This window comes from Columba livia, chromosome 3 (genome assembly GCF_036013475.1).
Source record: "Columba livia isolate bColLiv1 breed racing homer chromosome 3, bColLiv1.pat.W.v2, whole genome shotgun sequence".
NCBI classification, from domain to species: Eukaryota; Metazoa; Chordata; class Aves; order Columbiformes; family Columbidae; genus Columba; species Columba livia.
Window position 1 is genome coordinate 56501435 of NC_088604.1, and position 121896 is coordinate 56623330.

The 121896-nt window shown below is 39.7% G+C and overlaps 2 protein-coding genes across 4 annotated transcripts; one reads left to right on the plus strand and one right to left on the minus strand.

Moving 5' to 3' along the window:
- Positions 1 to 8810: 8810 nt before the first annotated feature.
- On the plus strand, positions 8811 to 23287 carry C3H6orf58 (chromosome 3 C6orf58 homolog). The gene is given in 7 exon segments (XM_005507420.4): positions 8811 to 9138; positions 13460 to 13546; positions 18057 to 18241; positions 19421 to 19554; positions 19997 to 20235; positions 22838 to 22941; positions 22943 to 23287. Coding segments are annotated over 7 exon segments (1095 nt in total). The 5' UTR covers positions 8811 to 8816; the 3' UTR covers positions 22967 to 23287.
- A 3300-nt stretch (positions 23288 to 26587) lies between these two features.
- On the minus strand, positions 26588 to 113211 carry THEMIS (thymocyte selection associated). Of its 3 annotated transcripts, XM_065056882.1 has the most exons (7): positions 113002 to 113211; positions 97810 to 97968; positions 89407 to 89865; positions 85406 to 86448; positions 46721 to 46874; positions 37059 to 37212; positions 26588 to 32663 (listed from the first exon to the last, which is right to left on the minus strand). In XM_065056882.1, exons 1-7 carry the CDS (start codon positions 113090 to 113092, stop codon positions 32654 to 32656), a joined length of 2070 nt encoding a protein of 689 aa, XP_064912954.1. In that variant the 5' UTR covers positions 113093 to 113211; the 3' UTR covers positions 26588 to 32653. The 3 variants fall into 3 exon arrangements, with proteins under 3 accessions (XP_064912954.1, XP_064912956.1, XP_064912955.1); XM_065056884.1 differs by lacking the exon at positions 97810 to 97968; XM_065056883.1 differs by lacking the exon at positions 37059 to 37212.
- Positions 113212 to 121896: the final 8685 nt, after the last annotated feature.

Below are 121896 nucleotides of genomic sequence, written 5' to 3' on the forward strand. Positions count from 1 at the left end.
AAGATCTAACTAAATTTCACAGAAATTTAAAGCATAATTGAAGCCTATGTGTCCTCAGCAATTACCTTTTCAACTAGTTTGATTCAGGCCATTCACATAACAGTGACCTGCACCAGTGATGTGAAATGAGTACAGATGTATGACAGCAGAGTTATTTCCATGACTGCACATTAGCGCATAGGCAGTTTCCCCTGACCAGGGAGTTCTGGAAACCACATAGACTGATACCTCCCTGGGTTAAGAGTAGCTGCTAATCTGCTTCCTAGACAGTAAAATTTGGGCTTCTCCCCTTCAGTTTTTCTTCATGATGAAAAACTCATGACAGGGACTTGTCTGTATTTACAGCAATAACCATCTTGATACTCAGATTCACTGGCTGGTTGAACAGTGACACAAAGATGCAAAATATGTAAAAGATATCACACATACTAAGGTCATAGAGATCAGAGCAGCTATTTCTTATAGGAAAGATAGAAGTCAGAATGACTCCAAAGCCTTTTTCTGAGCCATAGACTTTTTTTTTTTTTTTGTGCACTATCAAAATACCTGGCAGTACAAGTTTCATCTGGATCAAAATCAAGCTGATTTAGTCCAAGTATGGCATTAATATTTATGCCAGTTTAAGGCATTATCCTGACTGCAGGAAAAGAACTGATACCTGATCCAGTATAAAAACTGCTGAGCAAAGTTCCTTTTTTTACCAGTATTTGAAATAACCTTTGTTGTTAAAGGTGTTTTAAAAATCATTCTGTAGTACATTGCCACAATTTTTTAGGTCTGGCATAAGGAGCCCTCAAATCAGATATACCCATCTGTCAACAATTGCTGACTAGGAGAGGAATGTAGATTTTTTTACTTAAGTGCTACAATTTGGCTTTTGTGCATATTTGCATTTTCAGTTATGTATGAAAGCAACAGAGATTTTAAAGTTATATAGCAGCATCTAGTGGTCCTATACAAAATTACAGTCTCACCATCCTTTTTCAGATTACCTGGCACCAGTGCTGACTCCAAAGGAAAATGTGAGGTAAAGTCCTTATTTCCAGCTGTCAGCCTGTGGACTCTAACAACAACAAAATAGAGCATTGGGTTTGAAGTTGTGTTATGCCCACACTGTTAGGGTTCACAGTTGTGGAACAAGAATGTCAAATATCTTAAGTTTTTTTGCAGATGAGGTTAAGCCAGAGAATATTGGTGTGCGATTCTCATATAAGGATGGTGAAAGCCCAAGATCAAAGCCTGATGTACTCACTCAGATTTGATAAAATAAACCACAATACTTTACTTTTAAATTACTTGTACAGAGGCAGAGAATCAGAACAAGAATACAAATATTCTGGCTCCAAAGCCGAGCTTTTAAAATTAGATTAAATAGAACAAAAAGCAGCAAAATCCAGGACAAAGTCACAGACTTCAGAAGCGTGCCTTCTGCTTGGCTGTTTACATTCACTGTTCTGGAGGATTTCTGTCTTCTGCCTCCTTCTTGAAAGCTTAAGATTTCAAGATTTTAAGATTGGCTTTGCTTCACAGTGTGCTATGTTAATATGTGTAAATTAGCCCATAACAAAGTCTATGTAAAGGCAAAAAAGTTACCTCTGGTCTTTCATTGAAATGTAAGCTGTAGTGTAAGATTTTCATATACCTGTGTCAATGACACTCCTAGTCATCTGTGACAGGTCTCATCACTCTCCAGGAAAGGCAACCTTTACTCCTAGGGAGAAGAGCAGCTTCTTTCACCACCCAAATGGCAGAAAGAACTCACATCATAGACCCCCAGCCTATTCTGCTGGATGGGTTCCCATGGTCTGCCATTCAGTGTGGGTAAGCACCATGTTGTGACTTCCTTACAAAGACCACAGAGCATGACCCAAATGATGGTGCAGGCAAGGAGAGGATGAATGCAGGTTATATTGGAAATCAAGGTGGCAACAGGACAGAGAGCTGTATGGGTAGCTGAGAGAGGCATACATTTTTTCATCAGACTATTATCTTCCTGATAAGAATAAAATATTGCAATTAAAAATAACTGGAGCTGTGTAAGGTTATGTGCCACATTAATTTGAAGAAATGGCTCTTTGGAGGAAGCCAGGAATATTTGGGAATCTGGACATTTTTTCCAGTGAGATCACAGAGTTCTCAGAGGTTCTTGTTTGGTGGTAATTCCTGAGGACTAAAATTAATTCCTTTCAAACCCACTTAAACCAAAATAACTCTTTCTCTTTCATTCTTTTGCTAATCCAAAGCCTATTTTTTTTTGCGACATGGGACAATGGACTAGAAAACACTGTTCCCCAACAGCTACCTGGTTATGCGCTGCAGGGTTTTCATTGTGGGTCCAACCTTGGGGGCCTTTGTGGCACTTAGTCATGATTATGTTTGCTGTGTAATATCAGGAGATATCTGTCAGCTACAGGAAATGTATTCCACATTAGTCTTTTTGCATTGGACACTTGTATTATGGCACTGATATTAGTGTGTACAAAATCATGTCATGTGAGAAATCTCAGAAGCAAGGTCCTCGGGTGGATCCAGGTATTGGAGTTTGGGGTGTGATCTAAAAAGAAATAAAAGTGAAGTAAAACAAAAGCATGAAAAACAGGCAAGAGAAATATTTATAATGTTTTTCAGAAAAATATATATTTTTTTAAAATGTGCTTTCTGCCATCTCTTGACTTAGTGACGTGACATCTCTCCATATATTATCATTAGGTCTCGTTTCAAAATCATGCTAGCAATGTTGTACAAGTGTCTGTCAATACACAGTAATTTCTCTCTTTTAATATCTGTCCATGGATATGTTTGCTCCTTACATACCTTTCCTAATTCTAGAGTACCATGATTATGTTTCAGAAATAACTGATTTGATGTAGGAAGTATATGTTAAATATGCATCTTAATTTAATCAAATAGATTTGGAATTTGTTTCTAGCAAGTTATTCACACTTCTCTAAACAAGACTGGAATATGTTTATCTTGAAAAACACCCTTATTCCCTCTGTCATTGCAAATGAAACAGTAGAACCAAATTGCTGTGTTGTATACCAACACAGAATATCAATTAGAAACAAGAGTGTTATTCTGTCCCATGACAGAAGCAAAACTAGGCAATAAATGTAAGGATGATTTATACCTCCTGTCTTTTTATTTTACCACATTTCTTTCAAGCTGTCTTGTACTAAAGTTTATTTGTCCTGCTTACACAATAAAGCTAAGTATATTTCTTTGAGAAACATTTTTGTAAGCTCTCCTTCCTTTCTTGCAAGGAAGCTTCTCCCCTCTCCCTCCCTTTTATTTTTTTAGTCTAAGGAAAATGGCTGCAACTGGAAGAAGATGGATCACAGTGCTCTGAAAATTTTCTCTGCAGTCTCTGAGTTTCAAGAGGTGAAAATATCTCCTGATTTAAATTTCTGAATTAATTGTTTACTCCTTCCAAATGGCAAAAAAAAAGCTGGTTTGGTCCAAGTTTCTAATTGATACTGTCATTTTACATACTTCACATCAGTTAATCTGGGCGCTAGCATCTGGCTACATATTTGCAGCTTTGGATGTTTGTGCTTTTCTTTTAATGAAACTTTGCCATTATGCTGATTTTTTCTAATTAGTTATTCCCACTTATTCTCATTTTCATCTAATTAAAATGCCATGCTAAAAATATAAGTGAAGATTCAGTTAATTTGTCTTATAACTGGGTGCATAATTAATGAAAGATTGGAAAAAAAAGCCAACTCACAATGTGATTCTCTTTCTTCTTTTTCTGCAGTTTGCTCTTTCCCGAGTGTTATACAAACAAATAGCCAAAAGATTTCCTTGCATTTACAAGCAAACTTGTAGCTGTATTTGAGTGACTATTTCTGAGACAAAATTGACGTAATTACATTAAAAATTTACTGTCATCTTTCTACATCAGACAATTGCTCTCAGGAATATATCTTATCTATTTTTGTTTCACCAGATTTTAAATACATGTTTCAACGAGTGGGGTCTTTGTGTGGTCAGCCTCAAAGGAATAGATTCCATCATGTTATGAAAATAAGGCTGATGTCTTCTAAGACAAGTGTTGAAGAGGTGATGATGAAGACCATATATCTGTAGATAGTAAGAACTTCAGATACCTAACTCCATGATCAGTTTGACCTTCACCTCTGAGCTGAAGATAACAAAAAAGACGTGAAGGTTGTGATACCATCTGAAGTAACTCATAAGGTAAATACACCTCCATAATATCATTGTGGAAATGAAAAATACATGTTAATTCAAATTTCCCTGTTTTGGGTCTGATAGAGGGGAGTTTGTTTGTTTGTTTGTTTGATTGATTGATATACATTAACATTGGTACTGCAAGCAAGCCTGCTCAGTAAATTTGAGTATTGCCTGTACTCCTCCTCTGGAGCACTCCGATCTGAGACCAAAGAGTACATCTGGGACAGCATCACGTACCCATTACACATCTTGTTTGTAGGCTCGACCTGAAATTAGTATTTTTACCTTCCTGGAAGTTCATCTTCTTTTAATGTTAGTAATTGGAACTCTGGAAATATTAGATATACACTTGGCTCTGTAGCCATTTATCGAGCCAGTTGTTCACCCAGCCAGACTAATGTAAAAATGACTGCGTCATCTGGGAAAGAAAAGTTGCATATAGTAAATATCCCACCACAGCTATGAATCTGGTATTTCCTAAAATATAAGTGTTTGGATTTGATTTGGATCATTATTCATTATCAGTTTATTGAAATTTAATTTTTGGTTCTGTGTTACTCTGTATGCCCAATTCAGTAGATAGCTTCTATTAAAAAGAAGAGGGAAGAGAAGGGAAGGGAAGGGAAGGGAAGGGAAGGGAAGGGAAGGGAAGGGAAGGGAAGGGAAGGGAAGGGAAGGGAAGGGAAGGGAAGGGAAGGGAAGGGAAGGGAAGGGAAGGGAAGGGAAGGGAAGGGAAGGGAAGGGAAGGGAAGGGAAGGGAAGGGAAGGGAAGGGAAGGGAAGGGAATATTTTATTGTGGCCATTCTTCATCAACAGGAATTATCAGCACATTTTAAAGCATGAATTGTCAGGACCTGTCACACAGGTTACTCCTCCTGGTGAGGCAAGGCCATCAGATAACATGGGAAGGCCTTTACTCACAACCACACTTAAGAGAAGTAAAGTAGCAATTTAAAATCCCTTTTATAGCCCTGTCATGGGGTTTTGCTGGCAGACATGGAGCCAGAGAGATCCTCCCTGTCAAATATCAAAGGCCTGTGACAAAAAGGAAGTCCATTCAAAGCAATAGCTGTAGACCATAGCAACAGAGGTTGGTAACCAACCTAAGTATGTTCACTGCTACAAGTTTTTCCAGTGAAATACATGAAAAATAGCTTTAGCTACAGTGTTGTCTTGCTTTTCCTGGAATGGCTTGCAGTCAAGCAGCACTACCAGTCACTGGTGGAAGTGCCAGGGCATGAAAAAGGTGTGACAGATGACAGGGAGGCTTAGCCAGACCAGTATCCCATCTAAATGAAAATTCATTCTTTTTCCTGTTAGGACATTTGCCTTAAATGAAAGTGGGTGAACCCTTTCTTTCAGTGTTTTTTCATGTGACTGAAAGATAGTGACATCTCCAGGTTACCTGAAGGTTTTCTTACCTGCAATGTTCTCCATCAGTTCTGAATTCATTCCAGTGAGGATACCAATGCCTCTTCTTCACTGGTTTGACAGTTCCTTCCTTGCTGTCTCTCATCAGGACTAAGGAACTTTAAGTTTTGATAGCTTTGGGACCAAACATGAGCCACCATTTCTTCTTATAGTCACCTCAATTTATATGATTTAGTGTCAATGCTTATCAACACATCTGCAGTTATCTTGAATCGAACTCTGCAGCCCAGGTAAAAACTACAGTCTTTTCTCTTGCAACTTGATAACAATTACATATCAGACCTAAGTTTACCATCTATCAGTATCTATAAGCTTTTCCAGGTCTTGCTTATCTTTCAATGTCTGTAACAGCACAGCCGTACTGAGTAACGTGCTGAGTACTTACTAAGAGAGTGGTGAATAAAACAGTGATGCTGACATTACTAATAGTCTTCTTTAATCTTCCACTTTTTTAAAATGCTGACATCCCCAAAGGGATGTTATGACTCAAGACCCAACACCGACACCACTCAAGTCCAGTTGACATCCCATGGGCAACAAGCCAACAGGACTGGATTTCAAGGTGGAAATGCCAGCACAGAGATTTCTCAAAGGAAAGCTGTTGTCTTTAAAGTCTTAGAAAAACTTTAACATCTTCTTTGCCCCCACAGACAAGCAGGAAAGTGGTGTACGGTCTATAAAATTCATTATAATAATTTGCAGAAAGAATATTTTTATTATATGAATTTTTGAAAAATATTTTTGACTCTTTAACTGTTAACTGGGTTGTTGAAGACCTTTTAAATCATAATGAGGCAAAAGCTTCGAACTCCAAAAGGTGAAGGAAATCAGCAGTCTGTCTAGTAGGTATGTTCTTGTTTTACATTACCTAACATTTAGTATACGGCACAAAGCTCTTTTTATTTTTTTTTAAACGAATACCTCAAAACCTGATATAAGGCAGGCATCATGTTATTAATTTATCTTAACACTTACTTACAAGTGTTTTGCGAGAGAATATTTTTGCATCCAGACTAGTAATTTCTATTTGTATGCCTGCTCAGTCTGTGATTAATCAGGTCTGCCTTTGTAGGTGGCAGAGAAGGAGGTCAGTTTTTTATGCACAATAAAGCTCCACACTAATGTGGAACCAGTCAATTTGCTACATTTAATCTGCCATGAGAATGCAAATATATGGTATCTCTGTGAAAAATTAAGGTGTTTATTCACAATCTCTTTAGTCACCTCAAGTGAAATCAGTCATGTAATACGAATGACTGGTGTCTCTCACTAGGAGAATTCAAACTCTCCTACTTGACTACAGAAAGGCAGAGAGAGTTTAAACTCTCAGATCAGGCATTTCTTAGAGTGATGGTAAAAATACCCACCTCGCCCCGCTACTAAATCCTTTGTGTTCCAACTAAGATTTCTGCCCTAGTATGATTATGCCTATCATACCCTTTATTTCATAGAATCAAAGGTTTCCTCCATTATCTTGTGCCCTAGCTAATGACTTTCAACATTCTTGCTTTTCATATGAGCCTCACTGCTCATTATCCCAATTAGAGCCTAACACATATATAAATATAAACAATACAGTTCTTGGCATTTATCCTCAGGATTCTTTTATAGAATGGTTTCTTTTAAGAAAAAAACAAGCATCTTTTAAAACATTTCTGAAATTGTTATATAAAAGTAGATAAAGTTTTTCTGTAATATTGATTTTATTTAATCTAAAAGTATTTTTTATGTCTTAAGCTAAACTTGTAATTTCAACTCCCTCTGCAATCAGTCAGGAGCAATACATCTCTTACAAGTGTGTTTTAAATGAGCTTCATTCTCAACATATCTGATTCTCTACTTTGGTTATCAAGGGAATCTTCATAGCCAGGTTAATGTTTAGATGTCCATGGTTATCTTAGATAAATCCCATCCATAGAAATGTAATGAAAGAGCAACTTGATTATTTGAAACCTCTGTGAGGCAGCATGGTTAGGAAAAGTGTTCTCAGATCTGTGCTAATCTCTGTTGAACAGCGAGTATCTTTCAAAAGCCTTTGGGCTTCTTTCTCATTAATGGAGCCAAAAATAAGAAGTGATCATTGAAAAATTATTCTATTTACTATGAAGTCTCCTTAATAAATAGAGAAGATGGGAAAAAATGAATTGAAATATACATTTCTTTTAAATTCATTATCAAAAGTTTGCAGCAGATTTTGACTTGCTTCATCCAGGATTTAAAGTACTTTAAACACACAAAGCCCAACCAAAACTCAAATAATTACTTCAGAGAAAATGGGCATTTGCAATTTTTCTCATGCAAAAGAAAGACTACAGAGATAAGAACTGATATGTTTGTTTGCTGTGTGCTCTTTTGTAACCATTGCTTATCTGAGAAAAAGCAGCTGAACGTTATCAGGTCCTAGAAATAGGTGAGTTGAAGGTAGCTGAACAGTTTCATTTTTGCTGGAGTGTAACTTAATCAGACACCAATTTTATCAGTAGAGGAATGTCCTTTGTGTTCCTTTTGGAGTCTACAATATCGTGGAGTAGGGGGCAATGGGTCTTTATAATGACCATTTCCACACAAGACAAACAAATACTTAAAATACAGCTAGCCAGCTCCTGCATGGCCTGCAACTGGGCAACCGGACGGCTGCAGGTCATTGTCCCAAGGCCAAATGACAAAGGTGCCAATGGCCGGACCTACTGTATGTCACTGCTACTCCTTGGTCAGTGCCTGAAGCCCTCCCCAGAGCACCTCAGCCCTGATCTAACCCTGCCCATGCCTGTTTTGAGGTGAGCTCTGTGGTATTGCTGTCCCGTCTTTACCTGAAGGAACTAGGCAGTGAAAGGGAATGGGACAGCTAGTAAGAAACATGGAGACAAAAATGATAATGGGACTGTATCATGAGTACTGTAGCACCTCAGCCTTTTGGAAGGTAGGAATACATCACAGGCAGTACAGATTTAGGCACTTTCTGGTCAAGTTGATCACCATTAAACACCTGGTGCTGCTCCCCAGATTCCACAGGGATGACAGAGCTTTACTCACGGCTTGCTAATCTGGTAATGCCACGTCAAGGTTGCTGGAAAGAGGGAAGGGAGATGGAGATGCCTGCATCTGAGTCACCCTTTTTTGCCCAGCCCTCACCTTTCATTATAAAAGCTCTGTAGCCACAAACACCTGGGTCACATACCTTCACAATGCTGCCCTACTTTAGCATATGTGCTCTTCTTATAGTCACTATTACCCTGAGCCCTGCGACTGCTGCACCATGGAATGAAAAACATGCTACCAGAGAATATGTCTATCCTCCTCTGTGGGAACTTGCCCCTGAAAATCTGTTGGATTTCCCAGTAAAGGGCAACAAAATTGTCATCAATGCTTGGAACTATCAAGAACGGCTGGGAATGTATAAGAACTTGCTAAAATCTTCAGCCAAATATTTTACTGCTTTTGGATCACAAAATATTGGCAATATTCTCTGGGGATTACCGTCGCAGCATGGGTGGCAGTTTCATACAGGTATGAGTTATGTCCTTAAGCTGGGTGAGCTAAGTGTTTACCAGACTTACTTTGGGCCATCTTTTCAAATGCTTCTGCCTTACAAGTCAGCAGAACTTCAGATGGTGTAAATTTTGACATACTGAGCTTAGCTGACAATTTGAAAAATAAATCCTGCATGAAGGGAACACTCTTTCCTTGTTGAGCAATAGCTATCAAACTTCCTAATAGGGAAAGGAATTGCTAAACACAGGACTGGGCAGAATGCAGAAGATCTGTGATTTAGATGGGCAATATTTCAGTTAGTCGAAAATCTTTGAAAAGATATTGCAAATTGCTCCAGTTTACAGAGGTAGATTTTAGGGCCTGCACTCTTCAGTGCTGTTCTTAAATTGTTAACTGATAAGAGTTTTTTTGGTTGTTAACGTTACAATCTTTTATTGGTGGCTTGAGCTTCACTTCTAATAAAGAAATTTGAAAGTCCAACTCTCCCTTTAAGAATTTGTTTCTGGTTTTGCCATTTTTGATCAGTTTAGAAGTAGCCTTGTTATTTTCAAAATATGATTTCTTTCAAAAATTAAAGTTTGTTGTGTTTGTTGAATGGTGGTGGTTGTGGTTTGGTTGTATCATTGTTTTGTTTTCTTGTTTGCATTTTTTTTTCCTATTTTTAATTATGTCCAATTTTTAATGGCTCATCCCCCAAAAGCTGGGTGTTACTGGGGGCAATTTCTCCTGTTTGCTTGTTGGCCATGCCAGGGAAGCAGACACAGAAACTGGTGTGAGGTTAAGGCTGCAATATCTCATCAAGGTCTTTATCAGAGAATGTGTTCTCCCACACACAGTTTCACACATAGCAGGCAATAAAGCTTTCTGTTCAAAGCTGGCATTGACTTGCCTTGTTCTAGCTACTAGGAGAAGTGGGAAGAAGGGAACCGTAGTCAGTGATGTTTGGAAAAACTTGTGCTTGGTGATAACCAGGCATAAGCAACTGCATCTGTCTGCCTGTTGTTTGTTTTATTGGTCACAATTTGTAGTTTGATGAGGTGGTGGTTTGGCTGAAGCTGTATGTTTGGAAGAAGACAGGGGTGCTGCAGCTGGTGATGAAAGCAGGCTGGCAGCATTTAGTCACACCTAACAGGGAACAAACTGCTAAGTCAAAACGAGAAAAAGGAAGAAAAGGAGGTAGAGTAAGAAAAATCCAAGCAGGCAACTAGCTCACAGACAGACATCAGCAAGAAGAACTTGGTTGGAGTTTAGGTAAGCTTTTTGCTCTTTCTGTTTTTTATGTACAGGGGAAAAGAAGAGAAGATGAGGGTTAGTGCAGCAGGAGAGTTGACTCAATGTATGTCAGAGGCAAAGATGCCTGAATGCAGAAGCTATGCTTAGATGTGACCTGCTGAAAATGATCCAGATATGTAGGGTGGCCTTATCTACAAAGCGAAGGTGTGCCTGTTTGCAGTGACAGCTCCCAAATACAGATGAGGGACACGGTGGATGAGAGAAAGATTTGCACCTGGTTGCACGGACTGATAAAGATCTACTGTCACCTGCCAAAGAGCCACAGGACTGGTCCTTAGACAAGAAGCTACATTTTTGAAACTACGTGATCAGAAGGTTGAAAAAATAGTAGAAAGACAAATATCACATGGCTGGGAAGTGTTTAACAGTAAAAAATGTGAGAAGCTGAAGGAGAAGTACGTAAGGTGGAAATAAAGATGTAATTTTGGTGTGTACATCAGTGAAGTTAGCAACTAGCTAAACCTAGTCCAGATAGGCAGCTGGGCTAGATTAGTGAGCAATGACTGAAGCACTTATGTATTGACATAATAAGCTTGAGCAAGCAAGAACAGGATTTGAGTTCATGATGCAGGACATTAGATCCTTGAAAATACTACAAAAATTTTGAATTAACAATTCTGTCTGGTCATGGAAGTTATGTTGCCAATAAAATATTTTTACAGGTGTGGGCCTGTATAAACCATAAAGAGCAAGTGAGGCTGCTACTTAATAACAGTGGTACAAAGATTTGCAATAATCTACTCGTGGACATAAAATGCGATCAATAGTTTCCCTGAATTTACAGTAGAGACAATATTGTAGAGATGGCATGGTTGATAATAATGGGATTGTGGAAATAGAAATTGTCTTGGGAGATGGAGCTAAACTGAGAGTGCTGCCTACTCAGATTGAAGAAACTGGATAGTCTATACCTCCACTTGGGAGAACTGGCATATAGAGGTACAAATGCAGGAGCAAGAACTTCAGGAAATATTCAGGTGTTATTGTATGTCTGAAAAGTAGGGTAGGTTATGCATACATTTAAGAAGAAAAAATGGGATAAGGTCACAAAAAGATCTATTTCTCTTATATCAGCAGTAGATAAGACATTAAAATAAGTATAGAGGAAATAATCTTTAGAGACCTGGAGCTGAACAGAAAAGGGGATAGAGCATAGCTTATGTGAATCAAAGGTAGATCGTGTTAGACTAACTCGATATTTTCTGTTGTGATAAAACTGATGTTTTACTGAAGTCCAGAAATGCATTTCCTCCTTTTGTAAAATCAAAGCTTTAAATGAAAGTTTTTAATGACACTTCACAGAAGAAGAATGAAAAGGGGAATTAAAAATCTGGTAACGGCACCCCTAAAGGAGAGTTTAATGACAAGTGTTGCTAAGGGAAGTTTACAGCTAAATGGAGATATGCTCAGAGTTATTCAATTATCATTCTTGTGAACAACTGGAGTTAGATTTTTCATTAACAGCCTTGCCACAAAAAATAACAGAAAAAACTTGCTGATGAGGTTGCACATAGTTTCTAATGACACACAGCTGGGAGACACTATCAATGCAGAGAGACAGATATAATAGTTTGGCTAGACCTGAAGACTGAAATAACAAGCATGTTAAGTGCAGGGAATAGAAGGGAATGGAGAACATGAACCTAGAGTTTAAACTTGGAAATGGAGTTAACGCTTCCAGCTCCAAGATATTTATACATATCCTGTAATTATCATCGATACTGCCCAGGACTCTCTATTTTCCCAAAACACTTAGACTAACAATCTGCAGTAAATCTCATGTGCAATTCTGCAACATTTTGTCTTCTGTTTCTTAATTTCATTTATGCTTCCCATTCATCTTCTTTACACACCAGTGAATTACTGCTGCCTATTTCTGATGACCTGTGTCAAAGTAGAATCTTGAAAAAATAAATATTTCTGTAAATATTTAAAAATATAATTTTTCATTTAAAAAAATACTATTGAACTGCAATCCTCACCACTGAAAATTCATGCTTTTAGTGCTCTGCTAGTGAAAGATACAGCCTTGAGCAGCCAGCATGCCCCAAAGTACAAGCTCTGTCCAGTCAGCTAGAGAGGTTAGGATAATCTATGCACATGGTTCATGGTCATCTCTTCTTCTCAAGTAAAACGTACCGGAAAATTTGGTTTGTTTTTTAAATGTAGTGAGGTTTGGTTCTAATCTGACAGAAATGACAATGTTGACATTCAGCTGACTTGTCAGAGAGTGAGTGCTCTGCATGGCACAATTTGGCAGCTTCTGGAATAGCTCCAGTCACTGAAACTGACTATATTAATTTCATGCCCTACACTTCAAGCAGATTTCCTGACTCACTACATGAGTACTTCTCACATGATGGACATGCACATTATGCTTTCAGGAATTAGGTTATTTCTCCACGTCATGTTCTTAAAATAAAATATGCCTTACATGCTGTTGCGAGTAATTGTGAAATGTCTTGCATGTTTGCTACGGCACAGATGCTTGAAAACTCTGCTAATCATATACAACAACGTTCACACACTTAGCTTCACAGTATGGCCATGTTTGTATGCATCATTAAACTGGGAGAGATTCTGTATCACACAACCCATTTAGGTGAGACAATTACTAGCACATTTAATTTGTGCTATTCTGGTCATTAAGGCGGTCTCCTACACTAGAAGCCCTGCATCTATTGAAAATGATGCATCAGCTATGCATGTATTTATGTCTGTATGTACATGTGTATTTATAACTCCATAAAAATATCACTGTGATGTCCTAATTTCAGACAGTTCCATAAATTCTCAGAATACATTTACAGTGAAGGTGAAATCGAACTCGAAAACACAATCAAATTACTATGCACTGTATAAAGTATCGACTGAGAAATTCAACTTCTCTAGGAACAGAAATTTGTGAAACAAAACAACAGTAATTGTTCTGCTTCTCTGAGCAAAATTCTGCATGCTTTAGCCCTATACATTTTTTTCCTCTCAGTGGGATTTCTTGTGTGAAAAAGATTGAGTATTCGGTGTATTATTTCATTTGATTCAGGCAGATTAGCAGATCCTTCCAGAGCAACTTCCTGTGGCTATGAAGATGGAGATCTCCTGTGCATATCTGTAAGAAGCTGGTGGTCCAGTAAGTATATGCCATTACACTATTCTTCTCCAAAATATGATTAATGTCCTAGAAGGCAATTTAGAATCATTCTTCCCTTAGACTTCTATATTACAAAGTAATTTCAGTGCTACATAATTGTCAATTGAAAACTTGCAGCAAAACACCTAAGTGTGAGTGAGAAAGTGAAAGCTAATTGGCTTTGATAACTTAGTTGAGGAAGGAAAAAAAAAATGCAGATTTGCAGCCTTAAAAAGGCTTACACTGAAAAAAAATGCATGTAACAGTGTGTGGGAAATATCATGATGGGTATCCATATTTGTAGATGTTTATAGAAATTATAGTTTTCAACTACTCCAGAGCAGATTTGTTCAGTTTAGATGCTAATACTTCAAAATAAAACTTAGTGTGGGAATGTCAAGGAGGACTCTTTGTGTTCCTTACATCACCCTCCGTAACACAAACCTGACAGGACCTCTTCTGCCTTCACTTGCACCTCCGTAACTACACTGTGGTCAGTAGGCTACATAGACTGAAACAAAGAGAGACTTTGTGCCCATGATATCCAAAGAACTACTTTATCTTCATTACACAGACATTTATCCAGCAGTCTTTCAAGTATTCAGCTAGGACTTAGTTAATACTTTGACCTAGTGTACATGAGCTACAAGGTAATTTCTGGTCACTTTAATATTGGCTTAAGAGTTCTAGTAGCTTTAAATTCTGTTCTTTTTTTTTTCATTATTCCAGTAAGTAGCAACAAACTAAAGACAGTGACAGAGAAGTGTAAAGGTCTGAATTTCCAGTGTCAATGTCCCTGACATTTTCAATGTTTTTCTCAGTATCTCTAAAAATACACATCCAAATATTTCAGTCTTCCCAAAACCAGAAACATCCAAAATTCCTGGTTGCTTTTGACAATTCAGGCCATTCATGTGTTGCCCTGTTGAACTGGAGGGATCAAGCTGATACACGGTGTCTCTCATTCTGAGAGACAGAATAAATTCATTTGTAAAAATGCACATCATAGGTGTAACAGGAGAATGGGTGTATCCATTATAGTTAAGCAAATACACATCACTGAAAGCAGTGTCATCTCAATGATGGTAGCATCAAATTTGGAAATACCACGTGTAACTCAGGGGTATCCATTTATTGTTGCACAAGGCATCCCAATGAATAACAGCAGAAATTGTTAATAACAGTTGAAATGAATAACAATCGAAATTGGAAGCAATAGAAAAAGCACTGATACTATAATGCTCCCTGTCTCAAGTGCGAGAACAAGTGTAGCTTATTTTCCTCTGTTATTTTTACAGCCAGTGTCTATATGGAAACAGACTCCTCAAGCAACAATGCATACCTAAATGTCCACAGAATTAATCTTACAAGGCAATTTTTTCCTGAGCTCATGAAAAAAACAAAAAACAAAAAACAAAAAAAAAAAAAACAAACAAACAAACAAAAAAAAACCTGTTAAATTTTCTCACTTCATTAATAAAAAATATTTAGTTAATTTGCCTACACAGGCTGAATAATTTATCCCAACCAGTCCGAACAGAATCCCTCTAACGATGTTCTTGTTTCTATTTTTCAAAAGATGAATGATTATTAAAAAAAAAAATAAATAACTGCCCCCCCAAGCCAAAACACCCTTTTCTCTGATCTGAGTCACAGTCAGTATTTTTAGAGACTTGGTTTTTTTTTGCAACTGCAAATCAAACTCTTTTTAAAAGTTTAATTTCTATTTTTAAAGACATGGAACTAACAGTTGAGTGGAAGAAAGACAAGTTCAACCATAAATTACAATCACTACTTGTATCTAAAGGCAAGAAAATTATCAAAATCTATTTTTTACTATTATTATTAAAAAAGAGGCAAAAGGCCTTGTAAGTCCTCCAGTTTAAATACTCTTTCCCTGTTGGGGAAGGGAAAGCCTCAAGTTCTCTTTCCTGTAGCACGTTTGCCCTCCATCACTTCTGTCCCTGGCTCACCCAGCTTCCCTGCTGTCCTGTCACAAGTTCCCCTTTCCACTAGACCTGCTGGCAGGTTTTGGTGAATATCTCTGCACCTTCACTGCCACACAACTGCTTTGTTGTAGAGGCCTTTTGAATGAAGCTTCTGGCTGTGAGCCAGCAATTAAATGTATCTACCTTCAAGTGAACAAAGGCGTATGCACAGAGTAAATTTAAAATGTTAATTTAGAGTAAAACCAAAGCCGCCTGTGATATTCACTCCAAATTCAGCTTCCTGTCTGTGTGGGTGGCCAGTGCTAGGGCCTCCATGGGAAGGCATTCCATGTAGTGTGAAGTAACAAGGGTCATAGCATAGCCCTGGGCAAACAGGCAACATTTCTGGAATAGAAACCACCACCTTTACTTCCTCGGTGTTTGCGTTCCTGTTCTTCAGTTGCTTCTAAACACTGCACGTTCGCTTGATACCAATTTTGTTGCATATAGAACACGTATAAACTTAACCTTGGCTTACCCTAGTGCAGCAGGAACATGCAAAAAGTCTTTCAGAGTGCACACAAATGTCTCTTACTATTCAGAGGATGTGAGTGGTTTCAGTTGGCCTTCAGGGCAGCCCTGTCTGGCACGAGTAGTCATATGAAGCCAGGAATGAGCTTAAATCAGAAAGTCAGGCTTAATATACCCCTAGGTGTATGAGACACTCCCTACTTATGAACTTCAGTCTTTTTTGCCTAGAATAATATTCAATATAGTCTTCTCCTGCATTGTTTTCTGCCCTCTGAGTTACCCAAGCAGGTACAAGAAGTAACACATGCCAGCCCACTTAAAAAAATAGAAGTACTTTCTGATGTGAAATCCAAGTATTCGCACTTCTCATGAAAATAGTGCACAAGAAGCCAGATTCAGCTTACCAATGACTTCCAGTGTGGCACTGTCTTCTCATCATCTCGAACTTTTCCTTTGCTCTGCTGATTGGCCACACCTTTCCTCCTGAATTCCCTGCCAGGTCCACATACAGGAGGTAGAACAACAGCTTCCCATAAGCAGGACTAGGATACAAGATAGGTGGTCAGGTTTGGAAGATGTTGGTCCTCACTGTTGGGACAGTGTACAAAATACCTAGGCAGTCCTGTGGCCCTGAGACCCAGCATGAGCAAATGAATTCTCAGCCCAATGGCTCAGGAGTCACCCACCCAGGAGTGAGAATAGCTGGTCTCCAGGCTCTTCTTCATTCAAAGTTATTTAATGTTATTTCTACAAAGAGGACACAATTAAGAGGAGAACCACAGAATCAGAGAATTGTTAGAGTTGGAAGGGACAGCTGGAGATCATCTAGTCCAACCCACCTGCTAAAGCAGGTTCATCTAGAACAGATGGCATAGAAATGTGTCCAGGCGGGTTTTGAATGTCTCCAGAGAAGGAGACTCCGCAATGCCTCTGGGCAGCCTGTTCCAGTGCTCCAGCACCCTCAAAGTAAAGAAGTTTCTCCTCATATTCAGATGGAACCTCCTATGCTTCAGTCTGTACCTGTTGCCCCTCATCCTATCGCTGGGCACCACTGAAAGGAGTCTGGTCCCATCCTCTTGACAACCACCCTGGAGATATTTATAAACATTGATGAGATCCCCTCTCAGCTTTCTCTTCTTCAGGCTGAAGAGACCCAGTTCTCTCTGTATCTCCTCATAAGAAAGGTGCTCTAGGCCCCTAATCATCTTTGTAGCTCTCCACTGGACTCCCTCCAGTAATTCATTATCCTTCTTAAACTGGGGAGCTCAGAACTGGACACAGTACTCCGGATGCAGCCTCACTGGGGCAGAGTAGAGAACTTATAATCCTCCTTTCAAATGAGGAATATAAAATAGCACTACGAGTACTCTTACTGGAGATGTGATCTGGCACAGGTGAGAACTAGACCTGGGGTTTCCTACATGCTGGGTCTGACTGCCTCAGCTTACAGATCAGATAAAAGGAAGCTGTCATCCTAAAATAAATCTAAACAAACAAACTGAGGGAATTTCCAAGCCGTCTTCAGTGAGCAAAATCTTTTTAAAAGGGAAATTATTATTTTCAAGTAAAATACGAAATCACCAGTATTTACCTTTTCCTTTCTTATATACCTATGGTGCATGGAAGAGTTGTTTGTTTCGGTTTGGTTTGTTCTGTTTTGCTTTGTTTTTAATGAAAACAATACTCATGGAGTACCCCTTAGTCTTTCTGTACTTAGTTTGCAACTAATATTTAAGAGGCCTTTCATGTCCTGTTCATGACAAACTATAAAGATCTAATTTTTTTCATTTGTTGTCCTTTCATGCAAAGCGTAGCACACTGTCAGCTCATGTAAAGATATTAAAGGAAAAAATATAAATGAATATTATGAATCATATCTAAATAAATACAGATATAATCACCATTGTGTTCCAGTTCGCATGCCCAGTTGCTGAACACAGTTATATCTGTGGCAATCTGAAACAGTTACACTTGGTATGGTTCATTTTTCTCTGTAGGAATATTTCATTTGCTTGTGGTTAACACCTCCCCCTTTTTAATTATTGTTACAGATATAAATTACTACCTGGCTGTCATACCCTTTCTGGCAGCAGTGGAGGCTGGCCTCTTTGGGCAGCTGCAGTACCAGATAGAAATATTGCCACCAGAGGAGCAAAGAGCTGATTTCTGTTACAGTGTTGCCGACTGCCGGTCTCAGGTTCCCAACCTCATGGATGAATGGAAGGCCTACTTTGAAGTAAATAATTTCACTTTGTTTTTCTTTTCTTCGTATTTTCTAGGAAACAATACCAGAATATTACCTTTACAAACTATTATTGCTGTTATTTGTAAGATTCAAAGAGCTTCGTTTCTTTTCAGTAACAGCTTGAAATAAAACAAGCAGGAAAAATGAAAAGCATAACATAAAGTGATTCAAAGATAAGAAGACCGATATTTTTGCAGGTTGTGGATTATTTTATTTTCTTTAAGATAATTCTGTATTTTGCAGACTGTTCCAAGAGACTGTTTTGCTAAAAGTTATATTTGTATTCTTCCTATACTGCTTATGTTAGCAAAGCAAAATAAGCACGCGAGATAGAACATTACCCTTGAGAAATGGCCTTGTGTTAGTTTCATAGGGTTCATTTTTCCTGTGACCATTTAAAAAACTGAAAATGCTGACATTTTATTCAGAAGGATACTTATTAATGCAAGCAGATATTATCTTTGCTCCTCATTCAGCTGTTCCCTAGTCCCAAAGTTGACAGTATTTGTTACTTCATAGGTGCAATAACTATTTTTATAGACTTCTATATTCAACATTTTTGTTGGTCGTCAAATAATTGAGAATGATCAGAAAATTTAAACCATAAGTCTCTCTTGGCAACTGTGAGTGAAGGTAGAGGTTTTAGGACAAGACTGGATTTGTTTTCTTAAGATTATTTTTCCCAAGCAGTATGTTTCAGAAGTTATTATAAAGGTTCTGCTCCCCAAATAGCCATAATGATAACCATTAAAGATAATTTTCTTATTTTCTGAAAATCTTCAGAAAATTGTGGCCAAAAGGTGTAAACAGGTTTTCAAGGAATCCAGCATGGAAGCTTCCATGGCACTCAAATACAAAAGTCCACTGAATTATTGTGACAGAATACCTAAACTATATGGATAAAACCCTCGCTCTGTTGAAGTCAAAGAACAGCAGCTCCTGCTAACTTCAGTGGGGATATGTATTCACTTTATAAATCTCTATTAATAAGCTTTTTCTCCCTATGTCAGACATTATGGTTTCTTACAAAGTAGCACATTCTAACTACTCAAAAGCAATTTCCCTTAGCTTGCAAACTTAACTGTTCTGTGAGATATGTAAGTCTGAAAAATTAATTGAATTCAAACCTCCCCCCTGTTTCTCTGCCTTTTTTCCTCTCTGTTGCTGTAGTATCTATTATCAACTGAACACAAAGCCGTGAGGCCTGCAACCTTCTCCTCCTTCCAACTGGATGATGCCCTTGGTCTCATGTGGAAGGCGCACACCACCTCCAATGCTTATGCGGTGCCCAAGTTCCAGGACAAGTATGGGGACAAGAGGGGTGGCCAAGAGGGGTCTTCCCATCTGCATGCCTCTTTGCAAAGACAGTATCCCAACAAAGTCTGCATGAGCTTTCTTACTTTAAGCGTCTCTTCTTTAGGTTCTGCTCTTCCTTCTGCTCTCTTGGAGCATTGGATGACCAGTGAGTGACAGCTGCCCAGGCTGTGATGGGCAGGCAGGCTGTGGGCTTAACATGAGATGCTGATTCCTTCCTAGGAGCCAGGGCCCAAGTCAGGAGCTGTGTTTGGGCAGAGGCAGCTATGCCAGGAGAAATTAGGTATTAAGTGCTGAAGGAGGCTTTAAGTCACTGTGGCACTAAGACCACTCAGGATGTTATATGGAACAAAACACATTTGGGATAAATGACAGACTAATGTGTTCTACAGGATTTCCATTACCTGTTACATTTATTTTTATCTTTTTCAGCTTAAAATATCTCTCTGTTCCAGAAGAAAATTTTGGTATAGACTGGGCTACCGGTGTAGATTTCATTGCAGCCACATACTTCTCTACAGATTTACCAACCGTGAATAGCTTCCAGGCTTTCCTGCCCCAGAGGATGCTCGTTGAAGGGGATGTCCCCCCATTCATTAGTGACTTCAGTCCACAGCAAAACAGAGTCCTGCTTTCACTGAAAGTTCTTTCCAAAGCAAATGAATTAACAGGTAGGAGCCTGACCTACAAATGTCTGTAGTCCATAGATATTCAATGTCTTCTTCTCTCTTTCTATACCTTTCACCATATGAACACAGGGATTTTTTATATTATATAGTATAAACACTTCCTAGAGAATAACAATAAAATAGTACACTTAAAACTGCAACCGTAAGTAAACAATACATCAGAGAGCAAATGCAGCAATGGGATAACACTGACAGTATGTGGTAAGGATTTCACATGAGACAAATGCATCATTTTTAGACCAAACTATCTTTTTTTCTTTTTCCCTCCTCCGTTTTTCACAGGAACTTTAAAAACACAACGACTAGTTTGTGTTTCACTAGTTATATCTGAAAGCATTAAAGCTGTAAAATTATTAAATTAGTTGCAGTCATTACAAAAAATGGGCAAATGATCATGAACGACAGTTTGTGTGTCCACAAGTGTTCCGGTTTTCAGTTTTGGTTTTGTCTCAATCTTCGGTCTAACAGAGAATATTCAGGCTGTTCCAGTAAAAAACTATCTGTCCCAGCAAAACTGTATTCTTAGGCAATGCGGGACTTTCACTAAAATAAGTTTTGCATCACCATCCAGCGGCGAGACAGAGAATTACAGTCCTCTGAGATTCCTGTTCCTTCATAGGTATTGCTGGGTTGTTCTTTGTGTTTTGCTTTGTGTTTTTTTGTTGTTGCTGTTGGTGTGTTTGTTGGTTTGGTTTGGTTTGTTTGTTTGTTGTCCTTTACAAAGGAAAGTTATTATAAATCTTTAATGAAAACACAATACACAAATACACTGTAAAACTAATATCCAGAGCTGTGGTATCTGTTTTGTGATCCTCTTTTTCTGTCCCTACATTTCAGTGAAAATTATCTCACTAGTTGTATTTGTGGCTGAAAAAAAAGTTCTGTAATGAAGCTATTCAGTGTTACAAAAGAGCATCTTCACATCACAGAGCGCTTCCCTCACACCTTCCACATAACATTATTCCTCGAATGCTGAACAAAGGTGTTAAAAGGTCTACCCTGTGCATGGTAGCCTGTGCCACAGGTCAAGGTTTCTCAATCTACCTCTTAGGGGAGAGGGGGGACACAGCAAGGAAAAGCACAATCAGTGGGGCAGCAAGGAGGGAGCAGAGCAACAGGACAGCAGAGCAGATGAGGGCATCACTGGAGGAAGAGAGAAAAAGAGGCATGGATGCTGAACACGGTAGGGGGAAGGAAAGAGAGGGATGAAGAAGTTTCATGCAGGTGCAGCCATAAAGAAGTCTGTAGCTGATATCCCTTGCTTTGCAGGTGGGCGATTTCCCTGATCCTGTTTTGACAGAATGAGCTTTGCATTCAGCTGAAAGTTAAATGCCAGATGACTCGAACTGGTGACTGCTTTGCAGATCGGAAAAGGAGCTTTAAACTAAATTTGACTTGGGCCTGGATTCACAGCCTCAGTGAGGACCTCAGTTTGCTACAAAACTCAGTTGACAAAATGTGCTGTGCTGTTTTTGTAGAGTTGGAATCCTCAGACTTTTAAGTACATCCTGTGAGATGTGGAGTCCTCTTTTGGTGCTGCAAACTTCAACAGCAGATAGAGTATCTCAGCACTTCTTAGGACAGGACAGTGTCCAATCCAGAGTGAGATCTGATTTCTTGATTCAGCATTTGATACTCTTTATTTTCCTCTGGCTGCCTCTGCCAGTCCAGCAAGGACATGTACTGGGGGAGGACTGCTGTGCTACCTGTAAAGCTTCTCAACACATGGGCAGTCAGAGCTTTACCTTTTATGCTCTGTGCCCCACTGATGTCCAAAGGCAAAACAGCAGATGCCTTGTTATTTGAGACTTTTCCTGCTGTCCTCACCTTTCCTGTAGTCCTCCTGGGCAAGAAGACTCTTTGCTGCCTTTTCCTCTTAACTCCTCATCTCCTCAGTACAATAATGTACAAATTGTTCTTCAGTGCTGCCGGTTCTATACAAAAGCATGTTTTGTAGGATAATAATCTCATTTTGGCTTTCTAGTAGACTTTTTTTCACCCCCAGATTTCTCCTGTGGACCCTTTATCCACCATAAAGATCAGCACTGGGAGGAATGGGGAGCAGGCAAGGACTATCCTGCTGGACTGGTCAGGCACACCTCTTAGAGAGCCACTGCTTATCACCTGGGTGAAAGCACCAGGATCATTTGATTCTTTAGCTTGAGACCTTAGCTGGCAAAAAGTGCAAATTATTGGCTGCTTTAGAGTGAAAACAGAGACATGTATGATTATAACTACCAGGCTACTGCTTCATAAGCCATGAAGCTATGTGCAATTGCAGACCAAGACCTTAACATGCATCTTCAATAATTTTGGCTTGCAACACTAACACTGGTGGCAAAAGAACAAGCCCCATTGTCTGTCAACACAAAGGATCCTGAGCTGAATGAATGCCTTGTGTCTCCCTACGCAGTTTTAGGCAATTATTGCCTCACTGGCACACTCCAGCTTTGTCTACATTTCACTGTCCACAGGAGAGTGGTGGATGTTTGTTGCCAGATGTTCACTTCATCCCTTGTGTGCTGCAAGCTGCGTGTGCTCCATGTTAATTTGACAATGATGTCATATTGTGTTTCTTTCCAAGGAGGATTGCTGTTGAAGCTCTGGGAAAAGTCTATGTCTACTGAAGCAGGAAGAGAAATGGGGAGAAAACTGATTGAAGGCTTGGTTTCAGGCCAGAAGTTTGACTTGGTGGGAATATATAATTATTTGAAAGGAGCAGATTTGAAAGCATCCAGTTTCTTGAGAAAAAGCAGTTCCGGTATTCTTTGATTTAATGTTTTAGCAGGTATGTGTCTGGTAATCTGGTTTTGGTAATGCCTTACATCAGAATTTCCTGAGTAGCCATGTGTACATCTCTCTCATATTGAATCAATATTTTTGTCTTTAATTTTCCTAATTAGCTCATTTGTTTAACTCAATTCCTTACAAATGAAAGGCCTCACAGAAAATCTTACTTTATTACTTTTTTTTTACTTCAAATATAATGTATCATGATTGGAGACAAAATTAAATAAAAGCAAATTATATTCTGTTTCAGATTGCTTTTTTTTCCCTGTATACAGGGATCCCACCAGATATGTTATTACTCAGATCCTTGACGGTCTAACAGATGATCATCAGAAACTTTTCTTTGAAGTTCTGATCCAGAACCAATGCCTCAGCTGTTTCCCAATAAAGTTGTTATTTTGCAGACCAGCTGCAATCAACTTTGAAGCTTTCAGGCTTTTCAGATTAAACAGTTGAGTACAGATGAATTCCCTTGGTATGCTGCTTTGCAACAAGTGCGTGCCTCATGTGGTACTGTGGAGCCAGTCCTGAGAAGTCCTGAAGCTTATTGTGTAGCAGCTCTTACATGACCAACAGAGATTTCTGGTATTTGGTTTATTTTACTTACCTCAAGAAAACATTGATCTATCTATTGATTTATGTGATTACAGAGTCTGTAAAGCCATAGGTTGCTTTTCCATTCCCCCATATCTAATCATTCTTGTTGCAGTGTGTCATGTGTTACATTTTATTTCTGAGGAAGAGATACATTCACACTGTTTGCACTCGAAGCACCTGGCACACTCAGAACCAAGTGGTGATCCCAGTCTTCTGTGTGATAATATCCCTTGGGAACTGATTATAATAACTTGACATGAAAGGTTGTGGGGAAGTGGGGCAGGGGTCCTGGAGGCAGACTGGGCCTGAAGTTTCTCAGGAAAACTGCTGACTTGGATCCTTCATCCTTATGAAAACTTCCCCAAGAGAGCAGTCATGGTTGGACTTGCTTTATGTGGTGGACAACAGAGGATGGAGATACAGCCAGTGCCTGCTGCACCTTGTCAGACGGTAGCTTGTACTACAATGTATTTAAACATGAAACAAGCCTTAGATTCATAAGTCAAAACAAGGGAAAGCAGCTTTGCTTTGCCACCATTTTAGGTTTGTCCCACAATTTTCATTGTACCTAGCATCTCAGTTGGTCCTATACCACTCCCTCAGAAGAAGAAAAGCATGTGCCACTCTCTTCTGCTGGAGCACATGGATGTACTTTGTTGTGCTCACATACTGCATTTCACTTGTAGCCATAGTAGTGATAGCCTTTCTGACACACCTGCAACAGTAAAAGGTTTTCTGCAGACATTAAAGGTGAGATTTGGACTTTGCCCCAGCAGCAAAGTGGCTGAGAAAAGCTCTGGCAGTCTCAGTAGCAGCTGAGCAAGAGCCCTTCCAGCAGGGACCCTCCATCAGGCTCATTCTGAGGCTGCCCTCAAGCCCTCGTTCCCTCCAAGGCCAGAGCACAGTGCTGGGGAGCAGGGAGCAGGTGTCCCCAGGCTGGCTGGACCTGTGCCAGGAGCCCAGCAGTGGCCTGAGAGGTGATGCAGCACCTAGCAGAGCTTCCCATGTGAGGTGGCCAGTGCATGTCTCTTTGTGGTGCTGGTCCAGCTACAGGCAGCCGGAAAAACATCAGCTCCTTGGGACTCTCCATGCCCCCTGAAATATGGGCAGGATACCAAGTAAATGAAGGAAAAGAAAATTATTTGTGTCTTTCCAGGCCACTTTGCCGGTTTGATTGGTCTTTTTTCCCCAAAGTTGCACAATATTTGCACTGCAAATTAAGAGATAATAATCAAGATGCTGAGCACTTAAACACTCTTTTGTCCTTTGATATCCCAGGACAAAGGTTTTAATTATTCATTGTCATTTTATGGATAAACTCTTAATGTACCATCATTAGCCAACAATTTTCAAAGGAAATACATTAATGAGGTCTAAGAAAATGTGGGAGTTTTTACCTTAATTACCTGGTTCACAGATCAGACTAATTAGGTTCCAACAGACTTTAGGTATAATCTAAAAGTAATTACCACAGCTGCCAGCTGTTAAAATATTAAGTTAATTGTGCTCCAGGAAAGTTTGGGGAAAAAAAGATGACCTTTTCTGTGATTAGCTTAAATTTAAGCCAACATGTGCTTTGAGAAACAAAAAGAGCAATTAATACAATAGGGAAAACAAACTTAAAAATTGCAAATGACTGTAATCGAGATATTTGTAACACATTTTCAAAAGCAAATATCACCTTACCTTAATTTATTATAACATTAGGCAATACTTCGGTAGTTTGAAAAAGAAACATCTTTCTCAATACAGCATCAAGCATTTATGTATTCTTTGTCCCAATCCAGCATGCCAGCCAGTCAAGCAAAGGCTATAGAATCTGGTCAGCAATTGCAATTTGGAGGTTGATGCATGTATAAAAGTTTTAACAAAACACAGGATGGTGGATTCTTACAAGTAGAGCAGATCCAGACATTTTGAAACAGAAAAGATGCATCCTGGTAAGAAAATATACGGGTATCAGAAACTAAGCAGAGAGAAAAGCATCAAGAGAAGGCAATACAGCTATGGTAGGATGTGTCTGGAGAAGGACGGGAGAGCACTGGAGGACGCTGCTTGCTACTTAGAGCCACTGAAAGCTGACAACGACCAAAGCAGAGCTATACCCAGCAAGGAGAACTCACAAAGCAGAAGGGATTTTCTTACTCAGCATTAATCTGGGGTTTTCAGCCCTGTTCTGATGCCTTTTACACACGTAATCTCTTTGCTGAGGTCTGCTTGGTATTAGGCAAGACCTGTTTCTGTTTGACAGAGGTGCTGTTAGAGAAAAGCACCAACACAGCTGGCTGCAGCTCCAGAAAGTCAGAAATTTAAACTTCTCTACATGCTTGCCAATAGTGAGCCTAATGGGACTGAAACAAACAATGTTTGGGAGAGGAGGAGGGAAGGTTAGACATAGATACAGGATTCAAAATACAACTTCAGAGAATAAGAATCCACCAGGAAAGAGCCTGAGCTTCCTCAGAGGTTGGGCACTAGTGCTGAACTCTGCTCCCCTCCCACAGCTCTGCAGGGCTGATGAGGAACCTTCCTCTTTTGAGTCTACTCTACTCACACCCAGGCTCATCCAGGCTCAATTTAGGCAGGTTAGCTCCTGATTTCTAAGAGATGCACAGTTTTCCATGCGTTTCCTACAAGAGCAGGATTTCTGAGGAATGGTCAGAAGTGAGGTCCTTTGTCCTTTTCTGCATGTTTGCAACTGGGAGCAAAGCCACTGCAAATTGGACCTGTGCTTTACCAAATATTCTCCTAAACTGTTCATAATACATGTATGTAAGGGCTGACCCCTTCAGTAGTCACCCTTTTTACTCCATCAGGGGGATGGCACCCTTCCTGTTCTCTAGGAAAAGTACATCTCTACAGAGCTGTCGGCAAGTATCAGCAGTCACTTTTTCAGCTTTTTCAGTTACTGAGACATAGAACTTCACAGGTAAAGAAATTATTAGCAAAAATGCAGAAAAACTTTTTTTTTTTTTTTTCCAAACAGGAATTGGACTCTTGGGTTTCCCCTTTCCTATGATTCCTAATCTGTGCAGAATTGGTTGGGCTCTCTTCCTTTCAAGCCTTTGTTCCCTAATCATAATAAAATGCTGTTTGATGGTGGGAAAAAGCACCCTCCTCTACACCTGTCAGGTGTGAAGGAAGGGCAAAGACATTCTTGCCCAGGACAGACTTCGACCTGGCAGCTAGACGGTTCTGCTGGAAAGTAGAAGATGTTGATTCGGACCCTCCCAGAAATAAACCAAAACTGAACCTAGTATAAATACTTTCATTGTTGGTACACAACATTTAAAAAGATCCACATTTCCTAAAAGTTAACTGTCCAGCTATGTTTCCAGACCAGGTCATGTTGCCTGACACTCCTCAGGAGGGTGTTGTGAGCTGTGGACTTCCAGTTCCTGCTATGGAAGGCAGTGAGATTCAAAGTGATAGCGTCTTTTTACAACATTTCCCTCATCCTAACCTTGGTAACTCCAGGAGGAGCATGTTGTCTATTTCTGATCCTATGCTGAGCCTTCATATACAGACTGCAAATAGCTGGCACCTGAAAAAGGTCTGAAATTTACTTCAGTTTAATTTTCAAAGAAAAATCCCAGCTTGATACCACCTCTCCCACTGCCATTTCATTTTTGCAGTGATGCTGGACATCAAATCACTTGCTGGGCTCTGTTCAATTTAAGTTTGAAGTGCTTACAGCCCATAGCCACAGAGGCATGTGGTCTCCTGACACTAGGATGTTTTTTATATGATTTAAGAATTTGAATTTGCTTGGAGATCTGAACCTAAGCTCTTTTTGGATCTGATCTTCCATACTACAGATGAGAAAAATGGACCATGAGGCACCGTAAGAACAACTTGCATGGCATGAAGTACAGAACTGGCCCAGGCAAGGAACTCTAGGAGAGTCCAAGGGCTGCAGATCTGTCAGACTACACCAGCTAGAAAAGTCTGTTCCAGCTGGGAAGCACAGACAGTCATTCAAAATGGGGCTCAGCAGGCAAGAAATGGAGGCAGAATCACTAAAGATTTGTTGCATTTATACCTACTTAAAATATGACCCAATTTATGTAACAAGGTTATCTAGAAAAAACTTGATAATTTTTTAACGTTTTTTAACTGATTCATGCCTAACCAAACTCCCAGGACAGAAAATACAATGAAATAAAGTCCTTAATGTCTCTCACTTCCTTCAGCAAACAATTTATAGCTGTGGAAAAGAGTGGCACAAACTAGGAAAGGACTGCAGCAGTTATGGTGTAGTATAAACCAGTCTTGCGGACTGGAGAAAAGCTTAATTTTAGAAAGTCTGTTTCCATCTCTCACGCAGTGTTATCCTCCAAAATACTAACAGATGTGATCACTAAATATAAGAAGAGCAGGCAACTGGATTAAGGCAAAAAAAGAAGATACTTTTTGCTGGCAACATCTCTGCAGCACCACGTGGATCTGAGCCCCACTCAGAACTTTCCTCTGCACTCTGAGGTCCAGGTGGACTATGTGGTCACTTGTGCTTTTGCAGAAACAAAAGCCTGTAACTTCCGAGGCTGCCCTAGGAAGAGCAAGGCAAGGTCTGCCACTTTCCAAGGCTGGCCTGAGCTGCTGGCTGCCACCAGTGCTGCACCCAGAGCCGCAGGAACAGTGTCACAGAGAGCACTGGGACAAGGCACTTGTACATACAGGCAGTTCTTAAATCCTGGTGGGATCAGGCCCTTGAGACATCATGTAGCGGTTTCCACGTGCTCTGAAATCTTAACTCACATGAGGAATTTAAAGTTATTTGAGAGCATAAAAATAACTGGACTGAGCCACTCATCCCAGTTCCCCCCTCTGGTGGTGGCCAGCAGCAGAGGACTGTGGCAAGAGCATCAACAACCAGGCAAAGGCTGGGCAATCCCTCCTGCCGCCCAGCCTGCAGGCAGCTGGCAGTCTGCACTTAGACCAGACGTTTTATCAGTCCTGGAGAAAGAGTCATAAAAGGCTACCTGAGGAAATCCAAAAACCCAAGAAAAGAGACAGGGAAAGCTCATCAAAGAGATGTATGATTGCAAAGCACAAGAACGTTCCCCGCACACAGCTGCATTAAAAAACAGGAGGGAGGAAAATTAAAAGAAAAAAAAAAAAAAGGCAACAACCTGCAACTAATACATGAAGTAGAAGCAAGAAAACTCTCTTCAGACTATCAGTTTTAAGGCAGTGTCAAGGAACCAAAAGTTAACACAATACAGACACATCAAAGTGAAAATATGTTAGGGGAACACATGGGCAGTCTTGAGGTAGGAAAAGTATAAATCATGTTAAGTGAATAGATAGGAAGAGATAGCAAGAATAAAGAGCAGCTTCTCTTTGGAAGAGTGTGGTAGATAAGCATTTGTTTGGCAGGTTGCATTTAAACAGAAGAGCTCTTGGCATTTAAAGAAGAATGCAGGGAGAAGATTCTTCTTATCTTCTCAAGCACAAAGACTGGATTTATAAAAAATGTGCATGTTTATCATTCAAACAGAAAATGCCATCTCACTAAGGGCTTATGCACACATGGAGTGCTGCAGAAACAGCTGCTGCTGAGCAGGCCTTCAGTGAGAACACACTGGAAATACTTCTTAGCATCAAAAAAGATAAGCCTTTAAGCTAACAAGTCTGTGCAAAAGCTTATGCCAATCTTTTCCAAAGCAAATATCTTATGATTTAAATACACTTGTATTCTCTTCAGGCATAGTGATCATGGTCTATGTTCAGCTGAAAATGGCTTTCCCCTCTTGAGTGCGTTCTTCTTGAGCAGTAATGTGTGGGAATGATAATGAGGTCCCTCAAGGACTGCTTTGTCAAACACCTATTAACAAAACATACAAAATCATTGTGGTCATCTGTACAGCATCAGGGAATCACAATACTTATTAGGTCTTAAACACTGAACATGAACCTTTTGCTGGGATTTTTCTTCATGCCTCCTCCCTTCTTTCTGCTTTCCCCAGCAAGACTGGATGCCCTTTCCTTGCAGCGCAGCAGCACAGCCTGTCTTCCATGCCAAGAACTGAATATGAATGCCACTGTCCCCCTGCATCATGTAAATTGAGCAGCCAAGCTAGTTCTCATTTCTGTCATGAGATACAATGTTGGCTTATATGTCTGAGGAAAAGATACTGGAGACATCTCTGCAACTAATATATTTACAAGGTTCGTAAAATCTGCCACCTCTACTCGAATAAAACTTATTGAACTCAATGAGGCTGAATACACAAGACAGATTGTTGCACATCATAAGGGTGGCAGAACTAAACTTTTGATGTGGCAGGACCTATGCGAAGAAGAAGAAATGCTTCTTTGGAAGTATTTTAAAGGGAAGAAGTTACAAAAAGAGCTGATAAGTCTAAGTTTTTTTCACGAACTAGATCCCAAATGCTTTTATAGAAAGTGTGAAAGAAGTTTAGGTTTGGTGGGAAAGCAACTGCATCCCACCCTGTTCACACCCATCCTAACACCCAGACCAACTAATGAGTACCCTGTTTTTCCTAGGCTCTCTCATCCTCTCCTTGTAAGTCAGATGCTCCAAGTCCTCAGTCATCTTCGTGGCCCTTTGTTGGACTTGCTCCAATATGTCCACGTCCTTCCTGTACTGGGGAGCCCAGAACAGGACACAGAAGTCCAGATGTGGCCTTGCCAGTACTGAGAAAAAGGGAAAGGTCACCTCGCCTGACCTACTGGCACTGCTCTGGCAATGTAGTCCAGGAGGCTGTTGGCTTTCCTTTGCTCCCTTCTAGCTGCAGAAGTCAGGCTTCTGGTACTTTAATGAAGGAAAACTGAGTTAGTAATGCATCTTTCAGACACCCAGCAGAGGATAGCATCACATTCAGCAGAAAGAAAAAGAAAAAAAAGGTCAGTAAAATACACAACAAATTCTTTTTATTCAAATACCAGATTGCATTTGCTGGCATAACAAACCAGGCCATTTTGAGTTGTTACAAAGAGAAATACAAAATTTTGTGAAAAAAACTTAAAATATATTTTAAATACACACAAGTGATATGTCAGCCAGTTACAAGTTTTGTACACACTCGCAATCCTCCATGTTAACTAGTGATTTGCAAAACTCTGTATGCTACATATGCATGAAATCAAGGTACTCTGAGCAATATTCTTAATATCTAATTTGTAACCAATTTTGATAGGAATGAACCTTTTTCTTGAATAAATTAATGTGAGACAATATTGAGAAATTCTAAATTATTTTGCATGAGTGAAAATTAATTATTCAGTAGAATTGTAATAGGCCAGTCTGAAGATACTATACTGTCTGTTTGAAAATACTTTTTCTTTAAAGTGTATTAAGGCATTTCTGTGAGCATTTGCTTTTTAACTCCCCAGTAGGACTGAAAATACAGTATGTCTAGGCTTTCTAAACATGTTTTCTTTCTCTACTCTGCTGTCTGGGATTTCTGGATATGCCACTCTGATCAAGCTGCTGCTAAGCCTCGAAACTCTTGGCACATCAACTGTGTATTTACACATTGGTTCTCAATAATTTGAGAGTCAAAGCACTGCCAGAGGGATGTGTACTTGCCCTAGATTTAACTCTTCTAGATACACAGCACTTGCTATGAAAGTGCTGCCCACTTATTCTTGCATGCCATAAACGATGGATATCGACTCACTCTGCCAAAATATGAGAATTAGATCCAGTGCCACCCAAAGATGTTAAACTCTACCTGTGCAGCTCATGTGATTGCACACAGCGATCCCAGACAGGAATACAACAGCTCTAATATCAGCACCAATTACATGCTCGCTGAGAAACCCACTGAGATGCTCATCTCTGTAAGCAGGGGCTCTCTCTGCCACTGCTCAGCACACACAGGGCAGGGGCAGGGCACAAAGGGAGGTCCCTCCTGGGCCAAGGAGCTCTTGTATGCTTTCAGATGCCACATTTGGGTCTTATTTTTCACTCTCAGAACTACAAAGTAAAAGGAAATTCTTCAAAGCAAACACTTGTGTTATTTTAAAAAGGAGTAGAGATTTTGCTGCTCTTTCCATTCCCACTCTCCAGTGGGGCAGTGTTGGTTATTCACACATGAAGCCTGGAGGCACCTGGGGCTGCCTCGTCTCCCACATGCTTGTGTGGGAACACAAGGTACCACAAGGTGCAAGTGAAGCTCTTTAGCACTGCTTTTTCAGACCTCTTAAAGAGGGTAGCACGTGCCTTTTTCTCAGTTGGGAGGGCTGGCACAAACACTGCTCTTTCATCTCCAACTTCCGTCCTTCCTTCCTGGCTGTGTTTCCAGCAAATTACTGAACACAATAGCAAAATATGCAACTCTTGTGTGAATCCAGATAATTTAAGCTGTGCAAGGAGCTATGGAGATGACAATGGTATCTAATTTAGGCACCCACTGGCTGTTCTGAGTAGCACTTCCCTCTGGGAGGAGTGGCGGTGTTTTCCAGGGTGAATTACTTACTGTACAACAGTACTACTTGTGTGATAAAGCATTGCTCATTGTCTGACAGATTGTCAGAATCTGGCTGTTTCTAATTTTGAGCCTTAACCTGAAGCACATGAAACTGGCTTAAGAAATGGATGTTCACCTCAGACAATGCTTCATTACCCTTTCTACCCTTCCCTTTTCCCAAAACCAAAGGAAACAACCATGCAGCTGTTTCAGTAAAGGATGTTCCTTTTGTATATGGCCTATAGTGGTTCATAAAATCAACTGGATTTTCAGGTACAATAAGAATGAAGGATTAGACTTGGTATAATTATCTGAATTAATTAATAAATACGTACAGAAGAACTTTATGTCTTCAAAGGGTCATGATACATTAGCTGGTTTGACTTCTTATTTAGGACAAGTGAGCAGTTTAGCCTCTCAGGGGATTATCATAGTTAAATTACAGCCTCATATGCTCTTCATGAGACAAGAAGGACACTTCCATGAGCTGCTTTTTCTTACAGTTGCGAACAATCTTCATGTGTGAAGGACACCGTATCTTGCTTGTTTCCAGTTAATTTCACAATTATTTTGCTTCAGATGTCTCTGAAAACAAATGAAACAAAATGACAGGGTAAAATAGGAAATCTTAACTTTTAGATTTGAAAATCACACTGACAGTGTAGGTGAACGAGCTCTTGAGTCAAATTAATGTCTGCGAGTTAGGGCTCATCTGTGCCATAAAATGGTTTGTCAGTGAAATTACACCAGCAATTCCAAGACTGCAGCAAAAATAAAGCTAATATATGACTCTGACACAGCTATGCCAGCAACTTTGCCTAAATGTGTGGAACTCATACCGGTAAATTTTTCTTTTACTGGTATTGCTTATATAGTTTACGGAAATGTTTGACCAATACAGGGCAAAAGTGCTCATTTAGTCAGTGTAAGATGTGGCTCCAGCAAAAGTTTTCCCAGTGTTTCTCCATTGTGATTACATCCATGATGCCTGTGTTATGTTGCTGGTCTAGCAAACATGGGAAAAGAGATATCTCCTCTTGCAGAGTCTTCCAACAGGTCATACCTGGGGGACCACAGGTGCAGGCCTGGAGGGAAGTTAATTAATAATTTAATTAATACTTAATGCTAATATGCCAGGGTGCTAAAATTTCACCAGTGCATTCTATTCCCAGGTCTGCCATGCTACAAAAACGCATGTTTGAATCTGCGCTCTGTGGTGATGGCAAGACCCATGCATGGAGGAAGAACATCTAAATAATCATGGTATTCTCTTAGTCCCCACTTTCCTTAGGGTCTCTGAAACTACAAGTGCTTTGGGACAGGCTGCTGGAAGTCCTGACTGTGTCAAAGCTAAGAACTGAATTACAGCTCTCAGAGCAGCAGACTGTTTGCTTCCTCTGGACTCTTCCTTCCTTCTGTAATCAGCTTTGATTGCATCCTGGAAAAAAGCTTCAGTTTGCATGTTAGGGAAAAGTGAAAATACCAGGCAAAAGAAAAATTAACTAACAATGAAACTTAGCAAAGCAGGTGATGCCCCCGCATCTGCATTGGAAACTACTTAAAAGGAGAGGGACTTCCAAAAGTGCTGGGAACATATTACTCTAGTAATGGATTTGGGTTCCTCAATTCAGTATCCCTGAGCCTGCAAAGTTTGACTCAGCCTTTCACCAGAGGTAAAGGGAGCTGCAGAAGAAACAGCTAACTTAAGAGTGTCATTGGTACGAAAGCTCCGGGTAAATGTTGTGGAAAAACATTACCAAAGGATTAATGAAACAGCTGTGGGGTCAGAAAGGCTGTTTTTCATTATAAATGAACTGTCTGTAGTCTTCTGTTATATAGGAACCTACATCTCAGCATGAGGTAAAAAAAAAATAAAAGTTTCACCTCAGTCTGTTTCATACAATTACTTTTTTTAAAAGTCAACACAAATAAAAAATAGAAGTACTTTGTTCAAACAAAACTGCGTCAACTTTTGAATTCATGACAAGAGGAAAACATAGCTGTGTCATTTTTCAATTCCCTGTTGCATTTCTCTCTCTTTTTTACTTTTCCTTTTTTTGGCTCCTACTTAACAAGCTCCCGGGCTTAGTCAGCTGAGGCCATTCCTTTTCCAGCACTCGTGCGACGTTCAAGTCCAGAAAGCAATGTCCTGAAACAGCTTGACACCAGTAGATGTTTCCAACTCTCCAGGTGGCTGGACCGTGTTGTTTCTGTCCTTATCCACCCATGAGGTTACAAGCAGTTGTCAGCACTGGAGACAGAAGCTGCCTTCTCTGGTTTTGTTGCTGGGTTTTAGTTGTTGTTGCTGCTTCTGCCTGCCTCCATCTCATTTTTGTTTGCAGGGACGTGGGATGGGACATTATAACAGCACCAGAGCTGCTCCAGTTCATTGCAATGAACTTTCTCTGTCCTCCTTTTTCTCAGACCCGAGAAAAAATGGTATTGACAACTTCTAAAAGACTGTCAGACTGAGGGCTTTCTTTTTAAAACAAAAACAAAACAACCCTCTCCAAAACCTGCTCACAGAAGTAAAAGGAAAGAAGCTTGTGTTGTTAGAATGAAAGCCACACATTTGAAATGGTTTCAGGGTTTCTTTCTGCTTTGTCTTGAATCTTTAATGAAAGGTTAAAATATGTTAATGGTGGTTGTTGCTATAGCAAGCTCAGGCATCTGTAGTCAAGTCCCTTGTTTAATTGCTTATTGTTCTGGAGTGATGAGGTCATGTTAACACCATTGACCCTCTGGCCACGTTTATTATATCAAAATTAACATAGCAATGACCTGAGGCAAGTCTCTGTTCTTTCTTTCTCTCTCCTGCTTAGAGTGAGGACTGGTTCTTTCTAGTATCACCCTGGCATGCTTTGGCCCTGACTGTGTTAAGATTTTTTGGGGGCACTGGTGAAACACTGCAAATAATAAATACTGATTTTCTCAAAATATACCTGACTGTTGAGGTTTGATTCCATATTTCATTAAAACCTTTTTTTTCCCCCCTAATGACTCTATTTTGAAGTAATTTGGATCAATAGATTTAATTTTGATAGATCCTCTATATCAAATAATTCAAACCTGATATTAATAAGTATCATAACGGTTATTTGCAGAAGGGACAATGGGTGGGAAATGGTTGACTGATGATGAGTTCTTGAAGTAGAACTAACATGATCGAATGCTAGGCATTTGGCACCAATACAAGAGACAACACATTTTGTGCATTATTTGCCTGTAAGTAAGCCTAGAATGGCTAATTTTGTTACTTTACTAGCCCTTTCAACTAGATGTGTAGCATACCTACTCAAAAGCTTCATCAGTCCTTTTACCTGACTAGAGGCTTTATAGGGCTTTTCCCCACTTTAAAGGTTAATTTTATACGCCCACGGCAAATCTTTATTTGTCAAAATGCTCAAAAGTGCAAGCACTGAAGCCTGATAGAAATTTTAAGTGTTAGATAAAAGCCATAATGGAGCATTTCTGATAGCTGGGGGGACATCAGTAGACAAAAGGAGCTATGTGCTTCTTGGTTGGCTAATGATTTCAGAAGGTGGATACTTCTGTCATCTGCAGAGGATGATAATTTATGGGATTGCTTCATAATCCAAGACAGACAGTGTTATCCTTGGAAGCGGCAAAGGTCCTTTCTTTTATATTTTGCTAGTGCCCTCAAAGAAGACAAACAACAAAGTGAAACCTTGCCTCTATTGACAGGGAGTTTAAATGGTAGGTGGATAAAAACGTAAAGAAGCTAGTGTCATAACAGCAAGTAGTATAATTAGAGAGTGATCCTCTGAGCTGACATTGCTTCTTGAAACTGTGCTTTTCCCTTAATGCCTTTAGTCAAAAGAGGGTTTCATTCTCTCTTTCTTGACTTCTTTAAGAGATAGAACAAGTCTCCATCCTCAGCAGTATGTGGACTGTGAAAGTAACGCATTATGTGAGATATACCCTATTTTGTTTCATTTTTCAGTCTTTCCTGTAACTTTGGAGTTTCTGTGGCTGTGAGCAGGGCAAGAGATAACCACATGGGTACTGCACACTGCCCTGGATGTCATGTTTCTAAGGAGTTTGAGTACTTCAGAAAAAAATAAGAACTTATTTCACATTCAGTATGCTGCTTAACTCGAATAGAAATGTTGCATACCATTTTCAAATAAATACATATTACATTTTGAAATAAAATATCACTTTATAATAAAACCATTTTTTTAATCTCTGAAACACAATATTTCAAGCTTTGCTGGGATATCAGGGGTTTCTCTTAACAAGAGAATCAACTCAGCCAAATCAAGTGAAGTCCATAGAAGGCTCACCCATGAGTGAAAATAAACTAGGACTACATAGTTTCATTCAGACCTAGAAAAAAAAGACCTCTAAACTGTATTTAGCTGGAAATGATGCTTGAAGCTTTTAGAAGCAAAGGCCAACTTCACTAACACTTTAAGTCTCTGCAGACTGCCAGAGCAAAACCTCAAAGATTTAGTGAAAACACAGATAATTCCTGAAAGCTTTTTAAGAGACAAACCTTAATGAGGCACAACAAGGCATCCACATCTAAAAAGAAGGAAAGGACTGCATTTAGAGTACAATGATTTGTTACAACAAACTGGCACAAATCAGAAAAATTAGACAGACTTTCCGAGACAAAGCCTTTCTCTGGGTTTCTGTGCGTTTTTGTTAGGATAACTGTTGTTCTAATTCAGGCTTTGCTTCCACCTGCAAACCTGGTCTTGCATGTGCACTTCTGTCACCAGAACAATCATAGGTGCCACTTTGACAAAGGTGACATCACCAAGAATGACAGAGGGTCACAGGCATCAGCTCAGAGGTGCCCTTCCCATGTTACTCACAGAACATTTGGAGCAACAGTGGCATCTCCCCAGGGAAAATCTCCCTCATTTTAAGGAGTGAAGGTCACCGGCCAGTCTGAAAAATCACTCTGCCCACACTTGTTTGCATTTGTAAATGATCACAGGTCACACTCACCTTCTTCCTTCGGAGGATGCATGCTTATTTCTGACTGTGGTGCCTTGAAATATTTGTCTTAAGTTTTCAATTGTGTTTTCATCCACATAGTCGTAGTTGTGTTCTTCCTCTCCCTTTTCTGCCTCACAGTTTCCAAGTCCATTATTTGTTAGATCTGAATAATTGGCAAAATTAACTGTAAGGAAATTGAAGACTCTGCCCTTGTCCCCAAAAATGTACAATTCATACAGACAGCCACAAAAGCAAAATACAAAGAAGCAAAGTTCTCCTCATTTTTCTGATTTTCACAGAGGTCTTAAATGACTTGCTCAAGGTCCTGAACAATATGTGTCAGATCAAGAATGAAACCCCACTGAGTAGTTTTTGAGTGAATCTTTACTCTTAAGAATTCCTCTTTCAGTCTTTGCATAATACTTGTAACTCCAAGTCTGTGGTCAAGATAAATAATCTGTTGTCATTGCCTGTTAGTTGTCCACAGATAACTCTAAGGTTTAACAAAATGGTTCACATGATTGCTGACAGTGTAAAAGTAGGCAGTTAAAATTGTCTGACCATATCAGGAGCAGAGCAGCCCACCTGGTCTGTGCAGCACCTACAATTTCTTTTGTAGATTTGCTCCCATGATCTTGTGTTTCATTGCCTGAAAAGATGAGCTTCTGCAGCTAGGAAACTGCATTGTTATTTTGGGATTTCCTAGAGCCATAACCCCCAGCTACTTCTTATTCAGAAGACAATATAGCAGAGATGTATTCGTGAAAGTGGTTTGAAGTTAAACTGAAAAGTTTTGAAGTACATTTCTTCATGTCACCCTAGACCAACCTTGGCAATGCTGAGGACAAACCTTCCAAAAAGCAGTAGCCTTTTTCCACTAGAGCAGAGACCCTCATGGGAGGCTTCTTTGCAGCTCTAGAGCCAGGATGGGCTCTACTCCAAATTCAGGCAGAGAACAACTTCACCTTGCAGCTTCACACCACAAGCTACAGACCCCAGGGTCTCCTTCCCTGTCTGTGTGGTCCTACTGCTCCCTTGAGGCTAGAGGTAGCTCCACAAGACACATGGGACTACTGGTCACATAGAACAGGACCTGCAAGAGTCAGTCACTGAGTGCTTCATATCTCCAGAGCCACCACACCACTTGACCTAGGTTGTGGTGGGGAACACACAGGCAACTGTATGACAGAAACTCCCCCACCATTTGCAGCTCACCCACAAGGTTAATCAGGAAGTATCAAATTAAGTGGAGCTGAGAGGATACTGTGTTTCTGAAGTAAACAGTTTCACCTGAAATAGCAAAACAGTGTGAAATATTGCTTTTGGTACAGCTGTTACTGTTTGGTTAATTTGCTACTATATAACCTGAAACAACCTGCAAATATGCACAAGGCCTCACAGCTTATCTGACCTCCCAACAAGGCCATGCTTGTCAAATAGGTCCTTCTTTATAGGACTGAGCTGCTCAAAAAAGTATCCTCCCTCTTGTGACTACCATGTGCCCCTTCATTGAGAAAATAGCTGTATATTTTCTTGGTGGTCTCCAAACCTCACTTGTGTTCCTTGTGAGACTCTCCATGACTGAGGTGTCTCTCCCTGAAAAATTTGTAGGACTCATTTCTTTCTGAAGTTGTGCTCCTCTCCTTTATAGACTTTTCAGGCCAGAAATAACCATTAAGCTACTCAAGCAGCTGTCTGGCCACACCAGCACAGAGTTTATCATAGATCAATTTACCTACAAGTCCTCTTGGCACTTTTTAGAAATGAGTAAATTAGTGAAGTATTTCCAGATCTAGGCATCAAAAGGGGAAAAAAATAAAACACAAACAAACAACAGAAACCAAAACCTCAAACCTATGATGAGAAATTTAATGAAGATCTCACTCACACATGTGGCCACTATCTTGTTAATATGCATTTCCAGGTTTGTAGTTAATTTGCAAGTTGGCTGTGTTTGATATCAGGAAAAGTAAACTAATGAATAAAACAGGCACTGAAAGAATAACCTAATCCTTGTGATTCAGCAAGGGAAATATTGTTTGTGCACTTAGACTTGCTAATATGGATCTAAAGTACAGATTGCTAACGGATGGCATAGCTAGACTTTCTTCTTTCCCAAACACACACAAACAAAATGAAATGCTTCTAAGTGAGACAGCTCAAGGAGAAAGGAAATTAATGTCATCAGGCCAGACTAAATCACAGCTGTCCCCAGTCCCAAACCTGTGTAGTATGTCTTCTGAAATGTATATATTTACACTTTAATAAAGCATTAAGCAATGAATGGGACAAGCTGAACAATCCCAAAGGGATTCTGAATGATGAAATCGATGCAATTTCCTTCCCTGATTGAAAAAATGTCTATTAGCCTGAACACTGAATTACCAAATCAGATATGCCATCTCAGCCTGCTAAGAAAATGAGGCTCATGTCATCATGCTGTCTATCCATCCATATGTCAATCTCTTCAAAACTTCATAAGGGTTGGTTTTTTTTTTTTTTTTGCCAATTTCAGTCATATTTGAAGAGGGGGCAGAAGTCTCAATGTGGTTACAAAAGGGAGAGTTGAATTAGTTCCTCTATTGAAAGAAAAGCATGCAGAACACAGCTGTTATACACTCCATTTGGCAGCAGGCAGGAGGATAAATCGGCATGTACATATTGGTTGGCTACTCAACACACACATAGCTCCAGACCTGCTTTTTTCCTTTGATAGGAGTGCCATAAGGGGAGTTTTGGTTATTATCAGGGAAGGGGAAGAGAAGCAGTAGGGCATCACAGACCTGGCAACTTATTAAACCAAATTTCATTAATTCTGCTCTTCCTGGAACAATTTGTGTAATTATGTTTGTCTATAGTGGAAGGGTAGTGCTCTGCAGACTAAAAATTTCCATTTATCTCACTTGCATCCTCAAGTGGGTAGGACTTTTTTTCCCTTGGAATGTATTTGTTGATTTTTCACAAATTTCAAGAGCACAAACAGTTGTCATAACTCTTCATTCCACCCTCCTTCAAAAGGATTAACCCGTCCTATCAGGACCATTGCCTGAATACAACTAGTGCTAGAAACCCCAACTCATGTAAAAAAAAACGCTACACACCTACATGCCTCTGGCCATGACCGTAACAGTTCTATACCTGTGGTAAATATCTCAGTTCAGGATTTATGTTGCATAAATTAACATTCAGCCACATTAATAACAGTATTTATATTCATGCCTAACTTGAAAACAGTATTTGTGAGTTATTATGTGCAATAATATTGTGAACTAAACATGGTAGAACCACATCCTTATTTCTGAACATCACTTAAGTGAAAATGCACAGAACTGAAGGCATATGCATAAGCCAATGTAGTTTTACGAACAGTAGTATTTTGTATGCTGTGAGCCTGGTTCCAATGCTTTTCAGTGCTAATGAGAGCTAATACCTTAGGGAGTTCTACTGAAAACTGTTGAGTGACAGCAGAATCAGAGCCCATAAAACTGATGGACTCTTCCTTGAGATGGTATCTATCAACAATTCCTTTGCATGATGATGTACCATATCTTTAAAAACTATTAAGTGCCACAATCAAAATATTCCGTATACTCTGTAGGTTTTCAGATAGTGTTTGTTAATGCTTATTTCTGCCCATAATCTACTAAGCCATTATGTGGAAAATCATAGAATGGTTTGGGTTGGAACAGACATTAGAGATCATCTAGTTCTAATCCCCCTGCCATGGGCAGGTACACCTTCCACTAGACCAGGTTGTTCAAAACCCCATCCAGCCTGGCCTTGAACACTTCCAGGGATGGGGCATCCACAACTTCTCTGAGCAGCCTGTTCCAGTGCCTCACCACCCTCTTTGTAAAGAACTTCCTCCTAATATCTAATCTAAATCTACCCTCTTTCAGTTTAAAACCATTACCCCTCATCCTATCACTACACTCCCTGATAAAGAGTCCCTCCACATCTTTAGGTCCTCTTTAGGTACTGGAAGGCTGCTATAAGGTCTCCCTGGACCCTTCTCTCTCTAGTGTTAGGGAATAGACTGCCTTAGCTGGTTAAACTAATTGGTATACTGCTTCTTATAGCACTCAGTTAGAAACTACTTATATACAATTTGATTAGGATAAGTAAATTTGCTTAGCATAACTTCTGCAGGTTGTGAACCTTTGAACTTTCTGCTTCGTTATGTAAAAAAGGCCTCAGAGTCCTCAAGCTAGAAGATAAGGGGAGCTGCATCCCTGGAGATAAGTAAAGGAACAGAATAGCGTCTAACAGAAGAATGTTTTGGCTATTGCCAAGAACATACTTTCTCCAGCTGCAGGTGTAAAACATCAACTGAAGCTCAGAACTCTGATTGACAGCCTGTCTGACAAAAATTAAGAGATGCAATGAAGAACAGGGAGGCCCAGACTTGAATTTTGCAGTTGGCCCAGAGTGACACACAGAGGATGAGGGCTTGGATTGTGGGGGTGTAATTGTCCAAGTTTTTGTCTGCTGAGGGTGCCTCTTCAGGAGGCAAACATCTCAAGCTGCTCTACACTGTACCTTGAGAAAAAATTATTTATTTTAGCAGAATTTCTGGCACCCATGCCTGAGCCTCTGCTGTGGGAAACCTAGGGAAAAGCAACTTCCCTAACACTAAACCCCAACTCTCTCAGCCTGTCCTCATATGGGAGGTGCTCCGGCTCCCATTCATCTTCATGCATTTAAGTTTAACCTAATATTTAATTTCTTCAAAAATCTTACATTTCTTGAAAGAGACTTCTGCTGACATCTTTCAGCGTCCTTTTATTTGTGAATTTTCTTCTTTGTCTCTTCTAGTCAATCCTGCTGGTTTTACTGAATTCTAACATTCAGTGATTTCCACTGTTGTGCCCCTCTTTCTGTAAAATAAATCCTCAGTGTATAGACAGCTCTTGGAGAAGGGAAATGGTTGCCACAAGTTGTAAAGGATCACATATTTCAGGCCACATCCTACCTTCCTGCAAGTGAGCAAAGAGAAGGGTGCAGGGCACCATCATGTGCCCCCTGGACTCCCAGTTGCTTCTCTGTGCTGGGCTGGTGGAGTTGGGGAAGCACCACAAGGTGGGATAGAACTGCCAGAGGGAGGGAGAGGTGACAGATGCAAAGTCCCATTTAGTTACCTTGCGCATAACAGTGAGATGCCTCCTCCTTGCAACCACTTCTACAAGCTCTTGTCTGGAACCTCTGCATATTATTGCCATTAAAATCAGTCATATCTAATAAACGAGGGAAGTCTGTAAGGATTCACAGTCTATGCTTTCTTTCTCCTGCTTTACAACAAGAGTCTGGTGAAGAAGAAAGCTTGTTGACGTGTTTAAATATAATTTACCAGAGTGTACTCATCACCCTCTGAAGTTATGTGATCTTATTTTAAGTAATTTTCTTACCTTTTTAAAAACTTATCATAGAAGATGTGTCAGCCAAGAATAAGTTTTGTGTCCACGGCCCAAAAAGCAGGAAAAAGTATCCAATTATTTTTTTAGAGATAGTTACAGGACCGTAGGAGCCAGAGGATCTAGTAACAGCTTTGCTCTAATCAAAGACTGACCTAAAGTGTGGAAGCTGGAGAGAATTGTCATACATATGTACAGTAAATGATTCCCAAATCATACTGTTTATGCCTATGTGCCCAATTCTGAATTCTAGTGGGAAAACCCTATGATTTCACCAAAGAAAGAAGAACTTTTTCAAAATAATTCAAAATTCTGTGCTTTTCTTTTTTTGGGATATTATGTTTAATTTATTTTAATATTTTGCTTAAAGCACAGTAACCAAACATATTGCCCTAAGTGATGGGACAACAAGGTACAGCACAAGGGCAGAAATTTCCTAAACCATATTCATTGCCAAATTTAGTAGATGTTGTATGTGCACCCTAAACTGCAATCAGAGGCCCCCTCCTCTTTTTCTTTCTCCAGCCTACTGGCCTCCTAAATCAAGTGCCTGAAGTCAGAATATATAAATATCTTCCCTAAAATGTCTTGACATCAATAATAAAAAAAAAAAACATAAACACTTTTTTATTGCAGACTGCAACAATTCCAGAAACCTAAGCAATGAGCAAGAAGATTAGGTAATGTTTTAGAAATGCCACTTAGAATAAATTTCAAGGTTAAAGAAAACTGATACAGCAGATTTCTGACGAGGGTTATTATCCTGCAGATATGGCTACTATTTCTAATGCATTCAAACTCAATCAAATATAAGAAAATAATATCTTTAGTGGACAATTCAAGTTTAATTGCAGCAGAGGAAAATGGTTCAATTTCATAGAAACACAGATAATAAATCCTATCTTTATTAACAAGAACTCTACAAGGAACGATAATAGAGACCTTAAAAATAAAAGAAAAACCATGTTTCTTTTCTTTTCTTTTCTTTTCTTTTCTTTTCTTTTCTTTTCTTTTCTTTTCTTTTCTTTTCTTTTCTTTTCTTTTCTTTTCTTTTCTTTTCTTTTCTTTTCTTTTCTTTTCTTTTCTTTTCTTTTCTTTTCTTTTCTTTTCTTTTCTTTTCTTTTCTTTTCTTTTCGGAACTATCTGGCCTTAGTGAGAAATGGTAATTGTCTCTGTAACTGTTTCTTTTTTGAGAGCACAGATTCAACATCCTTATTAGGAATTTGAAACAGGTTGGTGCTTTGGAGGGTGACTTAACATTCATCAGTAGAAGTTTAAAGATTAGTCAGTGAATGGTGCATTTCCTCCCACTCAAAACCCACAGGAGTGTGTCTGTGTTATTAGTCTTGACATATTTTCTAATACATTATCTTGTGAATTAGCAGAGCAGAGTACACTCACTGGAACAGGCAAGCCTGCTGCACGCAACAGTGGACTCATGGGGATCCCTTAGCTGGCCAGGAAGAACTGCTATATCATCTAATCCAATATCCTGTATAATTCTGCAGTTATCTTTGAATTAAGCCAAATAATCTTGGACTATACTAGCACACGTCTTTCAGAAAAACCTTCAGCTTTGATTTGGGTGTGTCAGCCCACAATCCATCCCTGCTCTTTGGTCTAGGTTAAATCTGCCTAGCTCAAATTCATACTATACTCAAATGTAGATAAAGTTTATATAGGGAAATACTCCAAAGAAATTAAAGAAGTAGCAATTTCTTAGTCTTGCAAAATATACTACCACTTGATTTTCTATTTATGTACTAAAAAGGGTTACTAAGAGTTTATTTGAAAACCCTCAGTAACGAAGACTGTTCTCTATCTGATCTTCTGTGAGTAGTCTAAACTAATACAGCATACAGGATGAAGTAAAAATTAAGTAATTGCAGCTTTCATGAGGAATAAGGCAGGAAGCATACAACTGATGAGCTTTGAAATCAGAAACATGGCTAAGAACTGGACCAGCTGGGAAGAGTTAGTGTTACGCATCTTTGCAGGACAAGAGGCAAGCAAGACTTCAGCAACCCTAACACATGGAGTTCAGTAAAGGAAAACGCAAGCTCCATGCACCAGTACAGGCTGGGACTGACTGGCTGGAAAGCAGCTTTGCAGAGGAAAATGTGGGATCCTGGTAAACAAGCTGACCATGAGCCAGCAATGTGTTCTTGTGGCACAGAAATGCAGCAGCCTCCTGGGCTACATTAGGCAAGGCAGTAACCAGAAGAGATCTTTAGCTCTCTTGTCAGCACTGATGAGAGCACACCTACAGTGATGGGTTGAGATCTGGGCTCCCCAATACAAAAGGAACATGGACATTCTAGAGTGGGTCAAGCAAAGGGCCATGAAGATAATAAGGGACTGCAGCAGGTAAAACAGGAGGGGAGGCTGAGAGGGCTGGGACTCTTCAGCCTGGTGAAGAGAAGGCTCAGGGAGCATCTCATCTCTGGGTATAAATACCTGATGGGAAGATATGATGAAGAAGGAGACAGACTCAGTGATACCCAGTGACAAAAGAAACACAAGCAATAATAAATACTCTCACAATAGGAAGATGGTTCCAATACAAAGAATGGAAAGACTTGGTCACTTTCCAGTCCTGTTATTGAGCTGAAGCCTTAGTAATGGTAGCTCCCAACATATTTTTTCAGCCAAGGGATCTCAGTTCAGAACCTACTGCACAGTTCCTGTAAGAGGCACAGGAAGGGACTGTATGACTCCTCGCTGAACAAACTGATATGCTGTATTCAGAAAAATCTTTGAAAAATCTTGACTGTAAAACCGTTATGTGACTTTAGCCTGTGGGGGAGTCTGAACTCATCAAGTAACATCTACACGAGCACTGAGTCCTGTGTTTGTGAATAAGACAGTCCTCAGCACAAACTTTAAGCCTGGCTTACTTCAGTGAGGATGCTTTGGGCATGTTTTCTTCAGGTGTGTCCCCCTCCAGCTTCCCATAGCTGCCTTGCCCCACAAGAGGCAAATAAGGTGTGAAAGATCCAGCTCACCCCTGTAGCATGGACAGCTGTTTTCAAAGTCAAACCCCAGTAATTTGCAGGTAGTTCCCTTGGCACAGAAGAGTACAACATTAACACATCTTCGTATTCAATTTTTTCTGAGGTTTAAACAGACAACACTGTCTTTTGTAGCTGCCGATATGGGAGCTGCAACATTTACCCCTATGAAATCTAATAAAATCATTAAGCAGTGACAAAATGGAGCCTGCAGGGAGATTTTTCAAAGCCACAAAATAACAAATTTGGGATTATCTTTCAAAGCAAACAGATACCAAAACGCCTTTCAAAAACCAGTCCTCAAATAATCGACTTCCACAGCAATAAGGACTAGTGAATATTCAACAGGTCACAGCAATTCTTCACTATAAAATTGGTTTATGTTACATTTGGAAATTTCAATGCACGTAGTTTCCAATAGGCAATTCTTTTCAGGAGTCTCACACACTAAATGACAAGACAAGAAAGAGAAACTCCATGGCTAGTTCTTGTATTGATAACAATAATCAGTTAACAAATGCAGTTAGCATGAGTATTTGTGCTTTTGCCTTCCAAATGTTGCAGTGTTGTAATTAATGTGATGTGTTCATATTTCAGATATAACCTGTGACTGACAGATTAATGAAATACATTTAATTTTTAAAATTAACTGCAAAGCCTTTTGGATTTGCCCTTTTATCATTTAGCATCTCAACTTCAGTATGATTCCTTTCTGAAAAAAAGAAGAACTTGGAAGGTAAGTAGAAAAACTAACCACCTATCAAAAATGCTTGCAAAATCCAAGCAAATGATGACATTTAAAAAATCATCAGTCAAGTAATTTGATTAATATCTTTTTTCTTCAAAATACAAAAATGTGAGTTGAAGACCTCTTCATATATTTAATGCAAATTGCTTGCTTGTCTTTAATACCTGTTGGAATCAGTGTTTTTTGTAACACATGATGTGTAAACATCATTCTAAAGCAAAAGGAAAGCACATCTTTTCCACATGTCTGTTCCTAAAAACTACTGAATATTCATGCTGCAGTGTCAAACAGAGTTTAATACCATGCTGCTGTTGAGAGCTTCAATGAATTTGCCTTATGGCATTTATGGAGGAAGAACAGAAATATTCACTTTCCACCTCTTTTGACTAAGCCACAGATTTCAAGTGAAATCACGGAAGATAATCCTGTATGTAAATTATTTTCCAGGGTTAGGGTTAAGCTTTGTTATATTAATAACTCAAACCATAAAGCTTAACTGACCTTTAATCACACTGGTTTCCACTGATGTAGCTTTCCCAGTCATGTCCTTCTTATTCTCATGATGCACCAAATCATTCTGACAACTAACTTGTAATTCCGAAACACTGGCAGCTTGATTTGAGCACAATTTCTTGGTGGTGTCTACATCGAAATTCTGAAATTACATAGAAGAGCACATTGACTTTACATGTAAATTGTTACTCCAAACTGGATGCATTCAGAGATGTGACACATAAGAGCAACATTCTTTGGGTTACTTCTGTGAATTTAAACCACAAATCTTCTGTTTGTCAAAGTAAGTCATCAACCATGTTTAACATCATGCTTGTCTTTGAGGCATGTACATCACAAAATAACATGATCAGAAGTCACTCTAGGTGAAGAAATTACCTTCAAAACATTTCTCCAGTCTTTTTTTTCTAGGGGGGGGAGGGGGAGGAGGGAGGGGGCAGATGGAGTCTTGCAAACACAAGGCGATTAATATATATCCCTTTTGGCTGATACATATTTCTTTCTGATTAACTTTTTTATTGTATCAATCATTCATTTAATGATTTCTGTTACATATTATATCACAAACTCATATAAAGTCTGACATTTCAATTACATTTGTCCAGTAGCATTCATAGCATAGTTAGATGATAGGAACAGGCAATTATGGAGTAATTAATTACAGTGTTATTACATTGCAGAAAGTAAGTTATATGGCTGCAATACTTGTACCCCTTGAAATTCAGGCTTGATACATACATTTTCATAATTCTGGGCGTTTTCTGTGTGTGTGTTTTACTCTTGTGAGGTTTTGTTTGTTTGTTTGTTTGCTTGCTTGCTTTTAATTCTGAGGTATTTATGTCATAAATACTTTTAGTCAAATAGGTATTTTTCATCTGGGTCAAAAAATATATGTTCAGTGAAGCTATACAATAGCTGCTGTGTAGATACAGTCCAGTTGCATTCATTATACCAGAGAGCATATATTTTAAAGAATAATCAGCATAGATTTTCCATTCAAAACCAAACATCGGTTTTCCTCAGCAATAAAAAAGTCCATCTTATTCAGAGAGAGAAGGTCATGTGGGTAAAACTGACAGTAGCTACACAGTAACAGTGTTGGATATTTTCAGGATCAACCCACACTTTGCAAAAGGACAACATAAGCCTACGTTTTATGACAATCTGCCCCTTTTGGAAAAAAAAAAAGATATCAGCTAGAAAGTCACTGGTAATTGAAACAGAAAATTTGAGAGAAGATATTAAGAAGAACAGATGAAGACGAAGTCTGTAAAACATATGGACAACTTTCCTCAGTGGGTGGGTCCCACTCTGACACAAGTGGAAGACCCTCATTTTTCCGTTAGAAGAATCTACATCAGTTTTTTCCATTTTCTAAAATAAACATTGCAAGCTTGATCTGCAGGGACTGACTGAGTTGCAGTGTTCAATGCAACTCTGTGTGGTACGGGGTATACAATGCTGGCTAGTGCTCTTCTTGGTTGCAAAGGAGCCTCTGAGGTCAAGCAAAGCTTTAAGCAGTGATGTGATACACAAAAACCTCAGGAATTTGAACAAAAAGAAACACAGCTGAGAAATATTTTGCAAAGAAGACAGGAATGTCAGAAGAGGTTATCAACAGCAGAGAATTAAAATAACCCAATGGAAAAGACAATGTTCAAACTAGGATGACGCTCAGCTGGTGTATTGTGGAACAGCTTCACTGAGGTTACAGGACCTTTGTCTTTCACGAACAGAGAATGGCCTTTCTTTGATTTCCAGTTCTTTTCTCGATCATCTGCACCTACACATGTCGATATGTACCACCTGTTTGTTGCCAGTCAGGGTCAGCAAAATGAACACGCACTTTGCAGGTAGTTATTGAGAAATGCCCATCTTCTGCTTGCTTAAATAACAATTTTTCAAAGCTGTCACTAAACTTGTCCTATCCCCGGTATAAGTCATACCTCTTTATCACAAATGAAAGGTCTTGGGAAGGGTAGGGAAACATTCATAGTCAGATTCTTCCTGTATTCTTTTGGCACACTTAGCACACAGAAAGCTTTCACTTAAAAGTCAGATTTCAGGTAACTAGGGAACCTTAATTTAAATAGTAGACATTAAAATATATATTATTCTTTAAAATAATTAATTCCTTTATTTTCTAGTCAGCTCATTATTATTTTTTTTTAAATAATGAATTCTCTTATTTTCTAGTCATCTCCTAATTTAACATATTAATCCTAGCAATCAATATCATGAATGACTATGCTCAGATTTATCTATTTTGCATTGCCTTAACTAACTAAAAACATGCCTTGACATCAAAACAGAAAGATCCCCTCATTTAGAAAAGTGTGACTGAAATTCGTGTTAATCTTATCAGTCACCAGCAAAACCACACACTGTGATACAATGGTTACCTAGGGCACCCTGCAAACAAATTCAAATATGCAGAACTCAAGTATTCAAAAAGAAATAGGATTACACAAACTAGATTGTCACTTTACTATATGCTGAAACCTGATATCGCTTTAACATTCTTAATAGCACTATAGATAACAATTACACTAGAGACCAACAGAGATAAGACACTTTTTTAAACTATATAGGAGTGAAGTCTTACAGTTGTCTTTCAAATTAACAGCACAGGGTTTCCATCTATGTGGAGTCATTGTTCTGCTAATTGAAAGAAGTCAGGATATCAGGCATGGTTTTCAGTACTGTTACTGCCAGAAGAAACACTAATTCAGTTACAAACTCATGATCTGAATCACAGTCATTTGTTATGCCTACTCATGAGGAAACCCTGAATCGCAGCATTTGGAAAATCCAACCAACAGCGACAGGTACGGGAACTAAAAATTTTACCCCAATGGCTAAGCGTTGCCCGTTACATCTCTAGGTTTGTTCATTGTCCAGAAATAACTCAGAAGACAAAACACAAAGCTGTAAAGGTAAGGTGGCGTGAGATTGCACAGTCCCTCTGAGGACACAGGAGATGTTACATCAAAGAAGATACAAAAAAGTGTGAGAGCTAAGGTGAGAACTGAAGGGCTGAAGATGCATCAGTTTAGTAAGAACAGAAGTTTCAGCATCCTGCAGAAGTTGTGAGTGCGTGCAGAGTTTATCTAAGATGCAGGAACTGAAAGCACTCAAATAGCAAATGGAGTTTCAGAGTGAACCGTTTGAATTAATTTCCATCGATTACCTGAAGAACGTAAAGCACTGCACTGCTGTGCACGTGTGTGCGTGAGCCACTTCAGACAGCAAGGCTGCCCTCCCACTGCCCGCACCAGAAACAGTGAAGTCTGAAGCGGTTCCTATTCTTACGAATGACACCATACAAATAGTAAGGCTTTGCCTATCTACAGGCCCAGTCACACCAAACATGTTCCAAAAATGCCCATTTTCCATGCAATTTAAGGGTATGCTAGCACCCCCTTCTCACAGCTCCGAGGTGCATTCTCCTCTGACTTAAAAAATTCAAGCTATTGACAATTGTCGCCCTCCGAGTATATCTTTCATTGCTGTGTCTAATTGCTTTTTGAACTCATTTACATTTCTGATACCAACACCATTTGGCAATGAGTTCCAGAGTTTACTCCTGTATTGTGTAAAATTTCCTTCGGTTTGGTTTTCCTGTTTTTAATTTATTTTTTTACTGTACTACCACCACACAATTCCATGCTGCTGCTGTGATCCCTCTCTATTCATTTTCTCTCTGCATTCAGGTTTTTACTTTTTCCTAAGTCACCTCTTCTTCAGGCTGAAGAGGTTGTAGTCCATTTAATCTTTCCTCTTATAGGAGTCAAACGGCAATCCATGATGCACCAGCTCCTGAAGTTCCTACTGCTTTGCAAGATACTATCAAAAACTACTGAAGTTAGTCCATCTGCCACACATACTTCAGGCAGCAGTATTTGGTCACAACTACTCAGTAAGTCAAGAAAATAGCACGGGAGTTCTCACAGTTAAAAAAACAATTTTGGAGGGGCCCAGCAAAATTAGCGTAACCTCTGAGATAGAATAGCTGAAAGTGACACTCTTAGAGCAAGTAAGGAAAGAAAAGGCTGTTAAATCTGTTTGCAAAAAAAGAAAATAATACATGAGTTCATAATACACATTATTGTTTTGGTTGCTTTTATTCTTCTTTTTTTTTTTTTTTTTTAAACCTCAACAGTATCTAGAACATTCAGAGTAAAGGACAAACAACATTTGTTTAAAGTAGAGAAAAATGTGGGTGTAAATATGAAACCAACAGCTGTCATAGTCTCTGAAAAGGCTGTGAGAGATGTAGTGGCATAAACCAATCTGACAAAACTACGCTTTTCCAGACAGAAAGTCAAGCTGTTATATGATTACAAATGACTCCAGCGAAGAGGAGTACTCATTTGTCGGAGCAATCAGTGCTGGACATGGCACTACACCTTTGGAGTACATTTATTATGAGTCACCCATGCTAGTAGATACAGATCATAAACCTTTTACTGCAATCTTCAAAGACAGCTTGGAGTGGCACTCTTTGCTACCTTCAGAATCCAGAATCTCAAGCCAGAGTTCGAGATACATGTCTTTGCTTTGGCTTATACTGCACAGGTAAACCTGTTAAATGCTTAATTGCTGCATGCACCTTTCCAACAGAAAAAAAAAAAAAAAAAAGCTGTATACGTAGAGTGAAAGTGTAATAAATGATTTTGCAGTCCAAACACATTTCACTGTTTCCAGACAAAAAAAAAAAAAAAAAAAAGGCAATATATCCACATAAGGTACAAACATAGATTCTGTAAGAAAATCATACAGCTTTGTATTTATGTAGAAGAACAAATGAGGTTGAAGGAGGCTCTAGCTCTTAATATTTCACAGCAATTATGAGAAAGGGGTAGAGCGAGACATATTGGTCTAAGTGAGACAGGGTATTCATAATTGCTGATTTATAGAGAAGGCTTCATGAGTTTCAGAGCAACCTACAGCATGGCAACCTGTCTATATAATTTTGCTCCAACCTTCATTATATCTGCATGACTTTCTGCAGGGACAGTTTGGAACTGCAGTGAATCAGAGAAGAATCACAGGTTTTGATTCCCATATTGTATCAATACAGAACCAAGGTAAGTGCTATCACAACCAGAACCCTAGACCATCCTGAAACACCGATCTGAGTTATTTTCTGGTTTGCAAGAGCATAAGCTGGAGTAACTACATTCTGGAGTAACTACATCAGTCAGATTTAAACCAATGTCAGTCAAAATAAAATTTCACCAACTATATGACTAGATGTAGGAATGGATACTTCCACCTAAGAGATGGGAAGCACAAATTCAAATAATGGGAATATGCCCCTGGAAACTGCTGACACCTCTCAGGAAATTTGCATTATTATGGCAGACAGTTAGGACTGATTTATTCCACTTGAAAGGAAACAATTACCTTTAGATTATTACTCATTTGTATCCCAAGGTAGCCTTCTTGCTTGATCTATTGGCAAGCCAACTTATCTTTCACATCAAGGTAATTTTTACAAGGGCACAGTGTACTCATAGTTAAGGGTATTGACAAAGGTCTATGATTTTGTAGTAAAGAATTTTAACAGTCTTCCCTATTGCACTTATTCCAGTACATGATATCAAGCCTTCATTTTCCACAGTCCATTGGAGTGTAGAAAAGGAGAGGAGCTAGTTGGAAGATGCTTCAGAAAGGCCATGGGCAATAAAGAGGATCCTCATTTAGCCTCATTAACATACAGGACAGGAGCACTTTGGAGAATTATTATTTGCCTGCAGAACTCATGAAGTACTATAACTACAGATGAACTAGTTTTGCCAAAGAAAGGGTCAAGGTTATATCGTTGCAAAGACAGGAACAAAATTACATTAGTTCATGAGTTCTTCTCCGCCTGAAAGGGACATGAAACATCTGATCAAATTACTTTTTTTTTAGTCAGGGTTCAAGCTCTTAGCAGGTTTCTCCTTCTCCAGGTATTTTCTGTACATGCCAACAATATCACAACTAATTTGACTTTCATTGTCTGTAGTTTGGGTTTTGCCAAGGATTTAAATGGGAAGGCTATGCAATAAAGTCATGATATATTGCAGACAGATGCCACTGTAGGCTCATTCTTAGTGTTCAAACCGTGTATTTAAAAAGCAGTATTTTCCTGAAAGTAGGGGCAGAATTAGTTTATCCTTCTTCAGAGCTTGAATAAGAATATTTAAATTAAAAAAAAAAAAAAGAAACAAACAAAAAAGCCACACACATACACAAAGCACACACTAGCATGTAAGGAACGTTTAACAAAGGAAATGTTGTTTTTACAAAACTAAGGAGCTGGTGCCTGACCCCGGTGGGGAGGAAGGGCTGAGAGACAACGGACTATGAATCCTTAATGTAAAATAAAGTCTCTTCTAACTAATCCCGGAATGCAAACTGATACCTGTATTTACAAGTTAATCTAGGGGGAAGGGTAGCCAAAGAGCCAGGAACCCATATTTTAAATAGATTGATAAGAGGAAGGGTATTGTTCAAATTAGATTAATGAAATATGTAAACTGAGGCAGGCGTCGGGCAGTCTGTAAATCCTGAAGCACCCAGCCAATGGGGAGCAGGGGACGGAAATTGCTGCCAGGATTTGGGGGGATATAAGCAGGGGCTTTTAGCCCTGTTATGTGTGCCTACCTTAAGGTAGAACACCCGGTGTTGCAATATCGTTATTAAAAAGTGGCTTTGCTGAGAGATCCTGCCTGAGCCTATTATATTAGCAAAATAATTGTTTCTTACAAACACTAACACAAAATCCCAGAGCAGAAAGTCACACCCTAACTATACCCATTTCTACAAAAATAAAAGTGAATAAATAAAATATCAAACGGAACGGTCGTGGAGAAAACCAACGCCACGTGCTCCGTTCCGTGTGGCTATCTGTGAGCTTGAACAAATATTCCGAAGACATAACTGACGAAAAGAAAACAAACCAAAAAGGGGAGAGCAGGACCTGCCCGCAGGCAGAACGCACAAGGGCCAGCGAGGCGCGGCCGCGCCGCTAGATGGCGCCCTCCCCCGCCTCATCCCCGCCGTGCGCTGCCCGCGCTGCCTGTTAAAGCCTGATAATGAAACAGGTTGAGGTTTAGTAATTTGGGGGGAGCAGTAAACAGCGGGAAAAAAGGGATCCAGCCACCAGGATAACCTTTAGAGAAAGGCTGTTGTATATGCACAGTGCATGCTTATAAAGGAAATTTCAGGAGGGCTTTAAAAAGGTAATTAAATACTGCCATTCTTCACCGAGAGTTCCCACAGTTCAGGTAAATTTTCTACAGCTGACTGAGACAAAATAACTTGCATTATGCTATCAATAAAAAAAAAAACATTCAAGAATGTACTATTGCATTCTACTAAAATTCTTTACTTGCTCCAGAAATTCAGAGCCCAAAGCTTTTTGTTCTTGATCCAATGACTTTCATGTGCTCATTCATTGCTCACAGTACTCATTTAATCATTTATTGTTGAATGAGATCTTTTTCTTTTCCAAAATCTGTCCTAGAATAATACAGAGCATGTCTCAAGAGACTGTAAAATGAAGGTTTGCTACCAAAGGGTCTTTTATGTCAATGGGTAACTAGAGCCGTCAGCCTCTTTTCCCAGACATTTTTCTCCTGCTCTGTGTGTGTACAAGCAAAAGAGAACAGAAAATTATGTTGGGCACCCTTGAGTGACCTGGGACAAAACAATGTTGTATTAGCCAGCACCAAATCATGAGGCTTACACCTTCAGCTATTAATACTAGTGTTACAAAGCAAAAAGGATATTTTTAAAATCTTTTTAGTGGTAGTTCAAATGCAAAATACAGAACTGCATAATGCCCTCCCAGATCCATCGCTTCTTCTCCTCTCCCTGCTAAATATATAAATGTAGGAGCACTTGATCCCCATAGCTTCAGAGCAGAGAACAGTATTTTCGTCTTTACTGTAATATATATGATGTTAACATTACATCTATTTTTTGCAGATATGTCTTTATCTTAAGGCCTGTTTTTTTCTGAGTACTTAGTCTTAAACACACTTTCTTTATTCAACACACTGTGCAGTGAAAGGTAAATATTGTCTTCTGCATTTTTAAATGCTGTCAAATTGAAATGTGCTATTTTCCACAGAGCTTCAAAGAGTGGGTAGGGACTGGTGAGGTTCCCCCCAGCTGTCACCTTTCCATACACCCTCTGCCTTTTCACCATCTTGCTCTGCCTGCTCGCCCTGCCTCATTATTACAACCACACTCATGAGTGCTCAGCTACAGAAATTAGGCTTGAGCTGGCTCAGATGGGGCAATGAAATGCAGTTAGTAGCCACCTGTGAAAACCCTTGGTTTCCATGGCACTCATGGCATAAGAAGGCATCTGTGAAGGGAAGCGAGAAGAGGACCTCACTGTTTGATGGAGAGACCCATGCCTTAACCCCAAGGCAGGCTTGGCTCTTCTCTGGGCTCCTCATTCCCTAAGCACTGAAGTTCTTGGAAGAAAAAAAAGTGTACATCTGAGGATATAAATTATTAAGATCTGCTTCTGTATTGCAAATACATCTCACCTCAGCAAATGGAAGTGCTTGTTTGTTCAAAGACTATGAAATGTTGCATTTTGTGAAATCACCACTTAAGCAGAAGATGCGAATTCTTCTCATTTGTCTTAATGGGACATTAACTGGAAATTTAATTACAAGGGAGAGCTAATTACCTGCAGGTTTGCCAAACTGCAGATGGAAACTACTCAACAGAATGAAATCTGAACGCTGCAGACGATGTGAACATAAGTGCAGCTTAGCATGGGGAAAATTTGAATTGAAACCAAATGAAAAGAAGAACGAAATTTCCTGTAACTGTTGACACAGAACCTCAAACAAGGCATCTCTTGCTGCACTGTTTCCCCAGCTGTCTCCCCCTCAGTCCTCAGATCTTCTCTGCCTCTAAAAAACAAAATAACAGCCACATTGGTTCAGGGCAAAATGCATTTCAATCAGTACTTTATATTCACTGTTCCCCTAGTAGACACCAAGGAAAAGCAAGGACAGAGCAAGGCGATCCACTACCTCCAAATACACTCTTGGTGTCTTACTATTTTCAGCTCAGGGAATTTCCTGGCTTTGATGTGGTTTATCTATTAGTAACCCTCAAAGGGTCCCTCTTCCAAGTGTTTGTCCAGTCTCCCCTTGAACTCCTGATCCACTTCCAGGCTTGTTCTGGCCCCCCTTGGTCTGAATGTATCCTGTACCATTTCCTCTAATTGTGGCCTTGTAGACAGTGGGAAGGGGGAAAAAGGGGAGGACAACATTTTTAAAAAGAAACTGTTTTCAAGTTCTTACTGCTGTGCTGCCCTTCCTAGCATCAGTCTGCAAGTCCAGCTGCAGAGCTCACACTGTGCTTCCTCTTACGGCATGACAGAAAACGCTGTGCATGGCAGACAGCAGCCTCAGGAAAGCAGCAGGACACCACGTTGGTAGGAAACAAATACTTCAGATTGGATTCAGATCTCAGAAACTGGGTGTAAATCTGGAGTAACTCCCTGCAGTTCAGAAGCATTATTCTGGATTTACTCAGTCATGGTTGAATTCAGCATCAGGCTTCTTGTTTTTCAAAATCATCTGGTTTCCAGGCCACAGTGGGGAATGTAACAGCAGGAGTTAAAGGAAAAATGGGTTATTTTATTAGTAAAAGGCATTCCTATTCTAACAGGTATTTCTGCAATGTTTGGATCCCTTCAAGGATTTTGCCTTCTCACACACATACACACGTATGAATGTACACAGAGGTATGAGTACATAAATATTTCATCTTGCCCACTAGAAGCTATTCTGTTTTGTCAGAAAGGAACTATTCTGCCCCATTTTTCATTTCCCTCTTTGTTCTTGATTCTCTGACATAATTTCAAAACTCTGGCACTGAATTCACTCACGGCTGCATTAAACTGCACACAGGCAGTTAGCAAACCTGGCCAAGTCACGGGGGGGCAGGAGGGGGTTGGTTTGCTGGCAATACTGAGAAATGTCCTGGGGAGGAGTTGGGTTATTTTTCATCAGAAAGGACACTCACATACTGGCAAATTGGGAAGTGCCTACCCGACTCCCCACCACCACCACCAAAAAAAGTTTCACTTCTAATTACAAGTACGTTTTAAAAGGAGACTTTTCAGTCTGTTTCTGTCTGTTGGCATTTAGAGTTTGAATTTCCTCAGTACAGTGAGGGGAACAAAAAGCAACGGGAGGGAAGGCTTGCAAGGGCATTTGCACCACAATATAAAAATACAAGGTGTAATACAATGTGTCCACTTCTGTCTCCTGCCTCTCTGCCCGAATCACCCTCCCTCTGGGGCCCTGGAGCTGGCTGGAGCTATGGGAGCTCTGAGAACTCTCTCTGGATTATCTCCATGGGAAATGGCAGGCCCTGATCACCAGCCACTTCAGACCCAGCCTGTAGAATCAAGCCCCAAGCTGCCTCAATACCAAGCTGTCAGGGTGAGAGTTAAATGTCCTTCTCTGCTCGTAACTTTTCCAGTGCTTTTGTTGCATCCACTTTGTTTCTAGCTTCTCTCCAGAGAGCTGGGTTTATAGGCAAGACTTGGCACTCTTCTGAGCTCTACCTCTGTGGCATTTATGAGGCCTTTTAAGCAAGCCCATTTGAAGAGAAATAGGTGAGAAGAGAGGATCTGTAGAAATCCCAACCTGTTATTTCTTGGTTTGCACAAAAAAAAAATGGAAAGTCATCCTAGTAATCAGCATGAAAAACAGTGATGGTGGTATTTCTCTCATATACTAGGAAACGTCAAATATCAGAATAAAGTTCATATTCAGTCATTTTATGTTGTATTGTGGAAGTCAAGGCCTGCAACACACATGTTCATACTAATGCATAATGGGTTAGGCCTAAGGACACAGATGGTTATGCCATACCACAGGCCTCTTCCAACACAGCACCACTGTGCTTTGCTTCATATATCTTCTTCCCAGTGGTTACATGGCAATTATGTGTTTTCTTCCCTTTTGGTGACTGTGATAGTATCCTTGACACTCATTTCTGTTGCTCCTAAAGGAATTATTTTGGAGACAGTAGTTATTCATTTCCAATGTATTCTGTTTATTTAGTATACTGTTAAAAAGATGAGCATAAAAATGTACCTACCATCCCTACTGCAGAACTAAGGCTTAACTTACAGCTAAAGTAAAATACAGGTAAACTGAAATTCTCTCAGTATTACCTGTTAAAATCATACTGGCTTTCACACTGAAACTGGAGCTAAATCAGATGAGAAAGGATTAAGCACAATCTAAATCTAAAATTGTTTCACAACTAGAAAATATGTAAAACAGTAGAAAAACTGTATATGAGAGAGAAGAAAGAGGAAGTCAGTTAGGAAAGAGAAGATATTTCTTTTACACTTTCCCCCAAAGCAATTCCAACTGGGAAATAAATCACATAGCATTTTTGTGAACGTGAACATTCTTGCGGAAACCAAACACACATACTATTTCATGTTTGGAATTGAACGTTTCAGAAAGGAAGGGGAAAATGGACCTCCAGACTGTTCACCATCTCCTCCTCCTCTTCTTTCCATCCCTTTCAAATACTACATATTCGTATTGTATAATTAGTAAACAGCACACCTAAGAAGGAAAAAACATGGAGTCTCGTCAGATACTCCAGACTCCCTTCCCCAGCTCATGGTGAAAAGCAATGTCTGTGATCGCTGCAAGGGACTGCCAACATGGGATCTCAGAGTAAACAAGGTCTCTTCAGCAGGTCTGTGAGGACGTACACCAGCATCTCAGGTGGTCTGGCTAAAGCGGTGTGGTGTGTTGTCATTTTTGGTCTCTTACTCCAAGCCATTGTGCCATTATTCTTGAAGAGGATCAGGGACCTTTGGTTTAAGCACTTAGGGGAGCCATCAGAACCAGGGTGTGGAAGCATCCATTCATGAATGTTGAGCAGTGCCACCTTGGGCCTTCATGGCTGTTGCTGAACCTCAGTTCAAACTCCTGCAGCAGCAGTTTGGAGGGGGTCAGTAATGGCACAGTCCTTTGCAAGTAGGTAACAAACTCTTTGAGTAGTTTTGAGTTGTAGCCAGTCTTCAGCCTGGGCCACTTGATTTTTCAAGACTGCCTGGCTCGAGATAGCATGCCCACTAGTGAGACATTAGAGGGTACCCCTGACTGCTGATCAGCTGAAACAAGTCAGCTCCTACAGATCACCAAGGAGTTTATGATAGACTTGAAGGTATAAGTGATTTGTCTTCATTGCTCTGATCTTTCAGATGTATCATATAGGGCAGGCAAGTACTTCCAGTTGAGACAAAAGACCAGGGTGTATCACATGGTGAATATAAGGTGTGTATTTCGTGATCTTGTTAATGTTCTCACATAGCCCTTGGGCGATATCAGTCTTCAAGCTTACAAGAAGTACCAAAAGATCTTTTTCATTCTCAGTCCTGGTGCAATCTCTTGCTTGTATTCTCTGTGCAAGGCATTATCAGAATCCACCTTCTCTTCTGGTGAGCTCCCCTGGTACTCATGATGAAGGCTGACAAAACTGTGTTCAAATTAAACAGATTTCAGCAAACTGGGTACCACAGCCTGTTTTACATGCACAATCATGCTCCTAGTCACCTAGAAGAAAATGTTTTCAGGTGATGGTTTCTTTGTAGTCCACCTACTAGTGACAACGTTTTTACCACAGCTATGGTAGATTGGATGCAAATAGTCCATTAAGTAAATATTGATGCCTTGCAAGTATAATTAGGAGAATCATGCTTTTGGAGGAGCCAATACCTGTCGCTTATTTCTGTTGGACACAGAAATGTCTGTGATCATATCTTTTAAGGTATTTAAATATTTAGGTCATTTTTAGACTTTTGAGGCAAGTTTTATTCTCAGTCAGACAGCATGCTTGACAAATAGGTCTCCTTTCACTGCTTGTCTCATTCTGATGTGGGACAATTTCTGCTTTATAGAAGCTATAAAAGTGGTTTTCTTGCTTGGGTTAAAAATAGGAGAAGTGGGATTTCATTAATCTCACTGAAGGGTTTTTCTCACATCTCTTCACTAAGTGTAGTAGCTCAAAAGGAGAGCATGAAATTTCAGCCATGTTAATGCATTAAACAGCTGTTGACATGGATATTTCTGCTGTGTCCATGTCTAGGCACAGGTACAGCTGTCAAATTCTGAGTTGTCAGGGAAACCACATATATCTTCAGAGGGCTTTGCCAAAATGACCACAAATATAAACAAGATAGAAGTTTCTTTGAGCAAATAAATAATTGCTTGATGGCAATGCTTCAAACCATAGATAAGAAAACGCTTTTCAGTTTTCTCTGAGGACAAAGAGCCACATAACTCTCATGGGTTTGATCATATAGGACTGCTTTGGTTTCCTAAGTCCACTGAGTTACCTTGGGAATTTAGAGAAGGTTTTCTTTCTGCAGCCTAAGATTTGATCTCATTCAGTCTTTGAATCAAGCTTAATTGTTCATTTGCTTTTCACTTCAGCAGCCAGCCTTTAAAAATGCAATGCTGTGTTCTACTGAGACTTCAGGTTCAACATTCAGATGGCCAGATGGGGTTTTTAATCTGGTGTGAATACTTTCTTCTCAGAAGACGGAAACTGAGATAACCCCAAGCAAGCTCACAGGAAGTTTTAAAAGAAATTATTATGACATCAATCTTGTGCCAGTCTTGAGAGGATATATTTGTAGTCCTGTTACCTGAACAAGACAACTTTCTCACTCTTGCAAAGAAGTTCAAACAGGAAGACTAGACCTCCTCTCAGTTGTATGTGTCATATATCAGATTGTTAGTAGATCTTCCATGCATCATGCTGCAGAAGAGTTTGTAAATAGTGTCACTGGCTGGCATCCCAGGTCTACTAACTCAGCTCCTGTGCTTCAGTTTCAGGACCAAAAAGGACACCGTGTCTGATCGAACTGGCAGCGCCAGCAGCAGCAGGGCTTTTTTTTTTCCTCAGCTGAAATGACTGCTGATGTCCAGCCTCCCCTCATTTCCTTCATCTGTTTTACAAAATGGTGGCAAGCAGGAGAGGAGGATGTTGGTCTATTAGTTAAAGTGGCAGGAGTTAATAATCATTGCTGCCTCAGGAAACCGCCCAATGCAGCCAGCCAGAAACACAGATTTTGGGGAAGCTGTGAGAAGACATTTCTCTCTCCAGGGCTGTTATCTTCTGTGTCTTTCACCAAAAAACACCAATTGTGGAAGTAAATGCTGTAGAGGGGCTCAGCATTGAGCAGATGCAAAAATGTTCTAGCAACAGAGAGACTGGGCTGTCTCCAAGATGTGCCTTTGGCCAGATACCATGAGCAGATCAGGACTGCTGTAGATCATGCAGATAAAGAGGCATGTGGCAGAACTGAAGTTGTCTGAACTAAATCAAAATGGCAAACCTGAAATGACCCTGGCCAAGTTGCAGAAGGATGAGATGGCTGATGCTTGTTTCAAGCTGGTTGAAAAACATCTTGCTGAGAGTTTAATGAAAGCAACACAAATTTCAAAAGCATTTCGCTGGTGTTGGCTATTGTTGTATTCTTGCCCCAGTGAGAAAAAGATTAATGCAAGAAAAATATCTAATCAGCTGAAGTAAATTAGTCTATTAAAATCAGTGTGCATCCTCATGTGGGTGCAGCTATGCACTTGTGTAAGTGTTTACAGGAGCAGAGCCTTAGAGGCTTTGACCCTGCCAACACGTTCATACATACTGAAGTTTACTGCGGTGAACCATCCCATTTGGCAAATGGAAAATTTCACTGTGGTATTGTACAAGCTTGAGAGCTGGCACAATCAGGACCTTGAACTCAATGTTTTCTATAGCAAAACTTATTTTTGGCACTAAGGAAATCAAAGAATTAGTTGAATAACCTATCAGATACACAAATCCTGTATGTCTTAAACCAAAAAGTATTCAGGGAAGGAACTGTATTTTTCCAAAGAGAGGGTCAGTATCTAACATATTATGGGTGCTATCAAAATTCAAATAATAAATGGAGAAAATAACTTCACATCATTTATTTGCTTCTTTGTGGATTTATAAGACTAACAAGAATAAAAGAAAAATGGAGAGCTTTTTATCATTAATTCTGTAGTTTAATAGTCTTTTATATATTTAGGTGTAGAAAATTTCAAAACCAACAAAGCCATCTATGTTTTCTAGGTGCCTGACACTATTTGAAAGCTTATATACATAATGCAGATCTCAGGTTAGCCGTACCTTCCAACACTTATTTCAGCTTCTTGCATAACTAATCAGCTCAACAGCGGGCAACTCTGCATGTGAAAATGTCTCAGGATAAAATTCTATAATCTACATGGAGCTTGACTAAAATCTCTCATTAATTTCATGTGGCTCATCAGCAAGCACCTGTGAGATAGGAACAGTTTGTGGATTACACAACCCCACTTGCCAGCAGAAGCCTTCCCTTCGGCACTAATTGTTCCCTAAGACACAGTCCAAAGTCAGCATTCTTGACTGAAATCATGGAAACAAAATGCCATGAATTAAAAAGCTGTGTCATAGGCAACCTGAGGATACCCCCAATGCCGCCTTCTGAGCCAGAATTCATTGGTTCAGCAACTTCTAACTCCTCCTAACCCATTTGGACGTGTCTATAACCAGCATGTTAACAACAGGGGAACCTATCCCTCTGTGACAGTCGCTGGCTCTCATTTTGAGGCCCCATTTTACATTGGCACAGCAAAAAGATACCTCAATGCAAGTGTGAGATAGTTCCAGGGACACGTAAGAAGCCATGCTTTCAATGTATTACTCTTTGAAGCCAGTGAGTTCCACCGTGCTCTTGTTTTAGAACACCTTCAGAGATGGTGATCTGTGTGGTTTTGTGACCCTAAAGTTTCATTTTGTGTTTGGCAGTTGGGTGAAATGAGACATTTCAAAAGAAGTTTGGCAAAAGATTTATGCATATCTTTGTAAGCTTCAGGAGGTCTTTGCTCAACTGCCTGGTTTCTAGTCCGAAGTAGGATTTCACTGGAATTTTCCACCAAAATTTCTGAGAACTTTAATTTCAATCCATCACACATATATTTGTGATTAAAAAAAAACCCCAAACACATAAGGAAAAGATCTTGTATTTTAAACCTGTTGGTTTCAATATTTTTAGAAATCTACCAGTTCTGCAGATTAATTTAGTAGGTGTCGCATGAACGTTTTCCAATGTCTCAGAACTCAGTAAGACTGCAGTTACAAAGTTTCTTTTTCTTGTCAGAAAAAAAAAAAATGTTTTGCAGCATTCACACAGTGAGAGGAAGAAAGCAGAGACTATAAAATACTGTGCTGATAAAAGCAGTATTACTGATAGAAATTTCTAAGTTTAAATAGTCCTCATCACACTTCTCTTACAAATGTAAGAATATTCTTTATAGCAATTTCATAATGTAGCTATCTAAAACTTCTATATTAAGCCCTGGATTCAAGCAGGTATTCATTTTTTTGTGACTTTACAGGTACAAGTGGTACATTGCTCCTTGCAGAATGGCAAGATAGCACACAGGAATTATCTCATTTAACTGTAGATCAATGCCATGACTGCAACTATAAAATTGTAGGCAAATTGTACAGTAACTACGAGGTTATTATCAATCACTTTTAGCTCTGCAGTGGCACAGAAGAGAGGACAGATACCGTAATAGGCTCTCTGCTGGATACATTTCATTAATATACTCTGTTTTCTTCCAGAGTCTTGCACATTTTTTGCTACTTTTGTCTTGCTACTCATAAAAGTAGGGAAATCAGCCCAGGTTCAAGTAAATGCATGAGAATTGGTGGTGTTTTTCTTCTTACAAACAAAAAGATTTATTTAATTACTTATTATTTGTTAGAAATGTATCACATGGGCATTTAATAACGTCAACCAGTGTCTTTCTGCTTTCACTTGGTAATTATTAGGTCTAAGCCCTAAGTGGAAGATAAAGCAAAATCAAAGGCCTGTTGTGGATTTCCAGTGTAGAGAGGTGTTATTTTACTCTACATGACAATGTTACTGAGGCATAAAATCAAGAGGCTGATCAAGCCCAATACTGTTGCTCCTTCAACAACTAATCAGATTTTAACAGACAGAGGGGCAAAAATAACATACGCAGGTAACGTAATGGAGCCACATGCTCTGCCATGGCTGTTTGTTATCAATGGCTGCAAAGCCATTTAAAGATTTAAAGCAGTAGTACAGGAGAGTAGACTTTACCCTTCGCCTTTTTATCTCATCTTAAATATTGCATTTTAAATTCACACTTTTAAAAATACTTATTGCATTCTTGACCAAAATCCTTAATTTCAGGTAGTCTTCTGACTTCAGCTCTCTTATGGACATGGTGGAATTTAATGTTCTGGGCCAGGGAAACAGTTGTAAGGCACACTCACAAAAGAGTCTCTTGTGGATTTTACTCCAGAGGACAGCTGAGTACATTAGTCACTTCCTCCAGGATTTCTTCTTATCTGCCTATATTTCATCTTTCTACCATAAACAGAGGAGGAGGAGGGGCTTCCAGGAGAGTAAGGCAGCAAATGACTTCCTGCTATGTGTACAAATGTGGGCATAATCCAAGAAAGAGCTGTCTGGCGATGGTCTCTAACTACTTCAGAATAATTTTGCAAAAATAATACCTAACAGTATTTCAAAAGGCTAGTGTAACACAGAACTTCTTGCTAGGCTTTGATGTAGATGTATAGGGCCACATTAAACCCTTCTGACAAATGCATCCTTCCAGGGACAACATTGATTCAACGTGAACAACAAACTGTTAACTTATAATAATACTATGGTTGTTGTGAATGCAGTTTGTAGGCTGATGGTTCAAAAAACTTTGTCTCTGGGACCTGAATTTATTCTTTTTCCCCAAAACTGCAGAGAAAAATTCCTGCCCAGAGATTTAGTTCAGGACAAAACAGGTCTGCTGACCAAGAAATTTAGCCACTAACCTGCTAAGTGACTGCAGGCAAGTCATCTGCTGTCTGTTCCCTCTGCCATACATTCTCCATCTATTTAGAGCGTGAGGATGTCTGAGGGGACTGCAGCTCACTGTGTGTTTCTGCAGGGCTCAAAAACCCCAAGACCCTCCCTCCACACAGGCCTGTAGGTATTACAGTAACTGTCAATATCTGTGCAAGGGGTCTTTACCATCACACCATTTCCTAGAGGAATTTCATTTTGTCCAAATATCCCACTCTTATTTTCCAGTGATTGGTGAAGGCAAGTCCCCAGGTGTAAGAGCCCTCCAGCTGCCTAGAAAATGAAGCTACAGACAGATGCAATAGTATTAAATACCTCCCCAGGATCCTTATAGCAAGCAGCAGTCTTTCATTTTCTTCCTTTTTTTTATTATTATTTTTTTTAATCGTCCTTGTACAGTCAACGCAAAACCCATGTGGCAAAAAAAAGGCCCCTTGCTTTTAGCTTGTTTGTCTTGGTAAAAGACACACACACACGTGCACAAATATTTGTATGCTTATAAAATGTATGTGTTCTGAATATGGAACGCTGGAAACCTACTAAATTAAGCAGAGGTCAGTAAACTTTCACTAAGTTATGGCTAAGGGTGCAAAGATTAGTTGTTTTAAATATTGTCTGCCAATAAAGAAAACAGTTTTCATCTCCATGCATACTATTAAAAGAGTCCTGTCCCCAGCAACTCACATGTCCATTATCAAAAAGCTGTATCCTTGCAGAAGTGTGTTTATCTGAACCCTAATATATTAAAACCTCTGAGAAAATGTAAAAATGATTCCTCAAGACAAAGAGTAGCCTTTTGTGAGGCTCCACCCTATATTCTGGTCACCACGACAATAATTACCAGTTGGCTCATGATACTATCTGAGACACTGTGGGGAATCTGACTTACAAAAGAGAAAGCAGAATGGCAATACCCTGTATTCCACTGGGCTGTAAGGCAGGTAAGCATTGATGAATATTGAGATTAAATGACAGGCACAGAATCGAATACTAGTAAGCAGTAGGATCACTTCATAGCTTCCCTTACTGGCCATAATGTCTTTACAGGTCACATAAGCTTTTTATTTCAGTTACATCAACTATAACACCAGCCTTAACCGTGGTACACTTTTTTCCTGCAGACCTTTTTTTTTCACATGGCAAGGTCTTTCAGCAAGGATCATCTCTTCTTCACCGTTTGCAAACAAGGCAGGCCTCTCTCATGTTTAGCAGCATTTATATACATACATGGCATACAAATGAATTTTGTCAGAAGGAAGGTTAATGCGCAAGAATGGCAGCATCAGGGCTGGACCACAACTACACAGAAGTATGCCTCAGGTACAACTAAAGCAAATAAGCCAGCATTAATACAGAGGAGAAAACTGACCACCGAAAACAGAACACAGCCCTTATGACATTACTAATATGATACCTGAAAAGTAGAAGCACATCAGCTGGCTTAATTGCTTGGTTCCTCTGAAACCAAGTGCCCCATTAATGGTTACATGTACAGTGTGCAGGTGAGACCAATGTCAAATCCATCACTGTTCAGCCAAAAGCCCTAGGGTGAAATTCTGTGCTGTGCAACAAAAAACTTATAGCTGAGAAAGAGGGAGCTTTGATGACTTAAAACACTCTCCTCATATCCAACTTTTAGCTGCCCCAGGAGCTATAGCTGACATCGACCACTTTTATGCCCTACTACCTCATTTTTTACCAAGGTCTTTCAGAGCAGAGGGAACATTGCAATGAAGAACATGAGCTACCATCCAAGAATGTATTTATTTCAGTTGGATGTAGCAAAGAAGGCATGTTCAGCAGAGGAGAGACAGGAGATAGGAGAGAGAACAAAATTAGGGAGGTGAAGAAGAGCTGTTCAAATTAACTCATTGCTTCTGTCTTAAGTCATACAAAAAGATATAATTTCACTCAAGCGCAAGCCTTCCAAATGGCAATTTATTTTCTAGAAATAATTTAATGACACGCCACTACTTGAGTGCCTGGTACTTTACACACAAATAAAAATGGCAAGTCCCTGCACTTCAGCGTTATCATCTAAATTAGACTTTTGAGACCAAGTCCTCTGTGGGTATAAATTAGCATAGCTTGGCTGATGCTAGAGGAATTATTTATGCACTAGAAGTGGAAATAGTATGGGGAAAAGACATTTTTTGACTGTCAATGGTATGGGAAAAAGACATTTCTTGACTGTAAAACACCAACCTAGTCCTGATCAGTTTTATTTAAATTATTAATCCTCTGGGCTTCTCCAGTGACTCAACAATTTTACAACATTTGTAGATCTAGAGAATCCATATATAGATTCATAAAGCAACAGGAACAGGCCTTTCAGCTCTCACAAAGAGGAAACAGAGGGATGAGACAGTTAGAATGGAGTTCTATAACCAAGGCTCCTAGGCTGTTTATGTGAAATCCCTGCAAACTGGGCTTTAAAGGCCACAAATGCCAGAAGGGAAAATGGTCATAAAAATTAGATATGCTCACATTTAAAGCAAAAAAAATCCTTTACTATTAATTATTGTCAGAGTCAATATATCCTCTGAGCTTCCAGGTCCCTTGATGGAGAACATAAATCTTTGAAAAGAGAAGTAACAACCAGTAGAGTAGGCATGAGCACACTCATGCCACTGGTACGTACTGTTACTATCCACAAATGGAATGTAATCTCCTGCCAAAAAGAGCATCAGTCACAAAAGAGTGGTAAAAAATTAACTTTTGCTGTAATGGGATAAAGCCCTGCACAAAAAAAAAAAAAAAAAAAAAAAGGTACAAATTACAGCCAGAAAGTATCATGCCTCTGAATGGCAGAGTGGTGGATGTGGTCTACCTGGATTTCAGTAAAGCATTTGATACAGTCTCCCACAGCATCCTCACAGCTAAACTGAGGAAGTGTGGTCTGGATGATCAGGTAGTGAGGTGGACTGCAAACTGGCTGAAGGGAAGAAGCCAGAGAGTTGTGGTCAATGGGATAGAGTGCAGTTGGAGGCCTTTATCTAGTGGAGTGCCTCAAGGGTCAGTACTGGGACCAGTATTATTCAATATATTCATCAGTGGTTTGGATGAGGGAATAGAGTGCACTGTCAGCAAGTTTGCTGATGACACCAAGCTGGGAGGGGTGGCTGACACACCAGAAGGCTGTGCTGCCATCCAGCGAGACCTGGACAGGCTGGAGAGTTGGGCAGGGAAAAATTTAATTAAGTATAACCAGGGCAAGTGTAGAGTCTTGTATCTGGGCAGGAACAACCCCAGGTTCCAGTATAAGTTGGGGAATGACCTATTAGAGAGCAGTGTAGGGGAAAGGGACCTGGGGGTCCTGGTGGACAACAGGATGACCACGAGCCAGCACTGTGCCCTTGTGGCCAGGAAGGCTAATGGCATCCTGGGGTGTATTAGAAGGGGGTTGGTTAGTAGGTCGAGAGAAGTTCTCCTTCCCCCCTACTCTGCCCTGGTGAGACCACATCTGGAATATTGTGTCCAGTTCTGGGCCCCTCAGTTCCAGAAGGACAGGGAACTGCTGGAGAGAGTCCAGTGCAGAGCCACAAAGATGATTAAGGGAGAGGGACGTCCCCCTTATAAGGAAAGGCTGAGGGAGCTGGATCTCTTTAGCTTGGAGAAGAGGAGACTGAGGGGTGACCTTATTCATGTTTATAAATATGTAAAGAGTGAGTGTCACGAGGATGGAGCCAGGCTCTTCTCGGTGACAACCAATGATAGGACAAGGGGTAATGAGTTCAAACTGGAACACAAGAGGTTCCACTTAAATTTGAGAAGAAACTTCTTCTCAGTGAGGGTGACAGAGCACTGGAACAGGCTGCCCAGGAGGGTTGTGGAGTCTCCTTCTCTGGAGACATTCAGAACCCGCCTGGACACCTTCCTGTGTAACCTCATCTAGGTGTTCCTGCTCCGGCAGGGGAATTGCACCAGATGATCTTTTGATGTCCCTGCCAATCCCTAACATTCTGTGATTCTGTGATTTTGTGAACTCTTAAAGAAGAGAATTTGAGATGCTATCCATCAAGATTACTGGACACAATGAGGTGGCTGCATTCAACATTGGATTGGAGCCACATTGGAGCTGCATTCAACATGTGTTGGAGCCACAACACATGTACTTTATTGAAACCGGTTCTGATCCCTTATCACAGAGGGACTATGACTGGGCTATTAATCTTGCAATGATACATTGATGGTCCTTCAAAGGTGATACAATATTGCTTTTTTCCTTTGCTTCTCAGGAGACATTAAGTAATGGTACTTTTACCTGCTGACATGCATCAAGACAGTTCACGTGTGAAATATTCCTTGGGAATGTTGGGAAGCCAACAGCTATGCTCCTATTTTCTTACTGCTGGTTCCATTTATTTCAAAATACTGCTGATGCATTCTTTCTTCTCAAACAATATATCCAGATGGCCCCACAAGAAGCAAATTAGAAAAGCAAGAAGTATCTGATGTTAAAAATATACATTTAATTATTTAAAGAGAAAAAGATTTGTGATAGTAGGAGACTGGGTAGTGCTATGAACAGAGGCATTAGTAAGTGCTTTGTCCTCTGGACTTCTACCGAATGTGTTTTACTAAGAACATTTTACTCACCAGTCATGTTATGCAGACTGAATGACAGTTATGTTTTCCCAGACTGATCAATTTATTAAATGGGGGTTTTATATCCCTCCATTTATTGTAAATTGTAAAACATGGTCTAAGCGGCTGAAAAACTTTTCTTGCAGATGAATGTTGCATTTGTTATTAGACCAGGCAGAAGTGAATCAAATTCTGACATGGAGAAGTGTGCTTTTTATGAGTTTGATTTCTTTCTCCACAAAACTCTTGTTTAAAACAGTAGAGATGACATCTCTCCTTAACCAAACAAGCTTTCAAATGTAATGCTCTCAGACTTGAAAAAAAGCCTTATCCAATGTCTCTATCTGTGAATTATGACCATTTCAGGTAAATTAATAGAAAAATCTAACCTGCTAGGCTTTAAGAGAGACTTCTCAATGTGGTGAGTGTTTTGTAAATCCTAATTCTCTATAAAGTAAGCCTGTTCACATACATTTTCCTGATGAAAGAGAAATTTTTGTGAAATAAAGATCAGAAGATAGCACGAAAGAGAAATAAATTTACTTTATTGCATCTATTAATGAAAATATGGACCCTGAGATATTAGTAGCTGGAGACACATTTATTAAACACTGAAGAAAAAAAAATTCAAAACAAAATTATTCTGTGGATGATTTCTTTTATCTACCATTGAAAATTATCTAGGACACAAGTTCAATACAATGAGGTGCTTGTGTAATAAGCATCAATGAAATGAATTGATAGTATTTAAAAAGAAAAGGAATGCTAATAAATTTTGTACTTCTATTGTGCTACATTTGGCAATATAGAGTGAAGAAGGAGAAGAAGAGGGAGGTGGAGAGGAAGAGAGAGAGAGGGAGACAGACTGGGACAGGACCTATTCAGTTATACAACCCTATATGTGTGGGGCAGAATTTTACCAAATTGTTACAGTTTATATACCAATAAGGAACAGAAAACCATGGCACATGGATACTCTCTTGTACCTGAAATGGAAGCAGAACAGACACATAGACATGTGTAATGTTTCAGTATACAGAAATCAAAATGTATGGAAGGACTACAAACCATACACATTTCTTCCAATGTAAATGTATTTTTCAAATGTAAACTCATGTCATTAAACTTTTCTTTGTCACAACAAATGTACTAAAAGCCTATTGGCATTTTTTTAAGCTAAAACTGTACTTTACATCTTCACCAGGAGCAAAGATGAAGGTTTCAGAAATCCCCATTGTTCACCTTGTTGTAAGAAATGTATGAGGCACGTTATGAGGTTAGACTGTCTAAATAAACACTTTTCATCTTTTCCGACTTATTGTGTATGTGCATGTTTGTGTAGGGCAAAGGACACTCTTCAAGAATTTCAAGACTTCAAAGATTCAACCACTAAGCAAACATAACCTGTTTAAATAAGAGTTTAAAAAAAAAAATGGGCCACAGCTGTCACTTGCAAGTAGCTGATGTTTCTTATGCCTTTGAAAAACGCATGCGTGTTCTCATCCGTGCTCTCATTCCTGCTGTAAACAGACCCCTATCATTCAGTCTGGGTTAATTACTACACCATGGGTGAAGTTCAGCTCCAGATCAAGGCACAAAAATGTACATAGCTACATGTACCTTCCTAGATGCTCCACATGTCCTTGCTCTGACTACAACCTCATCAATACAGTTAAAGAGTGATTCAGCTAACTGCAAAGTGTTTGTGTAGCTCTCTAAGTGTCACTGACAATACAGGCCATAACAGGAGCTTAGAGACATAGCACGCACATGGCCACCTAAGCAGAGATGCCTCTGCCAGGAGCTGGGCTGTCCCAGACCCTCAGTCACTGCAACCTGCCAGCCCGGCTCTGAAAAAACATGTGTCATCTTCCTCTCCAAAGACAGATCTTCCAAATTTTCACTTCTTGGAGGAAGTTTCAATTCCACTAAAGTGAATGGAGTTGTATTTCCTTAAATCAAGTCTCCACATGTCCCGGGAGGTCCATCTATCTGAGTACAGACAGCCTGAGACAGAACATGGGCGTCAAAATGTGGTCACAGCTGAGCAGCTAGATAAAGAGTAGAGCAGTCACAAGAACACTTCCTTTTCAGAAAGGAAGCCATTTGGCACCGCCTAATGAATGGCGTCAGCGAGAAAATCCAAATGCTCTCACAGGCATTTTCATACCAGAGCAGAGGTTTCTTTGTGGTTACATCTAAACGACACCACAATTTGAGAGAAACCCAAGCATGACATTTTGGTTAGGGGTGCATACAGTGTATAAGCACATAGAACACTTGTAAAGGATTTTTTGAATCAATAAATTAGTGTCACAGGCTGTCATGTTATTACAACTGTGCTGACCTGCAATCAGAGTGAAAAGTTCTATTTCCATTTGAAAATTGTAAATACAGCTTATATTTGTACATTTGAAAATTTATTTACATTTGAAAAAGTTATGAAACGTATGATGACAGTGCTTAGTAATGTCTTTTGAAATAAGCTGAAAGTTCCAATTAATTTGAAAGTGTTAGCATAATGTTTTACACCATTAGGTATCAAATCTCTTTTTGTAATTCCAGAAGAGATGACTACCAACAAAATGTGTCTAGGTGCTCAGAAAAAAAAAAAAAAAGTTTAATCTACAGTCCATAGACATTTTAGAGCCATATATTATTGTTGCTGTTGTTATTTTTGAAAGCTGCTATGATTTATTACTCTAAACATATAACCACAAATTGAAAACATGGATTAAAATATCTCCTACTTGACCTTTTCACAGATATCCCATGAATATAAATACTAATTTTGTGCATTCAACAGCTGCTGATAAAGGTATATATAATGAAAAGTATAGTTTGAAATATTATTCTACCATATAATTTACATAGTTCCATAGCATTTTTTTAATGCTAATAGGCACTTTACAAACCATTGCAGGACTTCCACAAATTTATACTATGTGAGTGGTTGTAGAGGCATATGATGACTTTTGGTCTATGACTGGACGATCTTTACCCTTTATCAATACAACCAAAACAAATCTTGACTTTTATTTATTCATTCAGAGATGAGAAATCAGTCAGCCACTCAAGCATAAAACTTTAAAAATGAATGTACAACAAGAAAAATGAAACAAGCACTTTCCACTTTTGATTGGAATTTTATTCCTGTTCACATTTTCCGCACTTTCACTCTCAGTCTTGTCCTTATTTCTCTCAAGCACTGCAATTTCAGTGAAGACTAAGTTGCCTCTTCTTGGCACGAAACACAGTAAAAGATAATGCTGAGCTGCAATGATTGAAGGCAAATAACAGAAGAAAGCTTTCTGTCTTACCACAGCTACTAAATTCTGGTATGGGTTGCAGCCTATTCTCTGTTCTGTGCCTTATCTTGTTGAGCCACTGAGAGAGAAAAGATTGCTTACTCTCTTCTCCCCAGTGTGTATATCTGCTGTAGGATCAAGCACACAAACCGTAAGCCCTTACAATCATGCAATGAATTCCATTAAATTAAACTCACAGAAGCCCTACAAGATACACAGTTCATGTGTACTCTTCATTGCTGCACATGAAGCTCCAAGAATGGTGTATTACTTCACAAAATACTAAATATTCCTGATTTTTGGCATGCAAACACCATTTTTCACTAGGTTTTCAGTGAAAGCTGAGAATTAAATAATTAAAGTAATTTTATGATTTATTTTTCATACTCAAAGCCTACTATATGTTAACAGCATTATTGAATGTTTAATTTATCACAAAATCATCCTCATCTTGCGTCAGGATACTACTTCTACAATACTGTTTCTTAGGCAGACCTTTCTCTACATGTACATTGAGGAAGACTGGCTTTGTTGCAGTTAGGACTACTTACTTTCTGGCCCCACTGCACTTGTAGGTCATGTCATGAATAAAAATCTCTTGGGACATTATAAGGAAATATTCACTGACACTGCTACAAATATTCCAATGTCTCTGATATCCCAGTATGTTGTTGACCCTAAGCTGTGTGTTTCAAAGGAGGGTCAGGGACTTCTTGAAGCTAATGTAAATTTGCTTGCCCGACAGTTAATCAATCAGGCATGTTCATGCCCAAGATGAAAGCTGCAAAAGGACTTGCCACACCCTTTACACCATCTGCAACAGCTTCCCATCAGCTACTTTACCTCTCCTTTTCTTCTGCCAGAGCAGACTGGTGATTTTTTTCCAACTTTTGTTTTCCTCAAAATAAGTTGCGTCAAAAATTACCTATTCAAGTCCCGCTATGGGGTGCTTACTATTCATGTCTATAAACCACAGACTTCTTTCATAGTTCTTAAGCATTTTCTAATCTGTACATAGCCCTGATCGCATCAGATTAATGTTTGCTCTTTGTCCTAGAAGGTAGCAAAAACAATATGATGTCTCCCTGTTTGTTGGCATTATAATATTATATTGATGAGAAAACAAATTTAAGTTCCCGTTTAGTGTAACCACGTTGGTTTATCTGTGAACAAGAACACTTTCTGCGAATTATCATTTCAGCTGCCCTACTAAAATTCTTTCTGTATGAACTTTATTGAGTCTAAGTTAAACTTATCCTGTGGCTTCTGTGTCTTTCATGAACTGTGGCCTGCATGTAAATACACCACCTCCCTTTGCTACACCCTGGGATTGGGGCCTTTGATAAGCAATTCATAGATTTTGCCTGCAGAATCTCTTCTAAATGGCACGTATTTGAGTTGCTTTTCCAAGTTCATTCAGTCTCAGTCTAAACATTTGTTTGTCTTCTCAGCCGCTTGTCCTGTCTCTAGCCTTGTTTATAAAGCTAGTTCTCAGTAAGGTAGAGTATGAATTTACAGTTCCTTGCCACTATCTTTCTTTGTAAACACTTCCATAGCACAAATAAATTGCCTTGGTTTGAAGCAACTTAATCCTCTCTTAATGCCACATGAAATATCTAATACTTTCTGCATATTGAGTGACCACAAAAGAGGCCATGCAGAAAACCAAATTAACTGTGAATTCACAGCTTAGCACACTTCTTTATGTAGACAAGCCATCTATTTCAATTATTACCTTGCAACTAGGTCGTAGTGATGATATACCAGCATCCCCACAAAAAAGTTTCATTTGCTGTTCCTGCTTTTGCTTTCACTGTCATGACTCTAGAGCTGGTGTCTAGTCAGTGAGAGAATCTTATTATAGCACCCTCCAAATGTGACACACAGCAAGGATTAAAGTGTTATCCAACTTGTACATGCATAAGCAGGCTCCCTGGAAACAGAATTCAGAGTGATGTTTTCATTTTCAAACCTGTATTTTCCTCCATCTGAGCAGTCAATGGAGCATCTTCCTTTCTAAGTGAGATCCAATTATAATGAGAGCTTGGATTGACAGGAAACATTATTATAACTGAATGAGCTGTCAAATCCATGATTAATAAGGTTTTTCATTTAGGTTCAACAATAGCAGCATTAGACCACTGGTATATTATTATTTAATAACTCATAATGTGCATAAGAAGGTTTATTTTCTGTTTCGGAGGCTAGAGGGAGATATCTCACATTCAGATGTTCATATGGGGTAGAAACGGCTTCAATATTTCATGAGAGAATTTTATTTCTGTGTTTTCTGAAGATGTGAACTAACAAAAAGGCTTATGCAAAATCTAACCCTGCTGTTTAAGGACTTCGTTTCTGTTTTCCTCCTATCTTCCATATTTTTCATCCACATTCTTGTTGCTTGATCCATGAGAACAGAGAGGGAACATTAGTAGTGTTGGTAGATGGGCAGAATGGAGTGTAAGTAGGAGGCAAACCAAGACCTACGGTCTGTCTCTATTCAGCAAGGTGCAAAACAGCAGATAAACAGCAGATATTTCATGTTAACTTCTGTGCATGTAAACATTTTAAAATCATCGTGTGTGTGGTTCAAGCAGAGCAGATTTTCTTTTTACAGTGCACTACTTTTTATTTTTATGTGAGAGACAATGAGGGCAGGATAGTAATGAATTAGGATACTCACAAGGGGAAAAGAACATATTTAGAAAGAACAATCCTCTCCCTCAAAAAAAAGACTTTATAATAAAAATGCAATTCCCTTCACCCTGCATAAATTCTACTTTCCCGTCCCATTTCACAGTTTGATAAAAGATAACTGGATAGCCCATTTGTCTGTTTCGCTGGTTATCAATTTCACTTTCTGAGCCCACCTCCTTAATCCACTCTTCCATCTGAATGGTGGTGATGCTCCACCACTGCAAGCAGGAAAAATGATTTGGCTGTAAAAGAAGTGTGCTAGGATTGACTTCAAAAAATGGCTTTTCAGCCCAACATTCATTTATACATCATCAGTTACATCCCACTACTTTTTATGCAAATATGATCTATCAATAAAAAATATACATAACCCATATTGCAGCAGGGTTTTTTTTCTCATTTTTTTCCTTTACTGACACCTTGCATGCTTGCACAAACTAACCTTTAACATGCAACTTTTAGTTTAATGTTATGATCTGTCAAAGTCCCACAAACTGGGGAAATTTATGGAGGTATGCTGAGAACTATCTGAGTTTTCATCCATAACACTTCCTGTCTTGAAACTAACTTCTAGCTTCTGTAAGCCACGAGGTGAAGGCAAGGCTTGAGACACTGAATATACCACAGCAGATGCAGATGAGCACAAAGGCTTATGTCTACTATAAGACTAAACTACAAAGTGGTTAACAAGAGATCAAGCTTACAAAAGTGTTAGTGAGCCTCAAGGTTAACACTTTGCAATGTTAAATGGGACAAGTTCACACATCTCTTTTTTCTTGTTCCTTCCTCTTTCAACTATTCACACTTCAGAATCCAGCTGTCCTAGACAAGACTCACTTGCTTTTTTGCACCTCTTCTGCAAATTAGCATTCAGTTGAAAATTTTAAGCAAGGTTAAAATGTACTAGTGTCCAGGAATCTCATTGTTGTTATTATTTTTATGTTGTTATTATTGTTCCTACTGCAGTAGCCAATGCACAGAATACTGCATACAGGCAAAACTGATGCTTGTCTGTATAAATATCTAAGATGGGAAAATGAAGAATTATGTCCCATTTCATAGACAGAAGAGACAGCTACATGAACAACTTGCCACCAAGTAAATGAGCGTGGATTTACAGCTCATTAACTACTCCATGGCAACTGTCTGTGTGGTTATTGCTCCAGAGTAAATGTGAGGTAGGTTTGACCCTCACTGGAAGTGAGGCAATATTTTTTGCATTTACCTGAGATTTAAGCATCCATATAAAGTAACTAATGAGCTGTAAATCTACACTCTCACTTCACACCCCGCAGTTTCTTCATGTATCTTGAGGCAATAATGCTTATGTGATTTGTCTGGTGTCACTAAAGCAGCATGTGACAGAAGTGGGAATGTAAACCAGACCAACCGAGCTCCTGCAAACCCCACTCCTTGCATGGCCAGCATTTTCTTGTAGAGTTGCTGGTCAGTTTCTTGGCACATCTCTCTTCAAATGAAAGCAATTCACAAGCAAACTCAGCCACTCTTTTCCTCATTAATACTGCAGAACATGCATATACCACTTATGCAAAACAGACGGATTGGGAAAATAGCTTCCAGATACAGTTTCTTCATTTCACACATAAAATATTATTTACTTTTTCAAAGAGTCTTAAATTTAAAATAAAGTGATGCTTTGGGAATAGTTTTACCCTGCTTTATTAATCAGATTTCAACTCTAGCTAATCTAGAGTCCCATTTACTGCAGAGTCTAAGTGGCCTTTAGTCACCGTGTTGTCCATGAGGGTGGTGCATAGCATGCAAAACTACCAAAGAAGCTTCTTTCTTTTCCTTTTTTTTTTTTTTTTTCTCCAGTGATTTCTATCAAGTGATACTCTACTAAGACTCTGTTACACTATTTCAGGTGGACCATTGATACAAGACACTAAGACACTGCCTACAGTCATTTCAAGCCTGGGGTCATTGCTATGATTTTTCAATGGCACCATAGGAATCACAACAGAAGGCACCCTGTGCCTCCTCAAGTCCCCTGTTATTTTCTGTTTGTTTTTGTTGTTGTTGTTGTTGTTGTTTTGTTTTGTTTTGTTTTTCTTTTTTAAACAACAACAACAACAACAACCAAAACCAACAACAACAAAACCCCCAAAACTTGTGGGACAAAAATATGGACCACATCAGGGCATAATTCCGTCTAAAATATTTACCAGTAAAATTACTTCATGTCCTAAGGTAGAACATGAACATAATGCTGTTAAATACCTTGACAAAATTCAGTATAAATTATACACCTCTATCCATTAAGAAGGGAAAATAATTTTCTTAGTACAGGTGTTAAATGCATTGTTTTTTAACCCTTAAAAGCTCCCTCATATAACAATTCTCCTTCATACAATAATTGATACATCTCACAATTAATTTATCACCATACTTTTTATTTCATGTCTATGGACTAACACACTCAAAAAGCAGAAAGGGAAAGTCCGTGACTCAGATTGCCTTTACAAGTTTTAATGGATTTGATGAGTGTCTCCACAGCACTGTCTGTCTCCCGACAATCACTCAATTCTTCACTGCAAGGGCTCTCTGGAGAATGGGAGTTGTGCCTACAAGTCCCTTGGGATTTGACTCTGCTGTCACACTGACAGCAACTTTCTCATTTCATTTCATGGGGCAATAAATTTCAAAGCATAATCCCAGCCTTCTGGGATGTTTTCAGCTCTGGGATGCGTGGCTCTGACAGTACTGCCAAAGCTTGGATTTCGTGAAGGAAGGCATAATATAAATGGGAAATATCAGTGCTTTCTTTTACATTGACTGCATGGAACACATTATTGTCTCTGATGAGCATCTTCCTTTTTCATCTTTTTTAGCAGAGGTATTGTCAAAACAGTTGACTACACAGCACCTGTAAAGATCTCTGGGCTCAGTTTTAATCTGTGCAATTTAGTAGTTTCCAAAACAGTCCCTGGGCATGATCTGGGAGTTAGAGCACCCCAGGACCCACTCCCAGTATGCAGTTTGCAAGCAGCCCCACAAACAAGGAAACTGAAAGGGTTACTAACAGGCACCTCAGCTACCTCATGCCAGTTGGCCTTCAGAGTCCAGAAAAGTCCCTGAAGGTGTCTAAGCAGGGGTGGAATTCCAGCACATGGTTCTCCAGGAGCCCTGGGAGCCAACAAGCATTGCAGGAAAACGGGGACTGTGTTTCCTGCTAGAAATTCATTGTGGTGTAGGTTATCTCTGGCCAGTTTAAACTGGAAAATTCTTTGGTAACTTCCAAACAGACCAAGATATAGGCCATAACAGGTAGCACTTCAATAATCATGTATTCACAAACTTAATTTTCCAGCCTTCTTGCCGTGAGGAGAAGGGTAAATGAAAGCATGCAGCCTGGAGAACAGCCTTGCGGGAAATCAGGCTGCTTGGAATCCCAGCTGACAAAAAAATTATTCAGATCACCTCATATTATATTTTTGGAGAGTTATTCTGCTGCAGTGCTTCCTAGAATTTTGGATTTATCTTTTCTAGTTTTTTGTCCTGCTTCATAATTATACATAATTATGTGATTTTGTTATGTTATGGGTTTTATTATTTTTTTATTTTATTTTTATATATATTTATTTTATTTTTTATATTTATTATTTTGTGCTTTCTGCAAAAGAATAAAAAAATGTGCCAGCTAATTCTCGCCTTACTGACATCAATGTCTTTTGGCTAAAATAGTCTGTGCAGGATTTTCCTTCTTCTTATCAAGGCTTCCATATTTTCATGTGGTTCAATTTTTTATTTCTTCTGGGCATCCTCTTTATTTTGATATTTCTTTTCTCTTTGTTCTCCAAGTAATTCATTTGTAGCTCTAAATTAAGCAATTTGCTTTTAACCAGTTGGCATTTTCATCAGTCAGCATATCCACATGTTCATCTGTACCTTCCTTAATTTCATGTACTATATCAGCATTTCCTGTAGCAGTAACGGGTTTCTGCAATGAGACTTACACCTCAGATTGCCCTGCTAGTTTTTCAGGCAATTATCTACCGCTTGTCCTTCTGGCAGGCTCATTGCTATCATCTTCCCCACTGTATTTTTGGTTTTGAGAGTAACATCAATCCACAGTAAGTGCCTACTACAGACTTGATGTTTCTCTGTGGAAATTTTAAGCTGTTAGTATTTTTTAAAAGAGAAAGAGGCCTTAATGCCAGGTCTATGCTGAGAGTAGAAGGATAACTCCAGTCATTTATTAGCTGGAGCTTTAGAGTTTCCTACTCCTCTAACTCGTTTCTCTTGATTCAGAGTCCATAGCGTACACAGCAGTCCTGGACTCCCATCATCCAGATTAGAGTGCTTCTCCAGACAGCATTACTTGGTTTCTTTTGCTGAAAAGTCCAGGACATGAGGTGGGGTAGTACACATGCAAGCTTCAACCCAGCATATTATCAGAATGCAGAAAAATGGCCATGGACCCCAGGTATGAACATAGCTATAGGGATCTCTTCAACAGAGTGCCAATATAAAGTCATTCAGCTTGGGCTGTCCAGCATACAATAGAATTAAATGGCTTGACGCTTGTCAGCACCTACAGGCTGTTCCAGTTTTGGTCCTAAAAACATAGCTGAAGATGAATGTTTTGCTGAGGTTTGGAACAGATGCTGCTAGGGAAGGCAACCAAAACCCACATGTAACTTTGGATGTCCCTGCAGCTCCTACCCAATAATGCCTGTGCCCTTGGCTTCGGCTCACTGCATGAAAGAAAAGCAATTGGGAGAAGTGCTGTAAAGAAACAAGAAAGAAGAAAATACAAGCCTGTCTGAAAGTAGTAGAAAGGACTGGCTAACCAAGGTCATATAAGTTGAGCGAGGTTGAAGGGCACATGACAAGCATAGTGCTGGAGGACCTGAGACATGTGGGTCTGGGGGAAATCAGGCACATGTGGCAAGGATGAATGGTAGGAGGAAAAGGACCCTGTCACATGGTGAAGATGTGGTACTCGGAGGAGCGATAAAGTGCAGCCCAAAAGAGTGGGTGGGATGTGGGGCCTAACTTACTGGGAGAGGTTGCAATAGAGATGGGATTTTGAGAGACTTCAAGAACTTCACCACAACGACAACATGGGGTGGTCATTAAGATGTAAGGGCTATGCTTCCAGCCTTCCCATGCTATTTATTAGGCATTTAGAAAGTGACAGGGAGAAACAGCACATGGGATGTGGGGAAGAAGAGGGAGAAAGAGGGTGGAAGGTGAGACCCCAGGGAGAGGGAAACCTCTTCTTTAGCGGGGACAAAGAGAGGAAGAGGAAGCATAGCTGCAGCCTCAGCAGCTACAATGCTGCACATGTCAGAGAGAAATCCTCTCTCTTACATTTGTATATACACATTTTTGCATCTGCTAATGAACCATAGTTTCCTCCCTCATTTCCAGTGCCAAAAGATTATTAATTCCTGAAGTCTTACCTATTCCTTCCTGGCTGTCCTGCATGTGTTTTCTAATTTGTATTTATTTAGAAAGGTTAGTTTCTTGCTACACAGCAGAAATGTTTGTGTTAAATCTACTCTATAAAGGCCCTAAAAACATGAAAAAATGCTCTGGAAGCAGAAAAGAAGTAGTTAGAATGAAAGAAAGGAGGTGCTGCAGGAGAACTCATTTGCTGAAAAATGTAGCTTATGTCTTATCAATTTAGTTCCAGATAAGTCTTCATTTTGCTGTGAAGACAGATGCGATAAATATGTTAATGGCAGATTTTGATAGTTCAGTTTGGAGAACTGCGAAGCCAGATGGAAGTGATAATTTTCCTTTCATTTTAATTTTGAAATAAAAAGCAATAAGGCAAGAAAGTTCCTGATATCGTAACACCATAATAACTTTTTGAAGGATAATGGACCTTAGCATAGAATTATGAGAAACTATCATGCCCTGATACTTACTATTTTATTAAATTCCAGTTTCCCCAGCTGGAATTCTCTCAGCTTTCTTACAAGAGCCAAGCAGATTACTGCCTGTGACTAACTTTTCCAGTTCCACATTCACAAAGGTATTTAACAGCAAGCCTAACTTGAAGCTGCTGAGTATTTTACTGATTCTACTGTTGCTCAGGCTAGAAACATGCCTAAGCAGACCACTGAAAACTAGAAAAGTTTTGCTGCTTGAATCCCCTGGAAGGGAAAGAAACAATAGGTAGCAGGTAAAAAGCCTAGGGAAATTTTAGGAAACAATTTTCAAGTCTCTTTTGTTGAGGATCCCAACTGAAACCTTACTCTGGAGTTATTAAGTTAAAACTTGGGTTTTTATATTCACTGTGGTAGTTCTAATTGTGGAGAGAACAGGCACATGTGGCTTGTTCTTTTCAAATTAATTTTAATTTCAAGAAGGTGAGGGCCTGACTGGTTCCTCCCACTGTAACTTCTCTCCAGGAGCAACTTGGCAAGAGAGTGAGGTGCTCCATTCTCAGATCAGTAGCATTAACTTCTATGGTTTTATTAGGTCATTCTCATTTTCTAGCTAAGCTCACAAATAAGAAAATGAGTGCCTTAAACTCTTTAATTCAACATGGCAGTTAGAGCCCCACTGAGGACTTTATTCCAATGATTCCTGGGGGGAAAATATGGATTTCTTGTAAATGACTGCTTGTATCTTATGTTCTACAGCTAGACAAAGGGTACAATCATTGTTTTGTTATCACTGTTAGTTAGGGGTGCTTGTGAGTAGAGGTGATATTGGTTATTAGGTATTTTACATCAATGTCACATAGAAGTCTGATATCTGAAGTATGAGATTAATTTCATCATTCCATACTTGCTATTTTGCTTCATTTGTTTAGTTTGCACATATTTTCTTAGGGTTTGTCTTTGTTTATTCAATTATCACATAATACAAAATTGCAAACATATGTGGTCTGGATGTTCCTTACCCAAATGAAATGATCAGATGAGAGGGAAATGGTAAGTCTGCTCTGTGCTGTGGAGGGGAGAGATCTCCAGGCTCTGGAAGTGAAAGCTGTGTCAGCAGGAGCCAAGCCAACTTAATTAGCCCTGTGAAGAGACTTGGCAGAGTGCTCAGTTAATGCAGCTATATTATGTTTGAGAATTCATCTGTTGTCTCTGGACTTTGCTGAACTGTTCAAACACCCACGTCCCTGCAGCATTGCACCTTGCACACAAGCAGAGGCAGTTCTTGCTCTCATCTAAGGTTCCAGTCCATACTGGCTGCTAATCTCATACCATTCAATGACTAACATGACCAAAATACAGTGAAACTGTACAGTCCTGCTCCTGGCCCTAGCGTTCCTTTACCAAGGTCAGGCAACAGCAGGCAGAGACAGCTGGAGCCTCTCTGCCCTCACAGCCTTGCTGTGAGCTAAGAGGATATCAAAGCACAAGATGTAGCTAGAGGTGACCCACTCTTGCAGAGTGTCCTCAGGTATCGGCATAAACCAGCTGGATTTTAGTCCTCTGTGGACTCATGTATTTAATCCTGGAGCACCAAGCCAAGCAGAGCTTCCCAGCTAGTGGGCAAGGAAGCCATTCACCACCCTCCAGCAAGCATTCAGAGGTCCCTCAATACCAGGCAGGGAGCTGCCTGCAGGAGTACCATGACAATTCATGCAGTACTAAAGCTTATTCCAGGCTGCCACCTTGTCAGGCTTAAGTTCGGCCCATTGGGACATTTGTCTGTTATTTATGCAAATAAGTCTATGCATAGTCACAAAATATGCAAAGAGGGCCATTTATCAGTTTGGCATAATCTCCAACTTTCTGAACCCTCAGACATCCCTGATACATGTAGAAGAAAATGCAGTCTGCCCCATGCTGCCACTGGCAGAGCCTGTCCGCTATGATCCACGTCCTCTCAGAGGATTTTTGGTACTTGGGATAGAAGAGATAATGCATTCTGTGCCACTTTAAACGTATTATGTTGCAGCTCAGGATGCTTCATCTTATGAATAAAGGATCTCTACTTGTTTCACCTTTCCAGGGAGGGAGATTTATGAATCTGCATAACTCCAAGCATCCTGACTGCAGTTTATTATTTATTTATAACAAGGATGTGACAAAAAATGTCCTCTGGAACAGCCTGCTTAAATGAGTTCCTTTGTCTGGACAGCTACAGTCAAAGGTCACTCTCACATGAATGTGCAAAGGAACCTCAGCTCATCCCTCTCCTGGGTTTATTGCTCTCTCTCCTCACTTCAGGAAAATATTATCTTCTGTGTGAGTCTAATCTACAATCAACATCTACCTGTTGTCATCCACACACAGCCATCAGTAACTGCAGGAGGTCTGAGTCCTCCTAATAAGGGTATGGGTTTACCAGAAACACAACTTTAGAGAATTCTTCCCCAGCTCTGGACGCCAAGCCAGTACCAGGCTGATGGCTTCCCTGTTAGATCCATGTATCTACCCTAGTCTAACAGGATGGCTTATTTAAGCTGCTAGAAGGTTCACTGTACAAACTAGCAGAAAAGAAGTTTCTGTAGTACAAGTAAAGACAGAAGAAAATGACACAGCTTTTTGCTGTATTACACTTATCTGAGGGACTCATTTTACCTATTCACTTCTTCTACAGTCTGTTGTAACTATCTCCCAGAACCTAAGTGGAGCTGTGTACCTGTGTGTGGTCTTAGAATTGGCACTAAGGGGAGAAACACCTCCAGCAGGCAAGGAGAGGTACTCACAAAACCTCTCCTTCCAGGGTGGCTACAATGAGACTTTAATTGGATAGCAACATAAAAATAACTTTCCTCTACCCCCCCCCCCCCCAATTATAGTTGCATGAGTTATAACATTGAGTTTAAAATGCTGCCCAATCACAATGCAGAGGCCTGAAAGTGTTTCCAATGTTTTTCGTTCTTCATCTGTAGGGAATTTGTATTTGCACATGAGAGCAACTGCAACCTAAGTTAAATACATCCTGGACAGTCTGTTTTGTTAAAGTCCAACAAAGTGCCTTTCTTTGACTCTTTCGATGGAAGAGAATTGTGGTAAGTTGATCCCAGCCAGCAGCTAAGCACCCACCCAGCTGCTCACTCACTCCCCCCTCACATCAGGATGATGATCTCATCATGAGAGGGAATAGTAAGACCAAAAGCAAGAAAACTCATGTGCTGAAACAAAGACAGTTTAATAAGTGAAAGAAAGTGAAAACCAAAGGAACAAACAAACAATCAAACAAAAACACCACCAGTGATACAAAGGCAGTCACTCACTACCTCCCACAAGCAGACTGATGTCCAGCCAGTCTCTGAGCTATGGTTGCCTTCCCAGACCAACTACCCCTCCAGTTTTTATTGCTGAGCATGTTGTTATATGCCATGGAATATCCCTTTGGTCACTTGGGGTCAACTGTCCCATCTGTGTCCCCTCCCAAGCTCCTGCCCAACCCTAGCCTGCTTGCTAGGCAGGGGGCACCCTGGGAAAAAGAGGCGGCCTTGACCCTGTGGGTGTGCTGCTCCCCAATAGCCAAAACACTGTTATATTATTGATGCTGCTTTAGTCAGAGATCCAAAACACCATATCTTACAGGCTGCTGTGAAGAAAACTAACTCCATCTCATCCAGACCAAATACAAAAATAAAGAACAAATGCATTGTCTTAGGTTAGCCATGAAGAAAATTGTCCCAGAAGTTGCACTTCCTTCTTAACATCAAGAGTTATTCTAAAATGGCTGCCCTTTTTGTTTCAAATCTATTTGCCACTTGTGTAAGTGCAAAAAACACGCAGTAAAAAATATCTCCACAACCTGGCTTTCTGTGAATTTAATTGTGTCATTTCCAGCTGAGCAAAATTATTTTTACATCATTAAAATATATGCTTCCCCTTAATAAAGATTTAAATACAGCCACTTCAAGTGTCTCCCTTCACTTTTGTGTTGGTGCAGTAAAGGATTATCCATGCAAAATTATACAGCCAAGCTTTCTGCTGTGAAGTCGGGTGGTTTCATTGTTTTTCATGGCTCAATTAACACACACTGGAGATTTTAGCCATTGTTGTCTCTAATGCCTAATTTGCCTATCACAGGGAACTCAGAACCATCTGTGTACATGCCATAAGAATACACCAGTGAAATGGAGACTAACCGACAGAACACGATCTATTATTATAAGAGATTCAAAGATGAGGTGGGATACCTTACCTGTGGAGCCTGTAGTACATGAGACACATCTTGCTTAGGTACTGCAAAACTAGGGTTTTGTGCAAGTGTTGGATTTTTGGGAGGCCTGGGTGGTGGATGAAGAGTTTGGGTTTCGTATCGTCGTACCATATAATATTGCTCTTCGCTGATCTCTTCCACTGTTGTCTTAGACACAGGAGGCACAATCATCTGGATGTCTTTGCTGAGCAAATGAACCAACATGTTTAAGCGATACACAGGAATCTCCCAGCTCTCCATTGGACTGCTGGTGCTACTGATCAGCAAATAAGAGTCTGTGATTTCTTCTTCTAACTGTAGACCAGGCACAGCAGCCAAGACATCTTCCTCAACTGAAAGGTCCCTCACGGACACTTTGACATTAAAAGGCAAATGGAATTCTTTGCAAATCTCAGAAAGTTGGTACTGTTTCTTGTCATGAATCACTTCCACAAAGCCACCTTCCATGTACATAGGGAGGAGTACTTTCTTGTATGTATCACTTAGTATTTGTTCACAGGCTAAAACGTCCATGACTTTCTTTCTTCCCTCACAGAGAACTTCACTAGTCTGGCATTGCTGAACTAGAAACTGGTCTCCAACTGAAACAGAAAAAAGCTCTTTATGAGGGGAATCAAAAGCTTTAGTTGCTACAACATGAAGCTGTTCCTTTTCACTTCTTGCTATGTCTAAGTCATAGGCAGTTGGAAACTCCCGAGGTCTTCTCTTGAACTTTCCTTTGTAGCTTATGGGAATTAAAAAATGTCTTTTGGGGGAATCACTTCTGATCTCAGAGGCTAGGACTCTTGTTGCCTGGTACTTTTTGTAGATGATGATCTCTTTTCCCGCATACAATAAGTTATAAGGTTTTTGACCTCCTGAAGGCCCTTCCATTATCTCAGCGACCATAGGAAATTCCTTGCTTGTTCTCTCAAATACATCTTCCAAAGACAGTGGTTGAAGGAAAGAGCTAATATCATAGCAGTCTGTTATATCCTTGACCTCGACATCTAGATCTGAGAGGATATGAACTATGTCCTTTCGAACTGAAAAGGAAAAGAAACACATTGATTTTTGGTTTCAAAATTACATTGGAATGAAATGTACATGTCCTGTTCTCCAGATACTAAAAGCACCTTCCCTGAGGTGTGCATCTCTATATGTTAACGTGCACTATTACTAGGGTCAGTCAGGTTTTAACTGTATGTATGAGATGTATGGCTATCAGATACACAAGAGACCTCACAAAGATAGAAAAAAGAGGAGATGAGAATAAGGTGTGGAAGAGAGCAAAAGTTTAATGAAAAAGGAAGGGAAAAGAAATGTAGCTCACTATCTTTTTTTCACAGCACTATCTGTTTATCTTATTAAACTCTTTTTTATTGAGTACAAGATGTGTTTCTACTATTTTATTTCATAGTAACTTACAGTTTCTCAAAAGAAATGGGTGGGGAAACCTTTTTAATTAATACATAGGATTTGAACCCATTAACACACATTGTTGTTGTGGCCAGTATGGGAGAAATATGATATTTTGATATTTATAAGAATAATGAAAACATCTATAATTATTAGAAAATAATAGGACTTTGAAAAAAAAAAAAAGCAAAAGCTTTCTGTTACAAAGTCTAAATTTATTGTTAATGAATGAATAAATTTCTACTAGAATAGTCCTCTGTGGAACTCTTGCATAATTTTCTGCTGCATTTGGTTTTATTCACTATCAGAACCGAGCTATTTCATTTAACAGTCTGACAGTGAACAACTCCTCTTTTATCACAACTGAACTTGAAAAATTTTGGATTCAAAACTTCCAAGCACAAAGCTGACTATGCATTCAAGGCTTGTTTAAGAATTTGGCTCCAGATCAGTGACACCACAGATCACTGACCAGGGCAGTAAAATTTAATGAGCAAATAATATTTAATGACTCTTTTCAGTAAGACTTATTCTGTATAGAGCTGTACACAAGGTAGTATATCCTGGCTTCACACTTCCTCATAGCAGGACATACCAGTATTTTACACTCAAAATTTGGTATCAGATGTGTTTTATGACAGTGATTCTGATCTGTTTATTCCAACTCTGCTTTTGTCACATTGACACCTTCAGGCGACAAGCATCTTAAGAACCACAAGGTAAGGTCAAAGAAAAAGGGATGACTAGAGAAAATGGAAGTTTTCTATGAGCAATTGGGGGACTTCCACACACAAAATTCATTCTTTATTAAGAATGAGAAGTATAGCAAATTCCTGCCCACAGCTTCTGAAAATGTAATCTGCTATTCCTCTCATCAGGAATCTTTTTTCTTGAATTGTGGATAGCATTTCTCATACTTTATCTTTTGTCTATTTATAGTTGTTCTAAAAATGGTGAAAAATCATTTTTCATGGTCCACAAGACAGTAGTTAATCATGCACCATGAAGCCTACTTTTCAAGTTTGTATTAAATAGTTATTTAGGACAAATTTAATGTTTCTTAAATGTTATGGATGCTATGAAAAAAAACCTGGCCTGAAATAAAATCAACAAAGGCAACTCACTCTGTAATGTCTGATTGGAAGACAAGTGAACACCAAACCTTCCTGAATCTTCTGAAAGCTTTTTATAAACATTGAATTCTTGTTCATTCTGCAGGTATAACTAAGTGAGTATAGGAATACAACTAGGTGAATCCAGCTTCAGGAGATGGGCTAGATTCCTGGATCTAGCTAGAGTTGTAGAAAACAAAATATTTTATCTCATGAAGACATACTTTCCAAAGTCACAGATCAAATCACATAGCAAGCACAGCTGAATCTCTCATGATAAACATCTAACAACTGTAGTATATTCTGCTAACAGTCTCTGCTCATTTTATTTCCTTCTCATTCATTTACTTACATCTTTCATCAGAAAAAAACTACATTGTGAAAAGATTTCCCACTTAATATGCCCATGAATTACATATTTTTATTAGGATTTCATTGCTATGGATCTCACTGGTTTGATCCCGGTAAATGTAACAGGCAGCAAAACCTTCCCAAAAGCCAGACTCCTATCCTGCAAACTTTGCCAGGATGAGTGCATCAACAAGTTGGAATTGCAGCAAGTTCCCATCTACTGCCTGGATTGTCCTCAAGCAAGGTCAAACATTTTACTTAAGTTGGGTTTTTGCTTAGGTAGGTATCTCTATCTCAATTCAGAGAGGGTACACCCTGTATTCACACATAGGTCATTACTGCAGCTTGGCTATTCAAGTCACCATAACTCAGGAGCATTTCACTGTGTGCTTATAGCCTCGCACACCTTCTAATTTTATTTCAGTGACTAATTTCACTAACAGATTTAAAGTAAGGCATAGATATAGGCAATGGTAAGAACAGAACCCACCAGTTTCAATGTTTTGGTGGAACAACTAGAACACTGACAGTGTGCCATGGACAAATTAGATATATATTTTTAATAAAAACTCATAACATAAATCACAGCTTTTAAATACACTCATTTTCTAATATCTTCCTGTTTCCTCAAAATGGTTTCAGAAACTGTCCATCAGTCTTTTCTGTTTATACTCTATTGATATTTTTTTCTGCAATAGAGTAAAATAATATGGTTTTTCTTTCTGCAGTAGTCTTATTCTGAAAAATGGTAGAGTGTATTATAGCATGCCTATCTATATTCTTTCTGCATCTCCTAGCCATAACCATAAATAATAGGTGGTTTCTCCATGGCCAAAGTCTGAGGCACAGAGAAAGAGAATCTGAGAACTGAAAAGAATTCCTAAGTTCCACATTTTCACTATGCAATATATTTTGGTTTGTAATTATTATTTAATTGTAGTGATTAATAAAATGGCAACAGAAGGAAATGTAAGGTAACTATCTGAATTAACAGCTGATAAACTAATATCAGTAGCAAATTCTTGACCAAATTGAAACCCTCATGCTTATTTTAAGCAAACGTTGCATATTTAAGGGAACTTTACCAAGATGCACAGAACATTGACTTTGATTCCTACTTACATTTCATTACTGCCTGCACTTCATAGACAGGTGTGAGAATCAAGCAACCATCAAAATTCTCTGGAAGTGGATTAGAGGTGTCCCACATTTGTAAAGTATTGGAAAGTTTGACAATCCGGTTCCTGCACTTAGGGATTTTCCATTCTGCAATCTCTTTTAGGGTGTATATCTGGTCTTCTTCACACTCATAGAATTTTCCTTCTTGTGAAAGAGGCAAAGTAAAGGAATGAGACTGATTATTTCTGACCATGCCACAGTTCACAGCCATCGTTCCATCGACTTCTTCCACTGAGTTGAAAGTGATCTGTTCACCACGTTTGATAGTCAAGTTTGCCAACTTTATATCCTCAGAGCTGTAGAAACATGGATGGCCAAATCTTGTTGGTCCAATCGAGACTTTTCTTGTAATTTCTTCAATGCTGACATATGGAGTTTTATCTGCCACAACCTTATAAAGCCCTAAGAGCAGAAAATTTGTGTTATAAAAAGGGAAATACACAAAGCAGGCCATGCCAAATTTTAGACTATGAATGTAATAAAAAAGGTGGAAGGAAGCACATCAAATGATTCATAGCTGATATTTGGTTGCTAGAACTGAAACTCTACAAAGATAATATCAACTATATGATACAAAGTATAGGCAGCTGGAATTGGCCCATTCTACTCTGCGTTTGATATCTGACATCCAACAGTTTTACATACATGACAAAAATTTTTCCTTGTCACAGAAAAGAAAAAGAAAAATTGTCTTAAAGAATGATTTCCTGAGAACACAGATAAGAATTAAAGCAATAAATGCAGACATGGTATAAGGGAGAGCAACACTAATGTGATTAGTGAAATGCAGAATAAGGCTCTGCCTAAACATCAGTACTGCATATTCTTCCACATGCAAATTGGGGATTCCTGGACCAAGTATGTTTGAAGACACATCACAAATGAAAAGGTAGCACCTACAGACAAGAACAAGCAAAGGAAATTGATTTTAGCATATCTGATATACAGATGGTGTAATTAAAATTTTGGGTGCTGGAGCACTGTGGCCATCACAAGGCAATTAAAGTGCTGAAGTACTGCAAGGCAGAAGCTGCATCTGAGCTTCCCTGTCCCCTAGGGACATTATTATTTCATGTTAATCATGCCCCTTGGAGCTGTCTCATTAGGAGTCTACATAGCAAGAAAAATGTGTACATTTCTATATTTGTGTGAATGTTTTCACAGAGGAAGATGAAGTGGATGGTTTAGAGGACTAAACAGCAGAGTTTAGCTGAACTGTGTGATTCAGTTGTCTTATTACCCAGGGGAGACAGTGGGAATGCTGCCTCGCGGAGTTACATTGCAGTTTCCTGGGACAGGCATCGACTAAGGCTCTCTTCTGAGTGAATATAACTGAATACAGAGGTTATTCCTAGGCCAAGTTTGCAAGCTAGGGGACCCATACAAATTAACTAGTAGCTACAGCTACAGTGACAAAGCAGCCCTTGGAGGTGCAGTGCCCTTTCTTCTTCCTTCCCCCAAAGCCAACTAGCAGAAAACCTATGGCCCCCACTGTTCCCACGCTTTTGTCTCCTCTGGACCTCCCAGAAGACACTGTGTCTTTGTGGTAAAGGAATATTACCACCTTGGCAGTTACAGAGCATGGGATGGGGATTCAAGGATTGCTGCTTGTCAACACTAGAGACTCTTTCATGGCAGCTCAACATCTCACAAGTGATTTCTGTCATGTCTACAAGGGTTTAAGTGTCCCATCCACCTGCTGCCCATTGACTAGCATGAGAATTGGGTCCACATGGGCTATGACTCCCTTCTCATGGGAACCCGAGTGTAGGAAAATGTCAGGATGCCCCAGCAGATACCTGGGTCTCAGCAAGCTGGGATGCTGCCAGAATACAGTTCCTGTTGGATGCTGGGAAGACACTCACTTCCTCCTCTAGACCTCCTCTAATAGTGTGATTGTTTAACAAATTAGATTGGGGGATCACTTCAGTTAAAAATAGTCTCCAGATTTCCTATTTTCTCCCACACCTTTTCCCTGACTTTCATCTGCTGACCACGATCAACATAACTGAGGGGCTTGCATGAACTCAGAGGTTTCTTAAGATTGTATTCTTTAAAAAGGGTATATCAAACTATTCCCTCATACCACCACCGCATTTTTTTATTTTTTTTTTTACTCTTTGGCCACAGAATTGCTGTGATTCTTGTTTCATTGTAACAAAACCCACTACTTTGACTTCATAGCTTTAGCACCCTTCTTGTTAAAGGAGCTGTTGTCAAGATTCTGTCTGTTGAGTAGCTTCTAACTGAATTTATCACCAGATCAAGTGTTTTGGTTCTAGGTATCCCATAAGACCACTAGGATCTGTGGCACCTAACAGCTGAGGACTTGTCAGCAGCCTAAACAGCAATAGCCTATTTGATCTACTGCAGAGATAGTCACTACTTACAGCTATGTAACTGCTTTCTGTGATTCTCTGCCTTCAAAATTGTCTGTATGACAGTTAGCTTTTCCCATGTGAAATTAGGACCCTAGTGCAAATACAGCCTCTACATATATGTCCTCACTGCAGCACTATGGGAAAGCCTTCAGGCCTTTTTCTGGGCTGCAAAGAAGCCACATCCATAAATGTAGCTGCACAAGTACAAAGTAAAACTTAAACATACTTTTCTTTCTCTCCGATATTTTTGATGTTTCTCACAGCTGTTTTTAACACAAGTATTACAAAGCAAGTTAACTACCCCAGTCCTAACCACTACTGGAGCTGTCAGTGCAGATCAGGACAAACTGGTTCATGAACATTTAGAAAATATCAGTGACAAGGCACCAATGACAAATTGAATTGTGGAAAAAATAGCATCCCCCAAACAGTGTTCCAGTGTCATGCTTTGCAAGCACAAGATGGGCATTGTCTCCTGGCAGTGCTGGGAGAAAACGAATAGGAATATTCTTCAGTAAAGAATGTATTCAAAGTACATATGATGTATCCCAAAGGCAGCAACTATGTTTACTCACCTGAGATATAGAAGCACACACATTGCCCCTAGAAAACCTCTAGAATTGCATTAAAAAACCTTCATAAACTATGTTAAAAAACCATTCCCAGTTGAAAACATTTGGCAATGTGCGGGTATGAGAAACATTCTTCTCTATGAGTTTGACAGCAGACTCAGACTCTACTAATTTTGCTGGGACTATAGAGCCATTTGGAAGCCAGCTATTTCAGCAGCAAACTGATGAGCATCCTGGCTTGAAAAGTAGGTTTCATATGGAAGCATAATTACCAGATCTCATACAAAACTAGACAACTGATTATCCCCTCAGGCCCAGGCAGACTGATTTTTTCAGTTGGGAAAAGAAAAATCTTCACCTTCCATTCTGCTGGCTTTCTTAATTTTGGTAATAGAATACTTTCATAGTCAACTAAAGAGCCATGTGGCCTTGTATGCTTAGCTTCTGTATTGATGAGACCTATGAAGTAGAGGCACCTAATAGCAACCTGTTTATGCTTATGAGTATGTAAAGTTCCATGTGTTTCTCTCTCTATAGAAAAGTGGTGAATATATAAAAAAGTTATTTTGGTATGATGTGTGAAAGGCACAGTGTCTCCTATGTAAGTACCATAATCTGCCGTGGTATCTTCTCATAAATGCTCTCCTTGCTATGATATGTATTAAAAAAAAACTCCACAAAACCCAAACAACATTATCTGGAACCATTTGGAACCTTATTAAAATCATTATGAATCAAATTACAAACCCAAATGTTTTCTAAAGCTAAGACAGAAAGAAAATCTCCAGAGTAGGAGACATATGGTAAGTTTGAAGTGCTGAAGCTTGGACATTTTGAGGTCAAACAAAAATATTTTTGTATTTTTCATAAATGATAAAATGACTGAATCAAATTCACTTAGACTTTCCTAAGAGAGCTTAGTGGACTGTTGGGGGAAAAGACAGATGGAAATAGGAATCCTGGAAAAAAGTCCAGCTGGTTTATTGAGAGCTGGCATTATTGCTTTTACAGATCTACTTTCTAAATGTAATCTAGTCTATAACCAAAGTGCACTGATACCAAACAGTTTTGGGGAAAATTGCAGATAGAGACAACAATAACTACACATACACCATAACTACAGGAATGTATGACCATTGTCACCCTACATGGATCCTCTGCACTTAGTGGCATTTCACTAGGTAAAGTGCTTGCATAGCCATAATAAGCCTCAAACCTAATCAGCCAATCATTTTCAAGAAACGTTTTAGGCATTAACGTACACGTTGGTAGAGAGAGAGTGTCTGAGAATCTGAAAAAAACATATTTTCACTGTTGTGGGAGAGAAAACATAGCCCAAGGATCATCCATTTAGTACTGTGGGAAAGCATGTTTTGATAGAAGGATGTTTTTACCACCTTTTTACAGAACAGTACGTGCAGCTCTCTTTTACTGGTTATAGACTGATAAAGTGTACCGGCTTGTAGCGTTATAGACCCCATTTCCAGTCTTAATTAGAGTCCTGAAGGAACAGAGTATCCTTTCTATTATTTCTTTTTTTTTCTTTCTTTTTTTCCCCCCCGCCCCCCCCACAGAAAACAGAAAACCAGTAGTTAGGCTTACCTAGTAGAGAAGCAAGTAGCCTTCAAGGAAAAATTGCAGAAAGACCTTCTGCCCCAGACTAGCAGTTTCTGTTGCCCAAGGGAATGCAGAAGACTGGGAAGGGTTCAGTTCCCAAGTTCTCTGGAGCTGGCTTGATTTCTACTCCTGTTTTCCCTCACCTCGACCACCCCCGCTGCTACCTCTGCTGCTCCAGCATCCTCCTCTCCCTATCCTGCCACAAAGGCCATCTTTCCTTTCTTTCTACCATCTCCTATCAAGATGAGCCTTCTAGTGCCTAATCCCTCTATCTCTATGTGTGTGCTGTGTGGCCACAGACAAGTCTTCTGTCTTGTGGCTCACAGAGGCTGAGAGTTCAAAGGGACTGTTGTGCCCAGCTACGTGTCTGTTAAACCATTTAGGAATGAGCAGCAGCAACTGTCAGGACCTCCTGAGAATGGGGACAGCCCAGCAATACTTTTGCAGAATAAGAAATATAACAGAACAAAATGAAAACATTTGTGCTGGCACACAGTTCAGGTGTTGTGCAAATTACCTGTCCCTGCTAACTTGGGAAAACTGTAGTTCAAAATGCTGGTAGATATAGTCATTAAAATGTCTAGAGTAACAGCAGGCTCCTTTTCTTTTACCTTGTGTATGAGAATAGGAAGAATTGCCTGGCCCTCTGAGGCATGAAAAAGAACAAATTAGAATGAGGATAAAATGAAATAACACAGATAGTGAACTTGCGGTTGCAGCGGTTTCTCTCATGCAAAGGGCAGATTAGGCCTTTATCAAGGATCTGATTTGCCAGAGCAGAAGAAAGGAATTCTGTAGACTGCAAATACATTCAGAAAGACAAAGAGTAAGGTTTGTTTAAAGCCAATGAGCCCAGCTCTTCACTCACAGAGATGCTGCCCCCAGAGTAACCTGAATAGAAGACTTGCTTACTTATGCCAGCATGCACACAGTGAAAGGATACATGAGCCCATCACATGCAAATGAGAACTCATGACAGAGAAAATGGAAAATAACATCAAAGCAAAAGATTTCTATGCATCAACACTGGCAAGAGAGCACTATACATACTATGTAAATACAGTGACAGACTCCCAGAGACCCACGGATATTTTTGCTGAAATGAGTCAATGGCAGTATAAAAAAGATCATCTGCAATTCGGTTCTGTGCATTGTTCTGGCGACAGGATCAAGAGAGAAACGCTGTTTCATTCAGAGCTTAGCATGTGAATGTAATAAAGTTAAAAGGTCAAGAAAAAGCATAGACTAGGACATCTTGACTATGTAAAGCAGAATCATTCTTTAGCTAAGAACTAAATTAGACAAGTGACAAATTTGAATCGTAACAAAAAGCTCTTGAGTGCTTAAGAGTACATATACTGAGAGAAACAAGAGAGCGGTGCTCCCTGTTGGGCTAATAAGAAGTGTCATTATGCCCCTCTTCAGTGCCGCTGTTCAGTAATACCCGTCATGTGGAGGATAATAATGATAAATTTCAGCAAAATGAATTCTGAATTTATTTTTCTAGTGAAATAACCCAGTTTTCTAGAACACTGTTAGGGAGAGTTCATAAGTATGCATGCAAATTGTAGTGATGAGACTGAATTTGAAAATGTGCTCAACAGGGCAACAGCATCCAAATGCCAAGTTGTTAAATAGATCACTTGAATGCAAACAAATCCAGATTCACCAGGTTCAAGCACCTGAAATCACAAGTCATTCTGTACTGAAAATCAGGGGATTCAACATTAATAAATGTAGGATTACTTTTATCACTCAGTTGTATTGGATATTTTAGGACTCAAATGTTCAAACTCATCTGTCAATCAAGATTTAGAATATGACTTCCTATATGTATATATATTTTAGAGATAGAAGAAATTTTAATAACAGCAAAGAAGCTTGGATTTCAAGAAAAATACCAAATATCTTGAGAGTTCACAGTACAGCAGTACTTCAGATAGCCACAGATAATTAAAATGTCTTTGATCACTATATTCGGGCCCTATGAGTGCTTGAAAATGGCATTCCAAAAAAGTCTTTTAATAAGTGGTCATATAAATGATTCTGATTCACCAAGTAAGAAAAACAGAAAAGTAAATTAAGGATCTACTGAGAAAAAGAAAATTATATATAGAACTATTTCGGAAAGAAAGCTGTATATTGGAGATGGAAAATGAAGGCACAGCAGAAGATATTTTTCTGTGGAGTTCAGATGAAATATTACATTCCCATGCACTTTTACATTTCATTTGCTTCAAGAAGTATGTTTTTTCTCCCTCTGCAGAGAAAGGACATACCAGTTTGAGCAGTGGCATAACCTAAACCATATGTTATATATCCGTGTGCACACAGTCTCACTTGCTCAGCAATACATTAGAAGAACATCACTGAGGTTATTAAGTCAAACGATAGAAAACACCCATACTGTGTTTCCCCATGCAGTATCAGTTTCACCACGCATGTACTTGCAGCATAATACAGTGTTAATTAAATGTTTGCATTCCTTTTGTTTTTCCCTACAAAATTGCAGTCTCATTCTTTGTGTTAGCTAGACCAAAGTAGGTCCTGCGTGTGATCTCAGGCTTTCTAGGGCTACTGAGTCCTTGCGTGTGCTCTGTCCCAGTGTTTCTTACATGCAGGTGTCCTGTAAGTTCTCTCCCAGACATCCACAGGCTGCCTTCCACATCCCACTGGCCTCCTCATGCTGTTTTCCAGCCCACTCATCTCTTCTTTGCCAGGGGCTCCTGTTACCTTTGCTGCCTGCAAGACTCCCAGCATCAGAAATGCCCTGCATGTGTATTTCTGTGTGAGTGCAGGCCTCCTCTGATGCTGGTACAACCTTCACCACTGTCTTCAGTTCCTGATCTCCGCATATCAAGTTTTCATCCTTCTGCCCTTCTCCAAGGTCCAACCTTTTTCTATCATCATTTTCAAAACTTCACTTGCCTCCTCCACTTCCCACACATGGATGTTCACAGTCCAGTACTTCTCCCTCTGCACTTCAGTCACTTCCCTATGTAAAACAGCTGGGCTCTAACAGTAGAAGAATTGAGATGAGAGCAGAATTGAAAACTGAATAAATATGATGTGATGACTAGATACCTTGGTACAGTATTTGGCCAGTTCTCCCTCACAAGGCAACATGAATAGAGGCAGATATGTTTCAAATAACAAGTCAGTACCACATGCCAAATTTCAAGTCCATCCTCCAAAATATGGATATTTTGAGATTTCTCTATAGAACAAGTGAAGTGGTTTTTAAGCAGAAAAACACATACATTTTCCTCTAATTGTGTTTGCAGGCATGGGGCAGACACTTTGGCTACTGAAATTAAAATGAGTCATTAAACCAAAACCGAAATGTAATGAAGGATTCAAAATATTTTTTTTTCCAAAATAAAAAGAATAAAAGTATAGTAATAGTAAATAAATTATAGTCTGAGAACACAGCAAGGAAGATTTCGGCTCAGAAAAAGTTTGGCAAAGTTGTAAGTGACCGAAAAGAACATTTTTGCAATAATTCTCACACTGAGTGACCTCAAGTATAGAAAGCATTACTACCAAACATTATGACATTAATAATTTCTATCGAGGCTTGAAAAAGAACTGTAAGAATTGAAATTTAAAAATGAGTTGGTTGTGGTTGTGTCTTGTGCCATCTGATAAAATTGTACCCTTGACAGTGGAGTTGTAACCTCAAATGAATATCAGTCAAGACAGTAAATCAATAAAATGAACAAAGATGATTATTCAGGGTTATAATTCCTCAAAAATGTATTAATGAAATACTATACCAGGAAAATTTAGTGGTAATTCCACTTTGGCTGAAATTCGGCTGATTTCATTATTCTCACAGATACTTGCTATGAGCTTATTAATTTTGAAGCCAATAACTTTAATGACTTCTCCTGTTGACAGGCAGCATTCATTTCCAAACATTTCATAGATGGAGCCTGAAAAAAATACAAAAGGGAAGAAAAGCATTATTCAGCTTTTTCTCACTTTGTCAAGTGTCTTTACATCTTTGTATGAAAGTAAAAATACTTAAAATACGTTATATGCAATAATACTTATCCTGATTTAACTAATCTATTTCTTTTCCTTAGTGTTATGAAAAAATCTGTCTTGTGCCTTCAGTGACCTCTAGGTCAGTTTTATGTGTACACTGTGTTGAGATGCATGTAAGGAGAACAAGGTCTGTATTTCCAGGTTATTAGACCAAAGCACAACAAGGTAGAGCATAGGACCGCCTGGGCCATCATGAACTGCCTCCTGAAGGCAGCACGCATTAATGATGCTCAAGCAGGAAAGGTGCCTCTGCACAGCGCAGCGCACAGTATATCCCATAGGAAACAGCAGACTGCAGCAGAAGGCAAAAAAATACAGACCCTAGAAGGTGCCCAGGGAGACACCAGGGAATAGCAAAGTGCAACCAGCATTTGAGCTTTCTGTAGTAGCAGAAAAACTGAAGAATGTACAAGCAATTGGAAAACTGGCTAATTAACAGTGGTAATCCCTGCCCCATGCAGAAACAAACCTACTGATTCTGACCTGGCAGGAAAAAATTCCTTTTCTGTCTGTGATGTTCAGAAGTTTAAGCACCGGAACAAGGCAATCCGACCAAGTTTTCCAGAGCTTCCTCAGCAAAACATGGACCTGCAGCTTGCCCTGCCAAAAATCACCCTCCCTTCTCCATTGTTACAGTGGTCAATATCTGCTCTTTCAGAAGTGGAAGCAGTGTGGAAGAATAAAGCAAAACCAAAACAAAAGCCAAGTTATGTGGAAGAAGGAAAATTCTTCCTGGTCCCGGCAGGAGACTAGTAGAAGCTTTGAGGCATGGGTTTAATTAATTGTATATGTTTAAAGGCAATGCAGCAAACATGCTGATGAAACCTTCTTTCAGTTCCATTTGTAGACAGAATTACACTGAGCACAGAACATCAGAAATGTTGACTTTAATGCTAGCATCTGTTCTTCTGATACTGTGCAGTTCCTTCAAAGAACTTACCAAGTTCTGTCCTGAAGTGATGTGGAAGTACCCTTTCTGGAATCCCACCTCAGAATTTCATTTCCCTTATGGTGAGAAACCTTATTCTCATTTCCACTCCCAATGCATTGGTGAGTGTATTCATTTGCTCAGCTACTAATGATGCTCTTCTACTTAAAATACTTTTTTTCTCATTTCCATTTCTCCCTTCCCCAAAGGGTTTGCAAGGCTAATTTTGCCCTTCTCTGGTTATATTTTTGACAGAAATCTAGAAGAAGCAAACTCTCCTTATCTCTTTTGAGAAGACAGATTTTTATTTTTTTTTTCCGTCAATGAGAGATATTTAAAGTCTGACCTCTGGTTATATAGTAGCAATCAATAATTGAGATGGCCTGTACCAAAATATTGTCATTGCCTGCAGAACTCACTTCCCACAGTAAGGAACACTCTGTAGTCCACAGGTGTTCTTGTAGCTGCTGAAGAGACAAAAAAAAAAAGCTGCGCTTTTTCCTTCTCTATTTTTTTTTTCCAGGTGTCATATCAGAAGCATAATTATTAGCCAACTGATTTTCCTAATGCTCACTCAAGGTCAATTCTAATCACAACCATAGCCTGGGCTAGTAAGCATTTCTTACTGAGTTTGGGACTTATTTAATAACTCTGCTGCAGCACTGGCTGGTGACAAGTATTTGGTTACCACCTTGGCCTCACTGGCAGTCACCAGGATATAAGCCTGAGCAAAACTTGCTCTGGTTTTGTCCTAAACCCAAAGCTTCAGTAGAGTATCACAGAACAATGAGTTTGTGTCAGGACAGGAGGATGAATGAGAGTAACGCTGAGCAACTAAGTTTGCCCTGTTGTGAAGACATGTCCAGGCAAAACAGTCTGTTGCTTGAGCAATGCTCCTACAATTCAGATGGACACCAGGAAATCACCAGCTGTTCCCCTGAGAAAGACAGATTATAATGTACATTTTTAATCCTATGTAGAAGAATCTAGGTTAAGAAAAATAATTAAAAAATCATGTGGCAGATGCTTTCAGCAGGCTAGACTTGGCAATATTGCCTGGCTTCCATTGCTGTGAATCCTACATAGGATCAAGGGGACTATTGCACTTGGGCTCTAAACTCCTTTAACAGGCTGCTGCCTTTCTGTTGCACACCAGGATGATGATTAGCACAGAGATATTCTGGATTATACTGCCACACAATTATCAGCCACAGTCAGGTGAAAGAACATGCAGTTTCTGCATCCTTTCAACCAATCTGGTACTATGCAGAAGAACAAGAGAGCTGCTGCCCTTGAACTGGCAAAGAACAATCTGTTTTTCTTATTGTAAATATAGTGCATCATTGTTTGCTCTCCCTTTAGTCCCTGAGCAATTCAGCATTGACTAACTCAGATGTCTCCACTGGATATTGCTACAGCTCCCATCAGTAGGCTGGCTGCTGCTCTAATAAACACTTGAGGAATTATCATAGCTCTCATTGCTTTAGCTGAGCTCCATCGGATATTTTATGACAGTCAGAAAAGTGTGTGTGCAATACTTATTTCATATTAGAGTGAGAGGGAGAGAAAGATTGAGCAGCTGTGAAGAGAGTAATATTCCTTTTGTGCCGAACCACCTCACTCCTCACATCAGACATACTAGCGATCACAAGTAACCATGACATTATTAGATACAGGGAATCTCAGAGGACCCAGCATGATGAGCTCTGCATTACAGAAACATGGAAAGATGAGTAAAGAATTCCAATATTCTCACCCTCAAACAAATATTTGTGAAAACCTACTCAAAATGGGAGATCATGGCTTCTAGAGGCTTTTATCTTCAGTGCAGATTTAGAACCAGATTCTCCAGATTACCCCACTTGAAAACAGACCCTGAGAAACCACTTAACATATGAAAATAACTACATTGACTAATTATGGGCTTTGGGCACATTTGCTTTCATCTCTGCTAGACAGCCTTTGCCAGCATGCCCCTTGGTGCAGCCAGCCCCCCCCGTGCACCCACAGGCAGGCAGTGCTGCTCCATTGGAGCACAGGCACCGAGCCATGCAGCTTTGGTGGCCTTGCTGGCCACATGCCTTTTCCAAATAACGTGGTAGCTGGAGCAGGGCAAACCAAGCAATGGCCCTGAGTGGAAGAATGGAGCAATCAGGAGGCCAAAACTCTTGAAAAACTGCTGACCATTGAAGATTGTTTAACCACTACTTTGGTTTATACCCGCAGCAGAGCAGTGCCACGAAGAAGTAAAGAGGGGAGGCAGAGATGGTCCCTGTTTCTGATCATGGTTGGCTCTGAAGGACTCACTGCTTTTATCAGGTTTGCTTTTCCATAGGCACAATAGCTTCACCACAAATTGTGCAGTGGAGAGTTTGAGAAAGTCCTGTCCTCCATCACAAAATAAATGGAGCTTGAAAAAAGTGAAAACACTTAGTGACAGGTCCAAGGCTGAAGATCCAGTCTGGTGATATCCACAATAAGAGACTAAATTTGCCAAACTCTCAAAAACATGTTATTGAATGACACCAAAATTAGCCTTTGACAAAGCAAACAAAATTTGCAAAACATAAGAAATGCAAATAGCAACCTATACAAGGTAAACAGTGGTCCGGCACCATAGAGATGGCAGAGAATTCTAAAACACTACAAGAAAAGGGTAAAATACACAAGAAAAGAAAATCTGCACTCATAAGAGAGAGAAAGTACCTGAGGCAGACAAGCATATGGAGTTCAAACTGGAGTCTACAAAAAGCATTACATGGAGCTGCAGGCTCTGTTTGAAACATCAAGGGCCAAGATAATGCATTCAGAAAAAAGATGGATTATAAATGCCAGACTGCAAGCCACAAAGGAATGTGCACAGAATAGATGCACAGGGCTGTCACAGCACCTTAACTCCCAGGGTCTTTCATCAGAACAAAACATAACATTGTTGTGGAAAACAAACAGATTATTCATCTGAAAGCATCAGTTCTAGGAAAAAGTGAGATGAAAATGAAAACTAAAAAAAAAGTTATGCTTTTAATTAAAATAAAAAAAAAGAAAGAAAATCAAACGAGCTAGTTGTCCTACCATCAAAAAACAAACCATTACATGGGTACATAATCCTGTAGCAAAGATAGTGCATCATAATAATACCAAGGAAGCTGAACCTATTCTTGAAAAAAAATGAACAAGAGAAAGGGTATTAAGCATCTGGGGAGGATGCTTTAAGTCTTCTAGAAGATAGGAAAGTTTTTAGCAGAATAGAAGTGGAGAGTGCCCAAGTATCCCAGAACTCATGGCCATAGGACAATACCTTTCATCCCAGAAGAGAAGATGCATAAATTGCTCATATAACCACTGAATAACGAGGATGTGCCATCACATTTTCCATCTGATTACGGAAGTCAGAGACAAACCTTCAACATCTTACCAGTAGTAAAACATATATATTAGTGGATAGACAGATGGATATATGTGTATACAGGTATGTAGACAGATATCTACCTGAATGACAGTTTTCACAGGCAACTTGTAGGACCTTAAGTACCATCTCCTTTATGAGATTCAATTAGAAGAGGCCAAAAGGTTGAAAGATTATGAGGGTAAGAGGTTGGAAGGAAGGTGGTTAGCAGACCGAGACAATGATTGCAGAAGGCTCATTTTTAATGGTGCAAGGAAAAAAAAAAAATCATTAAAAAATGAAACTCTGCTGCCATAGAAGAACAGATTCATTTTGGTGGGTGCAATTGCACGTACAGTATTGATTCTAATTACATATTTGTCTGCCACTAGATTGCCTTAGCCCTGATTTTAGCCTTAGTTTGGCCGCTTGCCTAGAATAGTACAATGAAGATTACATTCAGACAAGAAAAATGTTACTTATATGATTTGTCATCTAGGATTTTGCAGCAAATATTTGTGTTGATACAAGGGAGGGAGGGAAACTGTGTAGTTTTCAAAAGGGACAATAAGAATGCTTTTTCCTTTAAAAGCCACAATAACTAGTCTTAAAACATTTTGAAAATATCTGCTTTGTGACAATGGGACCGTGAAAGATTTTACTTTAGCTGAGTGATGCAGGCCCCCACACACAACATATTGAAAAATAAAATTAAAGTTAAAATGAGCCTTTTAGTACCTTTATTTGTTGTTGCACAACAAATGTATTTTTCCCACTCAAGCCACAAAGAAAGTGTAAGACATTGAAAACATAGATCAAGTAATCTTAAGGACTGAATCTTTTTCATTTGAGAAAGAGGTATGCAACATAATGCAAAATAACATTTTTGCAGAAACCAGAATAAAGCAGCTTATTTACAGTGATCAAACAATGCCCCTGAAGGCTGTAATTAAAGAGCTTGTTGCTTTTGAAACCACCTTTTCTGGATTGTTACTTTATTCAATAAAAACCACATTTATATCCTTTCATAAGCTCATCTCTAGTTTGACAATCCATATTAGCAACTGCTGTGATCACATCAAAGCAACCATAAGAATTAGTTCAATATCTTTTTCCTCCATCTTCCCTAAAATGCTAAGCAGCCACACCACCATCATCCCTAACAGGAGCCTTTATTTGATTTATTTCTCATTACTTGTACAAAAATAGTCTTTTTCTATTAATAACAACAACATAAAATATAAATACAATGAATGCCTGAGACAGAGAATGTCATTCTTCATGTCAGGCCATATGAGAGCACCACTGACAGAAATATTTTATAATACAAGGAAATGTCTCAGTAATATTTCCCTTTTTCTTCTCAAGTACCTTGGAGCCCCATTGGGTGACTGCTCTTGGAGCAAATGCTTCGCTGATGCTGACACAAAGCATGGCTCAAAATCAGGTCCATGACTAAACAGCAATAATACATCATGTACATAATTCTTTTTTATCACACGGCCCTGGGCAGTTTAGCAAGGAGGCCTAGGTAGAGCAACGCAAACAAAGCAAAAGGCTTGACTAAGGTGGCACAGATTACCATTCAACAGTCCTGGAGCTCAAGCCCAGGCTGGCTGACTCCCAGTCTAACAGTCTGTCTGCTACACAGGGTGCTGCTAAGCATTTCCAAATATCCCTCATTCTTTTTTTTTTTAACAAAGACCAAGTCTTTCTCCTAACAAAAACAAGTGACTTTGCAGGACAGACACTAGGCATTGACTCTCCAGCCCCATGAGTTTGAATCCTTGAAGGAAAAAATTGTCCCTTTCATCTCTCAGTAGCACCCACTGAATTCATTGCAGCTGGCAGGCTGAGCAGTCTTTGAAAGAAGATCCAAAGAACCGTGAACCTGGCTGCTTTGCAGGGAGATGAAAGATCTCCTGACATGTCCTGAAAGAGTAGAACTTTGTCCCAATATCCTTTTCCCGGTGCTGCTTTCTCCACCATTATGTTGTCATCGGTTGCTCATATGGGTGCTGTCTTCCCAAATCAGAGTCAACTCTGTTTCAGAGGCTGGTGAAATAGTTCTGCTTTCACATCAAGGCACCTGCCCCTGGTGCAGCCATTCAGCCAGAATTACAACCCACTTTCCCCAGTGACACAGCTCCGCTGAAATCACAGGTTTATTAAGGCTGCTACAGTCTCCCAAAGGAATATGAAAAGCATAATGTATCTATAATTAGTATCAATAAAAAAGATATCATTCTTTACGGGCATTATTTGGGAGTTAGCCAATTGTTCAGAGTTTATGCTCTTTGGCAAGAAGAGAGATCTGTTTTAAGTTGTGGGGAGGAGAGTTTTGCTTAATAACTTTAATCATATTATCTTCTGATTAAACAGTAGAAAAAAAGCAAACAGTTTCCGATAGTGAGAAGTTAGGTGTCTTTTTTTTTTTTCAGATACCTCCTGAGCACTGAAGAGGCTGATCAGCACACTGGGTTTTCCCCACTGATCTCAAATAAACTAACATCTCACAGAAAAAAACCAAAGAAGCTGAAAATCATGTTCTCAGTGGCAGGAAAAGAATGTTTGCGCCAGCTTCTCTCTGCAAGCCCAGGCTGTGGGAGTGGCTGCAGATAGCATAAAGCACCTGTATGGCTTTTATCCACCTCTTCCTTCCACCTCCAGAAGGTGCACCCATGGAGAGGGGGTGAGCCCAGCTCCCCTGTGTCCATGTGGTGTTCCAGAGACTCAGGGGCAGCAGTGGTCACGAAAGTGGCATGAGTTTGTGTAGAAGGTCCTCTATCAAGTGACAGAGCAACTTACTGTGTTTTGTAACAGCTCTTCTCTCTTTTAACATGTGTCCTAAGCAAGAAAAATCTGCAGGTTTGGTCAGTCTGGGACATAAATAGTCCAAGGAGATCAGCTGCTGAATTGCCACAGAGGTGAACTCCCTCCAAAAGTCTCTGTGCAAAGAAAGCATCTTATCTTGATCATACCTAATTAAGCTGCAGAGGGTCTGGTTTTTGGCAGAACAAAACCACCAAAAACCAAAAGCTGTAAGATTCATCTTTTGCTATATAAAGTCAAACTTTAAATGTCAAGTGCTTTAAGCCATTTCAATCATAATGGAATTTAAAAAAAAAAAAAAAATTACTTCGGCAGCAGTTTCTGATTTATTCCTTTCCTGACAGATTTATGGCCCTTTTTTTTTTTTTTTTTAATACTTTCTTCTGATTCTCATCTATCTGGAGGGCTCACGGTCTACACGTGGCAGCAGAGTTTTGTGCATGCAGCACCCACTACAATGGAAAGAGCAGGTGAAACCACAGTTCCAAATGCAACATCTTTGACCTTTTGTTTGGGTTTACGCACATAAGCTGGAATTAACTGTAGCAATGAAGAGAATGCCAAAAGCTGCTTTTGAACAGCATTAGTCACTGTTTCAGCTGTTTGCAATTTATTCAGTTTTATTCATTTTCTTTACAGTGTTAATTACTTTGACTTAAGGTATAGTTATTGAAGTATATGTTTAACAGCAAACATGTGCTTTGTTGAACTGGGTTTAAGAAGGCTGCTTAAATTAAGTTGCAGGATCAGGTCAGAGTGTTGAGCACTTCACAGGTAAAGCCCAGAATTGGAAACCTATGTAAGTATCTTCCTCCACTGCAATCACAGCACACTGCCTTGTGTGCCATGACTGTGTGTCCAATGGACCTAACCAGAATCTGTGAACCTGGACTGATGCCATGTCTCCTCATGCATAAATCACCATCTAATGGAAGAAAAAATACTTCACAAGAGCCCTGTAACTCAGCAATGGTCATGGGCTTATATATCACAAGAAGTTTACCCCAGGATCTTCCCTCCCCCTTCATTTGCTTTAGTTGTCACCCTTATCTCCCTGAAGCCTGAGTTTGGGAAAATGGTATTGGTGTTTTTATAGGGTGGCAGGTTCATTTGTAGGGAAAAAGGGCTTGTCCTGCTACAGACCTCCTTCTCACATCCCTGGAAGCCCCAGTGTAACACCAGTCAGGGGCCCCTCTCCACTGCAGGAAACCAGCATGTTGAGGGCAGCTTCAGCCAGCTAAGGCAGACGGCTGACCCTTGCATCGAGACAAGCCCGGGAATTTGGGTATTTTGCTCATCTCCTGTGCCATCCACAGAGAGACTTGGAGCTGAGCGTCACAGAAAGAAAATCCCCCAAAGGAGATCCTTGAAACAGCTTTGCCTTCAGTGCCAGCTACCCAGGGTCACATTTTTCTCACTCTGTCTGTATGAGTCATCCCATTGAGGGCAGTATCTTGAAGAAAATGAGCAATATCTGACCCATAAAACTCAGGTTTTGTTCTCATATTGCATTCACTGAAGGGCACTTTCCTTCTTGTTCAGAATAAAACAGGTTTTTGAAGCCATCTGAGCAAGTGCAGGAGAGTTTCAGTAGTACATATTAATAGGGAAAATTTACTATTAATAACATGTCCTGACTACTGACCACAACAGAGAACTCAAACAATCTGTTACTCCAGCTATACCTAGGACTCTTGCTCCTGACTGTTCAAGCAAGAGTAAGGGAAACAACTGTGTTCAAGAGGGAAAAGCCTTTCAGTTTTTATGGACAGATTTGGCTTCTATCTCTGTAAAAAAATGAGGCAAATTAGCAAGTGCAAACACCGTACTACAAATTTCTACCATTTCATGTACAATTCTCCTTTGGCATGTACTCAAATGACACTCCACCCAGTAAATGCAAAGATCTTCCACCTCTAAGAAATACAACCCTAATTATCTTCATCAAAGCTGTTGAAAGTTGTCCATGCTTTAGCCTCTGTTTAAATTGTGTTGTTGCTTTTTATAAGAAAAAGAGTGCCTTTATTAATTCTGAAGGGGCAGCTTGTTTGTTTTATTCATATGAATTATAGACCATATATTCTAGTTTTCATTGATTCACTGTTTTTTCACACTGATAAGGGAGCAGGACTTCTTCCCTCCAGGCTGACTTAAAAACAGTAAAAAAATAATTCCATTCTACATGATTGCTTTTTAACTATTAGCATTGAGAGCGATTTCTTGCAGCTGAGACTTTATACATAAGGATTCTTGTTCTATTCAGTTTGCCTAGCTGCAGTTACAGGGTTAACAGGACTTTTCATAAGTGGTTAAGCCAAACCCATCCCTCCCCTGAAAGGCTCACAGAAGCCACTCTGGAAAAATGCTGTTTCCCAGTTACAGAAGTAGAAAGGCTGAAACTGCGGAGAGGGTGAGCAGGCTTGGATACGCAACCAGCAAGGAGAGCCAAGAGGAACCGAAAGCCTAAGCATATTCACGTTTTTTATGGTTCACCAAGGAGAGTTTTGCAATGGAGCTATGCACATGCACCAATGAAGGAGCAAATCATAAAGGGTTTTTGCTTGACATCACCCCTCATGCAGCTGTCAGAGAGAACCAAGCAGTCACTCAGAGAGGGCATCCCCACCTGGCAATACTGAGCATCTTTATTCTTTAGATCTGGAAGGTTATTAACCAGGGCTATGTATGTGACCCCATTGTTGTCCCTTCCCACCATTTCCTCCCTGTGAGACTTTCCAGACCCCCAGGAGAGGGAGCAGAGCATGGAGCACTGCATTTACAACCTGCTGCTCTGCTGCACTCCCAGCCTGCTGCGATGGAGGCTGCTAGCTTACAGATCCATTCTCTTCAGAGAAAGAGAACACAGCATAAATGTTTCCAAGGAGTTTCACAGGTCCATTGTAAAAAGGAGATGTCCTGGCACTGCGATTTGCACAATACATATGCTGCTTTTGCAGAGCAGAAATGCAGAGAAGACCTAACAACTCTCCCTGTACTGTGGCAAGTCCCAACCCTTGGGGTCCTAATCCCATCACTGATGTGTGCGTTTAGCTTTAGGGGAATAAAAAAAAAGGCAATGTGGGATTTCTGTTTAAGGCAGAGCAAAAATGGGAAGGCTGCAAGTAAAGAACATGGCTAGTGGCAAGAAACACCAGCAGAAAGGTGCTTTGAGCAGTTCTACATTTATCACAATTAAAGTTCGACACTTTTTACTGTCCTGCCACTGGTTAAATTAAGCCTGCAGAATATTAAATTCAATTACCCATAAAGTAATTATATCAGTATTAAAACAGACATAATTTTTGTAACATAAAGATGAAAGCCCTTACTTGCATGCTATCTGTAAAAGTCAGCTTCAGCGGTCATACGGTATTTAGCTCACTAAGCATCAATATTTACTAAAATGTTCAAAGAAAAACCATCAGTCAATCAAATCAGTTTCCAATGAAGTTTCAGTAGCTTAATTTTTTAATAACATATTTCAATGAGCTATTAAGTTGTCATGTACTTCAGTCTGCACTGTAGTTCCTTTCTGATCAGTGCTGATTAGCAAGATGTCTGTATCTGGCAAGCTTGCTCTCAATTTATAATCAGCGTTACTAATCCCTTCAGAGATTCAACAGTCCAGTTTCTGTAGCAATGATATTATGACTAGCAGAGTCCAAAGCAACTGCCCCGAGAGGCATCCCAGGGGGTTGAAGAACCACCCTCTCCTTTCATCTATATTTCTGTGTTTAAACCAGGAATAACAATAATTTCTCTGCTTCTGTATGGTCCTTTGAGTGCAATGTATTGAAAGTACTTTAGAAGAACTCAGAGCTGTTACTAAAACCCCATGTTGTTGAGCCTGCACAGTGTCAGACTGCCATAGGTGGTGACTGCAGGTTGGGGCTCTGGGAACATGAGAGTATGAACAAATTCCTCAAACCTTGACTCTCCTGCCTGTGGCAAAGCAGGTAAGGCTTCAACCAACCCCAAAGTCCAGGTGTAGCATGAAAAACACTGATATCATCCTAGGGAAACCTTTCCCTCTGCTTCAAGCCAGAACGGACAGGCGAACAGGAGTGTAACTTCAGAAAGGTGTCTAGGTCATGGTATTCACTACCAACAGCAAAAGTTCAATTGCCTGTAGCAACTCTAGCTGAAAGTATTCTGAATGGAAACAGGGTCTATATAGTCCTGTCCATTTGCAGTTTGGAGAGCTACAGTTAAATACATTACTATTCCATTAATAGCAGCAGAAACATAACTTTTAATAGGCCAGTAGAGATACTAATGGTGGAATGGATACACACAGCATGTTTTCTACTTACTTTCCACCAAGAACTGCAGCAGGCAGGCTTGGGTCTGAAAACAGAGACTGAGATTGTACTCGGTGCTACAAGGGTACAAAGGTAAAATGAGATCTTTTAGAGCTTTTACCTTGCCCAGGGGGAAGCAAATTCCCACTCTCCCTGGAGCCTGACTTTGCAGCTTCTAATAAAAATACCTCACCACATGGAAAAAAATACTTCTATCCTTACAAAGACTTACAGCATTACACTTCCTTTATGCTTCCAGAGGTACTGAAAAACAAATCTATCAAGAACAGTAATGCTAATTTACAAGTCCTATATTTGTAAGATCATTTAAACCTAAGTGCAGTGTGTGAAAAATGTTGCTTCCAGAATAGAGTAAATGAAAGTTTCATCCCCACAGCACACAGTTCACCAGAGAAGACGAGCGAGTGAATTACACTCCATTGTCTTCTTACCACATAGATAGTCTTCTTTGGTTGGCTGCTGCAACTTTGACATGACAGCTCCAATGGATTTAGTATACCATTTACTCTATTAGCCTTTCTATTAATATGTACCTGGTTAAGCTGACATTAAGAAGACTTGCACTTTTTTCTGGGGTTGTGGAGAAGGGAATAAACATAAGGTTTTTATATGCACAAATTCTTGCTATTTTAAATTCTTACACTAGAAAATTAATCATCTCTTGTGAATGACCAGTTTCAAACAATCCCATGTAATGCTTTAAAAATAAATCTTCTCTCTCACTATCTGCATGTTGTGCTGAGCATGGTTAAAGTTTCCTATGAAATCCAACTCCATAAAATGGCTAATCCAAGTAGGACTCAGCTGACCAGTCTGACTTTGTAGCCAGTTGGGAGCTACCACAATCAGTGCACGAATGCTCTGATTTGGTCCCTGCAACCATAGCAATAAACCCATGTTCCCTGTAAATAGACCTGCCATTACCCATAATGTGATTGCTGGTGTACTGCACGTGGGAAGAGAAATGAAAAGGGTGGTTGAGGGGGCAGCAGATCTGCCTGAGGAAGGACTGAAGAATGGTTGTCCTAATGGACACTCAAAGTGCACAAAGTGGTCCACTTGCCTGTTTAGCAATATAACAGGACTTACTTCAGACTCTCTTGGAAGCACTACTTTATCTTCAGAAAATGCAATATAAATCACAATGCAATCACAGAACAGTGTGTTCATCCCTGCTGCGAGGTACAGAGGGAAGCAAAATGTTCAGGAGAGATCCAACGTGGACAGATCGCTTGGGGAGGGAGGGAGGAAGAGAAAGGGAGAATCTGGTTGAGAAGGTGTTTTGTAGTCCTAGATCCTGCAAACCCATCAGGCACAGAGTGTCTCGAGCAGCTCTAGCTTCCTCTGAAGAAAGCAAGAAGAAAAGAACTAACACAAGCCTCCTAGTGGACATTGGGGTTTCTAGGTATTTGCTAGTGGTCTGGGGATGTGCCGACTGTGAGGGGAACGATCCAAGTAGCACATCTGTATCAGCCTTGTTTCTTGTGTAAGCAAGAAACACCTGCATGTACGTTAGTGCTGCATCTAGCCTGGTGGTGGAAACATTAGTGAGCACAGCTGAGAGGAAGCCACCAGTAGCAGAGGACAGGAAGAGGTGGTGCAGCTGAAGACTAATGAAGCATCACCGCAACACAAGGGCTCTCACTTTTAGTGCAATAATTCCCGGATCTTGGCAAAAACCAGCCCCTCCCATGGCTTTGCAGGCTCTTTTATTATAGACAGTAATCAGCTGATAGCCTTTTTCTCCCATATGCAGTGACAATGCTGCAGAATGACCTGTGGGCTATGTCTCCACTGTTTTTTTTTTTCTTCTCATGTAGAAAGGTCTACACAGTAAATGGAAGCACACACAAAAATACTTCTGTTCCAAAGACGTAGTGTTATGAGTTTTACCATCCACTAACAGCATGATGCAGAATATAGGGATTCAGAAGCCTGCTGACAGCTGGGCTACCATAATTTTCTCATAGCATTTTGTATATACCTGTATGTATCTTAGAGTACTTTGTATATACATACATATATGTACACACATGCATATCTACATAGACATACAACTTGTATTTGTATAACCTCTGCTTCCTAGGTGTGTGGAAAGAGGCAAATATGGTGGCTACTCAAATTTAAGGAGGTGATCTTCCCTTTTTTATTTTAAATTCTGCTCCTCACCACTTAGGTGGCAGACTCCTTATCAAGCACTTAATCCAGTTCAAGTTCTTGGGCCATTTTAAAATGTAAAGTTGAACAGCCCAAATGTCAAATCATATTTTCAAACATTTCTGGTGATTTTGGCCAAGTTTGTTTCCCAGAATGCCTTTTTATGGATCAGTAATATTCATGTGTCCTAGGCAATTTCCAGAGCAGCCACTTTGGGCCATCAGTAGAACATGGACAACTGACTACCATCACAGCTTGAGTATGCCCTTTCCCATTTTCTTTCTGCCCCAAAAGGCTGTTTTTGTGGAGGGAAGAATCATTCACTCTGGCCACAGCACCAGGATTGCAGCTCAGACTTTCCATGGCCATAGCCAATGGTGGCCACCTCCTCTCCCCTCCTGCTATGGAGCAGCACGGGGATTTTTATATTAATGTAAAGATAGATATTGTGGATCCTGAAGCAGGTATTTGGCTGAAGCTGAGGCTTCAACTTATTTCATAAATTCCCCTCTGTTTTACCTGGTGTAACCCCAAGTTTTCCCTTGCAGTGGCAGGAGGTAACTTTCTTTTTCTAGACTAATACATGGGCCTGGCATGGTGTTTTCACTGTCAATTAAGTCCATACCCTGAATGAACACAGAACTTTTCCCTCCAGTACAAGCATCTTTACTACCCTTCCACTGTGTTTTGTGCACAAGCAGAGCTCAGCAACAGAAGCACCATAAAAAGATCTACTGCAGAAAAACCCAGCAAAATATCACCCCTGTGATACTGCTGTCTGACTTATACCCATCCCTTTGTATTGTTGAGGGTCTGAAGTACCCTCAAATGCAGGGCAGAACTTCAAGAAAACCTTATGGTCCCACATGGTCACTTTCCAGGTGCTCTGGTTCTTTATTTCTGAAACTGAGAGCACGTCTTCATGCCAAGCCTGGAAGAACAGAGCTAAGTTTCACCAGCTAACCCCTGTGAGATGATTGGCAGTTGCTGCATTGACAGTTCTGTGTAAGTGCAAAGCAAATTCCAGTACCTGTTTCAGGATACTGCCAGAACTAACTACAGCTCCTTCCTCACTGCCTCTGAGAAGACCAGAGGCACACAATACCAAAGACATCTCCAAAGTCATTGATCATTACACTGTTTTTTCAAAGGAAAAATTGCAGCTGGTGGGAAACTGCTAGGAGACAACTCTGTCAGCATCCTCCCTCTGCCTCTCCCACACCCCAGTCCCAAGGGGGGACCCAACGTCAAAGGTGGACTTGCAAAGCCCTGCCAGAAAGCACCCGATGCTCACCTTGACAATAGATGCCTGACTGGATTTGGAGGACCCTGGGAAGGGCTTTGGGGTCCAGAGAATGAATGAACTTCTCCAGGGTAGATGCCATGGTCCACAGCAAGGCAGCATGTGGGTTTGGTACGCAAAGACCAGTGAAGATCTTTCAAGGTGGCAACATTCACAGCCTGGTTCATGCTGTGCCTGGGACAGCCATGGGGCTCTGTGGCAGAGGGGAGGAGCAGCACGGGGAGGTATTTCTGCTTCCTCCCCTCTGTGGCTGCTTCCTCCCACGGCTGCAGCTGGAGTGGGGTGAGGTGGGGGGATACTGAACTGGTGGCCCTGTGCCAGGCTGGGGTAGCAATGCCCAGTGATGGGCTGTGCCAGGATGGGACAGGTGCAGGGGGTGCTGTGAATGACGGTCTTCGGAGGGAGCAGGGGAATCTGCCACAAAACTCCATCTCATCGGTGATGGTTGTTGACCCTGTGAAGAGAAGGTACTGAATATCAGCCCTGCCTAAAGTAGGGAAAAAACATCATGTCTGTGTGGTTTTGCTGTTGTTGTCATGTTTTGTTTTGGTTTGTTTTCCTTGGAGCATAACAAAATAGTTTGTTTTTTTGTTATCTTCAAAACCACAACAAACTTTGAAGAAAATAACTTAAAACCATTTTGTTCTGATGCTTTTTGCTGCCTTAAATATTGTAGCCAGATTTAAGATACCAAATAGGATACACATTACTTTGTACTATAAGTGGAGATTAAAACACAATGCTGTTACCAAAATGACCAAGATTTTTAAAGTCACCAGTGACTTGTGAGGATTTGAATTTGAGATGCTGAAACGGGGAATGAATTTTAAGAGGCTACTGCCCAATACCACATGAAAATCAGACTGCTCTCAGGCCAATCCCCTAGTGTTGATCCCAACTCTGCTTCTCTGAGCCTTATCAAGCACAGTTATTTCAGCAGCTCTCCTCTGAAGAGCAAGACCGTGTAGCAAATGAGTGGCAGACTCAGATCACCAGGAAAAACTGAAGTGACTGTGATTTCATGTTCCCTTACACCACTCTCCTGTCTCCTTGAGATGTCAGCAAAAGTATGATGTTATGACAAAATTGTGAGTGAAATAACCATTTTTTGAAAAAGATTAGTAACTGCATTTCATCTACACGTAATAATTTACAAGAGACAACGTTACTCACATATTAAAATCCCAAAATGCTTGTAGTTGGTGCCCACGCCTTTGAGGTACCAGCCTATCTACAGGGTTTGAAGTGTTTGTTAACTTGGTCATAACAAATATTGCTCCAGAGAGTGTGAAATAGGTTTTGTAAGCGGGGAGCCTGCAGGTGCAGAGCTCACTATTGGCAGCTGTTAATGCTGCAGGTGCTGCAGGCAAGATGAATAACAGGACTTTGGGTCTAGAAGTGACAGGTATTCATAAAAGCCAAACTAGAGAACATGCACAGCCAACCATGCAACAACTATTTTAACAAAAGATCCCTCATTCTCTCCTCCCAACAACACACACTCGAAATGAAACAAATATAATTGGTCTGGGAGAGAGCTGGGGAAATCACAGACATTCAGTGGTAATCAGAATACCCACATTGTAAAAAGCCGGTTCTCATCGGGTAAAGAGCGTGGAATTATGTGAGTGGTTTCAGCTATTTCTGTGGGACATCTTTATATGTTTAAAAATTACATATGTGCAACTCTTATAAATCGAAGCCCATTTTCTTGATGTACTGGTTCCCAAGGTTGTCAGGTATTGTGTCAGTGCCAGCAGTTGAGCTTTACCTGTCCACATTGTTTTGGTCAGTGGATAAAGAGCCCCTAAAGCCATTTCTACTGTTCCTGAATTCACTTGTATTTGGCTCTTCACTTTGATAAGACTGCCAGGAACAACACCACAAAAAACATGTAACATCGATTACAAACGCACATAAAAATTAATAACTGGTTTCAAAATCACTTGAATCCAACAAAGCAAATGTACAAACAAGCATGGATGTCATGCAAGAAAAATCAGAACAAAACCTGGTTTATGGTACTGAATCCAGCAGGCCAACAACATGGAGAAGGTGGCTGCAGCTCCATACTCCCAGGGCCAACCAGCAGCATGTGCTTCCAATAGGGATGCACACACACACACGTATAGAGCACCTATGCTCATAAATACACTGCCAGATAGACAGCTCAACCTAGGCAGAAACCACTGTATTTACACAAGCACCAATGGCCTCCTCCTGCTCCTCTCTCTAGCTGATCCAGATAAAGGTCTGTTAGTTTGAAATATATATGTATATATGTAGTGTGGATCCTTCCAGGAGCTGGGCTTAGGCACAGTCCACCCAGTAATCGGCCTCTGGTCCTGCTTGCATATGGACATGTGAGGAGCCCTCAAGGCACACAGTCCCATGCCAGTGGCTGGTACAGACCCCTCTAATATACACCCCGCCTCTGACTCCCAAGCCCTGCTGTCACACAGACTGTTCTGTGACCCCTAGTCCCACTGCAGCTGCTGGCACTTAGACCCCCATACACACACATGCGCACGCACACACACACACACACATGAGAACAATCAGAAATGGAGCTGAATGAGAAGCCAGGATGGGCTGTGCTGATGCAGCACAAGGCAAGGTCAGACAAGCAGCCTGCTTGTGTGTGACCAGACACTTTTATTCTCTTAAGCCCTGTATTCTCCTAACCTTTTTCCTCCCAAATTCACCTTTATCCCTCCCTTTCCCCACCTTTGGTTACCCATTGAACATCTTATAAGTCTTGTACTTGGCTATTGCCCTGCACCCCACAGTGAGCCCCATACCTCTAAGTATAAGCCGCCTCAGTGCTCTGAGAGCCTCCCCACTCCGCTCATGTGGAGAGTGTCACCCCAGCTCATGGGGTGATCACCGTCCTGTGATGCCCTCGGGGAGGCTGTAGTCAGGGCCCCATTTTTCTGATGTGTTTTTGGGGTGCCCTGTTGATGCAATGCCTCTGTGCTTCCTCAGTGGGCAGATGAGCCGTTAGTGGGCTGACGGCTTTCTTGTAATGTGCCTGGAAATGCCCTGAGCCAAACACCTCTGCGGTTCTCCCATATGCATTTGTTCCTCTGTGGTTCTCTGCGTGTGCAGAGACCAGCTTTTTGATACACCACCTAACAAAACCAGCCATTTCAGGTGCAATGAAGGAACTATATATGCACTCATCTGAAACTGAAATCCAAATCAGGACTGCTATCCACTGCTCACATGTTATCAGAGGAGTCTTCATCTCTGCTAGCACCTACACTGGTGAATGAGAACCACTGATCTGTTCTCCCAAATGTTCTGCAGGAGCTTTTCCCAGTTTGATGGGCAATGCCAGGTGCAGAGAATAATAATTTGCCATCTCCAAACCATCCTTGATCCCAGAGTGGAAGATTATCACACCATGATCATGGACTGCTGTAACAAGGGACCATTTTGAGTGATTATCCTGCTGGAGATTAAATCCTCAGGAGGATCTTGACTCAGAAAAATTCATTTTGTTTCATTCAAGTTTCAATATTGAAGGTTAAGACATTCTGCTGAAAAATGTGTGTATACTGTAATGAAAGCAGGCATAATCTGAGCCCATTCTTCCCACACTGAAAGAACAGAGATCATAATCCTCTCCTTACCACACTTCTATTTCTAAGTTATTGAGTTCTTCACAAAGAGCCTATCAGGACCTCCATGTTATCTGTGTCCTGTGGGAGTCTGCAGGTAGCATTCAGTTTGGCAACTCCATCTCCCACCAGTGACAGCAAGGTGAAGGTCTAGGAAAGCACGGAAACCTGCCAGAGCCAAAGTGGCCACAAGTCCTTGAGGAGCCACAGTGTCAGCAGCTCTGTCTGCTCTGAAAGTTGTGCACAAACAGGGACCCACGTCTGTCCACATGGAGAAGCCCCTGCACACTCCCCTGGAGGGTGGCCAGGAACCAGCTGTACTGAAATATGATTGAGAAGCAGTGGTTAGCTAATTCAGATGAATGGCCAAATCAGCAAAAGACAGAATTTTGAAAACTATTTTCAAATATGTTTTTCTAAAATGCTGATGAACACTTATATGTTTACTTACTGGTTTTCAAGGACCCAATAAAGTGTTTCAAGTTTCCAAATAAAACGAATTCCAAGCCTGTGAAGTTTTGTGATTTTTTTTTTTAAAGCTCAGACCATTCTCCAGGTAAATGCAGCCATTAGTTGAGCTGGTTGAAGGGAATCTTTAAAATGATCCTGTAAATATGAAACCAGGCATTGCATCTACAGGAAGACAGCTTTGTTAGCCTAACATTTATATAATTTATCCTCCAGCACCTACAATTGCTTTGAACTTCACCTGAAAATATAAAGCGCTTATTGCACAGCATATTTCAATCACCTCCTTTTTTTAAAAAAAAACCCCACTTTCCTACTTGCACATGCAGCCTCTGCTCATAGACCTTCTAGGATGAGTCAGTTGGGTAGAGGACTTTTTAATCCTCCAAAGGCACAGCAAGATCCTGCTGAAATTTAAAATAAGGACCTGTGTTAAAAAGCAAGGATGATTACCCACAGAAATTTGTTCTGTTTCATCATCAGTTGAAGCTCATAGATAAAATCTGTCCTTCTAAAGATATTATCTTGTTCTGCTCCAAGTTTTTGCATTTGTTACAAAAATGATTGGGTTGGAAATCCTAACGCCTTCACAAAGCAAGGGGTCACCCCGATGAATTGTGATGGCTTCCAGCTTTAAAAATCTTGGACCATTTTAATGCCCTGTGACTGTATTGCGAAATTTCCTTTATGTTTTCAGGAATTACGTTTTGGGTTCTATGACATTTCCTTACAGCTCGGCAAAGAGATCTTAGGTGTGCTCTTCATATGAAATTTAAATGGCTTAGCCGGTGTGAACAAAAGTCTGTTAGTAAAAGCTCCTGAGCCCTGAGGGTTGTTTGCCAATGTCTGACTCCAGTGAACAGTCTATTGAAGAACCAGGATCCCTCAGTGCTTTTAAAAGAAACTAAGCACATGTACACACATTACATTTTGAAAAACAGTAAGCTTTTGTCTGACTGTTTTTAGGGAACGAACAATAATAACCTGTGGGTATTTTCTACATTTTATTGAGCAATTCAGCACCTACTGGAGTCAGAAAGGTTTTTCCATTGATTTTAATAGAGGTTGGAGTAGATTCTTAATAACGAAGACTTATGGGTTGCAGTGGGTTGTGGCTTCCCATAGAAATGCCTTGCTGGTAACGACATTTTAAGTTATAGTCTTGTAAAGAATATTGACATGCCTTTTTCCAAAGTTTCTTCAACAAAGAGTAATTGCTTTGCATACATCAGTAAACTATAGGAAATACAGGACTCTCTCCAGAACTCTCTCTCCAACTGTTAGTAAGTGTGATTAGCACCATGGTCTTAATACATACATTTAAAGTTTTAGCACTGTGTATGAATTGGACACAAAACCCCCTGAAAGGTTCAGGTGCTGAATAGGCAGGCAGCTCTACTAATGTTTTTTTTAACCACAGAGAGAAGGACATGATCTGAGATTTCTAAGCTCTGCACTACTCTGAACTCAAAATCATGAGCAAAAAATTCCCCCATTTATTGACAGGTATTAATTAATGGTACCTGTCTTTATAAATGTATTAAGATGATTGATTCTTAAGAGTTTAAAAGTATTTTGAAGATAAAGTAGAACACAAATGTTTAATACAGTAGAAGTTTCAGACCTTTCCAATACAAAGAGGAATGTGTCAAAATGATTGTTTACACAAGATGGGCCGTACAAGTGACCTCCAACTAGTGTTACCACTTTTTATTTAACAGCACAGAACGTGAACTCAGTGTTGCCATGGGAATACTAACATCTCTGTGCATGGCATGACACCCTAAAGTCTAGCCAGGCACTTGACTGATCCTCAGCATTCCAACAGCTAGGCAACTCTTAAGCATTTTTGGTCTGTATCTTCCATACTCAGTTTGAGACCCAAAGCAGAGAAATTACAACTTATCCAGGGCTACATGGAAAATCTATGGCAAAGTCATGGATTGTGTGCAGATCTTCAAAGCTCAACCTGAACAATGTCACCACAGAACTAATTTTCTACTCTGTCTCTAAACGAAGAAGGAAAAGAAGAAGAAAAAAGAAAAGGAAAAGGAAAAGGAAAAGGAAAAGAAAAAGAAAAAGAAAAAGAAAAAGAAAAAGAAAAAGAAAAAGAAAAAGAAAAAGAAAAAGAAAAAGAAAGAGAAAGAGAAAGAGAAAAAGAAAAAGAAAAAGAAAAAGAAAAAGAAAAAGAAAAAGAAAAAGAAAAAGAAAAAGAAAAAGAAAGAGAAAAAGAAAAAGAAGAAGAAAGAGAAAAAGAAAAAGAAGAAAAAGGAAGAAAAAGAAAAAGAAAAAAGTCAAACCCAACGAATTCTGCAGATTTCATTAAATATCTGGTTTCTCTGTGTGTTATGGGTTTTGTTTGTTTGGTTTTTGTTTATGTGTTTTTGTTTGTTTGTGGGGTTTGGATTTTTTTGTTTTGGTTTTGGTTTTTGGGTTTTGTGTTTGTTTTTTTTTTTGTGTGTGGAGGGGGCCAGAGGCCAGGGAAGAAAGGAATGACTTACCCTTTTTCCCCAAAAATAAGACAGGGTCTTACATAAATTTTTGCTCCAAAAGATACTTACTTTTTTACATGTATAGGTGCCTGCACACTATTTAAATAGAATTTTTAAATTAACTATAACTAGGGCTTATTTTTGGAGTAGGGCTTATATTTCAAGAATCCTCAAAAATCCTGAAAAATCACGCTAGGGCTTATTTTCAGGGTAGGTCCTATTTTTGGAGAAACAAGGTAGGAAAAAAAAAAGACATCCCACCGTTTTAGGTAGTCATACAGGTCCATTAAAGATTTACTTTGGGAGGAAAAATTACTTGAGATATCTTCAAATTACAAAAACTGTTTTGAAATGTATTTGGCATATCTTCAATGCATTTTTGACAGCTGGAGACATGTTGGAGAAATTTTTTGAATTAATTTTAAATATCACTCTTTCCCTTTGTGATTTCTTGAGTGGGATGTGCTGTAATTTATTTTTAAAGAGGCAGTGTAGGTTTCTAGATGTTGTTAAAGGAATCCAAAATAATTTTTTGCACCCCGCCACTGTTCAAAGAAAAGGACACTGAATTAATTTAAATATATTTGTGAAAGATTGATTCCCCCAATGGAATTTACACATCTATTTTCACTAATTATTCCTGAAGTTTCACCTATCAAGTGACAATTTGCTACAGAAGGGAAGCAAAACAGTTTGACTTTTCCTGACAGCAAAGAGCTTTAACAGAACTAGAATGAAAACTGGCATCTCGCACTCCTTACCTTTCTAATGTCTACATTACCAGAAGAAAGAGCACTAATAGCCCTTATTTATGCAAGCATTAGAATCCAGTGTTTAGTCTAAGCAGCTGGGAAAAAGAAATCAACAAAACCTTTGTTTTAATAACAGTTACCTTGATTTTTTTGGTGATCCTCCATATTTATCTTCAGTGACAGACTTGCTGTCTGACTTTCAAATTAATGATAAAGTGGTGGCACTGAATATGTTTGCCCATTTTTATAGGAACCGGAATATCAGCTGTCATTTTAAAATACATACAAAGCCAAGCATTTCTCCTTTTTTTTTTTTTTCTTAACCATTAACAAGAACCTTTCTAAAAAGACAGATACATAGAAAGATACAGTCTGTCAAGCACAAAATTTTATCAACCTGATTGTTGAAACAGCTTCAGAAAGTTGGAGAAAAAACTTAATTACAATTACTTCCACTCTGTGTATGAGTTGAGTCTAAATGCAAATTGTTTCTGCAGCAAATTTAGGTGTTCATCAGCGAACAAGGGCTCCATATGAAACGTTGTTAACGTTTGCCGACATATCAGTTTAATTGATTCTAATGTCCTACCTTTTTTGAAGCATTGATATTACCTTGCTGCAGGGCATTTTGATTATCATTATTAGTTTACCAGATGAAAGCTTCGATGCATTTGCTGCTTAAGAGATCTGCAACTCCAGCCTTGTTCCAGGTGTTCCTTGTTCTTTCTTAAGGAGCAGCAGTATAAAGACTTCAGTGATTCGTGGACATCTGTTTTGGAGAGCTTCAACATAGATGAGAGACTTCAACATAGATGAAGGGATTTGAAAAAGCCTAAGCAAGCTGTGGGAAATCTAAGATCTGAAATAAAGAAAGGCTAAAGGGTCATTTTATTGGAAGAAGCAGCCAGACTCCTGGGCTGGCATCTGCTAGAGTTTCAGCCTGTAGGATAAGAGGATGCCCAGGGAGGTCTCAGTCTGTACTCACTACTCCTTATCCCCAGGGATGGTGGAATTTGAGGCCAGGACCCATCTGCATTTTGTCACAGGCACAGATACAACCAGTGCTGTATTCTGTTGTTTGTGTCATATGAGGGTTTTTGACTTATCAGCCATAAAGTTACCTGGTTTCAGGAAAGGTTCCCAGTGCAAGTAAATAGAGATTGTTTTTTTTTAAATTTATGCAGAATCCAGTGTATTTGGCCATAAAAAAATCTGGGACCAGAGTAAGCTATATTATATTATATTATATTATATTATATTATATTATATTATATTATATTATATTATATTATATTATATTATATTATATTATATTATATTATATTATATTAACATTAACATATTATGTTCTAACTTGTTATAATACAACTGCTTCATATCAAGCAAAGATAAGCAGCCCTCCAGCCCTATTTATCCCTTTCAAAGAGCAGAGTGTTGTCTTTTTCCACCATGCCTGGTAGCATTAACACAAACTAGGTGGTCACCAAAACCACTCTAATGTCCTCAGTGGTGGTACACATCCCATCCTCTACCTCACACAAGAGAGAAACA

Bases quoted from the DNA above. Each gene is read 5' to 3' on its own strand.
- THEMIS (XM_065056882.1), bottom strand. From the start codon at position 113,092: ATGGCATCTACCCTGGAGAAGTTCATTCATTCTCTGGACCCCAAAGCC. The intron at 97,969-113,001 runs GTGAGCATCGGG...TATTTTTTTCAG, and splicing joins GTCAGGCATCTATTGTCAAG to GCTCCATCTATGAAATGTTT. The intron at 89,866-97,809 runs GTATAGTATTTC...TTCTGCTCTTAG, and splicing joins ATTACCACTAAATTTTCCTG to GGCTTTATAAGGTTGTGGCA.